This window comes from Nicotiana sylvestris, chromosome 2, assembly GCF_000393655.2.
Source record: "Nicotiana sylvestris chromosome 2, ASM39365v2, whole genome shotgun sequence".
Taxonomy (NCBI): Eukaryota; Viridiplantae; Streptophyta; class Magnoliopsida; order Solanales; family Solanaceae; genus Nicotiana; species Nicotiana sylvestris.
This window is the reverse complement of record NC_091058.1, coordinates 92556759-92700937: the sequence shown is the minus strand read 5'-3', so window position 1 is coordinate 92700937 and position 144179 is coordinate 92556759. Positions and strand designations below refer to the sequence as shown.

Sequence of the window (144179 nt, the reverse complement as noted above, 5' to 3'; positions counted from 1 at the left end):
ACTGTTTTGACTTTATACTTGAACTCAGTAATGCTATATTCTACTGTTTTCATAATTCAACCATGTTTACTCTGCTTTAACACTTAAATGATATTTTAAATGATATTTTGGGCTGAGAACTATGTTTTACTGTTGCCCGAGTGGCTATGAGATTCTAACTGAGTAAGGCAGATGACCTATGTTGTGAGAAAACACTAATTATGATTATGAGGTCAAGGGCCTGAGATTTATACGCCACGAGATGGCTTGTTGATATGAGGCTGAGTGCCTATTGATGATGCCATGAAATGGCATGATATTGCTCTTGGGCCGTAAGGGGCCCCTCCAGGAGTCTGCACACCTTCAGTGAGCGCGGGTACCCATTGTGATGTGAGAGATAGCCCGAGGGACTAGTATTGTTGACATTGTGCCCAAGGGGCAATCCTTTATGTGCTTATTTGCCTTATTTGTCTGTCATTTACCTGCTTAATTGTTAAAAAGGCATTTCATGAAGTTTTAACTAAATTAAAAATGACTTTACACATTATCACTGCTTCACTATTTCTACTGGTTTTACTGCTTCAATATAGCATGTAATGTGCCTTTCGTATTTTCATATCTCTCAGTTGTTTATTTATGATTATTACTCACTGGGTTGGAGTATTCACTTTACTCCCTGCACCCCGTGTGTATATTCAGGCGTTATTGATCCCGCTAGCGAGTGTTGATCTTTCCAGCTCGGGCAGATTCGAAGATTCTCTAGGTAGCTACCGGTGTTCGCAGCCTAGAGCTTCTTCCCTTATCTTATCTTTCTCTATTTTAGACCTGTATTGGACTATGTAGACCCTTCTTGTATTTATCTGGATTTCTAGTTGCTCATGACTAGTGACACCCCGGTATCGGGCTGTGTTGGGTTTATCATCCACAACTGTACTGTTAACTATTCACTTTTGGATTAATTATCATGTTTTAGACTTAATTTTTAATTTTTAATTGCTTAAAACTGAAATGGGTAAGTGTTGGATGCCATTATCTTCATGAGAGGCGCCATTACGACCGGGTCCAGGTTTGGGTCGTGACAAATACTAACGGTACTTTCTCCTTTAATAGGTCGTCGCCCTTTACAGTTGTGACGTAGTGAATGATGTGATCTTCCGAGTTTGTGTGCCATCATATATCTTCAAATATGGTGACATTGTGAAGGTCTTGGGTATGGCATGTAGGGCTGCCTACTCGCTATATGGTTGTTCGATGAATCGGCCGGCATCCCGCTTTGGTAGCAGTTTCGGGGCGCCCGGTATCTTATCTACCCTTTCTTGATGTTCTCTCATCTGGTCGCGGAGTGCTTTATTTTCGTTCTCCATTTCTTCCATTTTTTTTAGAATGGTTGTCAGTGCATCATTACCAGCATCAAAAGCGGTGTAAGTGTTACCTATCGGGGGAGCAAGTTGTTCACCGGTAGTCGTCGTGGTATCAGTTGGCGCGACATTTCTATTCGCCCTTTGAACGGGTTTGTCGAGTATGTCATCTAGGGTACTTGTCAGCCATTCCTCTAATAATGTCTTCATTGTTGGTAGTGCTTCCTCAGTTGTGGACGTGGAAGATCCCTTTTTCGCGTGAAGCGGTTACACTTTCATGAGGGGGAGGTGAATTACTCCGTCTGGGTGTAACGCTCGACATTACATTCTCATTATCTTCTCTGTCATCCTTGTTAATGGTGTTCAAAATGTTGGTAGTGACATCTGCTATTGTTTTTTGTCTTGCATCTCCTTTTCCTGCCATTGTTAGTTCGTGTCCACGAGGAACAGATGACTGTCCTTTTTTATGATCTAGAAGAAACTAAAATTTTAACTAAAAAACTTTTCACAGAAGGCGCCAAATTATTTGACCAAAATGTGTTAAATCTTTTAGTTAAACTAATTAATGATGAGATATAGGATGGATCTTAGTTAAGGATAATAAATTCTAGATCAAAAGTGTTAAGGAATCGATGTAGTGAACGACGTTTGGCAACGTTAAAGAGCATCTTTATATTCAATGAATGCTAATAATGTGATAACGTAAATATGCAATAAATATAGATAATGACAGTAAAGAAAACGAGAAAGAATCTACCACCCAATTATTGTGAGACTTGGATGGTTCTTGGTCTTGACAGTGACGTGGAAAGAAGAGAAGTAAAGATGATTTATAGAATCTTGGGATCTCGTGGACAAAGAATAAATACTGCTTGCTGGTATAAGATAATCGATGAATAAGACAACAATTGTATATTCTCTCAAAGTCAACCTTTTACAATGTGTTTTTCTGAGAAGATGAATCCCTCTTTTTGTTCTCTATCTCTTACTATTTATACGGAATATTTCCAAGAAATCCTAAAAAAGTACAAAATAAGGAATATCCAAAGGAATATTCCTCGTGTCCATATCTGAACCTGTCCTAATGTTATTTCTTCACTTCAGCTGCTCGTCCTTGACAACATTCCTCTTGATGAAGGCTTCCCGTTATCATGCAGTGGTCGACCCCATCCTTGATCCCGTTTATCTACTATTACCAAATCGCCAAATTTAGACCAATACAATGTGTATATATAATCTAGTTTTGTTAATGACTTATTAGCATATATACATGCACCCATGTTAGACGGTTTAGGCCAAATACATAGCCAGCCCCTTAAACTTGGTACCAATTTCCACTTAAATACTTTAATTTAGAGTTGTACCTATTGCACAGTTAACTGCAATTAGTGTGTGCCTATTAAACCCTTCATAACTTGCCAGCAAAACATATAAACTGCGTGACTTTCACGCGCAATGACAAAGCAAAAATCACAAATGAGAGAAAGTCATGTGGCTTTGACTACAATTACTCCAAAAAAACACTTTGAGCCAAACAAAAAAAATGGAAAAAAGAATATCAGACCCACCACTTGCACCCCCCCCCCACCCAGCCCTTCATCTTCAGACCCTTCGCCGCCAGCCCCCTCTCTCGTTGTCTAACTCCATCATCATCTAATTACACCTTATCTCAAAAGTATTTCACCAATGGAGGTTTAGATTCCAACATTAGCAATCGGTGCCATCAGTTCTTCCGGTAACCTGAACTCCGATTCAGCCCATAGTAGGATATTTATTCAACTTAGTTAGTTTCTGTTTATGGCGCTTTAAGAATTTTCAGGCAACTTACTTTATATGACTTACAAACATAGGAAATGGGTTTACATGATACAACTCTCTTTCTATCCCTTGTCTCCTAAGATAATATTTTTTATGCAAAAGTCTACATTTTGGCTTCTGGGTTTTACTTTTCTTACTGCTGTTTTTCTCATTTGCTTAGGTAACTTTTGTCTTGATACATTTTGTTTGACACATTTGATATTATCAGAGAAAGGAAAATTAATGATAGTTGCGGTGGTGGAGGATTGACATTGATGGAAGTAAGAGCTTAGTGGTGATGGTGATATTGAAAAATAAGATTTGTTTGAATAAAAAAAGAAGAAAAATATGATTTGGTATAAGCTCACGCGCTTTAGAGACGTGAGAAACAACTTTTTTGCAAATCGTTCCTAATAGGTACAACTTGATGGAAGTTCAAGTGTTCAAAATTAAGGTGTCCAAAGTGAAAATTGCAGCCAAGTTTAAGAGGCCTTCTATGTATTTGGCCGATGGTTTATTTATGATTCAATGTTTTGGCTCTCGATGGGGCTGTACTCATTTTGGACAAATTACAACAATTCGTGAAGACTTGTCACTTATCAAAGAGATGCTGGTCGAGTTGTTACGAAATCATGCAAAACACTTAAAAAGAGAAACTTTTCTGCCATTCCACTTGCTCCACTCTTTCAAATCACTTTCTTTCTCTCTTTTACTTAGAATCATTTCAAAATTGATAATATGCCAGTGGACTGCACAAATTTCAGTGCTGGTGGTACGTTGCACACTACATTATCTTTGAAATAGTCTTGCAAGACGAGGCAATCAATCTGGTCGTTTCCTGATTTCCATATGGATTACATAAGTTCTTTCTTTTTTCTTGTTGAGGGAGGGGACAAAGGCGAATATATATATATATATATATATATATATATATATATATATATATATATATATATATATATATATTCTTAACGGGTGAGTTCAAAATAAATTTAATTTTATTATATGTATAAATTTTAAAAGTTTTATAAAGTTCAAACTAAAAGTAATAAATTCAATTGAATATGCAGAAGAGAAGAAGAGTGGTTGACTTTACAAGCAAGCGGTGCCATGTTAGATTTATACAAGTGGTTGATATAGTACGCAACAAAAGTATTCGGATTCTCGGTGTATGGCACTATAACTATATATTGTGCATTTTCAGCTATTGGAAAGAGGAAATGAGAGATGCCTTCATTGGGAATTTGCATGCATTGGTACTTCTTCTTTTGCCTAAAGCTTCAATCATCTTTGCATAGGTCAAAATCTGACCAGACAGGGATCGGCTCGAGAAAGGACGGGTCATAGTTCGACCCTATCGAACTCATAACGGATCATAGTTCAACCTTACAGGAGTTCGCCCCTGCCATCGCTAAATTCTCCACGCGAAATTGACTTCGCCCAAGTTGGCAACTCTAAATTCGACCTCACTCGAATATACAAGTCAAAATTGACTTTGCCCAATTTGGAAAATCTAAAATTTGACCTCGCTCGAATATACAAGTCAAAACTGATTCCGCCCAAGTCGACAAATTAAATTCAACATCGCTCGAATATACAAGTCAAAACTGATTTCGCCCAAATTGGCAAATCAGAAGTCGACCTGCTTGAATTTGCAAATCAAAGGTGACTTCACTCGAACTCACGAAACGAGATCTGATCTCGCTCGGATCGAGCAAACTAAACTTGACCTCGTTCGACTTACCAATTAAAAATTACCGGGAAATTCGAAGGTCTTTTTCAAAAAAAAAAAAAAAGAAAGGAGAGAGAAATAAAAAAGTTATGTAACCGAAGACGAAACAACTATTTTATTCAGATATAATTACAATAGTTCCGCCCTTACAAAAGGCTAAAAGCGCACCCCCCCCCCAAAATAAAGATAAAAACAAATAACAAAGGAAAAAAAAGTAAGTACTAAACCTGCACGAATTTTTTTCACTAGGCATCATCTCTACCGTTGTTCTCCCCAGCGTCATTATCATCACAAGGAAGTCCATCTTCAATATCAGCACCCTCACTGGCATCCGATGTCGTAGGGTCGTAGCCGCTAGTAAGACGAGCTTCGCGTGCCTTCGCCCGAGCATCTTCAAAAGTGGCCTCAGAAACACTCCTGGCCTCCCACAAACCATTTTATATATCTCGTTGGGCCTCAGCATGGACCCATAGCTCATACAAATGGCGGGGGATAGCAGCAGCAGAGACAAATTCTTGAGGGATAGCCTGAGCCAACAGTTGCGCCTTCTCGGCCTTAAGAGCCGCGACCCAGTCTCCTAGGCTCGAAGCTTTCCGATGAATTTCACCAATCCGCTCCTCGAGCCGCATCTCACTCAGCGTGGTCGTTGCCCTATCAGACTCCTGCTCAGACCTGAGGACGCAGATAATGTCTTCTAGCGTCGCCGCCCTCGCTAAAGCTGACAACCTAGCCCCTTCGGCTCTCTCCAACTCGGTCACCTTCTTTTCTAGCTCGACCACCTTCTCCATCCATTCTGCACTCAAATCAGTGACCCTGGTGGTGTTTTGTTCAAGCTCGGCTCGCAAAGATAACACCTTCGCCTGAAGGTCTTCACACTCCGCCGCAACCCCTTTGCCCGCTTCGAGCTCCTCGTCTTTGGCATGGAGTAACTCCTCGAGCTCGCTGCATCTATGGATAGACCGCATCAGTTACTCATCCTTTTTCTCCAACTCTTTTCTAACAGACTGAGTATTTCCCCCGCCCTACATCTCACGGCACTTGTCGCGGTACTGGGGATACTTCATGGCCATTTTCATAAAGACTTTGGCCCTAGTCTCAGCCCTACGAGCACTCTCAATCTCCAGCATGTAAGTCTACAAAAAAAGGGGAAGAAAAAGAGAGGAACTAGCGAAGGCAAAATAGCGTAAAATAAAGAAAATGGCAAAAGAAACTCACCCTCAAGGCCATCCTGGCCACACCTCGTGACAAAGCGAAATCGTTGATCTCTCGAAGAGATTCGCTTTCAGCTGCAGAACACAGAAGGCCGAATTGAGGCACCAACTCTACCGTGTCCTCCAATAGGTTGAAATTCTATGGAATCTCGAGCATACGAGAAGGACCTTCTGCCCTTACCTCGACCCTGGTAAAGCCCTCCTCGAACATCATCATATCTTCAGGGTTGATGCCATAATATGATTCATAATCATCCACAACCACGCCTTTCCCCTTCTCATTGGTCGAAGAAGGGCGCGGTTCTGCCGAGATGATGATGGGCCGCTCGAAACAATCGCGGCATCCCCCGAACTCTGTTCCCCCCTCCCCCGCTATGGTGGTCTTATCCGCAACCAGAATAGGCGTTGCCTCCGCGGCCCGATCGGCGTCGCCACCAGCTTCAGATACCGCCAAAGTAGGGTCGCCTCTCGAGGACGCCTCAACTAAAGACGCTCCCTCTGATAACCTCCGCCTCATTGACGGTGCCTCTTCGCTACTATTGTGAGAAGGCTCGCCCGTTGAATTGACGACGAGAACCGGAATATCAGACTAGGGAGCAACCTCCAAACGAACAGGCCCGGTCACTGACGTGGTCTGCCGTGCAACCACACCTTGGGTTCTCTCACCCGCAGGCGCCCTTTGTATGCATCGGGCAGAGGAAGTCGGCTGGAAAAAGTGAGTGCAGGAGCCCTCGTCCTTCTCACTCCTCTTCGACCTACCAATGAGAAGAGATTTAATCAAGCAAAGATAAGGTAAAAGAAAATATGGAGCAAACAACAAAGTAACAGGCCACAACAAGCCAACTCACCAACAAGAGGCTTGCACACGAACTTCTCATGGAAAGGCGCCCATTTGCGAATCCCCACCGTATGGGGAAGCATCGCGCTCACCCACTCGCGAATATTGGCAACTGGCGGAGGAGGTACTCTCTCGGCTTCAAAAACAAAAATAAACCCTCAACGAGGTCATTAAAGGGAGATGGCCGACAACCATCTTGAGAGAAAATGTATAAAGTAAAAAAGAAAAGAAGTCCTACAGGAAAAATTCCACGTCTCAAGAAGCCCCGCCGGGTTCGATACAACGTTCTCTGTGTGGATGTAGAAGAAGCTCTCCCAAAAGCGGCGATTTACCTTGTCATCCATTTTCACCACCAAACTCTTGGTTCCTCGGTAAAGTATGTGAATCGTCGTATCCTGGAGAAAATGGGGGGCGAAGAGATGAAGCATGTGTTGTAGAGAAATTCCTCGGCCAGCCAGCTCTACGTACTTGATAAGCATAAGAAAAAGCTTGTACGCATACGGAGAGAGTTGAATCGGACACACCTCATAGAAGTAGCAGAAATCCACCACCAAGGAAGGAAGAGGAGGCGTGTACCCGATGACAAAGGGATACACATAAAACGCGCAGTAGCTCGGACGGTGTAAATGCATTATGTCCTAATCTGCCGATACCAGTTCAATATGATCAGGGATCCCCCATTTAGACCAAAGTGTCGTGAGCGCTGCAACAATCATCGTAGAAGGAACATGCTCCGACTCATCTCTAGCAGGGCTATTGAAATCGGTCCTCGCCTTCCCTAGGCGAGGAACCACCTCATCTACCGTCAAAAATCCGTCATCCTCCACCATCTCTTGTCCCCTTCTATTAGGGGTACATCATTTTCCGGCACTAGAGCACCAACAGCTCTATCGGAGTTGGAAGAAGCACTAGCTATTTTTTCTTTGATTAAAAGAAAAAAAACAAAAGTGATGAGGGAAAAAGGTAGCAGTCACAGCAAATCCTCACAGAAGCAAAAATATGAGAAACTGGAGAAGAAGAAGAAGAAGAAGAGTTACAAGAATCTCTTGAGCGATTGAGAAACGTAACATTCAAATGAAGGGGTCTCCCCTATTTATAGGGATATGAATGCCCTGAGCGGGAAACCCAAACGCTGCTATTTAGAAAATGGAAGTGGGCACGGGAAACAACGCAACGCATAGAAAACGTGCGCCATAATAATGCATGAGAGGTATTAATGACACTCTAAACTGACGTAACGGTTTTATACAACGCTCGAGATGTCATGCCGCTACCTCGCCATGAGGTATTCGCCTCTCGCATAAAGCGTTGAGATTTCTCCCAATATTTGAATCAACTGAGTCTGCTCATCGAGCTGGCCAACAGGCGACCCTAACGGATGGAGGAAATAACTGTATGGGTCAAAATCTGACCAGACAGGGATCGGCTTGATAAAGGACGGTGAAAAGTTACCTGGAACTGTCGTATCCATACCATGCTGTAACAACATGCACCTTGGCCACGACCAAGGTAATGTATTTAAGATAGCTGGGAGGAGAATTAGATAACACGACATTCCAAGGGGTTAGCCCGTAATACAGTCAAGTGACTTAAGTACTATGGTTAATGACTGTTGAGTAAGAGAGAAGATCTAGTATATAAATTAAGCGAGAAGAAGAAGCAAGGGGGTGGGACAGATAAAAACACATAGATATTCCCTAAAAAAGGGAGAGATCTTCATCCCTTTCTCTCTCTGGAGAAAGGGGTAAGAAGCAATGAAGCTCAGACCTTCAACATAGATCATCAGTCTTGCCACACCATATTGAGAAGCAATGAAGCTGAGATCTTCAACATAGATCATCTGTCTCGCCACACATGTACGGAGTTCTATCTTATTAGAGATCGGTGACCTTTTTCATCTATATATTCCTCATTATTGTTCAACATTATGGAAATCGACATCCTCTTCTTATATAATGAGATTTAATCAATATTACAGTTAAATCTTATGTGTGCTATGTTTGCTTACTCCCTTCTTCTATCTTGGATCTAGAGTAAATTATCGTTGGTTGAGATTTACCTAAAATCTTCTTATTTAATTAGTTTAGCAAAAAACTTGGCGCTTTTTGGTCAAACAATCTTGCCAAAAGAAAAAAGCTTACTATAAGTAGGCCATATATTCACATGCTTGTCAAATGTATGTGTGTATATACAAATATAGGTGCATTAATCCAGTGATTTAACTTCAACACTTACTAGATGATAAATGGAGAGCTAGACAAAATATGCCATATCATTGGTGCGCCCGTGAGTTGTCTGGAAAGAATTATACATGTCAAAAGAATTATAAAAATGGTATTTTTTAACTTATATAATGTAGATCTTATTTTAAAGATTGAAAATTTAGTATTTGAATCATAATAAATTTTTTTAATACATAATTTGACTCTCATACTCTAAATCCTTTCATTATTTTAAAGCCCATGTTTAACATGAACAAAAGGCAAACCAAGAAAAAGTTACAGCTAGATAGCAAGGAGCTATCTTTAATTTCATGACTCCATCAGGGTTGTGAAAGTTGAACTTTATACTCTCTAAAAAATATATAATCCGAGTATGCTAAAAGTTAAAGGTATGGATGACAACTAATTTTAATTTGATGCTTAAATACAATTGGTTATATCAACCCAACCTCGTTCATTTTATAAACAACAAATGCACCTAAACTTGAACTTAATGAATACAATTTACATTAACATTATATTTAAGTTGAATCAACCAACAAAATGATAAAATCAAACAAGTTGCACTAACTAACGTAACAGCTATAGAAGAAAAGCCAAAAATCGACAATAAGATAATAGACAAATTGATGATTCTGTGCACTATTTCAAAAATCAAATGACAGGTGTCCAATCTCATTCATAGGTTTTTAAGTTATAAATAAAACCATAGGGCCCACTGACCTCGTCAAAAAGCGCAAGTATAGGAGCAAACCTAAAATACGAGCTAAAATGAGACAGAACTTTAAATTATATCATCAAAATCTACTTTTTATCTCTTTCCTATTGGACTTTGTCGTCATGATCTATGACACTTTCATACCTACTTGCCCCACCATACCCTTTTCCATTACCAAACCAAGCCTAAGTTTCAATCTCAGAATATCATTAAGTTCTGCTACTTTACTAAAATACAGATTAAAATAGTGATTTCTTGCCTTGTAGGTTAAAAAACCTATCTTTAATAACATGGTTTGTGCAGTTCCTATCATTATTTAACCGTTAAACCAATTACCAATGCATGCGTATGAAGATTCTTCCTCACTGTTACGTACTATCTTGGATAAGTTTTATTTTGTGTCTCATACAACTTACACTAGTTGTACGAGGCTCCTTTTTATCTCACAAATTTGTGGACCCCAATCTTACACTTTTGAGTCCACAGAAATTTGGGTCCATAAAACCGTGAGACAAAAAGGTTGTCTCATACAACTAGTGTCAGTTGTATGAGACACAGAACAAAATTTTCCCTCAAAACGAGTGTACATACAACAATAGCAACAATAAGAAAGAACAAAACTATTTTGGCATTCTCACTTTTTTAAAATCTTTTTCCATATGAATGTCTAAAAAAATGTAGTCTGAAAAAGGGCATATTTTGTGCACTGACAATGTAATTTTTATTTTATAGACCAAGTAAATTGATCAACAACAATAAAAATACAGAAAAGGGTCAAATATGTTCCTATATAATCGAAAATAATTTAAATATATCTTTCATTATATATTATCTGATTATATCAGACCCTACCATTATACTATAAAACAAATATACTCTTATATTTAATGGAGTGGCACGTGGTTGCATCAGATTAAATTGACCAATTCCTTTTGTTTTTAATATGGTTCACTTACAAAAAAGTGAACTTTGGGTCGGTTATCGGCTTTTAGATGTATTAATTCGCTAGCCACCCGATAAGATATCAGACGGATTGGTATCAGTTTAGCTCTTATCGGACTGTTATCGGGAGGTTTATCAGCCTAATTCAATCTATATTGCACATGACGCAATTTACCAAATTTAGTAAGGGTCCAAAAATTGCTTCGCTGTGCTTCAAATGTACGTTGATGTTGGTCAAAGAATGGGATTTCTTGCTCTTGTTTTATAACTGCTCCAATTTTCTTTAGATGTCGCTCTAATTTCTAAACAATGCAAGAACACCTGCCGAAGCGTGTGCGGACTGGCATTTTTTTTACATGCAAGCATACCTGTAGATGTATGTGTTAAACCCAATTTAACAGCAGATTCTACTCGTTAAACTATCTCTTGTTTGTTAAGTTTTGGTACTTCCCCTGCACCTACTGGAGGTGGTAAGAATACGTGAAGCAATCAAGTAAATTATTTTTGGTTTGATAGGATTGAAAAGAATGCGTGAAGCAAGCAATTAAAATTTGTCTAATAGTAAATTAGTAATAGAGAATAGAGATAGAGCACTGGAAGTGGAAGGAGGGTTTTTGATTATTTAATATATATATATGGATAAAATAAATTTTATATGTATATATATATTCTTAACGGGTTAATGGATTATCCGTTAAGAAAATTGAATAATCCGTCCCAAACTGATAAGCTGTTAATAAACAAATTTCAATTTGTTCCCCGTCCGTTAAACCGTTAACCAGATACCAATAAGCCATTAAGCTTCGATTTCGGTTCGATTTTCGATTTCGGTTCGGTTTTGAACACCCCTAGGTGCAGCCACAGGGTACTCCGCTAAAAATAAGGGTATATTTATTTTATAGTATAACAATAGAGTCTGATATAACCAGATAGTATAACGAAGAATATATTTAAACTATTTTCGATAGTATAGGGACATATATATTTGACCATTTTCCGTTAAAAATAACTCTTTCTATCAAGCATGATATGGTAACCTAATAAATAAAAAGAAAATTCGCTCTCGTAAATTTAATTTAATTATACTTATAATGTAAATAATTTTTATACTTCAATATATATAACTTAAATACAAGTTCAATTAAACTCAGCCACTCACTACTTCTTTGTAACAAAATGAATTCAAACTTAGGAGTATATTTTTTTAAGAATTCTTTATCTACATAGGTATACTTTGAATTAGAGACAATGAATGCATTTGTCACCTATTGATTTCATCATGTAATCGCCCTCCCCGACATTCATATGGGTATTTAAGCATAAGAAATCAAACTATTGTTAGCTCATTAATCATTTTATCATAGGCGCCATTAAAAATTTAAAAATCTTCCTCAACAACTCGAAATTATAAAGGTTAAAGAAGCAAAAACTTTGGTTTTCGTATGCTGGAAGTTGAATGATTACTATATTCAAATTGCTAAATCTCATGCTACACAACCATTATGTCCTCCATAATGTTTGTGATTCCCAACTCCTTTACAAGTTCAAATTACAAAGTAGACAAATCTTCTCATCGAAATGACAAAGTTTGATCTTTAAAGAAAACCCTCCATATTGATGAATTTTAGCTTTTCCTATGACATTTCCTCTATTATTACTACCACTAGAGTGTTGGAAAAAGGTCAAAAAAGCAAGTGACAAATTTCCTCCAAGAGTCCAGAATTCAATGTTTAAATGACCAAGCAAACTAAAGTAAAACTTTAATAAATCCTTTTGCTCTAGGCACAAAAGGTGACTAATTTAATTTTCCAATCTTTTATATTTGCTCCCTTCATTTTTACTTGTCTAAAAATAAATTTTTATTTTTATTTGTCCACTAATTAAATCAAGAAAAAGAAAAAATTCTTTTTCTTATTTTACCCTTATCATTAACTGCTTATTCCTCAAATCATTTTTCAAAAATTTTGAAAATGCTATCATTATTATGAATAAAATTATAAAATAAGTATTTCATTTTTTCCTTAAATGGCGTGCCACGTAAAAGTGGACAATATCAATAGGAAACAAAATATAAAATCCAATTGAATAGACAATGATTAAAAAAGAAAAAATGATATTATATAGCCACTGTAAAATAATAGCCGAAAAAATATATGAAATTTATATACTTTTGTGTATATATATATATATATATATATATATATATTATGTATGTTATATACAGAAAATATACAAATTTTATATACTTTTTCGATTACAAGGTGTAAATAATTTCTGGCGCGTGCCAAAAGTGATAGCAATAAAACCTAGGTCCGGCAATAAATCACAATGGAACACCTATCAATTTTGGTATCCAAAGAAAACTTTTTACGATCAAAGGTTAGGGCAATGTTACTCGTAAAATTTCAAATAATTAATGATACTGTGATATCTTGATAATTAAGCTACTCAAGGAATTTCGACTAAAAATTTATAAATGCAGAATAAGTTACGAAAATGATTTTTTTCGGAACAAAAACAGAGAGGATTAAGTTAGATATATGATTGTATTTAGTTTGCTCTAATTAACCGGGGTACAATATACCAACTGAATTACTTTACTCAGGTATGCTCACAAGTACAGGTCGCCAAGCCCTCCTAAGTAACCGTTGCCGGAAAGTCGCCGATAATGGTCGGAGCGAACGTAGCCCAATTCTCCGAACAGCTGACCCCGCACTAATACCGCCACCGGCACCGGAGGTTGCCGGCGAGAGTCCTTGTCTCGTATTCCCCGAAAGTGTGCTTTCAAAGGAGGGAGGCGATGAAACAAACAAGTCCTTCAGCTTGTGACTGACAACCAGTTCCTTCCCCTTCTCCGGCGAATCTCGGTGCCGATCCGGCGAGCAGACTTCCCGGCGAGGCAGCCTACGGTTACGGCTGAGAAGCATACGTAGAGTCTTCCGTCGGCGGAGGTGAATAACTGGGCTTGTTGTTGGGCTCCTCGTTGGGCTTCCTGCTACTGCACATTGAGTTGCAAGAAGCTTGAATTTCTGCAAAGTAGCCATTAATTTGCTTCGATCTGAGAAACTGATTCACGTTGTAACTTGTTTGGTAAATAAATTTGGAGTAAAAAATTATTAAATGGGAATGAAGAGACGGGGAATACGGACGGCTTTCGTTAAGGCCGGGGAATATGGACCGTCTGTTTGGGTCTTTTAAGGCATTCTTTATCCCACTTTCATTTCAAGCCTGTTGCGGCATCATTCTGAAACGTGGCCTCTTTTCCCAAGTTCGTAACCAGTCTTCACTTATGGGCCCTACTCTACCGTACGGCATAAATTTGCTTTTTCACTTTAGTCTTGGATTTAATTACTTCAATAGTACATTCTAAATTTCTAACTACTCAAAAAAAAAAATATATAGTTTAATTAGTTAAAGTAAATCATTTTTACATCTTTAATTTATCAATATATACGATTACTTGTTGTTGTACACTATCAATATTCAGAAATTAAACTCTTACACCCTCGGTCCATCTTTACTTGTCGACTACACTAAAAATATATCATTTTTTACTTGTGCAGTTTGAACAATCAAAAAATAATATATCATTTTATGCCTATTTTATCCTTATTATTTTCAATATTTTAAATTTATAATAGCCAATGTTAGTTTTCCATCACTAATAATTAGGGGTAATATAGTAAAATTGATATTTTATTAATTACTTCATAGGGGGAGGGGGGATTAAACATGGACAAATAAACATGGACGGTGGAAGTAATTTTTAACTTTGACGGTGAAAAGATTTTCTTGTAAACTTATTTAAGAGCTAATTTAATCTACATTACCACGGTATTTTAATATGATACTGCATGCTATTTTTACAAGCTCACATTTCCAAGTTCTATATGTGATATATACATTGCTTGAACTTGTTCGTGCTTATTTAATTTGTCAAAGGATTGGACCACATTCAGAATCCCATGTACCATATGTGTATACATTGCTTGGACTCGATTCTCATGTTTCCTTATCCAAGGATAAGATTAAAGGACCACACTCCATTCTTTAATTCTAAGATACGTTAGTTATTAAATGTTACTCACTAACTCTATTCCTATACTCTATATACGCTCAATAGAAGTGCGAATAGGAATTGCTTTTTGCGTACATAAATTGTTAAAAGTGACTCAAAAAGTTTTTAGATTACATCTTTTGTTTACCCTAAAATTCGTGTAATAATTAAACTTATATTGTGATTTTAAGTATATGTGATTCAATCCAATGCCAATTGATAAACAAGGAATTAAATAGATAAATCAGAGAATAAAATAATTCAAACCAGTATGCTAGCCAAATTTCGATCTCGACTTGTGGTAGTCTCAAGGTGTGACAATAAGAATAGCAGATGATAAACTAACTCAGATGAACAGTAAAGCAAAATATCAAGAAAGTAATGATGGTATATTTTCTTCTTAGTGAACATTGATGATTACAAATGAATGAGATCCCCCTTTATATAATAGGGGAATCCTAAATAATGTACACTTCTAATTATAGTAGGAAATCATATTTGACAATTGATTAACCGTCGAGGACCAATCCATTCTGAAATTCATGCCATGATCTTCGGTCTGTTGCGGGTATCTCGCTCTTTCCGTTACTGAACTATACCAGCATCATCTCGAAGTATGCCCTTTTCTGACCTCGTTTAGTGATGTCGACCTCGATCTTGGAAAGAAACTTTGACCCCGAACTCGACATCCTGGCCTTTAGACGTGGTATCTCCTTTTCTATCAAAGGACGAAATCGGGTAGCTCCGATTTCCACCGTATATAGATAGTCCCCTTGTTTCTTAGAGTAAAATGATAAGAAACAACTTGAGCCTCGATTTTCTAGAGACCCCGAGAATGATGTCATCCCCGTGACGTAAGCGGTCGAGGAGACCGAAACATCTCATCGATACAGTCCCAAATTATTAATGTCTGTCAGTGTGTGGTCGGCCATTAGCGCTACCGAACCGTCGCCATGAGTCTATAAATACCAGTTTCCTGGTTGAATCAAAACTTTATTCCACCTTCACCAAGCTTTCTAAGTCTCTTCCTCTCTCCATCTCTTCTCTTTTACCATCCGTTGATTTAACTATTTTAGTATCAATAATACCAAACTCCACATCCTTCCGCTTCCTTCTACCTGAACCAATGGCGAAAACCTCCAAAACCATCCCACAAAAGAAGAAGGCTTCTTTCTCTTCTTCCCTATTGGCCGGTGATAAAACGCCGGTGGAACCGCTCCCTCACGAGTATGTTCCCGGTCCTTGTGTCTTAAAATCCAACTTCAAAGCCAAGAATCCTCCATCGATCCCTGGCCGATGTGAGCACGTGTCGAGATACATTTGCTCGATAACGGCGAAACACATCGAGGTTGTAAAGAGAGATTGTGGATAGGGTGCGAGGTCGTGGTACAAATCCCTGCTCCTGAAGAGAGTATTACCACTCACGTGGAGGGGTTCCTAAGTGTCTACACTTATCCCTTCACACTGAGTCATATCGAACCAGTCATTATTAATTTTTGCAAGAGGTACCAGGTCACCCTAGGCCAGGTTCACCCCTCATTTTGGCGCATAATTATCATGCTCCGCTTCTTTTCCACCAAGGCCAGGGGCTGGAGTTCATCCTCAACCACCTAATACGATTATATCGACCTCGGCTTTTTCGAGGGTTGATCAAGCTCCAACGCCGAGCGACAAAGGCCTTTTTTGCGAGCAACAATGAGGACAAGGATCGGGCTTGGATGAGCCTATTCGTGCGGGTAAGGACTTGTGACCTCATCCCCAAGGAAAAATTGTCGTTCCCCGAAAAGTGGAACCCCGATCGTAAGTAATGTATTACCCATTAATCTTTGTACTCTATTTTTTTGTTGCTTTATGTAATACTTTCATCTGTTATGCAGCGGTTTTTTGGACGCCCCGCACGGTCCCCGACCTCGAAGACTGGGTTCGAAAGTTGGCCTCAACTTCCTCCCATGCCGAGCGTTGCTGGCGTGACTTGGCAAGGGGCAGATGGGAAGCTAAAAATCATGGTAAGTTTACCTTGTAAGCTTTCGATGCCTTTTTTATGTAACGTTTCTCTTTATTTATACTTGACTCTCTTTTATGCAGGCCTTGGAGATGTCTCTGAAATAAGGCCGGCCCCGCCAGGGGAAGAGACCGAGTCCCCTATTCCGAAATTGGGGAAAGATAACAAGAGGAAGAGGGTCTCGGAGTCTGAGGACCACCAACCTAAAAGGGCTCCAATTCAAAGATGCAAGAGAAATCTCATCCTTGTAGCTATATAGTCGGTCCACCAGCTGGGGGAAGAACAAGATGAAGATGAGGGCGATAATTCGGCGTTGGTGGTTCGAGCAAGGAAGCCGGTCGAGGCCGCTGAGTCTTCCAAGCCGGGGGCGATTGTCGGGACCCTGCCTCGTGATGCGAAGGCTTCAAAGAAAGATTCGGGAAAAACCCCCGAATCACCCGAGGTTGAGATTATCCCTCAACCATCAACAATCATATACTGGAGGGGGCCGGTTCTGAAACCCCTAAGGCTGACCAGAGCGCTCCGAGCGACTCGCTCGGGGCTGTGACACTAGGTCACTCTCCTTCTCTTTCGACCTTGTTTTAGGAGGCTATAAGGGATGCTCGGGCTCTACAAATACCCAACATAGGTGGAGTCCCCTGTGAAGAGGATCCCTTCTGAGATTGCTTTACCGGGGTTGATAACATCGTTGATCTCAATGATGCGTCTACAAAAAAGAAGATTGGACCAGTCCCAGGCATAGTTAGGATTTTATTTTTCCTTTTCTTTTTTTTGTAGGACCCCCGTCGGTCCCTTGTACATATTTTTGCCTATATATATAAAGAAATTTTCCCTTTTGAATGTCTTCTCAATTTTTATCTACAAACACGTTTTTTGCATTGTAAAACTCTAGCACAATCTAGAGCATTCGAGATTTTGGTTTTGGGTGGCTTCCTTGAAGTCACCACAGTCGAGTTTGAATAAGGTTCGAACTTGAAAGCATGGGCCCTTTAGGGTTTGTGTTGAATAATGATGAGTCCCCGAGCCATAGCCAAGTCATTTTTTATTTGGGTCAGAATAGTTGAACCCAATCGAGTGAGAACAAGATCTCGAACTCTAAGTATATTGTCCCTCAAGCTCTTTAGATTGGGCCGATACGGCCTCTAAAAGATGTATATTATTCCCCTATTTCGGCTTAAAATACTTAGTAAAAATTTCTTTATGCCTTAGAATGTATTATTTACTCATTAGGTTTTTTGAGAGTTCGATATCGATTGATACCCATCTGTCTTTTGTGCCTTAGCACGTTTGTGTTAAGATAATTTGATAACTTTAAGGTTTTTCGAGGGCTGATTTTATCGAAGCCCTTTTGATTATTTGCCGAGGGTAGCCTTTTTAACCGATTTTTCAAAGAATTCGAGGGCCTATTTTTATTGCGGGATTCGGACGTCTCCGAGCCGAATTAATTTGGTTGTAGCCTTTGGGTATGCCACTTGGGCTTATTCCCCAATAACACTTTGAACTTGTTTGAAGTGTTAGTCTGCGAGAATGATGGCCTTGGCCTATAGATCGAGGGGTGCCTCTTTGAGGTCTTATGAATTCGAGTTCAAATAACTTGAATATGTCGATCGTTGACGACAGTCCCCGAGTGTTCGAGGCATATTTGTGCTTGGCGCTTGAGTCATTTCTCACAAGTTCAAATAACTCAAATATGTCGATAGTAGAAAATTTTCTTTGAGACACAAGATGTTTGATATATAAAGAATGCTTCTTGGAATAATTTATACATGCGTACATGTTTTGCCATCGGGACTTGACTAATCTATATGGACACAGTTCATTCGATTGTTTGGCCCATTACAAAGTTTCCCTATTGAGACCTTTTAATATGAAGTTCTTTCCTCGAAAATATAACATCCGAGGGTGATAACCCACAGTATTTGAGGTTGATTGGAAAGAAGCCTTGGATATTATTGGATTTTCCTCAGGTAGCACATAATTGTTGCCTCGTTAAAAACCTCGCCGGAAAAACCCATTTGGGATAAAAACTGATCTAAGGGAAAATGAGTGCAATGTGTGCTTTACAACCTAAGGTCCTTGTGTTGAAGAGTTTCTCGACGTCTTCGATCGAACACCTGCAATAAGTTAGTATCAAATACAAATGAAAAGGGGAAAAGTCATACCTTAGCAATAATACCGTTTGAAGAGTGATATATTCCAATTGTTCGCCCTCCATTGTGCCAAGTTTGTAAGATCCCTTTCCGATGACACCGAGGACTCGATATGGTCCTTCCCAATTTGGGCCTAGTTTCCCTTCATTCAGGTCCGAGTATTAAGGGTGACTTTCCTCAGAACTAAGTCCCCGATTCCGAAGTGGCGAAGTTTGGTTCTTCTATTATATATCTCGATTATTTGCTTTTGCGCAGCCATCCGAACGAGTGCAGATTCTCGTTTTTCATCCAATAGTTCGAGGCTAGTATTCATAACCTCGTGATTTGATTTTTCCGTTGTATGTCAAAATCTGGCGCTAGGTTCCCCGACTTCGACCGGAATCAAGGCCTCGGAGCCATATACTAAGGAGAACAAGGTTGCCCCATACTGGACTTTGATGTTATTCGATATGCCCAAAGGACTTTGGGTAAAATTTCTCTCCACTTCCCCTTAGCATCGTTCAACCTTTTCTTTAAGTTTTGAATGATAGCCTTGTTCGTTGATTCGGCCTGTTCGTTCCCACTAGGATGATAGAGTGTTGTTAATATCCTTTTTATTTTGTGTTCCTCAAGGGATTTCATTACCGTGCTGCCAATAAATTATTTTCCATTATCACATACTATTTCGGCGGGTATCCCAAATCGACATACGATGTGATCCCAGATGAAGTCTATAACCTCTTTCTCTCTCACTTTCTCGAATGCATGTGCTTCAACCACTTAGAGAAATAGTCAATCCTAAATAAAATGAACTTAGATTTACCTGGGGCAGTTGGCAGAGGGCCGACGATATCCATCTCTCATTTCATGAATGGCCATGAGAATAAGACTGAATGAAGTTGTTCTCCGGGCTAATGGATCATCGGTGTAAACCTTTGACATTTATCACATTTTTGAACAAACTCCTTAGTGTCTTTTTCCATGCTATCCCAGTAGTATCCTGCTCTAATGATTTTGTGAATCAATGATTCGGTGTCGGAGTGGTTCCCACACATGCCTTCATGGACCTCTCGTAAAATATAATCGGTGTCTCTTAGCCCTAAACATACTGCCAATGGTCCATCGAATGTCCTTCTGTATAATGTTCCATCTTCAGTCAATGTGAATCGAGCAGCTTTGGTTTGTAGGACCCTCGACTCTTTAGGGTCCGATGGGAGCTTTCCGTTCTTCAAGTATTTAATATATGTATTTCTCCAATCCCAGGTTAAGCATGTAGAGTTTATCTCGGCATGACCTTCCGCGATCACGGATCTTGAGAGTTGAACAACAGTCCCCGAACTGATCTAGTTTTCCTCGACCGATGAACCCAAATTTGCAAGTGCATCAGCCTCACTGTTTTGTTCTCGAGGTACATGCTATAAAGTCCATTCCTTAAAAGGGTGCAAAGTTACATGTAACTTGTCCAAATACCTTTGCATTCTATCCTCTCGAACTTCGAAGGTTTTGTTTACTTGGTTCACTAATAGTAAAGAGTCACACTTGGCTTCAATGACTTCTGCTCCCAAGCTTTTAGCTAGCTCGAGACCTGCAATCATGGCCTCATACTTGGCCTCATTGTTAGTCAACCTAGAAGTTTTGATAGACTGCCTAATAGTGCTACCCGTGGGCGGCTTCAAAATGATTCCTAGCTCGGACCCCTTCACATTAGAAGCATCGTCTGTAAAAATGATCCATACCCTCTATGATGTGTCCGATTTTAACAAGAGTTCCTTTTTAACTTCGGGTACGAGAGTTGGCGTGAAATCGGCCATGAAGTCCGCTAGAATTTGAGACTTGATAGCCATTCGGGGTAGATACTCAATATCGTACCCACTAAGTTCGACGGCCCATTTGGCCAATGTCACGCCCCAACCTCGGGAGGCGTGACCGGCGCTCAATCAAGTGAACCCAACTGAGCAAGCCTTTTTGACACCTTCTACCCAACTCACTATGATCAAGAAACCATGCTTTCATTTAAGTTAGACAGTAAGAAAGATCATTCATACGACACCGCTAGTTCATTTTCTATTATAGCCCTTAAACAATAGTTATATTCCCAAAAATTATGCAGTTACAGTTTAGAGGAGGCAAAAGTTTAGAATTACAATATAGTCTAGAGACCCATCCAATACCCGAACATAACCAACACAACGTCTACAGAGCCTCTAAGGATACAAAAGACATTTATGATAACGCCAACAACAAGGCCCCGACCATACCTCAAAAGTGAAAATTTGCAACAAAAGATGTACAACATAACCCCTTGAAGGAAAAAGGGGCTCACCAAGACTTTGAGAGGAGGATACTCCGCTACACGCAATCAACATTGTCCGTTATAGAACCACCTACATTCATTCAAAAATATAGCGCACCCGGCAAAAGGGACGTTAGTACCATGGAATAGTATTAGTATGTATCACTAAACATCATCTTGTTAGAAAGAACAACCATACAGGAGTAAAGAAATAATAAGGACTAAACAAGTTCAAACAATCACTAAGATATCCAATAAAAGGGTTCACATAGCTTTCACACAATTTTTTGTAACTTTAGGTTGGGGCATTCCATATTGTTGCATCATCATTCACAGTACCACCGCTTTCTTGTGCGGAGTCCAATCATGGCCCAATCGGCTAAGCTGCCTTATTTGAGACATATACCTCAATCACTATTTCATTCTCACTTTCCAGTTTCAATACCAACACAGTACCACCACGTATATAGCATGGCGTCCGATCATGGCCCGATCGGTTAGGCCGTCTTACCAAGACATTACCCTTTTTCATTAATCATTTCAATTCCATTTTTGGTTTCACATACATTAGATCATCAGCACTTGGGGCCACAACTACCACATTATACTTGACACTAGGCCACATTCCATAACTCATGTTTCACATTATTCCCATTTTTCAACATTTACCTTGCCCTTTAAGGTCATAGGCACACACAAGAGCAATTCAAGTTGTAAGCATAAAGAGAAATTCACCTAGTTCGGCATAATAATCACAATGTAGCTTCGACTTGAAATTTAGGCATTTTTGCACATAGTTCATGTTCTCCACACAATCTCAATTTTACAAAGAATAGCACATTAAACAAATGGAAACGCACCTTCCACATATGTTCTCACAATACCAATTCATTTGATATAACAAGTACTACATCAAGCAAAGTTCAGATTTACAACATTTGCACAGACACCATGGAAGCTTAATTTCTAAGAAGAGGGGGTTTTAGCCATACATACCTCAATGGAGTTTTCCTTAAATCCTTACAATAATTTCGGAATTTTCTAGCAACTTCGATCTATTTTATGAAAATTACAAATTGAACCAAGAATTAGAGACATGATTAAGATTCTAGCTCATTTGAGTATATTATCAAGCACTAAGTGTGCATTGTGATTTTAGGACCCTCTTGTGAGAGATTTTCATCACCTTATACCCCAATTGCTATCCTTTTAACTCACAATATTCTCATACCCCATTATCACTCGTGCATGTAAGATAATTAATCCCTATACCCATGAGCCCACTTGTTAATCACTTATTTTAATAGAAATTTTGAAATTATAGATTAGGGCACAAGTTCTTACCTCTTAGGGTGAAGGCCTAGCAAATTTTAATTGACAATCTTCAAGGGTTTAGGCAAAGATTAAGTGGGGAATTGATGAAGATCACCCTCTCTCTCTAGAACTTCCTCTCTCACTCTATTTGCAGGAAATTCGCATCAAAGGGGTCTAAGGGGGTGTTTTTAATGGAATGGGGTCAAGTTTTAAAAGTTGAAAAATACGATCCCCGACACGATCTGCGATCGCATAATGAAAATGTGGCCTGCAAAAGGGACCGCAAAAATGACCCACAAAACTTGAACAAACTGCCCGGGTATGCGATAAAAATGTGGTCTGCATACCTGTTATGTGTTCGCATAATGCACCGAAGAACTTCCCCTCGCAAAAATTTCAAGGGGATTATGCGGTGACTATGCGGCCCGAATATTGATTATGCGATCGCATAATTGGCCGCATAGTTGGCCTCAAAATTAACCATCAAACTGTCTAACTCTGCGGCGACTATGTGGTCCGCATAGCTATTATGCGATAGCATAATGGACCTTAGAAACACACTTTTTTAGAAAAACATTATTCCTTTACTGTTTAATGCACATATTAATCCAAAGGGTCCGAACCGCGACGAGCTTAATTTTACGAATTTCTAACACATATTCCTAACTTGGCACTACGAGATCTCGGGTTTTTCAGAAAAAATTTCACGGGGCTTTACAGCCAATCGGCCGACAGTTCGGGCTTGTGCAAAATATTACAAAGTGGGTAAGTGGTTAACACGCATATGGGGTGACATTGAAAGTATGGTTTTAACTTTCTAGAAGCACTAATCAGTGCAAGTGACAATTTCTCTAAGTGTGGATATCTAGTTTCTGCTTCTCCTAGGGTTCGACTTACATAATAAACGGGAAATTACGTATCGTGCTCTTATCAAACCAGGACACCACTTACCGTGATTTTCGATACTGCCAAGTAAGATAAAGTTTCTCATCTGCCTTTGGAGGTTGAAGCAGTGGCGGGCTCGACAGGTATCGTTTTAATTCCTCTAATGCCTATTGGCATTCCAAGGTCCAGGCAAAATCGTTCTTCTTTTTGAGTAGAGAGAAAAATCTGTGGCTTCGATCCGACAACCTCGAGATGAATCAGCCTAAAGAAGTTATCCGTCCAGTTAACCTCTGCATCGCCTTTACACTGTCCACAACAGTGATGTCTTCGATGGACTTGATTTTATCAGGGTTGATCTCAATCCCCCGATTTGATACCATGAAGCCCAGGAATTTGCCCGAACCGACGCTAAAATCACATTTCTCGGGGTTGAGCTTCATGTTATATATCCTCAAAATCTCGAACGTTTCCTGTAACTGAGCCAAATAGTCCTCTGCGGCACAAGGATTTAACTAGCATGTCATCGATATAAACTTCCATTGACTTACCTATTTGTTCTTCGAACATTTTATTTACTCGATCAATATAACTTGTTTCAGCTCTTCGACTATTGATTTGGTGGCATCGGAATCTTCGAGAACAGTAAAGGTTTGAGGGGGTTAGAAAATCCTCCTCGTCTTATTCTATCTCCTGCTTCCTCGATTTAGTCGAGGCTGGTGGCTGTGATTGCTATTTGGTTTCCTGTTTACCTTTGATGCTCGACTTTTCCAAAGTTGATAATGTTGATATATGTGTTACCTCATTGACCGCAAACATTTCTTTTGCAGTATGCTGCTCTCCGTATACTATTTTTACACTATCTGACATCGGGAATTTCATCATTTGGTGGAGAGTCGAAGGGACTACCCTCATATTGTGGATCCAAGGCCTTCCGAGTAGGGCATTGTACCTCATGTCGCCCTCGATCACGTGGAATTTGGTATCTTGAATGGTTCCAGCCACGTTCACCTAGGGGTGGGCATTCTATTTATCGATTCGATTTTGACCCTTATCGATTATAGATTTGTACATACGCTTATCGTTATCATTTCAATAAGGTTTCGATTTTTTCGATTTCGATTTATCGATTTTTGGGGCTTATCGATTCGGTTATCGATTACACCAATAAGAAAATTTGCGAGATTCTACGGAAAGTATATCGCTATAAATATGCCTAACTAATATGGACAAAAAGAATCTAAAATAAGACAAACGCCGTTTATAACATTAAAATTGTGTCAACAAGTACATGCAACGAAACTAAAGTAAGGGATCAAATGTATGCCACCAAGAATATTGTTTGACTAACGATTAAGGCCTTGCTACTGTACAATAGAGCACTAACTTATGACCACAAGAATACCCTATAGTGATAACATGACCACAAGAATATTGTACATGAAGAAGTCAACATGAATGATTTTCCTAGTGACATCTTTTGTCAAAATAGTTACCCCTATGCAACTGATCGTTCTCTATATATTAATATAAGAAAGATAGAAGGAATTGGCAAGTTGAATCTGATGCTTTTGACTAAGTTGGACCACTGAGATATGCACATACGCCAACACCAAATGAATAAATTCTTTGATAGCAAAATAGTGAGAAAGAGGCATAGCAATGTAATCCAGATGCTCTACTAGGCCCTCAATCAAGAAGGCATCATCTAATATGTCGAAGAATAGAGTTGTCTAAAGCTACCATAACTACATTGTTGCATCGAACATCACATCAAACATCCTCAAAAATAGTGATAATATGACCACAAGAATATTGTACATGAAGAAGTCAACATGAATGATCTTCCCAGTGACATCTTTTGTCAAAATAGGTACCCCTATGCAACTGATCGCATAGTTTCTACCAAGCTTTAAACCTGGAAGAAATTAAGAAAAATATTAAGAACTTTGTAATACATCACATTCATTTACAAGTATATTATTTGAAATGGAGAATTTACATAGCAGCTAACAAACTCTAGCAAACATCGTCGGTGGAAGCTTCTTTGCCAAGATTAGTAAAATCTAATAAGAATATATAGTAACAAGTCAAGCAATTAATACATTATTTAACTATCTTAAGCAATACAATAAAATTATTTAAAATATACATACCTTCCTTGAGTGTCTCGAGAAAATCTAAATCTTCCTCAACATTTACAGGAAGCGATTCACTCCAAAGTCAATATTGAAGGCACACTAGAGTTTCAACCAATTTAAGAGTTAATGAACTCCTAAATTGATCAAGAATACGCCCTCCTGTACTAAATGCACTTTCAGATGCCACACTTGAAATAGGAATAGCAAGCACATCTCGATCCATCTTAGCAAGAATAGGAAATCTAGGTGAGTTCGCCTTCCACCAAGCCAAGTTATCAAAGTCCGATCTTTCACTTTCATGATCTTCTACAAGATACTTTTCCAATTCTGTTTTAGAATCTACACCTCCACTTACAGCTTTATGTTTCCTTATTTCATCTAAAAGTTTACCTAAACCAGGAGTTGAAGTTTCCATTGTGCTGAATGAAGAGTTTGGCAAAGAGGTAGAAACTTTACCACCAGTATCTTTTGAAACCGACTTAGAGACATACTCATTAAACAATGAACTCATATAAGTATGAACCTCTTTTTCAATAATTGTCCCTTCATCTCCAAACATCTTTTAAGTACAAAACTAACAGTAGTAAACTTGTAGCGAGGATCCAAAACACAAGCAATGAAAATTATTTTGTTCATTTTTTTTTGGTTCACCCCAATACTTCTCAAATTTTTTCCACATACTTGATGTCATCTCACTCAAAAGTTCATCTTCAGTTGTTATTAATCGATTTAAGTAAATAGAAACTTGACCAATTTCAAGAAAATGGGCATTTGATGTTACATAAAGTGATCCGGACACCTTCAAAGTGAGATTATAAAATATTTCAAGAAATTGTGCAATTCTCTTTACATCATCCCAATCAGTTCTTGTAAGCATACCTACAGGCTTTCCATCTAAAATAGCATCAAACATAAGATAACGTGACAAGCCGGCATGATCAGAATATTCTTTAATTGCACGCTCATATTCAATAGCCCTGCTCAACATCAAGTAGGTGGAATTCCACCTTGTAGGAACATCTAAGCATAAAAACTTCTTGACAAAATTTTCACTTTCACAACATTCCTGAAACTTCCTCAACCTAGTAGGAGACTGTATAATGTATCTGAATGCACATCTAACACGAGCAATAGAAATACCTGACTCTTTTAATCCATCTTTCTATAATATGAGTCATGCATCTCACGTGCTGGTATTGACCATTCATGGAATTGGTTCCCCAATCATCTAATTTGTCAGACAACTTCTCGACGGTCACATCATTTGAACTATTGTCAACTATGACAGTGAAAATCTTTTGCAAACCCCACTCACGAAAATAATCAATAATACACATTGTCATATCTTCACCTTTATGACTAATAATTGGAGAAAAGTTAATAATTATTTTATGCATAATCTATTCAGTATCAATCCAATGGGTTGTGATGCACATATAGTTAATTTTTTGAATAGAAGTCCATGTATCAGTAGTAAGACTTACTGTTTGACTTGTTCCTTTAAGAAACTTTATTAATTTATTTTTTTCCACATTAAAAAGAGCAAAACAATCCTGTGTAATAGTAGTACGGGAAGGAATATGAAAACAAGGTTGTGCCACTTTCATAAAGTTTCTAAAGCCTTCCTTCTCAACAAAACTAAATGGAAGTTCATCAACAATCACCATATGACACAAAGCCATCCTACACTCTTCTTGATCAAATTTCCATGGAATAAGATCACCTTTATTAACCCCCGATAATGGTTGATATTGTAATAGTTTTTGACCTTTTCAACTTTATAAGGATTCCTTGGACATTTACTGATATGATTATTCATTTGTGTTGTACTTTTGCCTTTTGTCTCAAAATATTCTTGTCCACAATATCTACATACATATTTATTATTTCCTTTAGCATCAACCTTTTCTTTAAAAAATCCCATGCCCGAGATCGTTTTTTCCTTTATTTTGTAACTATCGAGTGAGTAGTTGCAGTAGTAGACTCAGAACCTCTACTTTCATCAACCACTTGATCAATTTTATCATTTTCAGCGATGTGAAGTGAATGAAGAATGTAACTTACAATCTTAAATGAGTTGAATGAAGCAAAGCAAGACGAAGTCAGCACTCCTCGCTCTTGACCTAAAAATTATGGATGGAAAGAAATCAATTTAAATAAGATACTTATCCAACAATACTTTTATAATAAAAATCAAAAAAAATGAACAAAAAAAAGTCACAATAAATCAATATTTAAATTGATCTGAAGCTCCTCAAAACTGTCAAATGCTTGACTAGTATAAATTCTTTGTTAACTAATTGAAGATAAAGGCAACAAGATTATGCTTACAAGAATAAGGAGTCCATTATAAATAAATCACAATTAGCCAATGAAGTAAATTGCCTAGATTCCTTGCTAAACGTAGTAAAGTCTTTAAGTTTTATTCTAAAAGCTTCATTTGTACATGTCATTAACAATCTCAACTGAGACTGCCTTGTAGCAAAAAACAAAATGCAGTAAAATCTTCCTTTTCATATTCTGTGGCAGTACAAAGGATGAGCCAAAGAATTCACCATCATAAAGGATTCAGTTAACATTCAAAGCTGCAATTACTTATGTTTTTAACTAGACATAACCTAGAAAAAGCACTCAGCCTTCATATTCTGTGGCAGTACAAAGGATGAGCCAAAGAATTCACCATCATAAAGGATTCAGTTAACATTCAAAGTTGCAAGTACTTATGTTTTTAACTGGACATAACCTAGAAAAAGCACCCAGCCTTAATGATTGGCAATATTATTGCAATCTTGCAGGTAAGAACTCATTATAAAGCCTCATTGTTCACCTCAAGCAATCATTTAGCAAATGAAGCCATCTACGAGTTCCCAAAAACAAACAGAGTGAGAAAAAGCTCAAAAGTATCTAAGACACCCCAGTCTTCTCAAAATCTAACAGAGAAATCAAATATCAAGAAAAGATATTGAAAAGGTAAAAGTGGAATACATGTGAAAGAAGAACCTTTGAAGCGGCGCTGAAGAATAAGGGAAGAGGAAATAATAGGGTTAGGGACTTAAGGTAAAGGAAAGGGTATTATAGAATAAGGGTATATTTGTCTTTATAGTATATCTTATCGGTTTATCGATAAACTGGTAACTGAAGAGGACAAAATAGAAATCGAAATCGATAACTCGATATGAAAAATTTCGAAATCGAAATCGATAAATCGATAAACCGATAACAAATAATCGATTCGATTTATCGATAAATCGATTCGAATGCACACCCCTATGTTCACCGGTGAAATAATCTCCCCTTTACTTATTTCACTGGCCATATTGAAGCCGTTTAAGACCCGAACTGCGGGCACAATTTGGTCTTGTAGGCCGAGCTGCTCCACGACCCTCGATCGGATGATATTCGCTGAGCTACCTGGATCCACTAAAACACACTTAACTTGAACTTTATTTAATAAAATAGAAATTACCAGAGCGTCGTTGTGTGGCTGAGAAATGCCTTTTGCTTCTTTCTCGTTCAATGATAAGGAGCCTTTGGACACATAATCTCGGGTTTAGTTTTCTCTAGTGATTGATACCTTAGTGCATTTGAATATGGGTCTCTGTGGAATGTCGACCCCTCCGATGATCATATGAATGACATGTTGGGGTTCCTCTTGTTCATTTTTCCTATTGGTGTCCCTTTCTCTGAAATGATTCTTGGTCCGATCGCTGAGGAACTCTCGAAGATGGCCCTCACTAAATAGACGGGCCACCTCCTCCCTTAATTTCCTGCAATCCTCGATCATGTGACCATGAGTGCCATGATACTTGCACATCAAATTTGAGTTTCTTTGGGAAGGATCGGTTTGTATGGGTCTGGGCCACCTAGTATCTTTGATCTTTTCGATTGTCGATACAATACCCGATGCATCGATACTAAAGTTACATTGCGATAACCGAGGTGACTCTATGGGATTAACGTGCTTATCAAAACCACATTTGCTCATAAATCCCCGAGAATTCTATTCTCGATCACTTCTTCAATCATTCTGGGCGGGATTGCATCCTGAACCATTGTTCCTTCGATCTGCGGTATATGGTTGATATCATTCTCTGTTCGACCTTGGCTCCCTGTCGACGTCCCTCTGGGTCTTAACTGCCGACCTATTTAGATATACTGAATCGGAAGGGGCTCCTAATTGGTCATCCTCGACCCTAATCTTTGACTGATATCGATTGTGCACATCCACCCAAGTTACAGCTGGATACTCGATCAAATTTTATTTCAAGTAACGTGATTCTATCAAATTCCGCTCGTTCAACCCTTGGGTGAAAGCTTGAACGGCCCAATCATCTGTGACCGGTGGCAACTCCATGCGTTCCATTTGAAATCGGGATACGAACTCCCTCAGCATTTCGTTATCACTTTGTCTTACCTTGAAAAGCTCCGATTTTCTTGTTGTGACTTTTATGTCCCCGACGTGTGCCTTTACGAAAGAATCTGCTAACATGGCAAATGAGTCGATAGAATTTGGCGGCAGGTGTCGCTCCCCATTTTTCCCTCTCGGGGTCCAAGTTTCGACATTCATAGGGGAACAACTCATTTCCTTTTAGGAATTGGGTATTTGAAGATTCGCCACCTAACGGATTATGGGGCGTTAGGGCACCTAGAGTAATTAACTCGTGTAACTAGTTTGCATTACCAGGGATTAGGGTAAGGGTTCGAAATAACCTTGAGGGGAAGGTGTTAGGCACCCCTCGCGGTCCACAATGATGGGCCCCTACCGAACTTAAACTATGTGAATCAGTCAATTAACAAGTAAGCACGTATTTGCAAGTAAAGGTAGTTTTTCACAGTCTAAACACATAAATGATCAAGGAAATTTTGAAGGTAAAAGAGGTTTGGACAACTTAAACACACGTATATGCAAAGAAAAAGGAAGTTTAGATAACCTAAACACATATAGGAATCGGGAAAGGAAAGTCCTAAGTTGATTAGCCTATGGGATCAATCTGTGCAATGACCGGTAATCCTTCTTAACTAGAGAAGCTACACGTGACATTAGCACGCAGGTCATCATATCCTTTTACTACCCATTACCCCCCTCCTTAATGGTTATATAAGCGAGTTTAATTACCGACCTCTAAGCGTACTGCTACCCGTCCCTTCCTTGTGGTCCTGGAGGAGTTTAGGACCTCTAAATCTGGGCAGTTCTACACAGCCTAAGGTGTTTAAAAGGGAAAATCTAGGCGACAAACAAAGAACATATAGGACAATCAAATAGGGAAAGCAGTTAAGGCTCATGTTTACCTCTACATGTACAGAAGCAAATAAGCAACACATCTCAAACAACGGATTTTGAATAAGTTCAAAAAAAGCCTAGGAACATGATATCTAGATGAACATCATAAAACAGAACATGCAGCGCTTGTTTTAAAGGAAGTGGAAGAATCCTAACCAGTTTGCCTACTGGTTTTGTAGCATGTTAAGCCTGTATAATTTCACACATAAACAGAATTAGTTTCATAATTATTTAGCATCATAAGGCTTGCCTAAGTGTGTATATTCAGTCACGATTCTGGGAAACAACTTGAAGTTCTTTTATCCTATAGGCATGTTTTCTAGTGACTTTTAATAAGACATTTTATGAAGTTCCAGTTTTAGTACTTAATGCATATGATAATTACTCTATGGACATGAGTTCTATCTCTAATGAGTGGAACTGCTATTAGTTCTTATTAGACACGTATACTGACTGAGCAAGTGTGACAACCAATTAAACCTACATGCATGATTGCTAAAGAGACAGACTTGAATATATGCCGTAATAAAAGTTGAACCTTAGTTATTTTATTCCCTATAGGCATGACATCTAATCATGTAAAGCGAAGTAGGTAGAACTTATTTCAACCAAAGCAAACCCTATAGGCATGTTATCTAACAAAGCATATTTGAGCCAAAGTAAACACTATAGGCATGTTATCTAGTACGCAATAGTGATTAGAGTAAACACCTAGGCAAGTTTTCAAACATGCAATAATAGAGTGCTTTTGAATGAAGTAAAGCCATATGCAGGTTATCTAACATACAATAGTATAAAATAAACACCTATAGGCATATTATCTACCCAACTTTACCCACAGTACCATATAACTACCCTTCGTTTTCACTAGTCACCCCAATATTTGCTTACAATTAATTATTACAGACCAATGATTGCATAAAAATTACATAAATAAAATATAAATTAAGCTATAGGGAGCCTGAAGTAGGCCCAAAGCAAACCCTAGTGTGCCAGGCCTCCAGTAGTCTCAAATGCCCAAGATTTCATTGCCACATTTGTGTTTAGGTGTGTCAAAGTTCCTTAAGGACCTTAAGGATCTCGGGCAGTGCTCACACCCAGACTTTCTCAAATAAAGACTGATCATATGTAGTGTGGAAGAGCCAACCTGATATGCCAGAGTTTAGAGAGATCTCAAGGGATCTCTAAGCAGTACACATACCAGAGGGGCAGGACTTAATAACCTAAGAGTAAGTGAGAGTGCTTGACATAATTTGAAAAGGTTTTAGCAAACAGTATAGATATGAATAGATTTTTCTAAAAACCAGTATTAGTTTGGTGGTAAAACAACTTGAGAAAAGTATGAAAATACTTTGAAATCAGAAAAGAAATCACAGAGCAACCAAATTCAGAAACACTTTGGCAAACAGATTCCAAACAGGGAGAGAGGGGTTGGGGATACATAAAATACACCTTAGTGTATACATAAGCAAACAGATGCACAAAATTCTCAAGAATTGTAGAATTGATAAGTTAGTTACAAAGATTACAACAGATACATGTTGAGAACACATAGACCTTGGACATGACAGTACACACAACTAGAGTTGCCTTGAGAGACTAGATGACTTAGCATGATCTCATTAGCAAAGTAGGCAAAGACTTAAATGAACAGACTAGGCAAGCACCACACAAGCACTCATAGCTTAGAAATGATAATCACATATAGAACAAAACAAAATTTAGACATGTTGGATAAACAGTAGACATGCAAGTATAGTTGAGACATACTAATCACCTATTGAAACAAGACAGTATTAGGCATGCTAAGCAAGACGGTGAATAGGAACAAGAATGGAACTCATGACTGATGAACTAAGGCAGTAATGAAACACATAGGGTTTAGATTTCAAAAATTAATCAGGGGCAAACCAGCTAGAAAGTAGAACACAGAATGTGGAGCAAAGGTTGTGCAATGGTTAGTCTTGGCTGTCAGCCAGGCCAATGAATATCACAAGTAACACAGAAGAATAGAGAGAGAGTTTTTTAGAGTGTAAGAGTAATGGTGAACTAATGTTCGTGTCCTTGAAGGAACAGAATGAGAGTGCTTATATAGCACTTAAGGGGTGAATCAAAATAAGGTAAAAGAATCACAGTTCAATCAATTAGGAGCAATTAATCAGTCACGGAATCAATTCCCATAGAGGAGCCTGGAATAGACCCCTTAGTTGGGGGCAATCAATTAACGGTCAGAACTGGGACCCAAGTAAGGTAATAAATCAACACCACACCATATAAGGAGTCCATCAAATTCCCAAATTACTGATAACTAATTAAGGCAAGTGTAATTAGTCACAATAAGAAAATAAGTAAAAATTCTGGAAAATACTGATTTTAACTAGGAAAGAATCATTCAAATTCCCAAAATAGAAATCAATTAAGCAACAAAATCCCAAAGAATACTGGATTTAATAGAAAAATCACTCAAAACCCTAAATAGAGTCAGTTAATACGACTAGTTCACAAAAATAAACATAATAGAAGAAATCAGTGTTACCATCAGAACATCTAGAGTTCATACATACGAAAATTAACCAAACACCTCAAGAGATGACTGGATTAAACATTTGAAAGTAGAAGAACTCTTGAAGAGAAGTTTGGGAAGAACCCTAATTTGAAAATACTTAAAGTTGATTGCCAGTATAGAGGTCAAAGAACCCTTAAAGAAAGCAGCCATGGAAACTTGAAAGCACTTCAAACATACAAGGTTTCGAACAACAGAAGTCCGAGAAGTCAAAAATCTAAAGTAGACTAGTGCTAAAAATCGGTAAGTAGTAGAGAAGTAAAAGAACCTTGAAGAACAACGATGGGAATTTGAAAACACTTCAGATGCACAGAGATTCGACCAACAAACAACAAGAAAACCAAACCCTAATATGACAAAGTGCTCGAAAATCGATTAATCAGTAAAGAAATAAGGGAACCTTAAGGAAAATTAGCGATGAACTCAGAATCGCTCCAGATCTACAAAGATCTAAACCGATTCAAGTCCAACCATTAGGTTTCTTGAAGAAAAGCGAAAGGGTAAAGAGAATCTGGCCTTTGAATAAAAGATTTGAGCCGTAAAACTTTAATAGAAAGCACTCACAGACCATAGAAAGACTCTTGAAGAGTTTTGAACGAGATCTGGACCAGATCTCTTCAAGGTCCTTCCACGAAATCACAAAATCGAGCAACCAGGTGAAATAGGAGACAAGTAGAGGCCTCGTACAACCATATGAATCCATAGATCGAATAGGAATCAAAGGGATTAGGGCTGGTTTTGGGTGGCGGCGGATAGGGTTAAAGTTGGATCTCAGAGAGACGGAGAGGATTAGGGATTCTAGGGCGGCTGTTTGGTGAGAATGGTTAGGGTTTGGGGGGGCGTTTGATTAAAAAGTTAAGTTTTAATGTGGACCGTTGATCTAAAGGATCAACGACCACGATTTGATGAGGGTTTTGGGTCGGGTAAGTGGGTATTGGGCCTGGGATCTTTTGGGATGGTCTATAAGGGGTATTGAGCTGGTTAATTTTAGGACAAAATTGAAATAAAAGAAGCTAGTTATTAAATACCCCAAACAATTGATTAAAAATAATTACTAATTATAGAAAATGAATTTCATGCATATAAATATTTTAAAAATGGTTGTTTAGTATTAAAAAATACGAAGTACTAATTTCTGGTAAAATAATACAAGAAATGTACATATGGGCTATATTTGCAATGTTATTGCAATTATAGCCAAAAGATGCCAATTTGGATATTTATAAAATAATTTGGACTCAATAGGACCATAATAGTAATATTAAATCAAGACATGTTCTAAATTCATTTGTGATGCAATTTTACAATAATTTATATGAAGAAAAATATTGAAATAAATTATTTTAAGGGTTTAAAAATTATGGAAAAATACTCATTGATGCTAATGCATAGTTTTAAAGATATATATGCATTTCAAAAAATATTATAGGAAAAAATTGGGTATCAACATCAAGTTGTGATACCAAATCATTACTCCCTTTGAAAGAGTCTCTCTGAACTTTTTCAACAGTACAGATTCGATCTCATTATCTTCTAAATTGTTACCCTTGAGGCGCATGTATATGAAGTAACATGCTCGTTGGGATCGTTGGTCCCATTATATTTGGGTATGTCCGGCATACGAAACTTCTTTGGAATAGGCTTCGGAGTCGCACTTTGAGGAAACGACTTTTGTACAAACTTCTTCGAATCCATCCCTTTCAAGATTGGCGATGCCCCTGGTATCTGATAAACTCGAGAGTTGTATGTCTCCACTTTTTTATCATTAGCTTCGATTTTCTTCTCTCCTGACTCGATTCTCTTGGTGAGCTCCTCGAGCATTTTCGTTACTGCAGGATCGATCCCTGATCCATTACTATTCGATCTCTCTGGCACTGGCTCGGTACGGCGAGTGATTTCCGGCTCAACCCCACTCGGAGTTCTATGTTGATTTTGAAGCTGAGCAATAGCGGCCTGCTAAGCCTATAGCATCTCGAATATCACCTGGAGACTAACTCCTACATCTCCTATGCCTTATGTACCTTAGCCACCACATCGGCCTTCCCTGCGTACACTCCCTTTGGGGTCTACGCCCAGGTCCGCATTTAAAGCAACATGCGAACTGACATCGATCGGATCGGCAACTGGTGCTTCCCCGAGATTAACCGGTGGTACTCGACTCCTGGAGCAATTATATTGTCGTTCCCCCCGTGAAATCTGAGGCCATTATCACCATGTGCGGGTGTGTTTTAGGAGTTCGACATGTTTTAACGTCAAAGAAAAAATACTTGACAAGAACAAGCGTGAAATAATGTGTGCTATCAGAATCAGCATTAAACAATCACTATTATCCTTAGCCCCACAGTGGACGCCAAACTGTTTACCCTAAAATTCGAGTAACAATTAAACTTATATTGTGGTTTTAAGGATATGTGATTCAATCCAATGTCAATTGATAAACAAGGAAATAAATAGATAAATTAGAAAATAAAATAATTCAAATCAGTATGCTAGTCAAATTTTGACCTCGACTTGTGGTAGTCTCGAGGTGTGACAATAAGAATAGCAGATGATAAAGCAACTCTGATGAACAGTAAAGCGAAATAGCAAAAAAGTAATGAGTGGTATATATTCTTCTCAGTGAACAATGATGATTACAAATAAATGGCATCCCCCTTTATATAATAGGGGAATCCTAAATAAGGTATGCTTCTAATTATAGTAGGAAATCATATTTGACAACTGATTAACCGCCAAGGACCAATCCATTCCGAAATTCACGCCATGATCTTCGGTCTGTTGCAGGTATCTCGCTCTTTCCGTTACTGAACTATACCGGCATCATCTCGAAGTATGCCCTCTTCTGACCTCGGTTAGTGATGTCGACCTCGATCTTAGAAAGAAACTTCGACCCCGAACTCGACATCCTGGCCTTTCGACATGGTATCTCTTTTCCATCAAAGGACGAAATCGGGTAGCCCCGATTTCCACCGTATACACCTTTAAATTTCAAGTGTGATACTTTTACATTTTTTAAAATTTGTTCATTAGAATTTTTGACTTCTTGGCTATTAATAGGGTGGTTGTTACCAAAATTCTAGGGCAAGAAATATTTAAAATATTCAAAGTTATCTACAAATGCATGCCTATGAGGAGTGTGTGACCAACGGATCAGACAACAGGATGATGACCATCTCATGATTCGGCGTTAAGCCTATAGTCACCATAATCGTAAGTTGCATTATCACTTTTTGTCGTTTAACCAGAAATTCTTATGGTTTAATATTTGTTGTTCAATGTGAATGCTAGTCTTTCCTTTGAGATACATCCACGTGTAGCATTCTTGCCTATTAGTAATATCACTTCATCTTTAAGCCACTTCTTTGAAAAAATAATTGCGGGCTTTACTGTTATTTTTACTCATTTGAACAACAACATACGCTTAGATCTCTTTTTACTATTCGTATATTTTATGGATTACAAGTACCTCAACCACATTGGCGTTAACACTTTGATGAAAAGACAGAGCGACAAAAATAAGAAGGGAGGATAGAAACAGTGTGAGCGGATGTTATGTTTCGTTCTTCTCTCTTCTCTCCTGTTTGGTTAAAGAAAGGCGGCTTTATCGTCTCGAGATGTTAAAATTGCTTTCTTTTTCTTTATCAGTTTTCCTTATAAAACAAAACTAGACTTGGAAACCTTGAAACATTCAATTCTATGTTCAGCAAGTCAAATTACAAGTAACGAAAACTGTCTTCTGGACCTGTTTGTGGAAGTAGTTCCAATTATTACTGACGAACGAGTGAGTAAATGCAGAATTAATCTCTGAAGGGTGTGCAAATGAGATCTAATCTGATTAGTATAATTAACCTCACCTAATTTACATGATCAGCAGGAAAATTTCACAATTTATACTGATGAATGGCATTCTAGGATACACTGGCACGAAATGGACAATTGAATGTCCATCAACTCTGTCAAAATACTCTTCTGACATGACACAAGATAACTAAGCAATCTAGTAAGGCTTGGAGGTGGAGGTTTCAGGTCGTAAAAAATGTCTCTTGGAGCCTTACAAAATAAGACTCTATACAATAGACCCAAAGTGATCCAGCTCTTCCCAGGACTCCGCTTAAAGCAAAAGCTTGATGCACTAGGTTGGCCAAACTAGGGTGTGCTCACGAATTAATGTTCTATTCCTTTTCTTCTTTACCATTTACTATCAAAACATGTTCCTCTATAAGATTAATGTAGCACTCCAGGCTACATATAGGCTTAGAATTTGTTCTGCTGCAGTACCTTTTTTCTGCATTATATTATTGTTTTTCGACCTTATAAATATGCTCACCAATACACTAAATAGGGTGGGGTGGGGGATGAGGGGCTTTATAGCTCCATTTTCCTATTTGTGGCTTTCATGTCCTCAACCCAAATGAACAAAGAACAGAGGTACATAAAAGTTATAGCACATATATACTAGAATGTTGGCAGCTCTATTCAATATTTACATTCTTTATGCGAACAGCAGTAGATAATCTCCCAGAGACCATATCGTAGTATACCAAGATAACTACATCTAAGCAAAACTAAGGAATTAAGTGTCCATAAAAGACGGGAGATTCTAACGGAACCATGACACTAATCACTAGTGTCAAAATAGTAATTGCTTCTTCATCTAGGCAATGAAATCGACCAACCTGAAAGTGATAGTTCATCCACTGGAATGTGGTGAGGAAGGGGAGCCCGAGCCCTTGAGGAGTCCAACATCATCTACCACAATGTCGAGTACCTCCGCCTTGTGTGCATTCGACTCCCCACTCTGGATGCCTCTCAAAGTCTCCAGCACTTCTTGCATTGAAGGTCTCATATCTCTCTCCTGTTGCAGACAACGAAAAGCTAACTCAGCGACTAAGGTAGTCATCCTCCTCACAGAGCTGTTTGTCGTGAATCCAAGACTTGGATCAACTAATTCATGTACTGAATGAGTTTGGATCTTGTTGACAGCCATATTAGCCAAATTAATATCTTGGCGGTGCCTGTTGGTGTCCACAGCTTCTAATGATGAGATCAGCTCTATCAAGACCACCCCAAAACTATAAACATCACTCTTTTCAGTGAGCTGGTAACATTGGTAGTACTCAGGATCAACGTAGCCGGGTGTACCCTGTGGAGCAGTAGAGACATGTGTGACATTATTTGGGAACAATCTTGATAGCCCAAAATCAGCAACTTTCACATGGAAATCATTGTCTAATAGAATGTTGTTGGTTTTGACATCACGGTGTATTATAACTGAGGAATGGAGATAAGCCAGTGCATCAGCAGTCTCAATGGCTATGTTCATTCGGACAGGCCAAGAGAGTAAACCAGATTTGGCCCGATTTCCATGCAGATGATCTGCCACTGTCCCGTTTGATATGTACTCATAAACAAGAAGTAAATCTCGGCTTCGTTTTGATGTGCAACCGTATAATGTCACTAGGTGCTGGTGGCGGAGCTTAGTTAAAATCTCAACTTCATTCATGAACTGCTCTACACGCTTGAAATTGTTCTCATACAAGCGCTTGACTGCTACAACACGACCATCACGAAGCTTGCCTGATTAACAATTATTTAGAATTATTAGGACACTCTCTTACCAAATAATAATATGTAATTAGGAGTTTGCAGTACATACCATAGTACACGACGCCAAAACCACCATCCCCGAGTTCTTTAGATTGATCAAAATTATCCGTGGCTTCTTCAAGTTCAGCAAAACTGAAGACATGAGCCCCAAAATAGGAGCTTCCCCTCCCATAATCAGCTTCAGATGTGGACGAGGGATAAGAGGGAATGCTTCTGGTGAAAGTGGTTGAAGAATTAGGAGAAGAAGTAGTCAGGCCATTGCTTGAGCTTAAAATTGGAAGGTCTTTCTTTTCAGTTTGGACAGGTGAAGTCTGTGCTGCAGTCCGCTTTCTCTTTTGTTTGCAGAAGAAGATTAGCCATCCAATGCCAATACCGGCAAATACAGCACCTCCTACGCTAAGGCCTGCAATCGAAAGAAGAAAGTTTAAAATCTTCTCAAGGCATTTGACCATGTCAGTCGTACTATAAAATTAGAACTAAAGACAGTACCTATTGCAAGTGGCGTCTGATTTTTCTTTCCACTATCTGCAAAACAATCATAATACTGTCAATTAAGTGATAAACGCGATATATAGATGCTGAAGTACATAAACTAAACCTGGCTGGAATAAGGAGAAACTAAGAAAACTGTGGTGATATGAAATTGAGGTATATGGTCAAGTAATAGATCTGAAAAGCACAAACTATAAGGAATAAGCACGCTGTCAGAAGAATACCCAGGGATACCCGAAACAAACATACCATGGAAATCTAAAAACCAATCAAGAGAATTTAGTTAAATAACTTTGCCTTACACTTTGTTCCAAGTTCAGTTTTGTGTTAGGTGTATCCCTTGAATCAAACGCCTCTAGCATCTACTCATGCCAAATACATATTTGCAGTAGGATGAGATTAGAAAGACCCCTGTACACATGGATAGACTACCTCTAAACCTGGCAATGCAATTATGTAGAACTAGAAGAAACAATGTTTCAGACCGAACTTAGGATTCATCAACTAGAACAATCGACAATAAGACTGAAAGTCATTGCTTTCCAGAGAAAAAGAAAAAACATAGGAAGAAAGCTCAACAATCTTGTTGACAAATAAGGTGAGAAAGTAAATATTGAAATGTTTGACCATCTCATCTAGAAACTTAAACTATTATAGAGAGCACACTTTTATTTGCTTAATTATGTGTTCAACAATAAATACGTGTAGCAGTTCTCAGTCCGTCCAAATTTCCAAATTATCGACTTCTACGATTAATATTCGTAATTAGAAAGTAGTAAAACCAGAGAATAAAGTTCCCAGCAAACCTTTTGAGGAACTTTCATGTTCTAAAGGCAAGACAAGGGATTGCTCCACAAATACAAGTTGGCTGGCCAGCCCCACATTAAATCCACAGTTTCCATCTAGCCTCGTGCACCCATAACACAGTCCATCGTAGGGGACATCGTATTTCACACTAAACCCCTGCATTAATGCTTCCCCGAGAGTAGTCTGATTGCTATATGGCCTTTTGCCCCCGTCTCTGAATACCGGTATACTCCCCTTTTCAATTTAGACGAGGTAGTTTGACTCGGCATTTAAGAAAAAAAACAAACTTTTAAAACTTGTGGTTTTAAAAACTTAAGGGGTAAAAGCTTTGTAGGACCATGACAATTGTGTGGTTATAAAAGCTTCTCATTAAGGGTAAAATAGGTAAAATGAAAGTTTAAAGTTGAATTATTTTCAAATTTAGAAATGCGTTATTTATGTTACAATTTTGGAACAGACTAAAAAGGAAAGTATTCGTCTAATTTGAAATGGAGGGAGTAGTAACAACAGTTTCACGCGTTATGACTTTAGAGAAGGGTCACTTGGAATTGGACCCAGTAAATAGAAGGCGCCGGTGAAATTCAAACCAGTTACACTACAGCTGAACAAATTCTGGGGCGTAAAAACCAATGCCGCAACGTAGCAGCCGAAGCTCAAAGGAGAGTTCTTCTCTTCGTTATGGTCTTAGCTGAAGAAAGTAGAGTTGAGAGTAGTATTGGTGAATTGAGGAGGACAAGTATTGTTCCACAGGTCTAGCCTACCTATATATTGTCATGGTTCTTGAAGACCGATTAATAGAAAGAACTCTGTAGGTAAGTGATTGGTGAGTGAACTCGGTTTGATATTCAACGCAGCGTAGTTTGAATTCAGGAGGCCGCAGTAGTCAGGACGGTCACCGCCGGAAAATGGATAAAGGTGATATCAATGATGTAGCCGCAGGAGAAAGTGCGGTCATGCACAGTTAAAAGGAGGATGTTGTGAAAATAAAGGCGGTGGCGAAGAAGAGAGCAGTTGTGGCGCCATGGGTGTATGAGAGAGCCATTTGGACAATGAGCGAGTATTGGCATTATTGTTGAAAAGGTGTTTGGAGTATAATCCAAGATCTGAATAGTACGTAATAGTAGTTGCTTAATAATCAATTAAGTGAGTAATAAGCATAGAAAATTAGCATGCAAATTCCAATAGAAATAAAAGATACATTAAATAATTTTGTTCCATGTATGCAAACATTAGTGAATAGAGTTACCACTATCTATATTTAAAAGGATGAAGTAATAGTATTATCACACTTGAAAAGTCGTTTGGTTCACCCTCATGATTTGGCTACTTATGTGCCCTATTACTGGTGTCTTATTAAATTATAAATTAGGTGATAATAGTCTAATGGTGAAATGTGAATGTCATCGATCTCTTTTTTAACAAAATTTTCTTTCTGTCATTTCATTCAAACGCCAACCATGTTTGAATTAAAAATAGAACTAACAAAAAGAATAGTAAGCGCTACAAATAAAGAACGGGATTTCTGTATCATAGTTCAACGAAACATACACTTATATTCTTTTAGGGTAGTTAGAGAATTGTTGTACTCTTTGTCATAATTTAAAATTATTTTCTCATTTTTTTTAATATTTTGGACGTAGACTAGACATGATTCTATTTCATGGACCGACACTGGTCAATGCTCAACATCTAAATAAATTAAATACTTACTTCAATACTCATCGTTTTCTCGAAAACAAACATGGCAACAGGAAAGCTTTAAAATATAAAAATTAAGTTACCTAAATTAAATTATCACCTATAAATTTAATTAGAACGATTCCGAACAATATGTAAAAAAAAAAAAACATGCATGACCATACAGCAAATATTTGATCTGCAGTTTGTCATTTTCTTTGGTTCTTCCAAAATTAATCTTCTCCGACATTACAATAGGCCTTTTTGGGATCTCCTTTTTCTAATTACTGTTTTCTCTAAAACCTTTTACTAAGTACTAGTGTTGCTTTTGACGGTGATAAGGTCAAGTCCGACACTATAAGGGGTCGTTGGTTGGAATACGATTTATTCCGATATAAATTATGCCGGTATAAATTATATTGGGATAAGTTATGCTGGGATTAGTTATGTTGGGATGTTGTTTATTCATTGTTTGGTATGTTGTATTAAGAATGACAATTGCATAATTTCTAAGAAGAAGGTATAAGTTATACTGGTGCTAATTACCCCATCTTCTATAAGGTATAAGTTATCCCTGTGTTAAAATTAACACCGGGATAACTTATACCTAGTTTGCTAACCAAACAGGATATTAAGGTGATATTAAATTTTTATACCACCCTTATACCTTCTTATACCTCATACCAAACGACCCCTAAACAGTCATATTATTTGGGTGCAAGATGAAATGAGCGACAGAGGGATAATTGACATCTCTAACATATACTCTAAAATGTTTACCATGTTGGCTATTCTATTCGGTTTAAGAATAGGTAGATTTTTGAGTTTTTGACAACGCCAATATTGAATTTTCTTTTGGTGTTAAAAGAGAGGAAAAAACAGAAAAAGGGATTTTGTAAAATCGACAAAAATAAATTAGTACTAAATGTTAGGCATGGGACAGAGTTATGTTAGTAGCCTTTTCCCCTCTTTTTCACTTCTTTTATTGAAGATGCAGTGAGAGTATCAATGATAAACATATTATTACATTCATTTTAACTTAAATCTCTATTTTTCTATTGTAAACCTTGCCAAATCATTTTTTCTACAAAGAAAACCACCTTTCAAACATCTAACACTCACAGAAAATATATTACTACTATATGGGTCACACTTTGATTCTTCTCTGTACAAGCTTTCCATTCTTTAATCTATAATAGAATAAGAAAGTTTATATATAACTCCGCACATGTTATTTTAACAAATCCTAAATAATTTTACTCTTTCAAGAAGGAGGAGAAAGTGACGATCAACGAACAATGGGACAAATAAAATAATGTAAACACGCACAAAGTATTTGATAAAGCTTTAAATTTTAACCTTGTACCTTAGTCTAATTTTGGTCCGTGTAGGGCGCCGGGTACAAAGTTGATGCAACTAGTTGGATTTAAGTAGGAGGAGACTTATCATGAGATAAATTTAAGCATGCTACAACCTATTAAAGGAAAAAAGGGGAAATGAGCAATGCTTAACATGGGGAAGAAACTATTTGAGCCGGAACTAGTTAGATAGAGGCTAGAGCTTAGTATTCAGAGTTTAATCTGGAATTCGGACCTCAATTAAACGCGTACTTATGGCTGGAGTTATGTTTGAGGAGAATTGGAAGAGAGTTTAATTTTATGTACTGACATATAAGTCACTGATAAAATAATTACAAGTAAATCTTCGTGATAAGTATTGATCTTAAAAAAAAAAAAAATTATACTGTCACTCAGTATATAACTGAAATCTTTTGGTGAAAGGACTGGAATGGTGATTCAGACCTGTATTGATTTGGAAATGAACGGACGAACTTACCAATGTATCAACGCCATATGACCTTAACGCTCAATAATTAGATTCTAGTAAAATCATGAGGGAATAGTAGAGAAAAGAGATTACCGCCATCTTGATTTTGTGCGTCGGTGCAGTTGAAAGCATGAGTACCCGTGGCACAATGGCAAGCAAAGGCTGCGGAATCTGGGTTGGATCCACATCTTCCACCTGACTTGTCGCACTGTCCGCATAGCGTTTCAATATTTGCCGTCCAATTAACTGAAAACCCGCTAGAAATGGCTGTTCTCAGAACTTCAACAGTTGCTGTAGCGCTGGCTAATGCCACAGCACTCGTTTGATTGATCCTAGCTATTATTTCGCTCTCGCATCTTACCCGAGAGAAGTCGAACAAAACCCCGATCATTGTGTAAATACCAAATATGTTGCTATTGCAATTAAAGACTTTTGGGTCATTTAGTAATTGCTGACCAGAGACGAGGGTGCAGCCATAGTGCAGAGTAATATTCTGGTCAGTGGAAATATAGCTGAAAATGTTAAAATCCAAGGAGGCGTTCTCAGGGTTGTCCAAACAAATATTACTCAGTAAATCATCTCTAGCCAAGGTTAGTATTCGAGTAGGAGTATCGATCGCTATCACTTTGTATGCTGTTGATTCAATAGCAATATTCGGGATGTTACTCTCGCACTTGATCTCGAAACTTGGATGACCACAGTACTCTGGTCTACCACCTCCCCAGAAAGGGTACTTTATTTCGATGTCGCCACAGAGAATTGGCTCACTACACATTCTGAATCGCTCGTCATCTTGACAGAACAACCCCGGTATTTTGATCAAGACAAAGATTAAGGTACTAAAGAGCAAAAAGTATGGATGGAGTTGTTGATGCATTTCTGTCTGATTAAAGGAATTAGCATCTAGAAAGAGAGTTACCAACTAGAAATAGTGTAGAAAAGCTTTACCCAGTTCTACGATCTTCTCGTCTAGAAAAGAGATAGAGGAGGTGGGGAGGAGATGAGGAACTAAGGGGCAGAGAAGAGGAAGATACAAAGGTTAGGAAGAACACCAAATTCAATTAGGAAGATGAGATGTAAAATTCAAAGGAAAAGATGGGGTGCTTTATTTTGTCATTCTTTGGTCAACATATAGCAATAATATTTGACAAACGATACCAATTTCGCGTATATTGTCAAACGAGATACAGAAGCTCCTATTGGAATTTAGGGGTAGCAGACTTGGTCTAATTTCAAAAAAATTGTGTACTAATAAAATTATTTTTCCCAGATGGAAAAATAATTTTATATCCAACTACTACCGTGACTCACAAAATTTAATTATGATAAGAGTCAAATATTTAGATTTGGTCAGTATGAATTAATTAGTCCTATGAAAGAAACCATCTAGCTAAGACTAGAGTGGTCATAATATGACATACTACACGCGAAAGACACAAACTACCAGAAAGTTGGCTATACAGTTTGTTCTATGGAAACTTCCAACGCGTCAAGACTTGAACAACCTGAGGGACTATAAGATCATTCCACGATTGCTCCTCACAGGTCTGCTATATTCTTCATATCAGTCATATTCAACTGTCCCTGTTTTTTTGTAGGATCAAGTTTTTATCCTATTGTTCTATTTTTGGAGGTAAGGTCTACTCCCTCTCTTGTACACTTCTTCTAATTAATACAACCAGACATCTGGAAAAATTTATAAAAAAAAAATACAAGAAATTCAACGTGAACATTTCCTCCACACTTTTGTGGAGGTAGGTGTATCAGCAGAAAACGGTCAGTGGTATACTGTCAAGTTATTCATCCATGAATTGCCCGAATTCGGGTACATGCTATAAATCTTTACCCGTTGATGTTCGGCCAAAAATGCATATATTTAATCATTGTTGCCTCATATTATAGCACTATTAATCATCTGAGTATTAATTATATCATTTTATACTTAATATTATATTTTAACTGTGCAGGAATAAAGTGGTGCACAAATAGAAAGATTCGAAGCAAAATTATGTAAAAATAAAATAGCAAGAAATTATAATCGGAAGGAGGATAGAAAAAAATCTACATGGATGAGACAATTTTGGAGCAGCACATGAAATGAAGAAAAATGGAGGCCTTAGGATGTTTGTCTACGTGGCATGAAGTGAAGTAAAGTAAATGTGAATTGTAGCAATTAAAACAAGGGGGGAACATAATGATTGGTTGATGATTGGAGATTAAAATGGATTTAAAGAAGAAAGCATAAAATGTTTATTAGCAAAGTTGGAAGTTCGCCGCAGAAAAGAGTGGAATTCGCAAAACGCTACTGCATTCTGCGCCAGGGCCAGCGCGTTACGCCGGAGGATTTTTCCTACTTTGTTCGGAACAAGGTTATTTCGATTCTATACAGTCCTAACTTGTTAAAAGAAATTTTAAACCTATTTTAAAGGGGGAACATTTTTGTGAAGAACTTTTGACCAAAGGAGAGCACAAATCTGCTGTGGAGGCCAGGTTTTATCTTTTCTTCAACAAAACTTAGTAATTTTTATGTTTCTTTGTATGATTTGTTGTTTGGCTATCATGTCTATGTGGAGCTAAGCTTCACTTTCTAGGGTTGTGGTTCTTTCATGAATATTGTTATTCGGATATTGATTTTGATTTCTTGATTTATCGTATTAGTTTATTTATTCAATCTTGCGCTTAATTATTGAATTGTTTGATCACCAATTGAATACTATACACGAATCTAGAATTGAACTCGAAAGTGGGAATTCTAGATTGCTTATAGGATTGAGTAGAGCAAGTTCTTGAACTTGAGCATCGGGGAATGGATTCGCGGTTAGGATAGACATATACTTAATTGTCTTGCTTGGTTGATTTACAAGAATTATAAATGCGTTCTTGTTGATTCTAGTTCCATAAACATATAGGCCTTAGGTTAGCTTGAATAGGCGAATAAGAACTCGCCAGATTCTTATGAGCAATATTATCTCTGTTAACCAATAAACTAGATAATTAGTTACTCAATTCAATTGAAGAATACAATAGGAATGTTAGATAGCCCATAACCCTAGTTCGTTTTCATAACATTGATAACATAAAAATCTGCTCTTCCTCTATTCAATGTTCATTATTTATTTTTCTTTATTTTAATTAGTTTAAAATCAAATACTTCTAGTTTTAATTCTCGTTTAGATAGTTAGGATAGTCTAATTTAGTTAATAGTTAATCATAAGTCCTCGTGGGTTCGACATCCGACTTTTAATCACTTTATTACTTGACGACCGCGTATAATTGCATGTGCGTTTTGGAGCAATACCCGTGTTACGATTTCTGAGAGAACCTAGGTGAATGGCTCAAAATAATGTCTCAAAAACCAGAGATCCGTATACTCTTGTCAATTTTTGTGACAATTTTTCGAACTGATAAAGAGAGGACGACCTTAATGGCTTAATCTAAGGATTAAGTTCAAGCATAATTTTAGAGGAAATATGAAAAGGGGTTATTTGACGGAGTTAGCATACGGATTCCAGAGATCCGTTCTACATGTTTTAATCGAGGGCATAAAAGATGAGAATTGGTGGCAGAATATTGATCATAGTAAAGTTGGACAAATGCCTCAACCCCAAATGCCTCTATACACCGATAAATAGAACTTTCCACTAACTCAACCCCAGAAGTTAGCTAATGAGATAAGGATTACCCAAAAATGGACTATCTCAGCCGTCCTTCTCCCCTCTCCCAACCTAATGTACTAATTCAGCCATGATGTTAATAACGAATATCATGTGTCTTGCAAAATTTGTTAATGAAGACGAATGCTAATAGTGGTTAGATTTCTTGCTTTGTTTTACTGAGTCTTGATACTGAGATATCAACTACATCATTCATGTGTAATTAGCTAACCAACAACTATCACGATATTTTAAACTTTGAAGAAAAGCTCATTGTGGAAAAGAGAAATAAGAAGATGTCAACAATAGACTTTATGATCAAAGGTTGGTTGGTGGAGGCATACCTAACACCACCTAAAATGACAGCTATTGAACGGTAAGACTAGACTTACACAGTAGTGGAAGTGATACACGATATCAGGGATGAACAAATTAACTAGTAAAAGATTTTGGGCAACTAAAATCTATAACAGTGCAATATCTAAGTTGGGATGTTTAATTTTCATGAATTTAAGTACTTTCAAACTGTCATTATTTATACCCAATTAGGATTACTTTATATATGAAGCGGCGATGATAATTATAAAGGGAATAAGTTATCTACAAGTGGTTAAACTTGTAATATAATTTAAATATATGTATCTACATCGGAGTAATAGTTTTCCTTGTCGTCGTCTTCCTAGAGTTAGCTCAAATTAATAGCTAATTAGACAGAAGAAAAATAAAACCCCATTGACTAAATGAACCAAATCCATCGACTAAGTCAAGATTAAGAAGGCAAATCGAGGCGGAAATAGTTCTTAGGAAAACAAGAATATGTACCTGCAGGGGATGGTCTAGATATTGGTAATGGTGGTGAGACTCCAAAAGCAGCAACTGAACAAGAAGCAGATTCATAAGGAGGATCAGGACAAAAGCAAATCGTTTGCTTCATAAAAGCATCATACCCACATCTCCCCTTTGTGTCAGTACACTCACTGCAGGCTTTACTATCCATTTTCCATCTTATATCAAACCCTTCTTGTAGTACTTCTCCCAAACTTGTTGAATTCATGGACCCTACAGTAGCACCACTCATCTGGAGGATTGGAACTGTGACACTAGCATTACACTTCCCCGGGCCTTGAGCTCCGGGCAATACAAAAACATTGTCATATTTGCTATTTCTACAAGCCATATGATCCATTTCCGCAAAGTTGGGCGAAACAGGGCAATTGTATAGGAAGGTCAAGTTTGTGTAGCTAGTGGCATAGTCGAAGAGGGAGTAATCCAGAGTGGTGTTAACCAAATCAACAGGACACGTTGATTCCATGATATCCTCCCTCACAATTCTTATTGTTTGGAATGTTTGATGTACGTCCAAAATTCGATACTTGATTTTGTTGATGATCATAGTAGTACTACTATCCTGATTGCAGTTGAGCTCAAAACCAGGGTAGCCACAGTAGGGAGGATCATTGACACCGCGGAAAGGATAACTTAATCCCGTAATCTTACCACAGCTATATGTATTCCCACAAGTCTGGTAAAATTCATCGGGATTACTTGAACCTCGAGGTACATGAATTAGTATAAGGGAGGAAAACAGAGAGAGCAAAGAGAACAAGTAAAAGCTTTGCGAATTCATGTGGAGGAAATGAGAAAATGGATGTGGCTAAAGGAAGAAGGGTAATGGTTTATTAACGAAGTCTATGGTGAGTAGAAAAGTAGGTGAGCATGAAGAAGATGATATACAGAGGAAATTGGGAGATAAAAATGACTTCACTTGATGACTACTACACTTTTATTAATAATGGAAGTCATGGAAATTTTTTAAAGGAGTCATGGTATCACATTGACTGAAGCTAAAGAGTGAAACTAACCTGTGGAGGAAACTAAAATTGCTCTCTTAAAAGAAAAGAAAAACCTACCTATTTCGTTGATTTTTGAGTAGGGGAAAGGAAAAAAAGATATCATGTTACCTGTTTCCTTTGTCATTCAGTGTTTATTAGTTGTATTTTTTGTTTATATGATTATTTTATTTGGGATTAGGAAGTCTACTCCAGAGAGAGTCAATCGGAAATTACTTGGACATAAGAAAACGATTTGAGGTTTGTTAAGCGTTACTATCTAATTAGGACAAGTATGTCATGGACTATCCAACAACCACATTTACTATAATTTGCTTATGATCAACCCGGTTGGTGGCACTTATCAGACTTAGACCACTTCCTAGTTCATAGATAACTGGTGTTGAGGATTATTTGGTGAGGTTTATTTGTCCAAAACATATTAGAACCTTTGTGAATTGAAAAAGAAAAAAGAAACAGACAAAAAAGTGGACTTATTCGTTGAGATACATTTTTTAGAATGAAGATGCACCTGCCAATGTAGCCTGAAATGAAGGAGGAAGAACGGAGAGAAAAGAACAGAGATGGATAGGAGGAGTGATAGACCAAATCAACTCAAAAATATAATGCATCAAATGAAGTGCTTTTGACAAGTGCAAGGAGGACCCTAGTTATAGATATGGAACCTTGCACAATGCAGACAATCAGAAATTTATCTCTAGGAAATAAAATATAAAATCAGGGATAAGATAAAGATCTATACAAGGGATAATATGTAATCTAATTTAGATCACGAGGAATATAAAAAATCTACTCTAAAAAGATAATAATCTTATTAAATAAGATAAATTAAAATCTTTTAATTTTTTTAGAATGTATATCATCCCCACAGTCTTTCTCACATCTACATAACAAATATTAGACATTAGGACGCGAAGTAATTTTTTTGTGTGGTAATAATGTAAATATTACCATTAACAACAAATTCCAATACACCTACAATGCACCTAAATTCCATAGCCACCTTCCTTGAAGAGTACTACGAGAGATAGGCCTCCAACGGAGCTAACTATACAAGAAGTTTCTGAAGTAATCCATAACAGCACCCAGTGGCGGATTTAGAGGGGCGGAAGGGTTCACCCTAACTCCCTTTGCCGAAAAATTACATTGTATATATAAGGCAAAATCTTTTTTTTACCTCTATATATTAAGCTTTGAATCCCCTTGACATAACCCAAAAGCATAGCTTAGTGGTCAAGGCGGTTCAAAACTTTTGTAAGGTCTTAGGTTCAATTCCCACTAGTTATAATCTTTTTCAACTTTCTTTTTTGAATTCTCTTGGCAGAAATCCCGCCTCCGCCACTGACACCATGAAGCAACAAAATTACCCAACTAATGATGGTTCCTCTTCTTCCAAATTAGTAAAAGAAGGAAGACCCGGACCATAGTCGGATTTTCTTCCTGTTTGACTCGGATTATCAAGTTGATGCGGTTTGTCGATTTCCTTTGTACAGTCTTAGCTCCAACTAGTAAAAGGAATACAACAGATAAGTAACTGGGCTTTCCTGAAACCCAAAAAAAAGAGAGAAGGAATTGGGCTTCTAATCTTCACTCTGAATAGGGTAAAAATAGCACGGGCTAGCCAGTTTTCGGACTGGTCATTTAAAAATAGTCAGCATTTGCAAAGTCATTGAAAAATAGTCACTATTTTGCTGCAACATGGAAAGTTCCAGCATAATGTACTGGAGATCGGTGCACCTATGTATGAACTTCCAGCATATTATGCTGGAACTCCAATAAGTATATTGGTCCAGTATATTATGCTGGACCGGTATACTGATGCTGGAACTCCAGTACAATATACTAGAGTTCTAGTATATTATACTGGAGTATTTTTCGAATTTTGAATATTGTTTTCGTTCAAATTTATATTTACATGAAAAGTGGCTTAAATTTCGATTACTTTTGAAACTGTAGCTATTTTTGAATGACCACTTGTAAATATGGCTATTTTTAAATTTCTCCCCTTAATAGGTGCTAGTTTAACAACCCAGGTCCATTGAAGCCCAGGTGCTAACATTAGTATGGAATTGGAAGAAATTGATTGGGGGCCACAGTTACATTTTCAAGTCCATTTTGGCACTGCGAATGATAGTAGCAAACAGGACGTGTTCAACTTTTAAGTAGACAAAATATTGTGTAAATTGGGTTGGAAATCCTTATCTACGCACCGCTCTTCGTTCAGTGACATGCCAAATACTGACGTGACGATTACCAGCAGCCACCTCGCTCCCAAGTCCCAACGCTCAACTCCCCCAACCATAATTATAAATCTATAAATGGAACTATACGACTTCAGCTAGAAACTTGGGAATTAATTAATAGGAAAAAATCCATACTCTTCATTTGTATCTCGAATCGAGAGACTGGAAACGTCGAGAACCACAAATTAGTAGAATGAATTCCTTTTGGCTTCTACTATGAAAATCGAAGAAAATACTCTCTCGACTTCATTTAATTACACCATTGCTCTTTAAGAGAATTAATCAGATTTTTTTAACTCCAATTTATATATATATATTTGACTCTCATATTTGAAATATGTTATTCTTGCTTTCTACTGAGCCCGATGCACAAAATTTTATATAATAAACTTTTGGTGCAGTGCACTGGTTCAAATATCTTCGAGGTGTTTTTCCTCTATTTCCTTTTCTAGCTGGTTCCTATTCACCCTAAAAAGAATTTCAAACAAATGCCAAATTCAAATGGAATTCGGTCCAAGCATTGGATACACAACTATCATCATTTCTGCAATAAAACTATCTGTTGCACTTAACCATAGTATAGAACTTAAGAATTTAACTTAAATTATCTGATAATGTAAAACATTTACCGTCACAGTAGTATAACCTATCATACGTGTACCTAGTTTCAGTTATTATAATGTTAGATGGAATTATTGTTGCGGAAGCCAAATGTATATAGTGTGAATGAGTCACAACTACTATACCAAAAATTATGACAGCCACCAAACAATAAATAAGACAATAAAACAACAATAAAAGGAACACTAGAATTTACGAGGTTCGGTCAATTTTGCCTACTTCCTCGGACACAACCAATATTTTATTCCACTCCAAAAATACAAGTGAAATAATACTAAAGAGAAGATACAAATGTCTTAAGAAGATAAGAAGGCAAATGAGAGGTGTGTTTAAATCCTAAACATTATGCCTTCTTTTATAGGGAGAAATTCTCCCCAAATTAAGTCTCCCACCGATGTGGGAGTTTGTCATTTTCAACAAATCTCCACCTTGGCAAAATTCCACATCTTCAATTTTCTCTCAGTAACAAATTTTGGTTGTGTCTCCATCTTCAATCTTCAGTGTTCAACAATGTTGATAAAATCCAAACAATGTTGAAACTTGACCGCAGTCATCACTTTTGTCAGCATATCAGCAGGATTTTCTGTAGTATGAATTTTCTTCATCGTGACTCCACCTTCTTCTATGATTTCTCGTACGAAATGATACCGAACATTAATGTGCTTCGTCCTTATATGATAAACTTGATTCTTCGCTAACTGAATAGCACTTTGACTATCACAAAAAATTGTGATACTTTTTTGTTCAACACCAAGCTCTTTTAGCAATCCCTGAAGCCAAATTGTCTCTTTCACAGCCTCTGTAATAGCCATGTACTCCGCCTCTATTGTAGACAAAGCAACTGTTGACTGCAAAGTAGACTTCCAACTAATTGGTGTCTTTGCAAAAGTAAACACATAACCTGTAGTTGATCTTCGTTTGTCCAGATCACCCGCAAAATCTAAGTCACAATATCCAACTACAGACTGATTGTCTTCCTGCTAAAAAACTAACCCAACATCTACAGTATTGTGAATATACCATAGAATCCACTTCACAGCTTGTCAATGCTCCTTTCCTGGATTATGCATATATCTGCTAATAACTCCAACAGCTTGTGAAATGTCATGTCTCGTACAGACTATTGCATACATCAAGCTACTAACAACATTTGCATATGGTACCCTTGACATATACTCCTGTTCAGCTTCATCTTTTGGCGACATAGTAGTACTTAGCTTAAAATGGGGAGCAAGTGGAGTACTAACCGACTTAGTCTTCTCATCTATGCCAAAACGCTGCAGTACTCTCAAATATTCTTTCTGAGATAAACAGAGTTTCTTTGAACGTTTATCTCTTATTATCTCTATGCCAAGAATTTTCTTTGTCTCACCTAGATCCTTCATCTCGAACTCCTTCTTCAGTTGAATCTTCAACTTATCAATTTCTTCCGAATTTTCGGAAGCTATCAACATATCATCAACATATAGGAGAAGATATACAAAGGAACCATCTTTAATCTTGCGCAAATACACACAATGATCGTATTTGCTTCTCTTGTACCCTTGCCGCAACATAAACTTATCAAATTGCTTGTACCATTGTCTAGAAGATTGTTTCAATCCGTACAATGATTTTTCAAGTTTGCATATCATATTTTCCTTTCCAGCAACTTTGAATCCTTCTGGCTGAGTCATGTAGATTTCCTCCTCCAAGTTTTCATGTAAAAATGCAGTTTTTACATCCATTTGAACTAGTTCCAAATCCAATTGTGCTACCAAAGTCAACATAATTCTAATGGAGGAATATTTTACAACTGGAGAAAACACTTCATTGTAATCAATTCCCTCCTTTTGAGCATATCTTTTGGCCACCAATCTTGCTTTGTAGCGAACATCTTCTTGGATAGGAAATTCTTCTTTCTTTGCAAATACTCATTTGCTTCTAATTGCTTTTTTTCCCTTCGGGAGATTGGTAAATCTCCATGTATGATTCTGATGAAGAGATTGTATTTCATCGTTCATGGAAATCCTCCACTTATCTTCTTCTGAACTTTGGACTGCGTCTTTATAAGTGGTAGGAACATCATCAGCTATAATTGAGGCGGCACAAGCAACCATCTCTATGAGACGAACAGGTTTTGTTATTGTCCTTTTTGGCCTACTAGTTGCTATTGATTCAAGTTGTTGTTGAGGTTCCTGAGTTGGAATCTCCCTTTCTACTGGCTATTCTTCCAGAGGATAATCTCCATTTGTTTCCTCCTCTACTTCTTGTGTAGGAAAAAAAAATTTTCCCTCAAACTCCACCTGCTTAGAAACACCCTCATTTTGTTTGGTATCTATTGTTACCTTATTTACCATAGCAGATTCATCAAAGGTAACATCTCTGTTGAATATTACTTTCTTTGTCATAGGACACCATAAGCGATATCCTTTGACTCCAGAAGTAATCCCCATAAAAATAGTTTTCTTTGCCCTTGGATCCAATTTTGACTCTGTCACATAATAATATGCAGTTGAGCCAAATACGTGCAAAGAGTCATAATCTACAGCAGGCTTTCCATAACATTTTTCAAATGGTGTCTTTCCATCAATAACAGTAGATGGTAAGCGATTAATGAGGTGACATGCATATGTAACTGCCTCAACCCAAAATTCTTTGTCCAAGCCAGCATTGGACAACATACATCGTACCTTCTCCAGCAAGGTCTGATTCATACGTTCTGCCACTCCATTCTGTTGTGGTGTATGTCTGACAGTGAAGTGTCGGACGATGTCATCATTTTCACAGACCTTATTGAAATGATCATTTTTATATTCACCTACATTGTCTGTGCGAATATACTTGATCCTCCAGCCTGTTTGATTCTCCACCATCGTCTTCCATTTGAGAAAAATTTCCAACCGTTCATCTTTGCTCTTCATTGTATACACTCACACTCTTCGGAAAAAATCATCAACAAAGGTTACAAAATAGTGCTTCCATCCAATGAAGGTGTATTGGAAGGACCTCAAACATCAGAGTGTACATAATCCAAAATGCCTTTAGTATTATGTATCGTTGTACCAAATTTAACCCTTGTATGTTTCCCTTTGACACAATGCTCGCAAAACTCCAAGTTACAAGCCTTTACTCCTTTTAACAATCCTTGATCTGATAAAGTTTTCAAGGATTTACCTCCAGCATGTCCCAAGCGCATGTGCCATAGTCTGGTTGCTTCTGCCTCTTTTTCGTCACTGGATGTTACTGTCGCTGTCCCAATAACTGTACTACCGCGATAACGGTACATGTTATTGTTCTTCCGATTGGCCTTCATTACCACTAGTGTACCGGAACATACTCTCATTACTCTATTTTCTGCAATGATTTTGATCCCTTTTGATTCTAGGGCTCCCACGGAGATGAGATTTTTCTTCAAACCCGATACATATCGAACATCTGTTAATGTTTTGATCATTCCATCATGGTTCCTTAATCGTATTGAACCAATGCCATATGAGGTAAAAGGGTTGTTATCCGCTGTGTGGACGACTCCATATTCTCCTTCTTGAAAATCCTCGAACCAGTCCTTGTTGGGACACATATGATAGCTACAAGCCGAGTTCATCAACCATATATCTGATAATGTTGATGGCTCTGTTGTAACTAATGAAAAGTCTGAATCATCACCATCAGCTACATTTGAATCCATAATGGCCTTTCCATTGTTATGTTTGGCTTTATTCTTCAACTTCGGACAGTCTTTCTTCCAGTGCCCATTTTCTCGACAAAAGGCACATTCATCTTTGCTGGGTCTAGATCTTGACTTGGATCTTCTCTTCTTTGTCCTTGTTTGATTTTGAGGACGACACCTCACAACCAGTGCTTCTCCTTCTCCGCCCTTCTATTTTTCTCCCTTTCTTTCTTCATAGCTGTACAAAGCCGAACAAACTTCTCTGAGAGAAATTTCGCCATTTCCATGGAGTAGAGTTGTTTCAAGGTGCTCGTACTCATCACGAAGTGACCCCAACAACATCAAAGCCAAGTCACCATCATCAAAAGTTGCATCCATATTTTGCAAATCTGTGACCAACTTATTGAAACTGGTGATATGTTCATTCATCGTGGTACCATGAACATAGGTGAAGCGAAACAGTCTCTTCTTCATGTACAATTTATTTTGACTATTTTTCTTCAAAAATTTATCCTCCAGTGCTTTCCATAATTTACTTGCAGAAGTTTCCTTTGTGCATGGATATTTCTGCTCTCTAGCAAGGTAGGATCGAATGGTACCGCAAGCAACACGGTTGATAATTCTCCAATCTTCTTCTCCAATAACATCTGGTCTTTTTTCTTCAATGGCAAGATCTAGCCCTTGTTGAAAAAAGACATCTAGAACCTCGCCTTGCCACATCCCAAAATGTCCTAAACCGACAAAAATTTCTACCGCAAATTTCGCATTTGACATAATTCTTGTCATAAGCGAATATGCCAATGATAACATATTGTTGACACTTGATGTAGATTCTGCTTGTTTATTGTCTCCCATCTTTGACACAAATATTATTTAATAGCTGACGATACAAATCAAGATTATTTCCTTTCTGGTGTGGAAGATCAGACTAAGTTGCAACCATAGAGCATACTCAGACAGAATCTTGACTCAGTTACCTAGATAAATCTTTTCTGATATGGAAGATCAGACTATGTTGCAACCACAGAGCATACTTAGACAGTACTTTGGCTCTGATACCAATTGTTGCGGAAGCCAAATGTATATAGTGTGAATGAGTCACAACTACTATACCAAAAATTATGACAGCCACCAAATAATAAATAAGACAATAAAACAACAATAAAAGGAACACCAGAATTTACGAGGTTCGGCAAATTTTGCATATTTCCTCGGACACAACTAATATTTTATTTCACTCCAAAAATACAAGTGAAATAATACTAAAGAGAGAAGATACAAATGACTTAAGAAGATAAGAAGGCAAATGAGAGGTGTGTTTAAATCCTAAACATTAGGATTTCTTTTATACTGATGTTTAAATCCTAAACATTATGTCTCCCACTGATGTGGGAGTTTGCCATTTTCAACAATTATCTTTGAGACGATTAAAATTCAAAGTTAATGGTAGGGAAATGGAGTGGTTAAGAAGGCTAAGGCAAAACGTACCCGACGGTGTAGCAAGGGATGAAAGCGGACTACTTTTTCCAGCTCCAGGGGAACCTGAACCAGCTGCAGGAATTCCGGTGGTGCACGCGTTTAACGAAGAAGAAGATTGATGATCAGGGCATAAACAAGTGAACTGTTTCGCACCAGCATCAAATCCACAACTTCCCCCAAACTTTTCACACTCCTTACAAGGACTGCTATCCACTTTCCATTTCAAATCAAACCCCTGTTCCAGCAACTTCTTCAAATCCCCCAAATTTCCAATTATTCCTCCAGACGAATAGTACTCCTTACGAGCTGGTACAACTATATTAGCATGACATGTACCAACTCCGTTCAAATCATTCTTATAACTCAATCCGTTTATCGCACAATTAAACGACCCAGCCGAAGGTGCAATTCCAGTATTTCCGGTCCAAGGGGGACACACGTAATTAACCGTGACATTCACTAAGCTCAAAGCATACTCAAATATATTGGAATCCATTGTCGTGTTAAATTGACAAATCCCTTCTGCTACATCTTTTCTAGTAACTGTTATAATTTGGGCGTCCATTTTAATATCGAGAACCAAGTAATTTACGTTTGAAATTTGTATTATGGTGCTACCTTGATCTTCACATTGAAGCTCGAATCCAGGATAACCACATTCCTTTGGTCGGTCATTTCCCCAGAAAGGGTAACTAATCCCAGCTAAGTTTCCACAGTGGAAGGATTTGCCGCAGCTGGCAAACCACTGGTTTTCTAGGGAAGAAAGAGGAGGAAGATGAATTAAGAATAAGAGTAGCGTGTAAGCTAGAAATTGAAAGGAGAGAAGGCCTTCCATGTCGAATGCCCAGACACAAATTGTTGCACCGACTAGTTAACTAGTACTCCAGTAGGCGTATAGAAAGAACAAATAAACGGCGGCCGAATTTATATTAGAGCACTCCGTTGACCGCTATCTGTAGTTATTTTTATTTATACTGTATTAAAAGGAAGTATGTCGTTCGTCTTTTTTACCCTTCGCGTATATTTTATATCGGGCATAATTGTAGTTATAATCATTAATAATTTTTTTTACCAAAAACAAGAATTGTCGTTTATTTCAATTTTTATGGGCTACACAATTTCTTTTGTTTAAGTTTGAGATTCTTTAGACTTTTCTTTGTTTAGGATTAGGTTTCTTCATTGCCGTTGGCTTTCCTTTAGTTTTTTCTTTCTTTATTTATTACTAACGTGGGGCTTTTCTCATAGTTATAATTCTTTTATTGCAATTGTAAATTACTACCGCAGATTGAATTGCTTTTGAAGGTATAAAATTCTTTTATGTTGTGTCTTTTCTTTATTTATGTTTAGGATTCGCTTTAGATTGCTAGAATTTTAAAATCAAAATATTTTTCATACTCTATATTGTTTAACAGAAACTCTTGATAGTATCAACAACTTGCTTGTAATTTGAGGTAAACTTTCTAACCTTGTAGTATGTTCTTGAAGTTATGCAATAACAAATGTTCATGCATTCTTGAAAGATTGTCAAATGTGATTTTTGTTTACAATATCTTATGTACGATCATCAGTTTAAAACTGACTTATTTACAAATTTTGCATAGTTCAAGAATTCTAGGACCAAAATTATTTTCATACTTTATATGCTTTATCAAAAACCATTGATATTATTGACAACTTGCTTGTAATTTGAGGTAAACTTTCTAACTAATAGTTTTGTTCTTGAAGTTATATAATAATAAACGTTCGTGTATTCTTGAACATAATTACAAATTGAAAGGTTGTCAATTGTAATTTTTGTTTACAATATTTTATTTATAATCATCACTTTAAAACTGACTTCTTTACTAATTTTGCAAAAGTTGTTTGGGTTATTGGATTCATAACATAAAAGTAATTTTCAATATTATCTTTTTAGTTTTTACTTTCTCTTTCTTTGAGCACAAAGAATTTATATTAGCAGTAGTTTTACCCTTATCTTCTATAATTCACGTATGCAAGTATCAAAAGTATCGCCAAGGATTCAACAGGGATTTTCATGTCTTTGTTTTACTCACTGCCTATCAAACTTTTTAATGATAAACTTTAATAAAAATAAGTAGGCATTTCCAATGAATTTTCGTGAACGAAAGGTAATATAAGAGTTATTTACAGGAGAAATTAAATCTGCTTTGCATCATTTGAATACCATTGGAAAAAGCTAACTCAATTTTGTGAATTCAAATGGTTAGCGGTATTAAAAAATAATTTGTATTTGAGAAGTGTTAAAATCAAATAGTCATCGGTCTGTCAAAACACATATACAAATAGTAACTTTCTGAGGAAAATTGGTAGAAACTAAACTTCATATTATTTAGTTATTTTTATACTACTGTATTTTGATGACATCTTAAGTAAAGTTAGATTAACAATAGGTATCATATTTTGCATAAAAAAATATCGAAGAATGCTCTTAGTTAAGATACGTAACAAATTAAATGGGATTCATAGAGAAAGAAAGCTCTTCAAGACAACAATAAAAGTAGAAATTATTCATATAATGCTAATTATTGACTAGAGAAATAGAACGATATGACATTTTACTCGTGGGAAAAAACTAAGTTTAAGTTGAATATATTGAAAGATGATTGAGGACTTTTATGTTACAAAGTATCTTTATTATTGAGTTAGCCATGTAGAATCAATGTTAATAAATATTATAAGCTTAAAATTTTATTCTACACCGCAAACACAAATACATTTTTAATATATATATATAAATATTATGTGATTTCGTTTTAAAAAAGAATTATTAATCGAGATGGGGTACACGCGCAGTTCGTCGGTTAGTTATTACTATGCAGGACTTGTTGCACGTGGTATTTATATACTTGACAGTCATTACATGTATGACTGTGTGCATGGATAGAGAAAGAAAGTTCTTCAAGATAAAAATAAAGTAGAAATAATTCATATAATGCAAATTATTGACCAGAGAAATAGAACGATGTGACATTTTGCTCGTGGAAAAAAATTAAGTTTAAGTTGAACATATTGAAAAATGATTGAGGACTTTTATGTTACAAAGTTTCTTCTTTTATTGAGTTAGCCATGTAGAATCAATATTAGTAAAAATTATAAGCTTTTTAATATTACCCCTCAAACACAAACACATTTTTATTATATATATTATAATATTATGTGATTTCATTTTAAAAAAGAATTATTCATCGAGATGGGGTACACGCGCAACGCGCGTACACTAAGGCTAGTCTTATTTAATGTTGTACAACTTTTTTATGCTTTGGAGTATCTAGAAGCTTTAAGGATTTACGTAATATACACATGACAGTATTTTAACCTATTGTAATATATTTTAAAGGATTTTTTACATTCCTATGTTATATAGAAAATTATATTACTCTCAATGTTTAAGGTTTGATATAATTACATTTAGTATACCTAATTATCAATTATATATCATTAGTGATTTTTAAAGGTATTAATTACACTCCTAATTTAATGGTACGGTACATTCCTTCTAATACCACTCCCCCCACGTTTCTCTCTCCAATTCTCACACCTTCACCCACATTTTCCTCCCACACCCATGATTTCTGTATAAAAAATTCCATTATTTCTTCCATAGCCAAGGCACTGTCGGCATCTCTGCAATCTTGTCACAATGTTTTTGTGCCCGGGGAAGATGAGCACAAGCCTGGTCGATTTGATGGTTATGATTTCGGGTTCCTTCAGTAATATAAGAGAAAAGGAAAAAAGAGCAGTAATTTCACCATTGGCAGTCATTAAAAAGTTTTGAAGCTTTGAATTCAAATTTGGGTTTTCAAAAATCATTATTTGTTTGAATTGGGTGTTGTTGTTAATAATTGGGAATATGGTTTGGAGTTTATATCTCAATATGGTTTGGGTTTTGGCTGAATTTCATATTGAAACTCGAAGAAGAAGAAGAAGTAGACATGACATACATTATATTGCAGCAATTGTAGATAAATTATAGATTGTTGTTTATTTATTTTTGAGCTTTTGTGTTTTTGTGTTAAAAGTTTTGATGGGAGCTTGTTATTCCACTTCGTATGTTTTGGAGCTAACTTGTGCAGAGGACTATACCTTTAAATTCAAGAAAGTATGGTTGTATTGTATTTAAAGAGGCGTGAATTTGTAGAATAGGTTGAATGTGAGGAATGAGTCAAATAAGACTCACAATGGCTTGTTTTCTACCTTTAATTTACAACAAAACTACATAATTTGAAAAATTAATATGAAAATACATAATTTCAATATTTCTACAAATTATCTACAAAATTTCTACAAACTATTCATAACAGAATTTATCTTTATTTTCATGCATGTTCGTCTAGAACACTAAAGTTACTTGATATGCCAATATCTCCCGATATAGAGGAATACAATTTATCTACAATTTTCTACAACTTTCACACATTATTTCCACCTAGTTAAATATAACTACAATAACATAAAATTTGGGGAACAATACTTATTATGGAGAATACAATGTTCTCCTCCAAGTCCAAGAGGAACTTGTTGAGTTTTAAAGATATTCGTCGAAGTGGATATCATATTGTGACAATAGATGAGAATAATCTATTATCAAGAATGTCTCTGGGCAAATATCTCATCATTATCAAGAATGTCTCTGGGCAAAAGAGGGTTATTGAGAAGTTCCCATCTTTGTCTTGTGACCTGTATTGGACAAGAATTAGTGCAATTGAGGCACATTCTATTGTAAACCAAAAGGTTACTGATTCCAATACTTTTGTACTTTGGCATGATTGATTGGGACACCCTGGATTAATTATGATGAGACGAATTATAGAAAACTCAAATTGGCATCCATTAAAAAATTTAAAGATTCTTTTAAATATGAATTTTCTTGCACTTCTTGTTATCAAAACAAGTTAATTATTAGACCACCACCAACAAAGTTTAGAATTGAGTCCTCTGCGTTTTTGGAACGTATACAAGGGGACATTCGTGGACCTATTCACTCACCTAGTGGGTCGTTTAGATATTTCATGGTCTTAATAGATGCATCTTCTAGATGGTTTCATGTGTGCCTATTGTCATCACGCAACCTCGCGTTTGCAAAATTAATAGCACAAATAATTCGATTACGGGCGCAATTCCCCGATAATCCAATTAAGCCTATTAGACTTGATAATACTGCTGGGTTTTATCCCAATCATTTAATGATTATTGATTATAAATTGTGATAAAAACGGAACATCATGTAGCTCATGTTCACACTCAAAATGGCGTTGCAGAGTCTTTAATTAATCGTCTGCAATTGATAGCAGGACCGTTACTCATGAAAACGAGGTTACCCATTTCTGTTTGGGGTCACGCCATTTTGCATGCATCAATGCTAGTTCGTCTCAAACCGACAAATTATCATAAATATTCCCCGTTGCAATTAGTTTTAGGTCATGAACCTAATATATCTCATTTAAGAATTTTTGGATGCGCAGTATATGTGCATGTACCACCGCCATATCGCACCAAAATGGGTCCGCAAAGAAGGTTAGGAATATATGTTGGGTTTGAATCGCCCTCCATTATTCACTACCTCTAAACATTGACGGGAGATTTGTTTACTACACGATTTCCAGACTGTCGATTCGATGAGACACTTTTCCCAAAATTAGGGGGAGAAGTTGGTGAAATCAAACAGAAAATTTTGTGAAAAAATCCATCATTATCTCATCTTGATCCACGTGCCTCTATTTGTGAAAAAGAGGTACAAAAGATTATCCATTTGCAGAGAATAGCAAATCAAATGTCAAACGCATTTACGGATTTAAAAAGGATAACAAAATCGCATATCCTTGCAGAGAATGTTCTAATCCGTATTGATGTCCCTATTGGACAATTTTCTAGTGTCATAGCCAATGAGTCAAAAACACGCCTAAAACGTGGCAGACCATTGGGTTCCAAAGATCGAAATCCTAGAAAAAGGAAAACAAATGATCAAAATGACACTACGAAAGAATCTCATGAAGAAATCCACGATTTAATAAATTATGAGATTCATGAGGAATCCACTGAGCCCGAGACTCAATAAAATAAGGAACTATCAATAAAACCAACCGATATTGAGACAAATTTGAATCGAATGGATATAGTGGTGGATTATGTCTTCGCATATAATGTTGCATCTAGCATTGTGCAAGAAAGTGAGGATCTTGAACCTCAATCTGTTGGAGAATGTCAAAAAAGACTTGATTGGCCAAAATGGCAAGAAGCAATCCAATCAAAGTTGAATTCACTTGCAAAACGTGAAGTTTTTTGGCCTCTAGTCCAAACACCTAATGATGTTAAGCCTGTCACACCTCCTTTTTCCGCACCCGAGAGGGCGCAAGGGAGTTTTTTCCAATTAAAGGACAATCGAAACGGGATTTGTTTATTTATTTCAGAGTCGCCACTTGGGAGATTTAGGGTGTCCCAAGTCACCAATTTTAATCCCGAATCGAGGAAAAGAATGACTCCATGTTACAGTCTGCGTACCAGAAATCCGGATAAGGAATTCTGTTAACCCGGGAGAAGGTGTTAGGCATTCCCGAGTTCCGTGGTTCTAGCACGGTCGCTCAACTGTTATATTCGGCTTGATTATCTAATTTTATACAATTATGAACCAATGTGCAATTTTTATCTTTTAACCGCTTTGATCATTTACTATTATTTTTATCAAGAATTGCAACGTTGTGAAAATGTATCTCAGACCGCGTTACAATCAATGTACCCGTGGTCGTCGACACACTTTGACTCCGTTGAGATTTAGATTTGGGTCACATAAATGTGCACCCGTGTTTAGGAAGATACAATTATTAAATACGTGCCTAAAGCGACTAAACGTATTGTTATTTTGGGGAAGGCCGTAAAATTTACTAAGCGGCCTGTCCCGGATTCTATGTATTTTAATATATATGCTTTGCGAGGGCTCCGCAATTTGTACATTTTTTATGTGGCGAAGCTCGTCTCGTTTTTATTATTTGAGGGCAAACTTAAGGCAACTACGATTTTCTACCAATGAAATCATCCGAGGTTAAACAAAAAAACAACGATTCTAACAGGTAATAATATCCATGGTAAAAATGAAAAATAGAATAACCTCGTTCATATGCTCACATTTACTTTAAGCAAGCATTAACTAAACATAGAATAAACATTTTTTAACACAACAACAAAAATTGCATTGTTGACATTCATAAATATCGAATATTCTCATTTTTTGCCTTGAACCATAATATGCAAAACGAATGAAATGAAACAAAGGACGAAGAACACCAACCTTCGAACCTCGACAATCCTAGAACGACAAACAGTGCTTCCTACGGAACTCGAACCGGACCTCACTCGACGAGGAATAATGATGAAACCTCGGACAAACACCTCGACGTACCGGACCTCGACGACCCAAAGTCGACCTCGACGGAAAACAGAAAACTCGGCAAGGCAGGATCGCAGCAACCCACAACTGCTCGCGAAAGACGGAACAACGTCGACAGTAGTAAGGTCGACGCGGGGGGGGGGAGCTATTGACGGGCCTGTTTGGTGGTGGGATTACTGGTTGACGGGGTGGTGTTTAGTGGTGTTGTTTGGACGAGAGGGAGTAGGAGCTCGTAGGGTTTTGGGTGGTTTGTTGCCGGTGGTGATGGAGGAGGCAGAAGCAGCCGCGACGTGGTCATTCACTGGACTGCTTGGACAGCTGCGCTCCAAGGGCAGCGACTACACGAGGGAGTCCGGACTGGAGGCTTCGCGGTGGGAAAGTGACGGGTTCGACGATGACAGTGGAAGGGTCTGCTTGGTGCTGTTGGGGTGCGAGGGTGCAGCTATGGCGGGTCGTTTGGGCAAGATGGTGCAGCAGCCATGGCTGTCTTGGTGGAGCTGGGTTGTGCTGGTTCAGCTGGTAGCGGGTAGGGTTTTCTTAGGGTTTTCTCGAGGAAGAAGGCGATGGGGAAGGTGACGGACTGGTTATGGCATTTTGGACGTAGGGTCGACGGGCAGTGACGACGATGGCGAGTGAGCTGGGTCGTTTGGTCGTCGACTGGTTATGGCTGTAGGTGGTGTTAGGACGGTACTGGTTTTCGACTGATGTTCGGACCTCCCCTTTTGGTAGGGTTTTCTGTTGGTTTTCTATTGAGGAGGAAGACGAGTGAGCAGTGCGTTTTTTTTTTTTTTAAATCTGTTCCTTCCAAAAATTCAAAAGTCCTCGTTTTTCCTTTTTCAAAATCCCCCTTCAACCATTTGCCTTGTCCGTGTATTTTATAACCTTTGCCAAGAAAAATGAGCCCCACGCGTGGTGGGGTTCAAGGTTTGTGTCCCCCACGCGTGGTGGGGTTCCCCATGTGTCATGGATTCGGTTTATTATGGGCTAGGTCCGAAAATTAGGCCTAAAACCGGGTAGCTCGAACCCGAATATTATTATTTTGCCCGGACCCGATTAAGAACACAACGTTGTTCGACTAATCCTATGTAAGCAAAAATAACTACAAAAATAAGACTAATATTTAAACAAAACTATATATTTTTTAATATATTTTTCAAGATTTAAAATAGCTACAAAATATTAATAAAACTATTTTTTTTGTAATTTTCGTTTTTATGTAAGGATAAAATATAAAGTAATATTTTTTGTATTTTTCAAAAATTAAAATGACTACAAAACATTAATAGAACTATATTTTTGGTTATTTTCGAAATTATATAAAGTACAAAAATAAAGTGCAATTTTTGTATTTTTCAAGTTTATAAGAGATACATAAACTAAAATTTATATATATATTTTTTTTGTAATTTTCTTTTTGCAACAAAATAAAGTAAAAATAGTTAAAATAGCTATACTAGACCCTATTTCACATATTCACGCTAAAAATGTGAAAATTCTCGAGGAGGGTCAAAAATCCGGTGTCTACAGCTGCCCCTCTTTGACTGGAAACACGAAGAGTTTTCCAACAAAGAACGACTAGACATGTTTTTGACCCGACCATTACTTGGACGGACTACACTAAGGAAAGGAAGGGAATGTGACTGAGCCCTGGTATCTGAGCTGCCTACATATCCTTGGTTTTACAGGAATCAGGCCACGTGTAGTTCGGATATGAGAGAGATGGTAGAGGGTACCGAGGTGGAGAGCCGATCGAGGTGCCGTTCCGTTGAGGTTCCGGTCCGCGGTCCTGTCATTACAACAAAAATGAAAACTGAAAAAGACTAACTAAGCCTATCAGCTACTAGTTACAAGGATTCCTATCTTTAAGTCTTCTGAAACTTGATCTTGAGTCTTGAATGGTGCTTCATACAGACTTTGGATTTGAACCTTGACACTTGCTAGTTGTAGGTGCTAGTTCTTGAGCAGACCACATTTGTTCTCCACTTCCGTATTTTGGGTTCTTTTCTTTCTTTTTTTCTCTTTTTTTTTCTTCTTGTTTTTTTTTTGTTTTTGTGACCAGCTTTTGTTGATCATCCCAGACTATTGATTCGCGTTCTTGAGGTGAGCTTTTACTATTTCTAACTGGGATTGAATGCTGGGGATTTTTGTTGTAGCCTTCTGCTTCCCGGAGCTGGGGATTCCTGTTGTAACCTTCTACCTTCTGGTGGGGTTACTGATTTCCAAAATCTGCAGTATAAGGCTAAAAGGTATTCCTCTTGTTATACAGGTGGGCGCCTGAAAAGAAATTTAAAGACTGAAAAGTATTCCACTCGTTATGTAGGTGGGCGCCTGACAAGAAATTTAAAGACTGGAATGTATGCCTCTGTTCTATGGGCGGGCTCCCAATTTCAACACTTGAAAGTAAAGACTGAATGTATTCCTCTGTTATTATGGGCGGGCTCCCAATTTCAACACTTGAAAAGTAAAGACTGAAATGTATGCCTCTGTTATTATGGGCGGGCTCCCAACTTCAACACTTGAAAGTAAAAACTGAATGTATGCCTCTGTTATTATGGGCGGGCTCCCAATTTCAACACTTGAAAGTAAAGACTGAAATGTATTCCTCTCGTTATACAGGTGGGTGCCTGGATTTAGGAAAATGACTCTTTTTTAAAATGTTTTTTTTAGCATCTTAGGAGAAAGATTCATCGGACTAAGATTTTGATCCTAGGAGAAAGTTCGTCAGACTAGGTCTCTATCTTAGGAGAAAAATTCGTCAGACTAAGATTTTGATCCTAGGAGAAGGTTCATCAGACTAGGTCTTGTTTTTTTGTTTTTTGGTTATCTTAGGAGAAAGATTCATCAGACTAAGATTTTGATCCTAGGAGAAGGTTCGTCAGACTAGGTCTCTATCTTAGGAGAAAAATTCGTCAGACTAAGATTTTGATCCTAGGAGAAGGTTCATCAGACTAGGTCTTTTCTTTTTGTTATCTTAGGAGAAAGATTCATCAGACTAAGATTTTGATCCTAGGAGAAGGTTCATCAGACTAGGTCTTTTCTTTTTGTTATCTTAGGAGAAAGATTCGTCAGACTAAGATTTTGATCCTAGGAGAAGGTTCATCAGACTAGGTCTTATTTTTTTGTTTTTTGGATTCATCGGACTAAGATTTTGATCCTAGGAGAAGGTTCGTCAGACTAGGTCTCTATCTTAGGAGAAAAATTCGTCAGACTAAGATTTTGATCCTAGGAGAAGGTTCATCAGACTAGGTCTTTTCTTTTTGTTATCTTAGGAGAAAGATTCATCAGACTAAGATTTTGATCCTAGGAGAAGGTTCATCAGACTAGGTCTTTTCTTTTTGTTATCTTAGGAGAAAGATTCGTCAGACTAAGATTTTGATCCTAGGAGAAGGTTCGTCAGACTAGGTCTCTATCTTAGGAGAAAAATTCATCAGACTAAGATTTTGATCCTAGGAGAAGGTTCATCAGACTAGGTCTTGCTTTTTTGGTATCTTAGGAGAAAGATTCATCAGACTAAGATTTTTTTTTTTTTTATCTTTAACAACCACTTAGGAGGAAATGCATCTCCTACGGGTGAAACTAAAACTTAAACTTAGGAGGAAATGCGTCTCCTATGGGTAAAATAAACTTAGGAGAAAAGACATCTCCTATGGGTGAAAGTAAACTTAGGAGGAAATGCATCTCCTATGGGTAAAAACTAAACTTAGGAGGAAATGCATCTCCTATGGGTGAAACTAAACTTAGGAGGAAATGCATCTCCTATGGGTAAAAAAACTAAACCTAGGAGGAAATGCATCTCCTATGGGTAAAATAAACTTAGGAGGAAATGCATCTCCTATGGGTGAAAGTAAACTTAGGAGGAAATGCATCTCCTATGAGGCGAAACTAAAACAATCTTAGGAGGAAATGCATCTCCTATGGGTAAAACTAAAACTTAGGAGGAAATGCATCTCCTATGGGTGCAACTAAAACGAACTTAGGAGGAAATGCATCTCATATGGGTAGAACTCTAACGATTTCAAACTAGGAAGTGTGTCTCCTATTAATGAAACCTTCGCTTTCTCTTTTTTTTTTGAATTATTTACTTACCTGTGTTGTCTTCCCTCGAAACTGTTGGGGATTATTTAGACGGGGATGACTTTCCTTTTCTTTTTTTTCTTTTTTCTTTTTATTCTTTTTGTTTTTCTTTTTATTATTCTTTTTTTTATTCCTTTTTTGTTTTGTTTTTGCATAACTTCTTCCTTCAAAGACTACCTCCCTTGATTTACTTACATGTTGGGGGGTAAAATGTTATCAGCTGGGGGTACCTGACTTCCAGAAAATTTTCTAAATGGAAGGAAAATTTTCTGCCCCAGTTTGATAATATCCCTTGTGGCATGCGTTTCTGCATCAATGCCATTTCCTTTACCTGTTTCAAATCAAACAAAATTTGTTAGTTTAAAACATGGTGGTTGGCTGTGATACTCCTATTGGGATTGCTTTCCCTTTCTCCTTCATTGCGTTGTGCTCCACGACTTGTTGGGGATGATATTATGTGCTGGGGATAATCCCTTCCTGCTGGGGATATCCCTCTTCTTTTGTGGCATAGCTTGGAAACTGGCATTTCCCCGACCTTTTAGTCTAGTATGGATTTCGCCGAATCATGCTCACTGCTCTCCTTGCTTTGTTCACGGGCCTTGTCTTTGAGGTTTATAACCTTGGTTTTGGCAAGGATATCCCTCTTGACGCTCGTCAATCCTTTTGTCAATTCCCTTTTGCTGGGGATATCTTTATTGACACTGGCCTCGCGCTTGTTCCTTGCTGACTATACCATTTGGATGTACTAGTCAGATCTCATCTTGAAAAGCTGATGGCATATTTGAAGTCATTTCATACTTGTTCTGGCCCGACAGACTCTATTGGGGAATTTTTCTATGAAAGGAGAAAGATAAAAGAAACAAAATAAAAGACAAAGGAAACGAATGACTCTTTTACAAAAGAAACTATAAATAAAAATCTATCAAACGCAGATACCGACTCTAATGGCCATGACATGCGTATGTGGCCTATCCTCTGCCGTCAATCATCTTTTAAGATCTTCAATTGGCGATTCCCCCTCTGATTCTCAATCTTATTCGACTTGTAGTGCCCGAAGGGTTTTCACTATCAAGTCTCTCTCATTTTTGGGTTCTTCTCTCAGCTTTCATCGCCTTATGGTGCCTGTGAAGGTTTTCACCAATAAGACTCTCTCGTTTTATATCTCTCTCCAGCTGGGGATTTGGAGTGTTGCTGGTATGACTCTTTCTGTTGGAGATTAGAGTCCTTTCTGCTGTGGAACAGAATGTTATGTTTGCTGGTAAGACTCTTCATTTGTCTGACTTGGCACTTTTTGAAAACTGATCAGAAGGTCTTTCTTTGGACCGTAATGTAGGTTTTTGGATAGGGCTAGAAAAAAAGGGTATTAAACGCTCAAAAAAATGCATTAGTTTTGGGTTATTAGTTACAACCTTCGGAATTAGATTTATTTACAACGACCGCAACCTCTGCCCCAGTTTCTTGCTTGGGGATATCTTAATTGTTTTTTTTTTCATTTTTCAAAACTATGACCGAGCCGTGAAGCGCCTACGTATCCTCTTTGAGGAATCAGGTCAAACGTAGTTCCCAATTCCTCTTTTTCATTTGATTTTCTTTCTTTTTTTCTTTTCTTTTCTTTTCTTTTCTTTTCTCTTTTTTTTCGTTGTTGTTTTCTTTCTTTCTTTCTCTTTTTTTTCGTTGTTACTGATTCCGAACGAGGGGTATGAAAGAAAAATAAATAAGGCTCAAAAGGGGTAACGAAGGATAAAGTGTTTAGGTAGCAGAACAAAATGCCTTCGTCATTTCAGTCTTCAAAACATGCCAAGTGCAAACAACACACTTTAAATTTGTAGTCTCTTCTGATGGTGCTGGACTTGACAATTATGTTAAACATTTTATTTTTCCTTTGTCATTTCTAAGCACCGTTGGGCGACACTCTCATTATCATGACCGACCCTCATGCCAATTTGGCGAATCTTGCTTTTAACGGTTTTCTTTGTGCTTAACTTGCCCCAGTTCCACATGACTCGAGCTCTGAATAATCTCAAACCGTCCTTATTTTCTTTAAATGGTCTGATCGCCTTTCTAGGGTTTTATGATTAACTTTAAAGACTAGGCCCAAAGTGGGTGCGCACATCATGTCCCTAGAATCGGCATTGAATGAAATGATAAAAGGACTAAACAAAAGACGACTGGAACTAACAAAAGACCGACTTTGTATTAGACTACCGGCGAAATGGTTTGAATAATAAAACAAACAAAACAACCAGAATAAAATCCTAACACAAACTGGACAAAATTTAAACAAACTGCTATGACAAAATGGAAAGATAAGAAGGTTTGACACATGACAAAATCCCAATTACAACCTTAATAATCCGAACAACAGAAATGACCACAAAATAAGCCACCACAAGCTTCTCTCTTGCTGACCAAGGAACGAAGCGTCCTCCCCAAAAAAAATTGGCATCTTAGCCACTGAGCTTTGCATCAATACTGCCAAGACCATTACCCGCTTCAACATCGTCACCCTCTGTCAACAAGTTCTCGATAGGGTTCGAGTGCTCCATGTCACTGTTATTGATCACAATCCGCCCTTCTTGGATCATTCTTTCTATTTCTCTTTTCAAATCCCGACAGCTTTCAACATTGTGCCCCTGGACATTGGAATGGTATTCACACCTTTTAGAAGGGTCAAAGCTTCTTGCACGTGGGTCCACACGATTTGGAGGAATAGGTGCAATCATGTCATGATTCTTTAATTTCTCAAATAAGCTTTCATAGGACTCTCCTATTGGTGTAAAATTATCTTTCAACCTTTGTTCCCCTTTATACCACTGGCTTGGCTGTGGGTTATAGGGCACCTGAAAATTTTGTGGAGACTTCTGGAGATTTTGTGATGCTCGTGCTCGCCTCCTGGGGTGTTTTGGTGGCTGGACAACATACTGAGGTGGAGCGACAGAGTATTGAGCGTCCTGAGGTGGATAGTACTGCTCAGGGGAGCCATAGAAAACCTGAGGAGGCTGCTCATACCTTCGAGATGTTCTCCTGGGACCTCTTCTAGACCCTGATGTCATCATGATTTCTTCAATCTCCTCATTTGTGTCGCTAAGATTATCTGACTCAACCCGGACAGCCTGAGTTGCGGCTTTAAGAACAGCTTGACTTATAATTTTGCCTGTCTTAAGACCATTCTCTACCATTTCTCCAATTTTGATTGCTTCCGAGAAGGTTTTGCCAACTGCGGACACCATGTTTTGAAAGTAATCTGGCTCTTGCGCTTGAAGGAAGACAGTAATTAGCTCGTGGTCATCCATGGGTGGCTTAACTCGAGCTGCTTGCTCTCTCCATTTTATGGCATATTCCCTGAAACTTTCACTTGGTTTCTTCTTCAAGTTTGAAAGGGAAATGCGATCTGGGGGAATGTCGATGTTGTATTGGAACTGTCTAACAAAGGCCTGTGCCATGTCATCCCAGACATACCAGCGAGACGTGTCTTGATCCATAAACCATTCGGAGGCTACTCCCGTAAGGCTTTCCACAAAATAAGCCATCAACAATTCTTCATTTCTTCCCGCACCTCTCAGTTGATTGCAATACCTTTTCAGGTGGGCTATGGGATCTCCATGTCCATCGTACTTTTCAAATTTTGGAGTCTTGAAACCAGGCGGCAAGTGGACATCGGGGAACATACATAGATCTTTGAAGGCAACACTCTTTTGGCCTGCCAACCCTTGCATGTTTTCCAACCATTGTTCTAAGCTTTTCACTCTTTGGGTCATTTCTTCCTGTACCATCTTTCGGGCAGGCTTCTCAGTTTTTGCAGCAAGATCAAACGAGTACGAGTGGTACTCAGGAGAGTGGTACTGCTCTTGTTGTGTCGCAAATTGTGACTCATGACGAGGAACCCTCCGACTCTGAGTCTCTGGAGCACTTGTAACAGCTTCGACGTTAGTTGTCATTTTTCTTTGAGGCACAAACCGACCACCTCAACTTTCTTCACAATTCAACACCAAATATGTTAGAATGGACTCAGTCGGTCCTTATTATTATCAACATATATATATATATATATATATATATATTTATTTATTTATTTATTATTTTTTTTACCTTTGTTTTTCCTTTTTTCTTTTTTTTTTCTCTTTTTCATTTTTTTCGTTTCGTTTTTTCCTTCTTTTTTTTCATTCTCTTTTTTTCGTTTTTGTTTGGTCGAATCTTATGGAGATTGCCTACGTATCATGACCCCGCATGAATCAGACCTTGCGTAGTTCGGACCGCTGAAAGATAAACAATACTAAACATTTTTCATATTAGAACAAACTGGGTTTCAAAGGTTTGAATATGACCTACAAACTCAAAAATCAAACAACCCACATATTTTAATCAAAAGCTTTACAAACTCAAAAACAAAAGGCTAGCTCCCTTTCTCTGTTCGACAAATGCAACCAAACGGTTATTTTTGCAAATGTGGCCCCTTCCAAATTTCACATGAATTTTGAGGCCGGGGAGGATTATTTATGACACTTTACAAACTTGTCCGTTCTTTTACGAAAATAGCCTTTCGACAACTGAAAGATACTCTAAGGCTATTTCGGCAAGAACGGTTTAAGACGCGGCCGAAGCTGGCTCGGCTTATTTTATTTTTTCATTTTTTTTTGACTAAACATCCAAACGGCATTCACCTAACCGTTTACTCTTTGTTTTTTTTTCAAATTACGATAAAAACCTTGTGTTGCAAACACGGCCTTTCGACGTCTCGGGGACGAAGCTTTTTAAGGCTATGTGGGTCAACTGGACCAAACTCCTAGACATGACCCAAAAGGTGGCTGTTTACGCAAAGTCAGCCTTCCGGCGTCCCTTTCGGGAACATTCGGCTATTTATGACAAACATCATCTCCTGACTTAGTTATGACTCTTTTATTGTTTTTTCAAAAATAGGAAACTCAATATTGCAAACACGGCCTGTCAACGTCTCGGGGACGAAGATTTTTAAGGCTGTGTGGGTCAACTGGACCAAATCTTAAAATGACCCAAAGGTGGCTGTTTATGCAAAGTCAGCCTTCCGGCGTCCCTTTCGGGAACATTCGGCTATGTCTTGATAAAACAGCGTCACCCGACTTCTTTATGACAAAAACTAAAATTTGACATGTATTTTTTTTTATTATTATTATTTGTTTTTTTGGCTTTTTTAGCAAAAGGTGGGGTTGGACCCGATGAGGGTTGCCTACGTATCTCACATCCGGTGAGAATCAAACCCGCGTAGTTCGGGCAAATAAACTATTTTTGAGAAGACCCTTTTCCATTTTCTATTCTTTTTTTTTATATAGCAAACAGACAAACTATTATTTTTCATTCATAACAAACAAACTAACTAACGTAAAACATAAAACATTCCCTTTTTTTTTCATTTGTTTTCTTATTCTAAAGAAAAAGAATTTTTTTTTTTGGAATTTTTACCTTTAATAAAAGAAATGCTTAAAAAAAATATTTTTTGAATTTTGAAATTTTAAAGAAGAATCAAAATATTTTTGGAAAAAAAGAAGACAAAACAATGATGATTTTTTTCTATTTTTCCTTTGCTACTAATAAGACATTTTTTCTCATTTTCTCAAAATTTCGGCAGAGTTTCGATACTACTCGGGCATTGGTTTCTTTTTTCTAACACTAAGTAGCCACATCTCTACACTGTTATTTTCTCCTCTTTTCCACTATTTTCTAATTTGTGGATGATGAAAACATACACAATCTTTTTTTTGAATTTCCAATGTTTCTTTCTATATATATACATATATATTTTATTTTTTTATATTTATTATATTTTCAAAAATGTGGCATGGGGGACATAGGGAATTTCAAGACTTCTTGGATTCCGCAAATGTTCCTCATGTGCTTTTCAAAAATGAAGCGTGGGGGACATAGGGGAATTCCAAGGCTTCTTGGATTCCACAAATGTTCCCCATGTGCTTTCCCAAAAATCAAGCGTGGAGGACATAGGGAATTCCAAGGCTTCTTGGATTCCACAAATGTTCCCCATGCTTTGATTAAAATAATACCATGCTGGAAATGACCAAATGACCCATTCGCCCTTGACTAAATACAACATGTAGCACATAGGATGCCGAAAGATGGTCTATTATTTTCAGGTTGCTTGTCCTAGACGGACCCAACCCCTATGTTGAGTCCCCTAAGTCAAATGCACATGATGCAAATAAACGTTCCTACTAGGGATCCGGCATGTGGCTTTGTTATTCTATGTTCAAAACCTGGGTCGGTGTTCTAGACAGTGTACCCGAGCGGACAACTCGAGCTGAGGAAGGAGCTCCTTTCCGGGAACCAAAAGGCCAGCCGGCTTAGAAACTTTCCGAGCCTCTTTTATTTAGGGTACGACACTAACAGAATAGGGAGTCTCAACCAGTAAGCACATCCCCAGAGGTAAGAAGAGAAGGGTTTCGGCACAGTTTATATACAGTTCAAATAATATCAAAGCGGTAAAAGCAGCATTTAGCACATTAGGCTCAAAACATGTAATAATCAGATAATAAATAAAGCCAAATAATAACAATTATTCTAAGCTCGAATTCTTAACCCTGAACTAGTGGTTCTGGGTCAAATCCCCAGCAGAGTCGTCAGAGCTGTCACACCTCCTTTTTTCGCACCCGAGAGGGCGCAAGGGAGTTTTTTCCAATTAAAAGACAATCGAAAAGGGATTTATTTATTTATTTCAGAGTCGCCACTTGGGAGATTTAGGGTGTCCCAAGTCACCAATTTTAATCCCGAATCGAGGAAAAGAATGACTCCATGTTACAGTCTGCGTACCAGAAATCCGGATAAGGAATTCTGTTAACCCGGGAGAAGGTGTTAGGCATTCCCGAGTTCCGTGGTTCTAGCACGGTCGCTCAACTGTTATATTCGGCTTGATTATCTAATTTTATACAATTATGAACCAATGTGCAATTTTTATCTTTTAACCGCTTTGATCATTTACTATTATTTTTATCAAGAATTGCAACGTTGTGAAAATGTATCTCAGACCGCGTTACAATCAATGTACCCGTGGTCGTCGACACACTTTGACTCCGTTGAGATTTAGATTTGGGTCACATAAATGTGCACCCGTGTTTAGGAAGATACAATTATTAAATACGTGCCTAAAGCGACTAAACGTATTGTTATTTTGGGGAAGGCCGTAAAATTTACTAAGCGGTCTGTCCCGGATTCTATGTATTTTAATATATATGCTTTGCGAGGGCTCCGCAATTTGTACATTTTTTATGTGGCGAAGCTCGTCTCGTTTTTATTATTTGAGGGCAAACTTAAGGCAACTACGATTTTCTACCAATGAAATCATCTGAGGTTAAACAAAAAACAACAACGATTCTAACAGGTAATAATATCCATGGTAAAAATGAAAAATAGAATAACCTCGTTCATATGCTCACATTTACTTTAAGCAAGCAGTAACTAAACATAGAATAAACATTTTTTAACACAACAACAAAAATTGCATTGTTGACATTCATAAATATCGAATATTCTCATTTTTTGCCTTGAACCATAATATGCAAAACGAATGAAATGAAACAAAGGACGAAGAACACCAACCTTCGAACCTCGACAATCCTAGAACGACAAACAGTGCTTCCTACGGAACTCGAACCGGACCTCACTCGATGAGGAATAATGATGAAACCTCGGACAAACACCTCGACGTACCGGACCTCGACGACCCAAAGTCGACCTCGACGGAAAACAGAAAACTCGGCAAGGCAGGATCGTAGCAACCCACAACTGCTCGCGAAAGACGGAACAACGTCGACAACAGTAAGGTCGACGGGGGGGGGGGGGGGGGCTACTGACGGGCCTGTTTGGTGGTGGGATTACTGGTTGACGGGGTGGTGTTTAGTGGTGTTGTTTGGACGAGAGGGAGTAGGAGCTCGTAGGGTTTTGGGTGGTTTGTTGCCGGTGGTGATGGAGGAGGCAGAAGCAGCCGCGACGTGGTCATTCACTGGACTGCTTGGACAGCTGCGCTCCAAGGGTAGCGACTACACGAGGGAGTCCGGACTGGAGGCTTCGCGGTGGGAAAGTGACGGGTCCGACGATGACAGTGGAAGGGTCTGCTTGGTGCTGCTGGGGTGCGAGGGTGCAGCTATGGCGGGTCGTTTGGGCAAGATGGTGCAGCAGCCATGGCTGTCTTGGTGGAGCTGGGTTGTGCTGGTTCAGCTGGTAGCGGGTAGGGTTTTCTTAGGGTTTTCTCGAGGAAGAAGGCGATGGGGAAGGTGACGGACTGGTTATGGCATTTTGGACGTAGGGTCGACGGGCAGTGATGACGATGGCGAGTGAGCTGGGTCGTTTGGTCGTCGACTGGTTATGGCTGTAGGTGGTGTTAGGACGGTACTGGTTTTCGACTGATGTTCGGACCTCCCTTTTTGGTAGGGTTTTCTGTTGGTTTTCTATTGAGGAGGAAGACGAGTGAGCAGTGCGTTTTTTTTTTTTAAAATCTGTTCCTTCCAAAAATTCAAAAGTCCTCATTTTTCCTTTTTCAAAATCCTCCTTCAACCATTTTCCTTGTCCGTGTATTTTATAACCTTTGCCAAGAAAAATGAGCCCCACGCGTGGTGGGGTTCAAGGTTTGTGTCCCCCACGCGTGGTGGGGTTCCCCATGTGTCATGGACTCGGTTTATTATGGGCTAGGTCCGAAAATTAGGCCTAAAACCGGGTAGCTCAAACCCGAATATTATTCTTTTGCCCGGACCCGATTAAGAACACAACGTTGTTCGACTAATCCTATGTAAGCAAAAATAACTACAAAAATAAGACTAATATTTAAACAAAACTATATATTTTTTAATATATTTTTCAAGATTTAAAATAGCTACAAAATATTAATAAAACTATTTTTTTTGTAATTTTTGTTTTTATGTAAGGATAAAATATAAAGTAATATTTTTTGTATTTTTCAAAAATTAAAATGACTACAAAACATTAATAGAACTATATTTTTGGTTATTTTCGAAATTATATAAAGTACAAAAATAAAGTGCAATTTTTGTATTTTTCAAGTTTATGAGAGATACATAAACTAAAATTTATATATATATTTTTTTGTAATTTTCTTTTTGCAACAAAATAAAGTAAAAATAGTTAAAATAGCTATACTAGACCCTATTTCACATATTCACGCTAAAAATGTGAAAATTCTCGGGGAGGGTCAAAAATCCGGTGTCTACAAAGCCTATTGGCTATAAATGGGTCTTTGAATGCAAGAGGAATGAGAAAATGAGGTACAAAGATATAAGGCACGCCTTGTTGCACAAGAATTTTCACAAGGCCTGGTGTCGATTATGAAGAGTCATATTCACCTCTTATGGACGCTATAACGTTCCGTTATCTCATTAGTTTTGATGTCCATGAAAAGCTTGACATGCATTTAATGGATGTGGTTACCGCCTACCTTTATGGCTCACTTGATAATAAGATATACATAAAAATTTCCGAGGGATTTAAAATGCCTAACACACATAATTCAAAGTCCCGGAAAATGTTCAATCAAATTGCAAAGATCTTTGTATGGTCTAAAGCAATCAGGACGAATGTGGTATAATTGTCTTAGTGAGTATTTATTAAAGGAATGCTATATAAATGATGTCATTTTTCCATGTATTTTTATAAAGAAAACAACATCGAAATTTGTTGTACTTGCCGTATATGTTGATGACATAAACCTTATTGGAACTCCTATAGAACTCCAAAAGACAATTGATTATTTAAAGAAGGAATTCGAGATGAAAGATCTCGGAAAGACAAAATTATATCTTGGTTTGCAAATTGAACATTTGGCAAACAGAAATTTTGTTTCATCAATCTACATACATAGAAAAGGTATTGAAACGGTTTTACATAGATGGAGCACATCCATTAAGTACTCCGATGGTTGTTCGATCACTTGATGTGAATAAGGATCCATTCCGACCTCAAGGAACTACCGATGTGGGCTTATTTTATGGCAATAATTGCAGTCCTGATCTTTTTGGTTATGCCTATGCTGGGTATTTATCCGATTCACACAAGACTCAATCTCAAACAGGCTATGTGTTTACATGTGGAGGCACTGCCATATCTTGGCGATCGACTAAGCAATCAATTGTGTCTACTTCATCTAATTATGCTGAGATAATTGTTATTCATGAAGCAAGTCGAGAATGTGTGTTATTGAGGTCTATAATACATCTTATTTGAGACAAATGTGGTTTGAAGTGTGACAAACTATCCACAATTTTGTATGAAGACAATGCAGCATACATAGCCCAATTGAAGGGAGGATTCATAAAAGGAGATAAGACAAAGCACATTTCACCAAAGTTATTTTTCACACATGATCTCCAAAATAATGGTGATATTAATGTGCAACAAATTCGTTCAAGTGATAGTATGGTTGATTTGTTCACCAAGTCTCTACCGACGTCAACCTTCAAGAAGCTAGTGTACAAGATTGGGATGCGAAGGCTCAAGGATGTGAATTAATGCTCTCATCAAGGGAAGTTAATGCGCGTTGCACTCTTTTTCCATTACAAGGTTTTGTCTCACTGGGTTTTCCTTGCAAGGTTTTTAACGAGGCAACCAAAAGGCGTATTATTAGATATGGTATTTTTTTTCCTTTTCTAGAGAGATTATAGGGTTTGTTACTTGGTGACTAAGTCACTTTCCCCCTATAAATAGAGGAGTTCTATTTTAATTGATCCCAAATCAATAAGAATTCGCTCTACCTACTTTTCTATGCAATAGGTTTTTATTTTTATTTTTATTGTTTTATAATAATTCTCAAAATAAACTGATTTTTCCTACTTGTGCACATATGCTATAGCCGCTATTTGAATAAAAATACCCTCTTCCTTTTGGTATGGGCGGGAAGAACTTGTTGCCGTAGTGTGTGTCTGTGCTAGCACACTGCCGATAACTCTCCACAACTAAAAAAGGGGCACTACCATCTCTGACTGCACTCCACAATTTCCTTAATGTCGAGATTTGATTATCCAACGCTCTCCCGGCAAGACATCATCGCCGTATTAGCCGAATCTCAACTAGCCACCGTCTCCGACCAAGATCTCCTCAAACCCACTCCCGACTTCGTCACCAACCTCTACTCCACCGTTCTTCTCCATGTCGACTCTCTCCAGTTCAGTACATTTCTTCCCCCCCCCCCCCCCCCCCGTGGGCAAAAGCCCTAATCCTTTTCATTATTTTTCTGATTTTTTTTGGTTGCTAGGGAAGATGATGACCAGGTGGATTTTTCTGCTCTGGAGCACCTAGAGAACCCGGATGTTCATGTGGAATCGTTTCGGATCATGAATTTGTTTCATAAGATACGGGAGATGTTGACTACTTTAGATTGTCCCGAACCATTTACTCTCAGGGATTTAATCAAGCCTGACCCTGAGCGCACTAGGTTCTTTGTCGGCGCTATGCTCAATTTTTCTCTTCACAGGTCCATTTCTCTCTCCCATTTTTTTTTTCTTTTCTGGAAGCCCAATTGCCTGCACATAAATTGGTTCTATTCTGTTAGTGCTGAGGCAAACATATGGATTTGTCTTTTTATATGCCTTGATAAATATAGGGACACTAAATTAAGTGCTATAAGTCCGATTGTAGAAGAGCTGACTCTTATTGATGAGCAACGACGAGCTTTGGAGGCTAGAATATCTCAGGTTGTAAAAACTTTTTGACATGAAGCTTGTTTCTCAAAGTTACTCTCGAGTTACTTACACTGTGCCTCGCAGATAAATGAAGAGATTGCGGAATATACTGAATCAAGAGAAAGGGAGATGCCAATGGTTCAACAAATAGACTCTAATGTTAAGGAACTGAGGCAAACCATTTCTGGTCTTAACAATCACCAAATGTCCTTGAAAACCTCATTAAAAAAACTTAAGGAGAGGACTAAAGAGATGGATGAGAAGGTTAGTTGTTTGGCTTGTTAGCTCCTTCTAATATCATATTTGCTTCATGAATTGCTGATTGTCATGGTGTTGCTCTACTTTAGGTCTTTAGGTCTTAAGGTTTCGCGGATCTTTTTGTCCTGTCAAATATTTATATGCTACTAGAAATTGTAGAGAACTTCTAGTACCTTTTATTTTTATTTTGTATAATATTGGTATGAGATGTGTTTAAATGAAGCGACATGGTCAATGAGGATTGGTATTATTGACCCCAACTTACTTTGCATAGAAATGTAGTTTTGATTGTATAATAGTGGTGTCTGCTCATCTTGTACGCACCTCGACTATTTCAACAGTTATTTGCTACTTCCCATCAAAAGTACCGAGTAACTCTACCTACCTATTTTTTGTTAGATGGGAAAAAAATATCTAATACTTTTGTGTCTCTGTTGGTATTTGAACCCTGGTCTTCCATGATTTTCGCCGACTTCATTGACCGCTAGGCTATAACCTTGGTCTGGTTGTTATTATTCAATACAAGCTAGAGCGTAGCTCTTGCCGGTATATTTGAGACTTTAGTAATATTTCCTCTTATCTACACTTTCCTCCATGCAATTTAAATGTGACTACATTGATATTTTAATATTCATTTAGGATTCACGCTGGTTCCAAAAAGATATTCTCTCCGTCCCATTTTATCCAATGCAGTTTGATTGAGCACGGAGTTTAAGAGAGAAAGACTTTGAAACTTGTAGTGTAATACAAGTCAGAGAAATTTGTATGGTTATAAATCATATGATTAAGGGTAAAATAAGAAGTTCAAAAGTAAACTGTTCCTAAAATAGAAAAGTTTCATTCTTTTTGGGACAGACTGAGAATGAAAGTGCATCACATAAATTGGGACAGAGGGAGTATGTGTTTCTAAGCTAATATAACATTTGCATTTGCGCCTCCTTCCAGATTTCTAATGCAGACTTTGCATTGGTACAAGCTGTTCATGAAAATGCCAATTTACGTTCTAAGATTGTCCAATCACCGGTTAAGCTTCAGGTATGAGTTTTATTATGGACCCTTGAGCTTGTTTATATTGAGTATCTGCATCAGCTATGTCTTCTAGATATCTTGTGCAAAGGATGTGATTTTGTTACTTGTCAAGGCAAGGGTTTGATGACATTACGCATGCAGGTCTATTTATCTCGAATACAATTACAAATAAAACTGATTTACACACTGAAGAAAAGTTTCTAAGCTGGATTTGTTTGCTTTTTTTCTTTTTCTTTGGTGAACCTATCACATATCTGCCTGCACCAGTTGTCTAGTGGTAGAATAGAACCCTGCCTATGACATATCATCCTTTGTTCTTTTCTGCTGTCTTGATTGAACTGGACTGCGCGGCACAAGCTAAGGTTCATGGTTGAATTGTTCTAAAAGTTCATGGTCAAAACTGTTAAGCAGTAGACTTTGTTTCTGTGTTGGTAATTCAAGTTTTCGTGAAAATTTGAATCTCTACTTTAGTAGCTAAGCTTTTTGAAGAAATGCTAAGATTTTTGATCTTTATTTGCTAAAACAATATCACTTGGTTCTTTGCTGCATGTGGCTTGGTTTCAATAACTCTACCTGTCTTTTAGTTAGATCAGTACAGATTCTATTGGTGAGATTAATCACAAATTTTCTGCACTTGCTCCTCTGATATCAAGTTACTACAGCTTTCCCACATTTGAAGTGTTATCCTTTGACTATTTGAAATTTTTAGAGAGCACTGGAGGAAAAGAAATCATTTCAAGCTGAGGCAAGGAATGCTGAAAGAGCAGCAATGCAGTCTTTTCAAAATAAAACTTCCATTCTTGAGGTTTACACAAAGGTACTTCACATGCAAAATGCTATATTACTTTCCTATCGTGTAGTAACGAATAAGTACTATATACTAGTATCTTAGCTTCACTAGAAGAAATCAAGCGTCCATTTGCGTTCATACTCATAATTTATAATCTTTTATTTTCGACCTGTTTGAGTTTGTTTGAACTTTGATTTCTGATCAATTAATAGCTATATAGATAGAATCTTAACTCCTTGATTCTATGTTACTGGTTTTAAGTAGAACAGGAAAATCTTTGACAAGAAAACTTGCAGAACTTTTTGGAGATTTATAAAAGGTGGAATTGTGTACTAACCTCTTATTCGAGTGGTTTACTCCGTGCATGAGTGCCTCACGGGTCATGACATCCCCTTTTCCACGAATGTGCTACTTGGCCAGGAAGAAACAGCCTATTTGGCCAAATCACCCTTTTCTACATTGCACAAAGTGTTTAGTTATGCGTTCAATTGATTGGATAATTGTTTACTAGATCTTAGCAGCTTATTCTACAAGGTAAGAATATTTGATTGGCATGTGTGGCCAGTTTGCTGCTGGACATATCGTAAGCTTTTTCTTGAGAAGGGAAAATAGAAAATTGCGAAAGAAAGAATTTGAGTGAATGTACCGTCTGCATTCAATTTTTCTCATTCTGAAGAAGAGTTGGCTGGGATGATTATAACTAATTTATGACATGTACGCTTGCATGTAAAAACTGTTACCTTCATACCAGTTGCAATGAAATTGTTAAGATGTACAACTTTGAGTGGAAATGCTTGTGCCGTTCGCTCTCATTTTGCTTTTACTTGTTTCTAATTATTTTTAAATTGTCTTTTCAATATCAGGCTCACCAAAAAATGTCCAAGCACTTCAATCAGATGCAGGCTATACAGGAGCAGGTTACCATTTTCTGCAGTATTTGCATGTCTTGTTTTGAGATAAAGTTTTTCTTAGCTCTTTTGTTTGATTAGTAATTTGTCATAGCTCTTCTGCGTTTTTCAGAGGATACCTCTTAATTTTCCGTTATAAATTATTTTACTTGAATCATTTACTATTGTATGGAAACAAGTGAAAAATTTGTTCAGTAGAATAAGGAAATGGAATAATTTATGAATAGCTAACTTGTGTATAATGGGGCTGAGAAATATATGTGAATTATTTCTATGTGTAAGTCCATGTATGATGACTTGAAGTAAATCCTTGTGCATTCTCATATAAGATGTCAAATATTCTGAATCTCCGTTGATGACATGGAACTGTCCGAATTTCACATCATCACATGCCACTTAATTTCTCCTTTTGGTTGTATATTGCTTTCCTTTTATCAAAAAAAGAAGAAGAAGAGGAAAATACAACGGAGTCTAAGAATGACTACGGTGAAATTTAATGTTGTGTGAGTCACTCGCTATAGACCATGGTTGTCTAGAGTTTTACTCTATTTTTGTACTTGATAGTCATCATTCTAGGCAAAGCAGTCATGAATCCCTTTACATTTTGCCCAAATAATATGAATGATATTAACAGGTTAATTCAACTAAATCTATTGAGAAAGATATTAAGGCTCTCAAACAAAAGCTGAGTGACGAGGAGGTACTGGACAAATCCCTTGAAGCTAAACTAGTTGAAAGGCAAGGAAAAGGTAGCCGTGCTTTTAGCTGTTTTATTACTTTCATCTGTAATTTCCTCTTACCTCCAACACTAAATTTATATCTTATCCAGCGGACCAATTGGAAGAATTAAGAAAGCAATTAAAGAAAGAAAGAGATCTTAGTTGTGAGGAGGCTGCCAAAGAAATGAATTTTTTTAATTTGGAAATGGAATCAAAGAGGCATGGTCTTGAAGCAAGGCAAAAAGAGGTGGAAGGTGTGCTTGCAGAGGTACTGTTATCATGTCTTTATTTGCTAAAACAGTATATCTTGTTCGGGTTTGCTCCGTACTTAAATACCACCTTTTTCATTAGGCTGATGCAATAACTGCAAAAATTAACTCAGTAAGGGAGTCTGGAGCATCCAAATGCCAAGAGTTGGGCCGTCATTGCGAAGAAGTTGTAGCAGAGGTACAATTCCCTCGACATCTATCTTCTACATATCTATTTTGTTAATTCAAATGGGGATTCAAACAAATGGGAGCTAATATAATTGAGGATGGCTGTGTTAATATCTGGATCCTTTTCTCTGTCTGTAAGCCCCCCCCCCCCCCCTTATTATCTTTTTGGCGTTCTTCCCTCTGGGTCAATGATAGATACACTATAAGCAGATCACTCAAACCCTACTTGTCTATGCTTTTTTTGATAAAGTAAGGTATTTTATTAATAAATAGTACCAAGGAGGTACTATAGAAGTACAAAAGAGAGCATCAAGTTCGTCTACATAATTGCATCCAGAAATTCCAAAAGAAAGGCTGGGTTGTCTAACATATTAAACCTACACCATGAATACAAAGATTCTAGACATCTATACTTTACAAAAGAAGAGTGTTGTATCCTTCCTTTGAAACATCTACTAAGTTCTTTCCAACCATATAGTAGTCCCCGTGATGCATAATGGCATAGTCTTCCATATTTGCCTTCTATTTTTCTCAATCTTTTGACCCTGCCAGCAAGATAATAGACTTCTCACATCCTGGGGCATCACTCAAAGAATACCAAAAATATTTAAGAATAGGGACCAATTCTGCCAAGTGAATTTGCAATGAAAAAGGAGATGATTGCTGGTTTCAATTGTATCTTCACATGAAATACACCTGCTGCAGAGAGAACAGCCTCTTCTCTGTAATGCAACTTGAGTTACGCAAGCATCTTTTGCTGCTACCCCAACCAAAGCAAGCTGCTTTAGGTGCTTCCTTTGTTCTCCATAACATCTTTCAAGGTCAATTATTCTCCCAGTTCTCCCTGTTCGTTCGTCCTGAAATCTTACTGCATTGAATCTCCTCCAATTGCCCATGGAAGTTCTGCCAGATCACTGATTTTTGCCAACTCTTGCCACGATTCTTTCTTCCTTTCCTGTTACATGGCCCATAAACTCCGGAAAGATACAGCTAAAACCTATGTTTGATTCCTTCAGAAATACTGTTACAGAGTGGAGCCCAAATAATTCTTCTTTGCAATTCCATCTTTTATCCCAAAACACAATGATTCCCCCACTACTTCCTTGTGCATCCATTTCTGTCCATTCCACCCACCTGCTGCCCCAAGTTGTCGAAAGAAGGAGATATTTGAAGAGCAAACTTTTGTTTCCAGTGGACAATATATATATCTGCATTCCAATTTATTATGATCATTTTCATCAAATTTCTTTTTTCTTTGTCGCTTAGTCCCCTCACATTCCAACTAACTATTTTTAGTTTTGTTTGGCAGCCACTATTACCTTCTTTCAATTCCCTCTGACCTTTCTTTTTAGGAGAAACACTTTTTGAAGATGGGCTTAGTATATTGATTCTGCTCTTTTCGATTCTCAACAGTATATCCAAGAGTTTTCTTTGTCTATGCTGTATATGTGTTCTTTTTTTTTTTTTAAAAAAAAAGAATTTTCCTTTAGTTATTTGGTTTGCATTGCTTCACTGCTGTGTTCTCATTGCTAACTTCGAACGCAAATATTGGTTTATGTGTTTTTTGCCACGGTAATAGATATCTGAAAAGCGATAGCACTGCTTTTTAGTGTCTTGTTGATCATGTTTGATTGATAATCTTGCTCTCATGTCAGTTTTATCGGCACTCAAGCTCAATTGTAGACTTGCTACCGCCCACTGAAGTGGACCAGGTAGTTGTTGAGAAAAGGAGCTGATCTTTTATTCTGTCAATTTTATGAAGTAGAGTAGAGCCGTTCTACAGTAACAAGTTGGAGTGTCCAAATCCCTCTTCTTTTTCTCCCTTAGGAAAGAGCGGGAATGGTGAAAACCTTCATGACTCAGATGACGATATTATGATCTGCAACATGTAAGAATTGAAAGGCATGGTTTGTTGCTCAGTTCGGAAATTCTGATACAGTTGTGTACAGTTGTCTATATTTTACCTTAGCTTATACTCTTTGTCTCAAATTATTTTTCGTGATTTCTTGAACATAGTTGTCTCAAATTTTTTGTCAATTTAGAAGTTCAAAACTAATTCTTTTTTTTTCCCCCTTCATTTTACAGTCAAAAACATCTCCTATTTAATATATATTCTTAAGAGACGTGTAAAAGAGAAACACGACATAATTTGAGGGGGTGTTTGCATCTATACTTGCTTTTTGGGTCACGTTTTAACTTGTGCCCGCTTTGCAAAAAAAAATTACAACGTACCCACTTTTTCGTGTAACTTCAGCATACGAGGTTGAAGTAGCAAAGACAATTACGCAAAATTTCAGCATTCTAGTAGACGAACTTGAAGTAGCAAAGGCAATATGTTGAAGTTTTTTGTCCTGGATAAGCTTTTTAAAAAATTTCAGCATAAGATGCTGAAGTTATTTAGTTCATTTGTAAAAATTTCAGCATTAAATAAGCTGAATCTTTTTTGTCCTGGATTCATTAGTTTTGTCATAAAGCTTTTTCAAAATTTTCAGCAAAAGATGCTGAAGTTATTTAGTTCATTTGTAAAAACTTCAACACTAAATAAAGCTGTTATTTTTTTGTCCTGGATAAGCTTTTTCAAAAACTTCAGCAGAAGAAGTTGAAGTTATTTAGTTCATTTGTAAAAACTTCCGCACTAAATAAGCTGAAGTTTTTCAAAAAGCTTATATAGTTTTTTGACCCATACAATCACTATATTGGATCTTCGTTTTTTTTCTTCTTTCTGATCGTTTTTATGGAGCAGATCAATAATTACATTAGAAAAAGGTGCCTTCAGTGGAAATAAATCAAATAATTATAAAGTTTAACCCCACATATCAATTCATTTGATTCAAAGAAAAAAAGATTACATAAAAAATGCGAAAAAAATAAAAAGAAATCTTGCAGCTTATGTTAGTTGATTCATTATTATTGATAAGTCGTAATCAATTTATTGAGACTTAAATTTAGTTGTCCCAACTCCCAATGAAGATCAGATGCTAACCTATGTTATCGTACTGAAAATATCTTAAGAAAACGAAGGAGGAGAAAGAGAGCTGAAGTTATTTAAAAAGTGAGTACAAATTAAAACTTAAAAAAAATAGGTATAGGTTAAATGGGGGCGACCAAATAGAGCGCCCCGTGCAATTTTTACTAATTTGAGGATGAGGGAGTGCATTTTAAGGCTCGGTTCTTCTCTCAACTTTACACCTTTGTCCAATTCTTCTTATCCCGAGAGTGTCCATGGACACTCAATTGAGAAATAATTGCGAAGCCTAAATTTCTTTAGTCACTTCAGATATCCTGTTTAAAACTTTTACCTCGAATGAGTCTGGAGTAGTTAAATACTGAAATGAGAAGCGACAGTCCTTTTGGTTAGGCACCATGATATTACATAGTACATCATATCGCATATAACCTTGTTCCAAGAATGTACTGCATCAAATGTTAGCTATCCCTCTTTGGACCATTGGGACAACTTATTTCTATGTTTATTTTGTCGCGTTGTTCTTTATAGGACAGACTTGAAACTTTCCTCAATATAGTACCCGTGAACAGAGTATTTTGTTCATTCACTGATTTTTTGGTTTATCAAAAATTTTACAAAGATTTTTTCCTTTTTGGTTTTATTTACTCTAATAAACATCATTTTTACCTGATTCTCCCAACTTTGATTTGAACGTCAAAGTATGCTTTACGTTAAAATGCGATAAAATAAAATCTCTATCAAATGAGATGTTCATGTTTTTATAGTCATTGGTAGATGTTATATTTATAAAATGAAATTAAAACCCCGTAATTTGTCTGTATGAGTGGATTGCTCCAGCAAATTCAAGTGCTTTTATATCAATCTACCAAAATGAATAACGGAAAAAGAATCTAACTACAAACTAGATCTATCTTGATTTATTCGTACTGTGTAGACCTTTTAATACGAGGGTAAAATGGTTAAAGAAGAAAAAGGAAATTGTTTCAATTTTGTATCTCTAATTGATGCATTTAACATTAATTTGCTTAAGTTACGACTCGGATATCTTAATAAAATTAGGCAATTGGCTATGTAGTGGCAGACGGACTAGTTTGAGCAAAACTACAAGTGATTTGATCCAAAAAAGGATTTTCATTCACATTACTTTACAAGTACATAAACTTGACAACAAATAAAGTTTAAAAAGGAGAACTCGTGCATATAGATCTCAAAAGGCAACTTCATTAACAATTCCTTGGAGTTTTTTCTCCAAAACTTCTGAACAAATCTGTCCCATCATATGGTAAAATGACTTGAGATCAGATAGTTGCTCCATTGACATTTTCCCCATTACTTTCCTCGCCAATGCCTCTTTCTCTTCATTCATCTTCAGTTTTTCCAAATAGGATGATGCATTCCTTACTGTTGCTCCCATTTGCATTAACCTTGCCTCTTGTGCCAAACTCAATGCTGTATTAGACTGCAAAATTGACATAATCAAGTTTTGATATACATGTGAATTTATGTGATAAGAGTCCGTAAGTTTAGTTGAACCCACAAAACCCGTCCTAAATCTGCCTTTAGTAGTGCATAACTTTGGCTGCTGAGAATTATGTCCTACCTCAAGGAATTCTGCTCCTGCATCTAGGTCAGCAGTTTTAGATGGCTGCATGGTTCGACCTCTTTCATATATATCTCTCGCAAGGGAAAAACTTCTGACTATAATTTTCCTCCTCTTCTCCATTTCTTGATTAAGCTTCAACGGTTTTTGGATTCTGGTTGAGTTGCTAATTAGCTTCTTTTGATAAGCAACTACAGCCTTTACAAACTCCTGTCAAAATTACATTCAACAAAGTGTAAGAATAAGATTTTAAATAGTAGTATAATATAGTGCTATATTATAAATACATGTGACAATTTCTTGTTACCTGATAAGCAAATGTACATCCAGGATAATCAAATTCATCAGTATCTGATTGCCTCATTCGTTCAGGATGAAATTGAAGTCCCATGATAAACTTACCTTCTGTAGCATTATAAGCATCTGGATCATAAAATCCTTCAATTAAACCATCAGGTGCAAATGCCATAGGAACAAACCTCTGAGCCAATTTTTTAACTCCTTGATGGTGATAACTATTGACTGAAATTTCCATTTTTTCATCTTCTAAAGAATCCTTAAACCAATGGTGCAACGGCGTTTGCGCGACAACGTTGATCACATGCCTATGACCATCATAATTATCATAATCCATGTGACTTACCCTCTGATTTTCAGGGAGGTTTATTGATATTTCTTTGCCAATATCTTGTAAAAGGGTGCCCCCACATGCAACATTTAGTACCTGTGAACCTCTGCATATACCCAAATAAGGTATGTTCCTTTCTAGACAAAGCTTAGCTAATCTGAGTTCAATTGTGTCTTTTTCTTTGTCAATTGCAGTATCACTAGCGTGTAATCTCCTGATTTCTTCTAATTCATCAGGTGAAAGATCAGAGAGTTCATCATTGTATAGAGAAGGGTCTATGTCTTCTCCTTCACAGAGAAGAACACCGTGAATTGGTTCAAAACTGTCTAATAACATATGAACCCCTGAAACTCGAGGTACAATGACAGGTACAGCTCCATAACTTACTATAAGATCAAGATGATATTCTCCTGAAAATAATAATAAAATGATATCAACAATTTTTTTTTTTTTTTTAACTTCATTCCATTTAAATGCGAGAAAATGAAGAGAGGAGAGACGAAGAAGTAACGTACCAACAAAATCGACGAACTTGTTTTTGCGAACGGTACGTCTAGAGACGATGAGGACACGAGGTAGGACTACTGAGAGATCGGCAGCCATGGCAGTAATATAATTTTTTTAATTGTTTTTTTGTATCTAAATTGTAAAAACAAAAGAAGATTAAGGGGTATAATATAGTGAGTTTGAAATTCCAATTTAGATAAAGCTTAGCTATTTAGGGGGCGAGAAATGGGAAACATAGAGTTGAATTAGTGAACGGTTAAGAGAGAAAAGTGTGCGGTTTTATAAGATGATCGCCGCGTAATTGCGAATGTAACTATTAGTAATAGTTGTGTATAAGGTGACTAGGAGAGAGTACAAGATTTGATCCAATAATAAACAACTTTTGAGGTTTTGTTAAATAATTAATGTTGGATAACACGTGGATAAATGCACATTAATGGAGGCTTTTCTAAGACGGATCAACGCTGAGGAATTGCTGATGTGGATCTGCCTATATTCGGATAACCTTTCTCCCCAATATAGGCAAAATAAATCAAGTATAGAGATTGCAATAATTTCTCATCACGACATTTTTGTGAACAAGTGAAAAATACCTCGTGCAGTTTGCATATTTCGAAAGTATTCATATGTTTACACTAATTAGATAATTAAATTTTAAGGAGTCATTTGGTTACTAGGATAGGAAAACTAATCTCAGGATAAAATTTAAAATTACATTTATCTCATATTTGATTATGATTATTAGTTAATATCGTAAAAATTACACGGGGTGCTTTATTTGGTCGCCCCCATTTAACCTATACCTATTTTTTTTAAAAAGTTTTAGCTTGTACCCACTTTTTAAACAACTTCAACCATCTTTCTCCTCCTCCTCCTCCTCCTTCTTCTTCTTCTTTCTTCTGCTGCCGTTGGTGCTACTATGAAACTTCAGTTCATAGGTTACACTCTTCACCTGGGCTTAATAATTTAGTTTCAGTCCAAATTTGGAAGTTTATATATAACTATAAATTACAATTTAAATGTGGTTTTAACTATATATTAGATTATATTACTTGAAATCAATTGAAGTCCATTCATATATGATGGTTTTATAGGGAAATCCTCACAAACATGTGCTGAGTTTTCAGAGTACTTCACGATTTTGTCCTCATATTCAACTTATGGTAAGATTGTTGACATATCTTGAGAGCATGGGTTGTGAAGCTAAAACGTGCTGAAGTTCATCAAATATAGAATAAAACTTCAACTAAAACATGCTGATGTTCAGCAAATAGAGAACAAAACTTCAGCTACTAGAATGCTTAAGTTCAGCAAATACGAACAAAAACTTCAGCAAATAGAGAACAAAACTTCAGCTACTAGAATGCTTCAGTTCAACAATTACAAACAAAAACTCTAGCAAATAGAGAACAAAACTTCAGCTACTAGAATGTTTAATTAGTTCAGCAATTATAAACAAAAACTTCAAACAACACTTGGTTCAGTAATTTGCTACTTCAGGCCCGTCTACTAGAATGCTGAAGTTTGCGTGATTGCCTTTGCTACTTCAGGCCTGTATGCCTGAAGTTACGCGAAAAGTTTTTTTTTTTTGCAAAGCAGGTATAAACGTGATCCAAAAAGCGGGTATAGATACAAATGCCCCGTTAATATCAGTATAAGTTTAAGGACCTCTACGCTAGAAATTGTACGGGGCGCCCTATTTGGTCGCCCTCATTTAACCTATACCCATTTTTTTAAAAAGTTTTAATTTGTACCCACTTTTTAAACAACTTCAGCCCCCTTTCTCCCCCTCATTCGTTTTCTTCTTCTTCTTCTTCTTCTTCTTCTTCTTCTTCTTCTTCTTCTTCTTCTTCTTCTGCTACTGCTGCTGCTGCTATGAAACTTCAGTTCATGGGATGATTGCCATAAGTATGTTTATTAGATTATTTAAAAATAAATTATAAATAATTACGTAGGTTAGTAGACAATAATCTGTGAATATTTCCACGTATGGGAAGTTTAAGGTCATACTTAGTGATTCTTTTCATGATAATTCTGTTCTTTCCACGTTTATTTGTTTCCAAAATTTTATGATTTAGATACTGTTGGCAATCTTTCTTTATTTTATAGTAGTCTGATTATAACAAAACTAATGAATCCAGGACAAAAAAACTTCAGCTTATTTGGTGCTAAAGTTTTTACAAATGAATTAAATAACTTCAGCATCTTCTGCTGAAGTTTTTGAACAAGCTTTATGACAAAACTAATGAATCTAGGACAAAAGAACTTCACCTTGTTTAGTGCAATTACAAACAAAAACTTCAGTAAATAGAGAACAAAACTTCAGCTACTATGCTTAAGTTCAGCAATTACAAACAAAAATTTCAGCAAATAGAGAACAAAACTTCAGCTACTATGCTTAAGTTCAGCAATTACAAACAAAAACTTCAGCAAATAAAGAACAAAATTTCAGCTACTATGCTTAAGTTCAGCAATTACAAACAAAAACTTAAGCACACTTGGTTCAGCAAACTTGCTACTTCAGGCCCGTATACTAGAATGCTGAAGTTTTGCGTGATTGTCTTTGCTACTTCAGCCCCGTATGCTGAAGTTACGCGAAAAAGTAGGTACGCTTGTAATTTTTTTTAAAGCGGATACAAGTTAAAACGTGACCCAAAAAGCGGGTATAGATGTAAATGCCCCTCTACGCGATATAATCTAAAGTAAAGATAAGTATCTTTTAGCTATGATTAAGTGATAATACTGTATATATGCAACACATCTTTTTCCTTCATGGATTTTGCGCTGAAGTGTATATTTTTGCTAAATTTTCCTTGGATTTAAGACTTCTCAATATTAATTGCTCTTATGATTGATTCCACGATTAGGCCGACAAGGAGTCTTCTTCAGGTCTTTTTATTAAGTTGCAAAAATTAAGTGGCTCTTCCATTCCCCTGGAGTCATCTAGAGTCTGTTATCATAGACTAGGGTCACCACTTTAATTTTCATTGACTTTTAACTACTCAGAAATTCAGTATTATTACTGCGAATTTTCTAGCTTAGTATTGCGTGAGCCTCCACGAGTTTCTTGTTTTGGGTACTCATAGACGAATCTATTGTATTCTCAACTTTTTTTAATCTCTTGTCCGAAATTTGTTGACACGACTAATTTATATTCCGGCTATAAATGTTCACTAGAGGGTTCTCGCCCTTCTACTAAAGAGGACTATGTTCCCGCTAAGCTCGAACGTGAGACTTTTAGTTAATGGTGAATTTTTTTTCTTATCCCACTATAATCTTTGGCGGTGCATAAGTGCATTAACAACTCTTACTCGAAAAAAAAAAGACAAACTTTTTGGTGGACAATTCATCATTAACATAACACCGATAGAGAAGGAAGTGCGTAATAATCAATAAGCGGAAAATTAGAAAAGAAAAGGCACGTTATTTCCAGCCCCGTCAAGAAAAAGAATTGGGGGAGGGGTTTACCAAAAAAGTGAAAACATTATGATCCACAAAATTTCGATTTTGGGTCTAAAATAATCCCCTTGAAAGTGAGGCTGTCATATTTGTTCTTTCCATATATAATTCTTTTCACGTCATATAACACTTTTTGCATTACATGCATTTTGATATTTTGACACTAACACTATCTCATTTCGCTATAACTTTTACAATTTTTACCAACTTTAAATTCATTAAATTATTCACATGTTACCCTTTGATTTGAAGAACTAACTTTTTAGTCATTATCTTAACATTTATTTCCACTATTATTACAATAATTTATAATATATAAGTCAAAAGTAAAAATCTTATACTCAGTGTTTTACTGTGAGAGATTTGATTTGGTAGTCACAAATATTATTCTAATTATATAACCCTTTTCATAGAAGATCAGTATAAAATAACATAGAAGATCTATAAAAAACATAAGAAATATTTGCGGATCATTTTATTTTATTTGAGTTGTGTATACAATCAAAATCGGGCCTACCCGATTTTGCTATTTGATTGAGACAAGGAACTTGCATCGGGGGTAACCTCGCAATGAATCAGATCCGAGCTCGAGGACGAGACATCAAGATCGAAGTGCCTGCCGAAATCGAGAGGTCACTACCAGAAAATGGGCCTATGGCAACAATTATTTTAGCAACGGTTCAACAACCGTTGCCATAGAACATATATGGTAACGGTTACAACCGTTACAGTGGCATTAAGGTGATATCAACACACTTTAACTATAGAACCGTTGCAATTGTAAAACAGCCGTTGCCATAGATGCATCTGGTGCAACGGTTATAAGAACCATCCCAATAAAACTATCTACGGGAACGCTTTCATTGTAAAAATTTCTATTGGAACGGTTACTTTTCCCTCCTGAATTTTATTACACCCGCCAAAACAACCCCTATTCATTTTATTTTTTAATAATTTTAATAATCTAAATATCAAATAAAAAACTTTTTTGGGAAGAAGGGCAAGCTTAGCCCTAGATTCATTGGCCCATTTGAGATTCTTGATCGAGTGGGAGAGGTGGCTTACAGACTTGCGTTGCCCCCGAGTTTATCAGTCGTGCATCCAGCATTTCACGTGTCCATGCTTCGGAAGTATCACGGCGATCCATCCCACGTGTTAGACTTCAGCACTGTCCAGTTGGACAAGGACTTGTCCTATGAGGAGGAGCCGGTAGCTATTCTAGACCGGCAGGTTCGTTAGTTGAGATCAAAGTGTTGAGGCAACGATCTGTGAGTCCGAGTCCGATATGGGGAGCCGATATCCCCATTTTGAAAGTTAATTATGTGTTCCGAGGACTTAAAAACCTCTTTTTGTCTCACCTTGATTGGCCTGTGCAGTCCGGACGCATTTCCAGAAAACTTTTATGTGAAATCTAAGTAAAATAAGGAATATGGCTTTTAAAATTGATTAAAGTTGATTTTGGTCAATATTCTTGGTAAACGGACTCGGACCCGTGATCTGACGGTCTCGTAGGGTCCGTAGTAAAATATGGGACTTGGGCATATAACTGGAATTGAATTCCGAGGTCCCAAGCCTGAGAAATGAATTTTTGAAAGAAATTGTTTAACAGAATTATAAGAGATTTTGGAAAGGTAAAGATGTTTGAAATTAATGGTATTGGGCCCGTATTTTGGTTTTACAACCCGATACAGGTCTTATATAATAATTAAATTGAACGGACCTATAGTTCAGAAAATAGTAATTTTGATGTTCTTGAGTGATTTCATGAATTTGAGGTTTAATTCATAGTTGTTGATGATATTTTGATGATTTGATCGCACGAGCAAGTCCGTATGATATTTTTGGACTTGCGTGCATGTTTGGTTTGGAGCCCCAAGGGCTCGGGTGAGTTTTGGATAGGCCACGGAGTGAAATTGGACTTAGGAAGTTTCAGATTTTCATCTGGTATGTGTTGCATGCTCTGATCTCGCAATTGCAAGGTCAAATGTCACAATTGCGAGTCTATCAGACCTGGGAATTGCGAGGAATTCATCGCAAATGCGAGGAAGTCTGGCCAGCCTATGATCGCATATGTGATCTTCCCTTCGCAATTGCGAAGCTATCAGGGGAGAGTCAGTCATTGCAATTGCGAAAACTTGTTCACAATTGCAAGGGAAGCAGAAAATGCACAGGTACACAAATGAGAAGCCTGGTTTGCATTTGCGAGCTTCACAATTGCTAAGCTCCCGTTGCAATTGTGACATCTACGACCAGTTAATTGGGATTTTGACGGGAATTCATTCATTTTTACAACTCTTCAAACCCTAAAAACATCTTGGGCGATTTTTCAAAGGCATCAACTTCTCCAAATCATTATTAAGTCATTTCCAACTCCCTTTCTATAATCTATAACATCTTTTCACATGATTTCAATTCAACTTCAAGGTTTTTCATGGGGAATTGGGTGATTTTGGGTAGAACTTAGGATTTTCAAATTTTGGGGATTTAGACCTCGATTTAAGGTCCGATTTCAAAACAAATTATATATTTGAGTTCGTGGGGGAATGGGTGATCGGGTTTTGGTTCGAACCTTGGATTTTTACCATGTGGGCCCAGGGTCGATTTTTGACTTTTTGGAGAAATCATTAGAAAAACCTATTTTTATGCATTAGAATTAATTCATTTAGCATTTATTGATATCATTAAGTAAATTGTGGCTTGATACAAGCAAATTGGTGGTGGAATCGAGAGGTAAAGCGGTAGTTGAGGCTTGATTGTGTTCGTGGCATTGAGGTAAGTGTTTGGTCTAACCTTAGCTTGAGGGAATAAGAGTCTTGGTCTTATGTGCTATGTGTTAATTGTTGAGTACGACGTATAGGTGTGGTGATGACTATCTATACGTTGGTGTCGAGCATGCCCGTGAGTCTTATACTATTATTGATGTGAATCCGTTTTGTATTTTCTATGCTTGATATGATGATTTTAATGTTGAACAATGCTTATGAAAGTATTCTTGGTAATTGAACATTGTCGAGCATTGGCTCATGTTGAGAATTGAGGTGTGAAGTAATTGTGGAAAAGAGAAGAGGTTTATGAAATTGTTTCCCTTGCCGAGATGTTATTATTCATGATATTGTCTCTCTGGCCGTGACGTTATTGCTTATGATATTGTTTCCCTTGCCGGGATATTATTGTTATACTATTGTTCCCTTGCCATGATTCTATTATGATTTTATTGATTCCCATGACCGAATTGCTTGTGATTGTTGCTTGGGTAAGGATGAGTGGAAAACACGAAGGATGATGTCGTGCATGATATTTGTGAGTAGGTGTTAATGCACAAAGGGTGATGTCGTGCCGATATTACGATTATTAATGCACGAAGGGTGATGTCGTGCCGCACAATGTACAATGTCGTGCCATGATATGAGTGATAATGCATGAAGGATAATTCCGTGCCATGATTATGTGAGGTAAAAGCACGAAGGGTGATGCCGTGCTGAATATATTGATTCTTATGGTGAGAACGAGAGTAAAAGCACGAAGGGTGATGCCGTGCACTTGTTATTGTGCTCATTATTATTGCTTATAGTTGAATTTTGGTGTTTCTTATGCTTCTTACTAAATTTCGGTTAGTACATGATATTTTCCCCAAGCAAGTTTCCCCTTCCCATCTTTAACTACTAGATTATGTCGTGATTACTTGCTGTATATAATATAACTACACAGGTTTATTTGGTAGTCTTGTCCTAGCCTCGTCACTACTTCGCCGAGGTTATGCTTGACACTTACCAGCACATAGGGTCGGTTGTGCTGATACCACACTCTGCACTGTGTGCAGATCCCAGTGCTGGAGCTTTTGGACCACATTGAGGTTGCTGCCTTCAGTCCATCAGGAGACCCGAGGTAGTCCTACAGGCGTCCGCAAGCCTTGGCGTCCCCTTTCTATCTAGTCTTTCTTCTCTTCTTTACTATTTCAGAGACAGACATGTATCTATTTTGTTCGGACCCTATTTGTAGTATTCTTAGATAGTCTGTGAGATTGTGACACCAGTTCTGAGTGGTTTATATTATGGATTTGTATCAGTATTAGCTTGAATTGTTAAATTTCATTCTTTCTCTTTAATATTTCCGTTGTTTATAAAATGTTAACTCGCAATTGTTAAGGGATTGAAAAACATTAAGGGTAAAATAATTAGAATGATTGGCTTGCCTAGCTTTCACCAGTAGGCGCCATCACGACTCCCGCTCGTGGAAAATCCGGGTCGTGACAGAAACTTATCGTGGTACTAGGCAAGCTTACATTTACCAAACATTCTAACACTTTTGACAAAAAAGGTTTTAAAGCACTTTAAATACACAATTTCCCATAAGCAGAATAGAAAGATCCAATATGCAGCGCGGAATATCAACTCCCAAATCGGGGTGTCACAGAGTACATGAGCATCTAAGTGTCACAAGTTTGGAGTACACTATCTAACATAGTCCAAAACTAGAAACAATGAAAAGAAAAGATAGAGAAGGAGAAAATAAGGGCTGCGAATGCCGGACAGCTACCTCGAAGTTTCCAAAGATCAGATTTACAAGGTATCAACACCCACTATGTCTGGAAACACCTGGATCTGCACACGAAGTGTAGGGTATAGCATGAGTACAACCAACTCAACAAGTAGCAATACTAGATAAAGAAATGAAAGATAGTGATGAGCTACACAATTATAGTCAAAATTTAAGTAATTTTCAACATAGGAAAAATTAGGCATGCTTCAATTTTGACAATTTAGACCATATCGGCTATCTCATATCAAATTCGAGTAAAATAGAAAATAACATCTTTCAGAAAACTTCCAAACAGTGATATATGACAGCTAAGTGCAATAATAATGACATCAAGAGCATCCTCTCATAGCAACAGTCACTCAATTTTCTCAATATCTCAGCACTCGGCACTCAACACCCATACTCAATAGGTACTTACACTCACTGGGGCTGTACAGACTTAGGAGGGGCTCCTTCAGCCCAGGCGCTGTATCGCTGCAGCGTGCAGCCCGATCCCATCAATATTTAAACATCCATAAGGCTTCTTGCGGTGCGCAACCTGATCCACACATATAGAGCCCTAAGGCTCGTTGCGCGTGTAACGCGATCCACATATACATAGTCCTAAGGCTCGTTGCGGTGTGAAACTCGATCCATATATATACATATCGCTCATAGATCCGCGCTCAAGACCTAGCTCAGTCACCAACCTCTCCAGTCTCTTGAGCTCTCAAAAGTCATAAATTATAGGAAGAAATTGTTATGCCTTTCCTCTACAGAGAAACCTTTCTTCCAAGTCACACCATAAGAGCCATTTATTATCTTTCTTTGATTCCGAAAATTATCCCAAACAACAATAACATGAAGTATCAACAAAGAATAATAGAGACTGAGATATGATATACCAGAAGTATCTAAGACTGAGTGCAAACAACAAATAACAGGTAATTCAACATGTACATGGCCTTTGTGGGCTCCAACAGTATCAACACATAGTCTAAACATGATTTATGACATGATTTGCAGTTAAATTTCTATAACACATGGAGAATATATAGCTAGCAACATGTTATTCAACTTTAAAACTTCCATGGAATGGATAAAGTTCCTATTCCTACGTGCACGCCCACAAACCCATCACCTAGAATGTGCGTCACCTCCAAGTCAATCACATAACATACAAATTCGAGGTTTCATACCCTCAGAACTAGATTTAGAACAATTACTTACCTCAATCCAAGCAAAATCCCTACTCCAATACACCTTTGCCTACAAATCGGTCTCAGAACGTCCCGAATCTGGCCACAAACAATACAATACGATCAATGTTGATACCCAATTTTTTTCTATATATTTTTAATACATATATATACTTTCAAATTAGCATATATGCATATATAATCATGCATAAGCATTTTTATAATTTTTTTGATAATTTTAAAGGCTTCAAATTGATTTATTTCTTCCCTTTTTTACTTATAAAATTCCCAACAATTATATCTCAAATTATTTTTGTGGTGATTTAGCCATCTAAACTCTATATTTATGCCAAATATTGTTTAAATATCTTAGTGCATTTTTTATAATTGTACTTATATTTTTAAGCTAATTTGCATATATTTGCAATACTAGCCCTATTAATGTATAATTACGTTGTTGATGCATAAAATGATCTTTTATATTTTTAAAATGCATTTTCATACACGAAATTATTTTTCAGAAATCATTTATTATTTCTTGTAAATTATATAGTGTTAAAATGGCTATTTAAAATATAGCCTAATTTCTTTTCAATTTCAGCCCCAATCCCAGCCCAATTCCTAAACCTAAACCTACCCAGGCCCAATACCCATCCGCCCCAACCCAATACCCGGCCAAATCCTGGCCATTGCTCTTTTTGATCAACGGTCCAGGTTCCCCCTTCCATAATTAAACTAACCTTTACCCCCTCTAACCTAATTCATTTTACACCCTACCCCGCCGCCCTGAAAACCCCTCCGCTCTCAAACTCTCTCAACCTAACCCTTATCTCCAAACGTTGACCCTCATCTATGGATATCTCCAGTGGTTTATCACCACCTCTCAGGCCTCCAATGGCCTCGCTCATATCATTCTTTCCATCTCTAAGGCCCTCAAGGGACCAGGGCTATGTCAACTTGCATCTAGGGTTCATCCGTTGCCTATTCCAGGCCATTCCGGTGTGGTTTCGGGTGAGATCATCCTATATTAGCTACGATCTATGGTTTTCTAAATAGGTTTCTTCATCTCTGTATGGTCCTCTTCGAAACCCTAATTTCTTTTCTAAACCTCCTAGATTTGTACAGATCTAAGATGATTTGAGTTTGTTTCCTGTGATTTTTACAATAGCCTTGAGATTCTTTACAAGAATCGTATGATTTCAAGTGATTTTTCATCTTTTCCTAAAACTAGGGTTTCCGAAATTTTTTTTAAAAAAATTGTTTAATGATTTTTCGTGCTTAATCTTCTGCTTCTCATACATTTTAACTGATTTTATGATCCCGCTACAACCTTAGCCCGTTTGTACTGAAAACCCTAATTTTTTGGGTTTTTTTGTTTGGTTTCTGGATATCGGTACATCTAATTGTGTTCTTGTCTTGGTTCTTGTGACTTCTTGTGATTTTCTTGTACTAATATGCTTCTACTGAATTTTCCAAGTTTGACCTTTCACTGATATTATGTACTTGTGTTCATATTGACTATTCATGCAAGACTTGAATACTTCTCCTTGAATCAATGTCGTTTAACTATGGGTTTTGTTAAAGCCATGTGAAATCCTGACTATTCATGCTCTACCTTATGTTATATGCTAAGCATGCTGCCTCTTTCATGATTTCTGAACCCTTGATTACTCTGAATCCCTTATTTCCTGGTTTAGTTTGAACCCTTTCCATTTAATTCTTGATTCTTACCTCTCTATTCCATTTGATTGAATTGCTTGCCTTAATTGCTTTTCCCTGCCTTGTTTGTATTCCGCTGATTATTACTGATTTGTTTCCTTAATTAAACTACCGTGCATTTACCCCTAATTACCTATTCTATACCTAAACTTTACTTGATTCTTTTCCTTAAATACTTAGTATATTTTACCGTTGATTTCGATGTCCCTTAATTAAGGGAAGATCTTGCTGATTTGCATGTGACTTCCTTGATTTTGCTATTTAATTGATCTCTTACCCTATTTGTAAGTTTTTGGTTACTATATAACCCCCCCCCCCCAATTTTAAGTTCACAACAACAACGAGACTAGTTCATAAACTCTCTCTTATACTTAGCTTTCTGCTCTTTTATGTTACTTGCTACTTCCATTGAACTAGCCGGCTGTAAACCAAGGCTAGTCATTTCACTACACTGCTCTATACTTTGTGTCTGCTCTCCTTAACTGGCATGTCCTTATTTAATTACAAGTTCAATACTCTATGTGTTCTCTTACTGCAATAGTTTACTAATTCCTATCTACTACTTGGCTTTTCGATATGTAACTAGCATGCTTAAATCCTGGTTTCACTTAGCATATATGAGTTCTACCTGTACAACTTATGATCAACATTTCTAATGACTTGTATATTTCTTTCTCTAGTATGTCTCAATCTGACTCTACTCCATGTATGTATGTTTGATTGCCTATCTGTTTGTTTACCCAATCCCTGATAGTAATCTACTTTGCTAGAATATTTGCTACCCCTAAGTACTTCTGACCCTATGTTCAACTCTGCCTAGTATAACTATGTTCTCAATTGTTTGTTCTATTTTTGTACTATAGCTGTGTGATTGAATGCTAAACCATATAAAGAACTCTGAAAAAGAAACTTATGTGCTCTTGTTGTTACATTAATATGTTCTATGTGTTCCCAATTCCCATACTCCTTGAGTGAAACCTGTGCCTGAATGGTTTGTTGATTTCTTACAAGTTCACTATTTTCAAAACTGTTTTATTACTAACCAATTCCTATTTTTCAAAAAACTTCTTTACTTAATTGAGCCCTTTCCAACACTATTTTTCATATCAAAATCGTTTCAAAATCGTGTCATACAATCTCACATTACTCCTAGAATATTAGGTTCTGCCCTTCTAGCATGTGTACTGCCTTGAGATCCTTGATATCTCTCTAAACTCTGGCATTTCAGATCTGGCCTTTCCACACTACATTTAAATCAGTTCTTGTATGAGAAAAAGTCTAGGTGTGAGCACTGCCCGGGATCCTTGAGGTCCTTAGGGAACTCTGACACACCTAGACATGATACTGTCTATGGAACTTTGGCATTTAAGGCTATTGGAGGCTTGGGGAAGTCATTTGGGCTTGCTTCAGGCTCCCTATAGTTAGCTTCTTCTTTTTCTCTATTGTTTATGTAATTTATTTAGCTGGTCTGTAATAATTATTTGTAAACAACATTGGAGTGATTAGTGAAAAGGGGTGGGTAGCTATATACATGTTGGGTAACTCGGGTAGATACCATGCATATAGGATTGTGTTAATGCATTTGCTATATTTTGCTTTGCTTTCACAACATTAGAAATTATGCCTATAGGATCTAAATGACTTCAATAATAGAAATCATGTCTATAGAGTTGAAATCAACTTTATAATTAGATATCATGCTTATAGAGTGTAAAGTGATTGAGTTCAGTTTCTTCTACAACATGTATTTACATTCGTCTCACTAGAAATCATGCCTATAAGTTCAAAAATCAGCTCTTAACAATTAGATACCATGCCTATAGGAATTAAAATAAGAAATCCTGCCTAGAGAACTTAAAATCTGTTTAGTTAAACAAATCAGTTTAATCCATGTTAGTTCATTCTGAATTGGTTTAATCAACTATCCGCTTCTTTAAATGACTTTTCAAACACTACCTTAATTTACTAACGCTAGAAAGCATGTCTATAGGATCTCAATTGTCCGTTTAAAATTGTTCATTGTTTTACTGCATCAATGTAGATGTCATGCTCTTAGGACATCACTGTGTTGCGTTTAGGCAAGCCTATAGAGCGATTTAAATTCTGCAACTCTGAAACTGTGCTTTTGTTATTTAAAACTATCTAGATTTAACAGATCTAAATCAGTAGGCAAGCTAAATAGGATTTTGACACTTTGCCCTAGTTTAATACTGTATAATTTTTGCTCACCTAGATATCATGTTCAAGGATTTTCTCTTAAAATACTTGACTATTATTTGAAGGCGTGCATTTACTTGTTATATTTGTGGAGGTAACTATGGGCCTATAAGGTGTTCCCTTTAAATGCAGTCCCAACTATTCTTGATTGACGCCTAGACTGTTATCCCTTCTAGAACTGTCCAAAAAATAGAGGTCCTAAAATACCTCCAGGGCCACGAGGAAGGATGGGTAGTGCACGCATAGGAAATTTTCAAGGTTGCTAGAACGCTTTAGGCTATGACCCAGGAGAGGGGATTGGGTAGAAAGGGATATGATGACTATGCACTAATGTCATGTGTAGCCTCATTGAGGAGTGTTTACCGGGCATTGTGTGGGGTGATCCTGTAGGCTAACCAACCTAGGACCCCTCCTTCCCAAATTCTCAATGTTTAAAATTTACTTTTCTATATGTATGCAATAGGTTCAAGTCTTTTCCTTTTGTCTCATTATTTGAGTCATATAATATCCAAAACTTGCCCTTATTTGCAAATATGTGTTTAAACTGTTTATTTGTTAAAAGGACTAATTTCTAAGTATAAGTTCGGCCGGAACCCACCGTTGTGGACCAAGAGGGGTTCCTAACACCTTCCCCTCAAGGTTATTTCGATCCCTTACCCTAAATCTCTGGTAATGTAAACTAGTCTAAGAGTTAATCGCTCTAGGTTCGCTAATACACCATAATCCGTTAGGTGGCTACTCTTCAAAATACCCAAATTCCCGAAAGGAAATGAGTTATTACTCCCATGAATGTCGAAACCCAAACTTCCCCGTCAAAAGGGAAAAAAGGGGGCGCGACAACATATAGACTCTGCTGGGGATATCTTAGGCTCTTACCATAACGAACTTATTTTAGTCCAAGCATGCTTTATCCCGTGTACCCTTTCCCCCCTTTATTTGGATTTTAATTACTTTCAAGCATTCATGGTTTCTTTATTTTCCTGAAACTGACTTGTCTCTTTGTTTTCTTTTCCGTAACTGTTTTTTAATTATTTAAATACCACATTTATTTTTCTATGTGCAAATACTTGACTACATGATATTTATTGTTGCATAAATCATGCTCCATATCATATTCCACTCGTGCGTATCAAATCCTATAGCAGTGCTTGATGAGTGGTTGCGCTCTTCCTATTTATTACCCTTAAATTCGGAAAGGCTTATTTGCGGTAAAACTAGTCGATAAGCGGTGCATTCGACGGTTCCGTGCCTTTCCCCCTCAAGTTGTTCGCTTGAGGGTACCAGTCGAAACCCCTATAGTAAACTCACTCTAGTCAAAATTGTGCATGCATCATGGTCGAACCTAGTCGGATCAATATGTTGTCCACATAATGATCCTTTAAGATGAGCCTTATCCAAAAGTCCATCGGGGTTTCCATAATCCCAACGGACACAACCACGTTCTATGCATTAATTTGGAGAACTAAATGTCAATATGCTAATCATAATTGCATAAATAGTCGAGTCTGGTGGGGGAAGGCCTAACCCTTTTGTTCTGCAGAAAATGAGGCACGAGGTCCCCAGATTCGGTATGGTTAGCAACATCCCACCATTGCTGCTAGATTGGTGGGAGGACCTTTCCTCGAGTGACAAGAAACATCTAAGAAAGTACCTGGGTAACTTGCCTTCCCTGCTAGACATTGAGCCAAACAACAAGTTGATCGAGGCTGCTACTTCGTTCTGGGATAGTGAGAGGTCTGTGTTCCGTTTCGGCGACATAGAAATGACACCACTTCTAGAAGAAATTGGAGGGCTTGCAGGATTGATTTAGGATAGTCCCTGGCTATTGGTGCCAGAGAACCGTACTGGTAAAGGGTTTTTAAAGATGATGGGGCTGAAGAAGAATGCCGACCTAGTGTACCTGAAGGAATCTTACATAACCTTCGAATATCTGTATGAGAGGTATGGCCATAGTAAGTCCTGTCGTACCTACCATGATGAGCTCTCTCTCACTTCTTTGGGCCACATCCACCGTAGAGTGTTAGTGTTCATCGTATGCTTCTTAGGATTGATAGTGTTCCCAATGAAAAAGGAAAGAATCCACACTAGGTTGGTCATGGTCGCCAAGACTTTGATGGAAGGGATTAATGGACAGACATACACCATAGTCCCCATGATCATAGCCGAAATCTACAGTGCTCTGGAGTGATGCCAAAGAGGGGTCAAGCATTTCAAGGGTTGTAACTTGTTGCTGCAGTTGTGGTTGTTAGAACATTTCCAAAAGGGTCACTATCACCAAGAATTTTCGCGAAGAGCTTGGAACGACCATATTGCCTTCCATCACCCCAAGCGGATGACTTACATTCCAGACAGGTTTGCTCAGCCGGAAAGTGCAAGAATGGGTAGAGTTCTTCAACAATCTGATCGACGAACAAGTGCAATGGATGTTTGAATGGTTCCCAACAGACAAATTAATTATCAGATCCAGGGATGCTCCACACTTGGTGCTGGTCGGGTTGAGAGGGATATACCCCTATGTCCATATCCAAGTTATGAGGCAAGCAGCCAGGAAATAGGTTGTACCAAAAGTTGCCAATATGAGTCATTTCAGGGCAAACTTTCAAGACGACGATGTCCCTTACAAATGCCAAGCTCAGCATATGTGGCACTGCAAGATTATTGTAGAAAAGAACACCATTGAGCCAGACAGGTATCATGTAGGGTGCGAACCTCTCTACCCGGCATGGTTAGAAGACAATCTGAAAGGAATGGTTATGCCAGGGGCCAGTCGAGGAAATAGAATCATAGACGAAGAAGCTGAAGCTCAACTCAAATACAACCGGCTGCGTAAGAGGGTCCGCGACTTTTAGAATGAGTACCGGGAAATACAAGAGAGGAATGTGAGGTCGATCGAAGAATGGAAAGAAATGGCAGTCACTTCCAACAAGAAATTAGAGTATCTAGGGCGAGGAATAGTGGAGCTGGAGGTAAAGTCATAAAGAGGATCGAGGATTGCCGGAATGCTAAAGGAGCTGAAGGAGGACATCTGGCCAATGCCTACTTGCTATTGGGTCTGTGAGAGTTGGGGGACCTATATGATGGAGTCAGGAAGATCGAATATGGGGAAGGTCCTTCTGGGACCAAATAAGCTAGATTTATTTCTTTTCTAAAAATGTAATAACGCCAAGTGCCAGTAGTGACTTATTTTTTCTATTATCTTAGTGTCATTTGGGATTTGTCTATTTTTCATGTTATGAAATGAAGCATTTATTGGCATTTAAAGTTCTCCAAATCTATTTGTCGCTAGGCCTACCTCGGGCACAATGAGGCTCCTAAATTAAGACGCGAATTTACATTTCCGCAATATGTGTTTAAATACTACAAACATTTTAGAATCCTCACTGACTTGTTACCTTTTTGTTTTTCCTTATTTTTGATTATTCCTATCCCCTTAGGTTGGTTCACTCATACTGGCATCATCAGCGTACCATACCAGATCTAGAGGCCCTCCACCTTTTCCTCTTCCAAGCAATACAAAAAGCAAAGGAAAAGCAAAAATGGACGACTTAAGTGGTATCCGAAAGGAGAATGCTGAGAATGCAGAAACTTCAGATGGACGGAGTACTCCAGCACCAAATGACCTAGTCTTGAGATTGGAACAAAAGATATTGGAATTACAAGAAGAACTTGAGTAGGTTCGCAACTTGGCAAACTTGTCACTCACCCTGAATGTCCCTGATATCAACCAACAGAACATAAAGAACCCAGCACCTCCCCAAAGCACACAAAACCAATATCCACAAAATCCTCCCGCACCAAATCAATACGCAACTCCACCCAAAAATCCCAACCCATTACCAATACCAACTCTGCCACAACACCACCATCAACCAATTCAGTACCACCAACCACCATACCCCCTAAAACACACCACAACCCATTCTCGATCCCCAAAATTCCACCAATGACCATCATTACATTCAAGTCCCTGGCACCCATCAGAGCAACCCTATATGTGTGGAAACTGTACCTCACTCTATCCAACCAAACTCCAATACATCGGAATCCTCCGAAAAGGTCATGCTCGTTAAAAACATGGCTGAAGAGCTTAAGAAGTTGACAAGCTGTGTTCAGGGTGTCGAAGGCGACAAAGGAATACAAGTTTGAACTATGAAAACTTATGCATATAGCTAGATGTAGAACTGCTAGAGGGGTACAAACTCCCCAAGTTCGAGATGTTTGACGGCGCACGTGATCCCAGGGTTCATTTGAAGATTTATTGTGACAAGCTTGTTGGGGTCGGAAAGGATGAAAAGATCCGGATGAAACTCTTTATGAGGAGTCTTACTGGAGATACTTTGTCTTGGTACATCAGCCAAGATCCCAAGAAATGGACCAGTTGGGTAATTATGGTATCTGATTTCATGGACCGGTTCAGATTCAACACAGAAAACATGCCAGATATTTTCTACATCCAGAATCTCAAGAAGAAGCCCACCGAGACCTTCCGCGAATACGCTACCCGTTGGAGATCGGAAGTGGCCAAAGTTAGGCCATCTTTGGACGAGGGACAAATAAACAAGTTCTTCGTCAGAGCGCAGGATCCACAGTACTATGAAAGATTGATGATTATTGAAAACCATAAGTTCTCCGATATCATCAAACTCGGGGAAAGAATCGAAGAAGGAATCAAAAGTAGGATGATAACAAACTTTGAGGCACTACAAGCCACAAATAAGGTATTGCAATCAGGCGGCATATCAAAGAAGAAAGATGTTGGGACAGTGATGGTGGCTCAAGGCCCGAAATCTCCATACACATACCAAACACCTCCACTTACATATCAAACACCTCCACCTACATAACAAACACCTCCATCCACATATCAAACACCTCCGCCCACATACCAGGCACCACCACCCACATATCAACCCTCATCTCCCAGATACTCCCAAACAACCACTATCCATCATACCTATAACTCCAACCGGCTCATTTCCAATCACCACTAACTCGCCAAAATTATCCAAGACCAAGACCCAACTTCGACCGCAAGCCGCCCAGACAATACACCGCCATTGCTGAGCCCATTGACCAGTTGTATGAAAGGTTGAAAGTTGCAGGTTAAGTCACTCCTATTCCTACTGTGGCATTAGAAAACCCATCCCAATGGGTCAATCTAAACAGAACTTATGCGTACTATTCCGGAATGAAGGGGCACACCACTGCTGAGTTCCGAACATTGAAGAATAAGATCCAGGCGCTAATTGACAACAAGGTCATATAGGCAAAGGAAGCCGCACCTAATGTCCGCAATAACCCCCTCCCTGATCATAGCGGTGGTGGAGTACATGTGATAGAGATGAACAAAGAATGGGAACCTGAGGGGTCGATTGGGCTTATTCGAGAAGGCGATGACTTTAAAGTTGCAGTCTCACTTACTCCTATTGTGGTACAGACTTAGTCAGCAATCGAGGTTGAGGTATCTGCATCAGTTCCATTCGAGGTAGAGGTGGCTCTGCCTGCTGCCACCTCCGTTCCGTTTGAAGTCGAAGTGGTCACACACAGTGACAGTATCAACCACACCTCCCTTCGAATCAAAAACAATACCTTGGGATTATGTTGCCGAGGCTCGGTGAAAAGGGACGGCCAAGGTAGAGGAATCTGACGCTGCACAAGGAATGACTAGAACTGGAAGAGTCTATACACATGAACATTTGGGAGGTTCAAGTAAGGATGCCACAACTAGACAACCTATTATTGAGACATGGTCAGATGACCTATGGAGGAAAATGCAAGCAAAGGAGTATTCCGTTGTTGACTATTTGAACGAAACCCCTGCTCAGATATCTATCCTATCACTGTTGCAAAATTTAGAGGCACATAAGAACGCTTTAATGAAAGTGCTGAGCGAGGCTTATGTACCTAATAACAACACCGGCGAAGAAATGGCCAATATGGTAGGGAAAGTATTGGAAAGTCATAAGATCATCTTCCACGAAGATGAGCTACCTCCTGAGGGGTTGAATCACAATCGAGCATTGCATATTACAATTTGAAGACAAATTCATTGTCAGGGTCTTGGTTGAAGGAGGTTCAAGCCTAAATATTTGTCTGTTGGACACTCTAAAAAGGTTGGCCAAAGGGTTACATGAAATACGGGTAGGAAGCATGAACGTGAAAGCTTTTGATGGGTACCAAATGGCCACAATCGTGTAAATCAACCTTTGCTTGTAGATGGGGCCAACTTGGTTTGACGTCGAGTTTCAGGTGCTCGACATACCAGCCTCATATAATCTTCTATTGGGCCGACCATGGATCCATGCTGCTGAAGCCGTGCCTTCCACACTACATCATGCCGTGAAGTTCGAATGGAATCATCAGGAGGTGATCATTCACGGAGATAGAAGTAACCCCATCTATACCTGTCAAACCATCTCGGTCATTAGACATAGAAGAAAGCTAGAAGGGGAAACCTATCATCACATTGAACGGGTCAATGCCGTCGAGAAGGATAAATGGTGGAGTAGTAAAATAGAAAGCATATTGGCTTGGTCTGGATATGAACCTGGCAAAGGGTTGGGAAAGATCCTCCAAAGTATCACTAAATCGATATGGCTGAAAAATCATGGTACCACCTTTGGGCTTGGATACTGGTACACATGGCAAGAGTATAGAAATTGGTTGCCTCCATGGTGTGGACCGTATTACCCTATCGAGCAACCAGTGCCACGTTTGGAACAAATTTTTCCCCAAGCTGATATGATATGGGGGACTGTAGAAGAGGAAGCACTAGCTGGGTTGAAGTATTTGTTCTTGGGGGATGAAGACATGGACTGCAATGCCATAATTTAGGAGGGTGAGGAAGAAGGCCTCACTATTCAAACCATAATGAAGGGAGCTATTCTCAGGAACTGGACCGCCACACTGTCCCGAGCCCGCAGAGTCCCTGGGTAGCTTGGAAGATTTTACTTCTATAGCCATTATAGGCATTTAAGATTTCCATTAATTTTGTTTTAAGATTTACTTATTTCAAAATAAATGCTCGATTCATCGAGCCGCACTTGTCTAGATGATTTTTCAGTTTTAATCAAATGCATTTGCTTCTTTATTATTCATTACTATTTTTTACACTTTTCTTTCTACATTGTTATTATTACTTTTCCTGATAAACCAGTGTCTGTGACATGTAATGAGGCAACGCAACATGAGAATAGCAATTCAGATGAAGAGGATGGAATACCCAACGAAATTGTGAAGAAGGTCGAAAACTTTGAGAATAATCCTAAGTCCAATCTGGACAAAATAGAAGCAGTAAATTTGGGAGACGTCGAGACCGTCAAGGAGACTCGCATTAGCATTCACTTGTCACCAATAGAGAAGGAAGAGTATATTTGTTTCCTAAAAGAGAATGAGGACATTTTCGCATGGTCTTATGATGACATCACCGGTTTGAGAACGTCCATAGTGGCTCACAAGTTGCCTACTAATCCCATGTGTCCGCCAGTAAAGCAGAAACTCAGAAAGTTCAAACCGGAAATGAGCTTGAAAATCAAGGAGGAAGTTACCAAGCAGAGTAAAGCCAATGTTCTCAGGGTGGTTGAGTACCCAACCTGGTTAGCCAACATTGTTCCAGTTCCGAAGAAAGATGGGAAAGTCAGAGTATGTGTTGACTATCGGGATTTAAACAAAGCAAGTCCCAAGGACGACTTCTCATTGCCAAATATACATATCCTGATCGATAATTGCGCCAAGCATGAACTCCAATCCTTTGTAGATTGCTTCAAGGGTTATCACCAGATCTGGATGGATGAAGAAGATGCGGAGAAGATAGCTTTTATCACACCTTAAGGTGTATATTGTTACAAGATGATGTCATTCGGCCTGAAGAATGTTGGGGCCACTTACATGAGAGCCATGACAACCATCTTCCATGATATGATACACAAAGAAATAGAGGTGTATGTGGACAACATCATTATAAAATCCAAGAAGGCCGCAGATCACATAGCGGACTTGAGAAAGTTCTTTGACAGGCTAAGGAGGTACAACTTGAAACTAAATTCCGCAAAGTGTATGTTCGGGGTTCCCGCGGGAAAATTATTGGGATTCATCATTAGTCGTCAAGGGATCGAGCTGAATCCATCTAAAGTCAAGGCTATTCAGGAGTTACCACCACCTAAAAGCAAAAAGGACGTGATGAGCTTCCTAGGGCGTCTCAACTATATTAGTCGCTTCATAGCACAATCCACGATCATATGTGAACCCATTTTCAAGATGCTGAGGAAAGATGCCGAAACAAGCTGGACAGAAGATTGTCAGAAGTGTCACGACCCCGATTCGCCCTCCGTGAACTGTCGTGATGGCACCTAGTCTCTATGACTAGGTAAGCCTAATTTGTGGAAGAAAACCCAAAATTTGCGGAAGTAAACAATTTAAAATAGAAATAAAGTAGTAACAGTGTTTAAATGTGCCGCTCGGCATACACCATATATAAATCTCAAAACCAATATCCAAATCCAAGACCCGGAAACCAACAAATCACAAGCTAAGAAAAAATAAATACTACATAGCTCTACCTCCGGAATTTGTCTAATAAGAACAGAAAGTACAGAAGGGCTAAATACTAAAAGGCAGGAATAGAAAGGGACTCCTCGGTCTGCGGACGCGGTAGATGTACCTCGAAGTCTCTAAGTAGTCGCCTCCCTCAAGGATGGTAGGCCTTAGTAGAAGTACCTGGATCTGCACATGAAAAACATGTGCAGAAGAGGCATGAGTACACCATAGTGGTACTCAGTAAGTGCCAAGCCTAACCTCGGTTGGGTAGTGACGAGAAAGGTCAGGGCCCTACTAAGGTTAAATACAATATAAGTGTTAACAGTGTGGAATAAAATAGTATAAATAAGTGCAACAGTAAGAAATAACATAGAATTGACAAAACAACAACAACTAGAACAAAGACAAAACAAGCCACGGAAAGAAATACAGCTCAACACAGAGATAACATCTGGGCAACCTTCTAGGATACCGTCTTGTAGTCCCAATTACAACTATCCAGTGGATCTCCCGGGATATCGTCCCATAGTCTATCATATATATGTCTGAAGGATCTCCCGGGATCCCATCCCATAGTCCAACTATTAATGCGTGGGGATCTATCGGAATACCAATCCGTAGTCCTAAATGTAAATACCTAGTACTGGGGGAATCTACCAGGTGCATTCCCGTAGTTTCATATAACTGTGCAGGGGGATCTACCGGGAATCTAACACGTAGTCCCAAAGTAAATGTACAGGGGGATCTACCTGGAATCTAACTCGTAGTCCCAAAGTAAACAGACAAGGGGGAGCTACCGGAATCCAACATCCGTAGTCCTAAATAAATACACAGCAGCAGCAGGAAGATAAACAGAAATAGCAAAATTCATATTAAGGCAATAAGTGATTCTAGCCTAGAATGTTGCACATAATTCAAGTAAGGCAGGTTAAATCAAATGAAGCAATTAAGTCACTTAAACATGCTTTCCTAAGCTAACAACAGGCTTAATAGTGTAAGTAATAGAAACAGGAAATGAAACATACTAGTAAGTACTTAAAGAAATCCGAATTTCCAACAATTAGCACAAGTACGCACTCACCACCTCACGTACAAGGCATTTCAATTACCAAATATACCAATCCTAAGGGGAAAGTCCCCACACACAAGGTTAGACAAGCCACTTACCTCGAACCGACTCAAAATCAACCCAACACCATGTCTTTGCCACGAGTAATCAACTCCAAATGGCCCAAATCTATTCAATTCAATTACATAATGTAAATAACACTTAAAGTAACTGATTCTACAATTAAATTCTAAGCTAATACGCAAAATTATATAAAATAGCCAAAACGCCCCTCGGGGCCACGTCTCAGAATCGGGTAAAATTTACATTTTCAAAATCCTCATACCCTCACGAGTCTAACCATACCAAAATTATCAATTCCGATACCATTTGGTCCTCAAATCATCATTTTATATTTTTGAAATATTTCACAAGTTTTCTTCCCAAATCATGAATTAAATGATGAATTCAATGATGGATTCATGTACTCTAGCCAAATCTGAGTTAGAATCACTTACCCCGATGAATTTCTTGAAAAACCTTCGAAAAATCGGCAAAATTCGAGCTTTCTAGGTCAAAATATGAAATAAAATCCAAAACCTCGTATTTATAGAGCACCCCCGAGATTTCCACCACTGCGGACCGCACACAAACGAGTACTGTCCGCACAAAACTAGTGTGGTCCGTACAAAAACGATTGATGTCCGCACAGGTTTTGACTGCAGTGACAGGCTTTAGTATTTTGGCCATAGCTTTATCTACAGATGTCCAAATGGTGATTTCTCTACTTTTCTTGAAACTAGATACGAAGGGCTACAATTTTCATTTTTTAATCATCCCAAAATTCCTTGTAGATCAAAATATATGAGCTTCCGAAGTAGGATCAGTGAATTTTCCTCACCGCGGACCGCACTGCATTGTGCAGCCGCACAGCCCCCACCGAGGACACACTCATTTTTGTGCGGACCGCACTGGTGGGTTCCAAGGCCTGCAACTCTTCTGGACCTGCAACAACTATGATTTTCGGCCTAAAACATCCCGGAACCTACCCGGAACTCACCCGAGTCCCCGGGACTTCAAACCAATTGTACCAACGCATCCCATGACATCGTTCAAACTTGTCCAAAACTTTGGAACTCTCACAACAACATCAAATCACCAATTAACATAGGATTCAAGCCTAAGAATTTCAAGAACTCTTAGCTTATGCTTTCGATCAAAAAGTCTATCAAATCTCGTCAGAATGACCTGAAATATTGCAAGCACGTCACATTCAACACTACGGAGCTACTCCAATTTTTGGAATTCTATTCCGACCCTTAGATCAAAATCTCACTATCGGACCGAAAACTTCAAAAATACGACTCTCGCCATTTCAAGCCTAAATTAGCTACGGACCTCCAAAACACAATTTGATCATGCCCCTAAGCCCAAAATTACCCAACGGAGCTAATGGAACTGTCGGATTTCCATTCTGAGGCTGTCTTCACACTGTTCCGACTACGGTCAACTTTCCAACACTTAAGCTCTCATTCTGGGACTAAGTGTCCAAAACTCCCCGAAACTCAAAACCGAACATCCCGGTAAATCAAAATAGCAGAAATAAATTAAGAAAAGTAATTAATAGGGGATCAGGGCATTAATTCTTAAGACGACCAGCCGGGTCGTCACAAGAACGCTTTTGACAAGATAAAGGAGTACATGTCCACACCACCAGTTTTGATCCCGCCAGAACCAGGACGACCTTTGTTACTCTATCTATCTATATTGGATGGAGCCTTCGGATGTGTTTTGGGACAACATAATGAGACAGGAAGGAAGGAGCAGGCCACACACTACCTGAGTAAGAAGTTCACACCTTACGAAGCACTGTACTCTCTGCTAGAACGCACTTGCTGTGCTTCGACCAGGACGGCTCAGAAATTGAGGCATTACTTCTGTGCTTACACTACATACCTCATATCCAGAATGAACCTTCTGAAGTACATATTCCAGAAACCCATGCCGACTGGAAAATTGGCCAAATGGCAGAAACTATTAAGTGAGTTCGATATCGTCTACGTAACTCAAAAGACGGTCAAAGGACAAGCATTGGTAGATCACCTTGCTGAAAATACGGTGGGAGGAGCATACGAACCTTTGAAAACATATTTTCCTGATGAAGAAGTGTCTTTCGTAGGGGAAGACATTACCGAAGCATACGACGGTTGGAGGATGTTCTTTAATGGAGCTGTAAATTTCAAAAAAGTGGGAATTAGAGCAATTTTGGTATCAGAAATGGGTCAACATTATCCGGTATCTGCTAAACTTAGATTTTCCTACACCAACAATATGGTAAAGTATGAAGCTTGCATACTAGGGCTCAATATGGAAACCAACATGAACATTCAGGAGTTGTTGGTAATCGGTGATTCAAATTTTCTTGTGCACCATGTACAAGGAGAGTGAGCCATCAAGAATTTCAAGATATTACCATATTTGCACCATGTGCAAGAATTGAGAAAGAGGTTCACGAAGATATAATTCCGACATGTGCCCAGAATTCAGAATGAGTTTGCTGACGCATTGGCCACCTTGTCATCTATGATACAACATCCAAATAATAATTATATTGATCACATTCCGGTGAAGATCCATAATCAGCTGGCATATTGTGCTCACGTTGAAGAAGAAATAGATGGAAAGCCTTGGTTCCATGACATCAAGGAGTATTTATCAAAGGGAGAATATCTGGAGCATGCAAATCACACTAAAAAACGCACACTCCGAATATTGTCCAATCACGTCTTCCACAGTAGAGGAAACTTGTACAAAAAAACTCCTGATTTGGGTTTACTAAGATGTGTCGATGCAAAGGAAGGTTCTAAGCTACTTGAGGATGTACACGTTGGGAGTTACGGCCCGCACATGAATGGTTTTGTCTTGGCTAAGAAGATACTCAGGGCTGGTTACTTTTGGATGAAAATAGAGACAGATTGTATCCAGTATGTCCGCAAATGCTTTCAATGCCAAGTGCATGCCGATATGATAAAAGTGCCGCCAAACGAGCTCAATGCAACAAGCTTACCTTGGCCATTCGCCGCCTGGTGAATGGATGTTATTGGTCTGATTGAGCCTAGTACTTCAAACGAACACATGTTTATTCTGATAGCCATTGATTACTTTACAAAATAGGTAGAGGTTGCATCCTACAAAGCTGTAACCAAGAAAGTCGTCGCAGATTTTGTCAAAGATCGTATTGTCTGTCGATTTGGAGTTCTCGAGTCCATTGTTATTGATAACGCCGCCAAAATCAACAGTGATCTGATGAAAGTAATGTGTGAAACTTTCAAATTAAGCACAAGAATTTCATAGCTTACAGACCTCAGATGAATGGAGCCATAGAAGCCGCAACAAAAATATCAAGAAGATACTAAGGAAGATGGTAGAGAACACAAACAATGGCACGGGAAGCTATCTTTTGCTCTATTGGGATACCGCACTACGGTTCGCACATCAACCGGGGCAACTCCCTACATGTTGGTTTATGGTACCGAGGTTGTCATCCCAGCTAAGGTAGAGATTCCTTCTTTAAGAATCATACAGGAAGCTGAACTCAGCGATGCAGAGTAGATAAGGAGTCGCTATGAACAATTGGCCCTTATTGATGGAAATAGGATGAACGCAGTGTGTCACGGTCAACTTTATCAGAATAGAATGTCCAGAGCTTTCAACAAAAGGGTAAAACCGAGACAATCTGCACCGGGACAGCTGGTGCTGAAGAAGATTTTCCCACATCAAAATGAAGACAAAGGGAAATTCTCTCCCAACTGGCAAGGTCCGTACATGGTTCACATGATACTGACAAGAGGAGCACTCATACTTGCAGAGATGAATGGAGAAATCTGGCCAAAACCAATCAATTCAGACGCAGTCAAGAGATACTATGCTTAGATTATTTACATCTCCTCATCTGATGTAATTGAACTACGCTTGAACTGATTCCCTTTTAAGAGAGGATACATAGGCAGCCTTATGGGTTCGGTCATATCATAATAAAATTTCCATTTCCCCCAAGATTATAAACTAGGGCAGAATTTTGAGGAGGACCCTCAAAATTTCAGAGCAAGTCCAACCAATGCTAACATGTGTCAGATGGTCAATAATTAGTTAAGAAACTGGGGTAGAATTTTGAGAAGGATTCTCAAAATTCCAAAGAAGGTTCAGCAAGGCCTATTATCCGCAAACGATCAAAAGATCATCTATCAAATTGGGGCAGAATTTTGAGGAGGACCCTCAAAATTTCAATATAAGAGAGCTGCAATGCCTTTAAGATGTGTTACAGTCACTAGTTCATCTAAAATTACTTAATGTATCAATATATTTCTAAAATAACTCTATTTTTATCAATAATTGCATATTTTTCGAAAACTCTATTTCCATAACAGTCAGGTGTTACTCAGGGGAACTAGAAAAGGTTTTCTGAATGCAGCAAAGCAAAGCCGGTAGATGAAGCACGAACCAGCCTCCCCCCACAAAACTTACAATTTTTCTTTGAACGCAGGCACATTTGAAGTAACGATAGCATTCGCAAACATATATGCACATAGAGAATTCACTATCGATCCGGCCAATATCTTCAGCTAAGAAATATACTACTTTTATTTGCTACTCGCTCTTTGCATAGTACTAAGTTTTGTCCCCCATATCTTGCATGAGGATAATCCCTGCCTCCACATTTGCATGAGGCTAATCCTTACCTCCCTACTTGCATGAGGCTAATCCCTGCCTCCACATTTGCATGAGGCTAATCCATGCCTCCCTATCTTACATGAGGATAATCTCTGCCTCCCTATCTTGCATAAGGCTAATCCATGCCTCCATCTGCATGAGACTAATCCTTGCCTCCATGTTTGCACGAGGCTAATCGCTGCCTCCCTACCTGCATGAGGCTAATCCCTGCCTCCATCTGCATGAGGCTAATCCTTGCCTCCATATCTGCATGAGGTTAATCCCTGCCTCCCTACCTACATGAGGCTAATCCCTGCCTCCATCTGCATGAGGCTAATCCTTGCCTCCATATTTGCATAAGGCTAATCCCTGCCTCCATCTGCATGAGGCTAATCCTTGCCTCCATATCTGCATGAGGCTAATCCCTACCTCCCTATCTGCATGAGGCTAATCCTTGCCTCCATACCTACATGAGACTAATCTTTGCCTCCATCTGCATGAGGACAATTCTTGCCTCCCTATCTGCATGAGGCTAATCCTTGCCTCCATCTGCATGAGACTAATCCTTACCTCCATATTTGCATGAGGCTAATACCTACCTCCATCTGCATGAGGCTAATCCTTGCCTCCATATTTGCATGAGGCTAATCCCTGCCTCTATATTTTCATGAGGCTAATCCCTGCCTCCCTACCTGCATGAGGCCAATCCTTGCCTCCCTACTTGCATAAGGCTAATCCTTGCCTCCATATTTGCATGAGGTGAATCCCTACCTACCTACCTACCTGCATGAAGCTAATCCTTGTCTCCCTACTTTATGATGGCTAATCCTTGCCTCCCATATCCGCACGGGACTAAGCATTGTCCCTCCTTGCACAAATATTGCTCTACTTTAGTACTATCTATTTGCTTTTCAATTGGGTTAAGCTCCGCTCTCCATTTCACAAGACAAAGACTTGTCTTGTTAACATCATGTTATTGTATATCATAGGCTGAATTATTGCCAATCTATGCAAAGGCATCATAGTCTAAAAGGCATCATCCTCATAGCCGGAAGACACCATGCCATGGCCTAAGGATCCCTTAAATTTGCATATCATTATTCAAAGGTGTCATGGTTCAGAGGCACCATTTTTCATGGCCCGAGAACATCATTTCATGGCCAGTAAATCCCTCACTAAACAATTCATGGCCCAGGACATCATGGTCCAAGGACGTCATCTTTAACCGTCCAAATACAACCTTCATGGTCCAAAAGGGAATATGGAATTTCCGCATAAATATATGTCGGCAGCATCTTTTCATCTGCAGGTGACCATCAAGAAACCGCTATCCTAGAAGGAGCGACCTCACTCCAGTTCCTTCAATTGTCTCAAACCTTAACAGCTCACCATAGCCGTTTTTGCGTCCTGTGCCCGCTCTTGCAATGACTTCATCGGTATATTTAGCTAATGAATCCAGAACTACACATGGCCTGATTCCTATAAAACCAGGGATATGTAGGCAACTCGAAGATCGGAGTCCGTCCTCAGTTTTTCAAAGCATCCCGTCCGGTCAAAATTGGCCATCATTTCTTTACCCGAAAACTCTTACATTATTCTCGGGTAAAGAAGGCCAGCTGTTGATCCCTAATTTTTTTCTATATATTTTTAATACATATGTATACTTTCAAATTAGCATATATGCATATATAAGCATACATAAATATTTTTATAATATTTTTATAATTTTAAAGGCTTAAAGTTGATCTATTTCTTCCCTTTTTTACTTATAAAATTCCCAACAATTATCCTTAAAATTGTTTTTGTGGTGATTTAGTCATCTAAACTCTATATTTATGCCAAATATTGTTTAAATATTTTAGTGTATTGTTTTGTAATAGTACTTACATTTTTTAAGCTAATTTGCATATATTTGCAATACTATCCCTATTAATGCATAATTACGTTGTTGATGCATAAAATGATCTTTTCTATTTTTAAAATGTTAAATAACTATTATAAACCATTTTAGTACACAAAATTATTTTTTAGAAATCATTTATTATTTCTTATAAATTATATAGTGTTAAAATGGCTATTTAAAATATAGCCTAATTTCATTTCAATTTCAGCCCCAATACCCAGCCCAATTCCTAAACCTAAACATACCTAGGCCCAATACCCATCTGCCCCAACCCAATACCCGACCAAATCCTGGCCATTGCTCTTTTTGATCAACGGTCCAAGTTCCCCCTTCCATAATTAAACTAACTTATACCCCCTCTAACCTAATTCATTTTACACCCTACCCTGCTGCCCTGAAAACCCCTCCGCTCTCAAACTCTCTCAACCTAACCCTAATCTCCAAACATTGACCCTCATCTATGAAAATCTCCAGTGGTTTGTCACCACCTCTCAGGCCTCCAATGGCCTCGCTCGTGTCATTCTTTCCATCTCTAAGGCCCTCAAGGGACCAGGGCTATGTCGACTTGCATCTAGGGTTCATCCCTCGCCTGTTCCAGGCCATTCCGGTGTGATTTCAGGTGAGATCATCCTATATTAGCTACGATCTATGGTTTTCTAAATAGGTTTCTTCATCTCTGTATGGTCCTCTTCGAAACCCTAATTTCTTTTCTAAACCTCCTAGATTTGTATAGATCTAAGATGATTTGAGTTTGTTTCCTGTGATTTTTACAATAGCCTTGAGATTCTTTACAAGAATCGTATGATTTCAAGTGATTTTTCATCTTTTCCTAAAACTAGGGTTTCCGGAATTTCTTTTTAAAAAAATGTTTAATGATTTTTCGTGCTTAATCTTCTGCTTCTCATATATTTTAACTGATTTTATGAACCTGCTACAACCTTAGCCCGTTTGTACTAAAAACCCTAAATTTTTTGGGGTTCTTCGTTTGGTTTCTGGATATCGGTACATCTGATTCTGTTCTTGTCTTGGGTTCTTGTGACTTCTCGTAATTTTCTTGTCCTAATATGCTTCGACTAATTTTTCCTAGTTTGACCTTTTACTAATATTATGTACTTGTGTTCATACTGTCCATTCATGCAAGATTTATATACTTCTCCTTGAATCAGTGTTGTTTAACTATGGGTTTTGTTAAAGCCATGTGAAATCCTGACTATTCATGATCTACCTTATTTTATATGCTAAGCATGCTGCCTCTTTCATGATTTTCTGAACCCTTGATTACTCTGAATCCCTTATTTCCCGGTTTAATTTGAACCCTTTCCATTTTATTCTTGATTCTTACCTCTCTATTCGATTTGACTGAATTGCTTGCTTTAATTGCTTTTCCCTGCCTTGTTTGTATTCCGCTGATTATTACTGATATGTTTCCTTAATTAAAATGTCGTGCATTTACCCCTAATTACAAATTCTATACCTAAATTTTACTTGATTCTTTTTCTTAAATACTTAGTATGTTTTACCGCTGATTTAACTGTCCCTTAATTAAGGGAAGATCTTGCTGATTTGCATGTGACTTCCTTGATTTTGCTATTTAATTGATCTCTTACCCTATTTGTAAGTTTTTGATTACTATATAAACCCCCCCTCCCTATTTTAAGTTCACAACAACAACGAGACTAGCTCATAAACTCTCTCTTATACTTAGCTTTCTGCTCTTTTCTGTTACTTGCTACTTCCATTGAACTAGCCGACTGTAAGCCAAGGCTAATCATTGCACTACACTCCTCTATACTTTGTGTCTGCTCTCCTTAACTGGTATGTCCTAATTTAATTACAAATTCAATACTCTGTGTTCTCTTACTGCAATAGTTTACTGATTCCTGTCTACTACTTGGCTTTTTGATATGTAACTAGCATGCTTAAATCCTGGTTTCACTTACAATATATGAGTTCTACCTGTCCAACTTATGATCAACATGTCTAATGACTTGTATATTTCTTTCTCTAGCATGTCTCAATCTGACTCTACTCCATGTATGTATGTTTGATTATCTGTCTGTTTTTTTACCCAATCCCTGATAGTAATCTACTTTGCTAGGATATTTGCTATCCCTAAGTACTTATGACCTTATGTTCAACTCTGCCTAGTATAACTATGTTCTCAATTGTTATATATGTACTATAGCTGTGTGATTGACTCCTAAACCCTATAAAGAACTCTGAAAAAGAAACTTCCATGCTCTTGTTATTACATTAATATGTTCTATGTGTTCCCAATTCCCATACTCCTTGAGTGAAATCTGTGTCTGAATGGCTTGCTGATTTCTCACAAGTTCACTATTTTCAAAACTGTTTTCTTACTAATCAATTCCTATTTTTCATAAAACTTCTTTACTTAATTGAGCACTTTCCAACACTGTTTTTCATATCAAAACCGTTTCAAAACTGTGTAATACACTCTCACATTACTCCTAGAATATTAGGTTCTGCTCTTCTGGCATGTGTACTGCCTTGAGATCCTTGAGATCTCTCCGAACTCTGGCATGTCAGAGCTGGCCTTTCCACACTACACTTAAATCAGTTCTTATTTGAGAAAATGTCTAGGTGTGAGCACTGCCCAAGTTCCTTGAGGTCCTTAGGGAACTTTGACACACCTAGACATGATATTGTCTATGGAACTTTGGCATTTGAGGCTATTGGAGGCTTAGGGAAGTCATTTTGGCCTGCTGCAGGCTCCCTATAGTTAACTTCTTCTTTTTCTTTATTGTTTATGTAATTTATTCAGCTGGTTTGTAATAATTATTTGTAAACAACATTGGGGTGATTAGTGAAAATGGGTGGATAGCTATATACATGTTGGGTGATTCGGGCAGATACCATGCCTATAGGATTATGTTAATGCATTTTCTATGTTTGCTTTGCTTTCACAACATTAGAAATCATGCCTATAGGATCTAAATGACTTCAATAATAGAAATCATGTCTATAAGGTTGAAATCAACTTTATAATTAGATATCATGCCTATAGAGTGTAAAATGATTGAGTTCAGTTTCTGCTACAACATGTATTTACATTCGTCTCACTAGAAATCATGCCTATAAGTTCGAAAATCAGCTCTTAACAATTAGATACTATGCCTATAGGAATTAAAATCAGAAATCCTGCCTAGAGAACTTAAAATTGGTTTAGTTAAACAAATCAGTTTAATCCATGTTAGTTCATTCTGAATTGGTTTAATCAACTTTTCGCTTCTTTAAATGAGTTTTCAAACACTGCCTTAATTTACTACCGCTAGAAAGCATGTCCATAGGATCTCAAGTATCCGTTTAAAACTGCTCACTATTTTACTACATCAATGTAGATGTCATGCTCTTAGGACATCACTATTCTACGTTTAGGCAAGCCTATAGGGAGATTTAAATTCTGCAACTCTGAAACTGTGCTTTTGTTATTTAAAACTGTCCAGATTTAATAGGTCTAAATCAGTAGGCAAGCTAAATAGGATTTTTACACTTTGCCCTAGTTCAATAATGTATAACTTCTGCTCACCTAGATATCATGTTCTAGGATTTTCTCTTAAAATACTTGACTATTGTTTGAAGGCGTGCATTTACTTGTTATATTTGTGGAGGTAACTGTAGGCCTATAATGTGTTCCCTTTAAATGCAGTCCTAACTATTCTTGATTAACGCCTAGACTATTATCCCTTTTAAAAACCTTAGGATAGTCTAGAACTATCCAAAAAATAGAGGTCCTAAAATACCTCCAGGGCCACAAGGAAGGGACGGGTAGTGCACACATAGGACATTTTCAAGGTTGCTAGAACGCTTTAGGCTATGACCCAGGGGAGGGGATTGGGTAGAAAGGGATATGATGACTACGCGCTAATGTCATGTGTAGCCCCTCATTAAGGAGTGTTTACCGGGCATTGTGTGGGGTGATCCTGTAGGCTAACCAACCTAGGACCCCTCCTTCCCAAATTCTAAATGTTTAAACTTTACTTTTCTACATGTATGCAATTTGTTCAAGTCTTTTCCTTTTGTCTCACTATTTGAGTCATATAATATCCAAAACCTGCCCTTATTTGCAAATATGTGTTTAAACTGTTTATTTGTTAAAAGGACTAATTCATAAGTATAAGTTCGGACGGGACCCACCATTGTGGACCAAGAGAGGTGCCTAACACCTTCCCCTCAAGGTTATTTCGAGCCCTTACCCTAAATCTCTAGTAATGTAAACAAGTCTAAGAGTTAATCGCTCTAGGTGCCCTAACGCACCATAATCCGTTAGGTGATGACTCTTCAAAATACCCAAATTCCCCAAAAAAATGAGTTATTACCCCCATGAATGTCGAAACCCGAACTTCCCCGTCAAAAGGGAAAAAAGGGGGCATGACAATCAACACGGGCAAAGGAATCAGTTCCATAAGAAAAATACAAAGTTTTAATCAAAAATTCAAAATCAACTCAAAACCAGCCCCTGGACCCACATCTTGGAATCCAATGAAAATTACAAAACCCAAAAGCCCATTCAACAACGAGTCTAACCATATCAAATTTAATCAAATCCGACATCAAAATCCCATTCAAAACCTCAAAAATCTAGTCCAAGCACTTTTCTTTATTTCCCCCAATTTTCCAGCCCAAATCACAAATTTAATGGTGGAAATTAACAAAAACTAGATAAAAATCACTTACCCCAAACACCCACATGAAAATCCCTCCAAAAATTGTCTTCTACCGAGCTCCCAATTCAATTTTGTGAGATGAACTCAAAACCCTCGTTTTGAATCTTTTTATTCTGCCCAGTGATGCCTTCATCGCGATTGTGGAACATACCTCGCTATCACAAATCACAACTATGCTGCCCTACAAATTAACCCTTCACAAACATGGAATCCTTCACGCGAACGCGATGAACTGACCCTCTGACTTACGCTATCGCGAATGACCTCACGCGCTCGCGGCAAACAAAATATGTGGTCCTAGCTCCTACTTCACTCCCTCTTTGCGAACGAGGCCTAGCCCATGCGTTCGCGATACACTACTTCCCAAAGCTAAGCGATCACAGGTCTCTACTCATGAACGCGTGGAGAAAATTCCATCAATGACCCATTTAGCCTACACAATCACAAACTCGCCCACGCAATTGCGTAGAAGGAAACCAGATCAGCCAAAAACGAACAAACTCCACTGCAGTAGTCTCCCAACTTTAATTCTTGATCTGTTAACCACCTGAAACTCATCCAATGCCCCCCAGGACCTCAACCAAACATGCCATAAAGTCCAATAATATCATACGAACTTAGTTGAACCTTTAAATCACCTCAAACAACATCAAAAATACGAATTGTAACCCAATTCAAGCCTGGTGAACTTTGAAACTTCCAAATTCTATAAACGATGTCGAAACCTATCAAATCATGTTCAATTGACCTCAAATTTCGCACAAGTCACAAATGACACAACGGACCTGCTCCAACTTCCATAATCCGAATGCAACCCCGATATCAAAAAGTCCACTTCCGTTCAAACTTTTTCTAAAAATTCAACTTTCGTCATTTCAAGCCTAATTCCACTAGGACCTCCAAATCACAATTCGAATAGCTTCTAAGTCCGAAATCACCCAACAGAGCTAACAGGACCATCAAAACTCAATTCTGGGGTCATTTACACATAAGTCAACATCTCCCCAATTTTTCCAACTTAAGCTTTCCATTATGAGACTAAGTGTCGCAATTCACTCTAAAATCCCTCCAGACTCGAACTGACTAACCTCGTAAGTTATTAAACAACAGTAAAGTATAAAATGAGTAATAAATGGAGAAATGGGGCTACATCTCTTAAAACAATCGGTCGGGTCGTTACACGTGGTCGCAAACTTAAGTCAAAGTTAGGCTCCCAATTAATATCCTCCAAGTGGAGAGAAAAGTGGTAAAATTGACTCGCGTCATTCCACAACATTAAATAAGGTGCTTCTTGGGACGCACCCCAAGTTTCTAACCTTTCTAATAATTGTTAATTTTTCTTTAGTATTGAATATTTGAAAAAAAACAAGAACCATAGTTTTAGTTTAGCTTAAATATATGGAAAAAAAGTTAAGAAAACGTACTAATTTTATGCTTTGTAATATTAGTAGTGAAAGTTACAGGAGCCGCAGAGTTAGAGCGCTTGTTGATCTTGCGGCGCAGGGTTTCACCCCTTGCTGCAATTTCTCACTCTCAATCCCATATCTCTTGTTATTCTATGCTGAGATATGATCGATGCTACTACTTTTGTTGCTACTACTTCTCTTGGCGATATTGCTACTGGCTCAAGGCTAGATGATGGAACCACTACTGATGTGACAGTTTAGGGAAGTTCTTCTGCACCCTACTTGTTTTATTTGTGTGCATTAGGAATAATGCACGATCATAAGTGTGGGGTGGGAGTAGTCTTGCTTGTAAATACTTTTATTTTTTTATATGTTATTCTTATTGGGTTTTCTCTGCCATGGTTCTTTCCCAAGAAGCTATTTTTTTGAACCTGGTGTTTTTATATACTTAAAAAAATATTTTTTTATTATAAGAAAAGTTCGGAACCTTGATATGCAGCCTTCTCTAAGAGTCACCAAGTATGCTTGAATTTTCTTTTTCATCTCATGCTTGCATATTGAGGGTGGAAATTGAGTGAACTCTGAACTCCATGTACATAGAGTGGTGAATTCTAATTGAACATTTTCATGGTCACATGTCAGTCTAGAACTTGCCCGGGTTGTTGTTTGAGGTAAAATCCTAAGAAGTTCTCAAGTAGGAAATGATTGTATGCCATCTTTTTCTAGCCACACAATTCTAAACTGACAGACCTATAACTGCGAATTATCCCTAGATAACCCATTTGTGCCTAATGACATGTTTACCTTCTTCTTTTTTGATAGCCTAATGATGCCATTTAGCCTGTGAAGTTAATTGCACAAATTCTTACTCTATTCGCTAATTGCACACGTCACTTTAATATTGTGAAAGTACTTAGTGCGTGAAGAAAGTAGTGTGAGCAACAAAAGAAAACAGATGTCAATCGTACTTTTTAGTGCAAGATAGAAGTAGTGTTAGTGACAGAACTTGTGTTGTTGATGTGTAACTAAAGTGTAAATTTTATGGACATGCCTAAAAAGTTATTAAATATATGCACAACCTTAAGAGATATGTATGCAAGGTTGGGGTGCATCAAGAAGGCATTATTGATTTTGAAGTTACCATACAAAGTTGGTTATGTTTGGACTTCTATGACCAATGGCTTGACAACACATGGTGATGTTGGGAAATTTTTGGCTTTGGTGTGTAATTTAAAAAGAGAGAATGTTACTGGAAAAAAAAAAGAGAAAGAAAGGAAATGCACTTAAGTATCGTGTGATGATAGTGCCATAGGGAGTTGACTCATAGTTGTCCATATTATCCTACCTATCCCTGAGCCTACATCTCAACCATAGAAAAGTCCTACTTGATCTTTAATTGAGATGCCTACATTAGTGGATAGCGGCAAAATATGCAAGCTTATGGTACTGTTCATGTGCAAGTGAAATTCATTGCTGAGTGTGAGAGCTGTTGATTGGTAATTACCCCATTGTTATGTGATTAATTACATGGTGTGACGACCGGAGTCGTCTCATGAGTTACCGCTCTGTTTCCCCCATTTCTGTTTCTTATTGCTTTGTTTATCAATTCTATGTGTGATCAGGTTGGTTGGCTCGGGTTCGGAAAGGTTTTGGTGAGGTTTGAGACACTTATAGCTCGTTTGGCCAAGCTGCAAAAATCAGCTTATTTTGAGAAGTGCTTTTCCCAAAAGTACTTTTGGTGATAAGTAGTTTGTGTTTGGATAATTAGTTTGAAAAGTACTTCTGAGCAGCAATTAGTGTTTGCCCAAGCTTTAAAAAAACTGCTTATAAGTGTATTTTTCTCAAAAGTGCTTCTCAAAAAAGTGTTGTTGAAGAGAAGCTACTTTTTTCTGCTTCTCCAAAACCGCTTCTGCTTCTTTGCAAAAGCACTTTTTTCCTTCCAAAATCTTGTCCAAACACCTCAATTTTTGGCCAAAAATGCATTTGGCAAAAAAAGCACTTTTGGCCAAAACGAAACTTGTCCAAACAGGCTATTAGTCTCCTTTAAGGAAGCTTAAGTTGGAAAAGTCAACTGAATGTTGACTTATGTGTTAGAGGGCTTGTATGTGAGTTCATGGTTCGAATAGCTTCGGGAGGTGATTTGGGACTTAGGAGTGTGATCGGAATGTGTTTTGGAGGTTCGGAGTAGATTTAGGCTTGAATTGGCAAAATTGGAATTTTGGCGTTTTCTGGTTGATAGGTGAGATTTTGATATAGGGGTCGGAATGGAATTTCGGGAGTTGCAGTAGTTCTGTTGTGTCATTTGGGATGTGTATGTAAAATTTCGGGCCATTCGGACGTGTTTTGGTAGACTATTTGATCAAAAGCGTAATTCCGAAGATTTTGAGAATTTTAGGCTTGAATTCAATGTTATTTGGTTGATTCGATGTTGTTTGAAGTGTTTTGAGGATTGGTACAAGTTTGAGTAGTGGTATATGATGTGTTTGTGCTTTTGGTTGAGGTCTCGGGGTGTTTTCGGATGGTTGACGGAAGGATTGAGTTTGGTTTTGGCAGCTGAAGATGTTCTATTGCTGTCATAACTGCACCTGTGGTTAGGGGACCGCAGGTGCCATCTCGCAGAAGTGAGTTTGGAGTCGCAGAAGAGGAAGAAGCCAAGGAAGGCAGTAACCGCAGAAGCGATTAAGGAACCACACTTGTGATGGCGCAGGTGCAGATTATGTATCGCAGATACGGAAGTTGAGGCCTTAAGTGAGGACCGCAAATGCGGCGTCTTAAACCACAGAAGTGGTAGCTCGACCGCAGGTGTGAAATGCCTGGGCTAGAAGGTATAAAAGGATTCCTTCACGATTTTTGAGTTATTTTTCACCATTTCAAGTCGGTTTTGGAGCTTTTTGGGAGATTTTAAAGAGGGATTCAAGGGATATCGTCTGGAGGTAAGATTGTTGAACCTAAAACTCGTTTCTATGGTATTATTTCACAGATTAGGGCTGTAATTATGGAAATTAAGGGTTAAAATTGGGAAGGGCTTGATATTGGAGACCTTGACTTGAAGATTTGAGGGGCCATTTGTGGTACGATTTTGGGACTTTTGATATGTATGAACTCGTAGGGAGATAAGAAATCTATTGATGTAAATTTTATCGAATTCCGAGACGTGGGCCCGGGGTCGAGTTTTGGTTAATTTCGGGATTTATGTTGTAAATTGATTATTTTCGCATGGACTTCGTTCCCTTAGCATATTTTGACGTCGTGATTCTGATTTTGGATAGATTCGATGCGAGTTGAGGCCGATTCAAGAGGAAAAGGCATCGCGGGCTAGAGTTTGGACTGGATTGAGGTGAGTAATGATTTTAAATGTTGTCCTGAGGGTATGAAACCCCGGATTACACATCGTTGTGCTATATTGAGGTGACGCACATGCTAGATGATGAGCGTGGGGTCGTGCACCATTGGGGATTGTGACTTAGTCCGTCCCGAATGACTGTTTTACCGCGTATTTGATTGAAAACTGTTTGCTATCATCATGTTTTGGGCGGAATGCCATATTTGGGCGGAATGCCAACTATTTGGACCCTTAGGGGATTTTTACTGATATTTTCTCATTGTTTTGACTTTATACTTGTACTCAGTCATGCTATATTTTACTGTTTTCATAAATCATCCATGTTTACTCTATTTTAATACATTAAATGATATTTTAAATGATAATTTGGGTTGAGCATCATGTTTTACTGTTGCCCGGGTGGCTTATGAGATTCTGACTGAGTAAGGCCGAGGGTCTGTGTTGTGAGGATACACTGATTTATGATTATGAGGCCGATGACCTGAGTTGTACGCCACGAGGTGGCTTGATATGAGGTCGAGAGCCTATTGATTATGCCACGACATGGCTTGATATTGATCTTGGGCCGTAAGGGGCCCCTCCCTGAGTCTGCACACCCCCAGTGAGCATGGGTACCCATTGTGATATGAGATATAGCCCGAGGGGCTGGTGTTGTTCCATGTGTTGCCTGAGGGGTTGATTCTGTTGGTTTTGTGCCCGAGGGGCGGTTCTTTATGTGTTTATCTTTTTCAGCTGCCTGTCATTTACTTGCTTAACTATTAAAAAGGTATTTTAAAGAAGTTTAAACTGAACTAAGGTGACTTTATATGTTTTCACTGTTTCATTGCTTTTACTGGCTTTATACTGCTTCTTATTAGCATGTTGATGTGCCTTTACATGATTTCTTATCGCTCAATCTTCATTTATTATTATTACTCATTGAGTCGGAGTACTCACTTTACTCCCTACACCCCGTGTGCAAATTCAGGCACGTCAGGTCTTGCTTGCGAGGGCTGAGAGCTTCCAGTAGATTTCAGAGTTCACTAGGTAGCAGCTCGGCATTCGCAGCCCAGTGCTTCTCCCCTATCTCATTTTTCTCTTATTTTAGTTTTGTAATAGACTATGTAGACTCTTCCTGTTTTAAATCGGTTAGTAGATGCTCATGACTGGTGATACCCCAATGTCGGGCTATGTTTATTCCGCAAATTGTATTATTCACCTTTATTTTGGGATTATTATTATGTTGAAGACTTAATTTTTATAATTTAATGACTTAAAATAAATTGGGTGTGTATCGGCTGGCCTTGTCTTCAAGAGATGCGCCATCACGACCGGGTCTAGATTTAGGGTCGTGACAAGTTGGTATCAGAGCCTAGGTTACATAGGTCTCACGAGTCATAAGCAGGTTTAGTAGAGTCTTGCGGATCGGTATAGAAATGTTTGTATTTATCCTCGAGAGGTTGCAGAACCTTTAGGAAAAACTTCATATTCTTGAAATTCTTTGTTGTGCGAATCTGTTGATCCGAGTACTAAACTTCTGTTATTCTATTCTCTCACAGATGGTGAGGACACGTGCTACCGGTCAGGATGGACGACCACCAGTACCACCAGTTGTGGCCACTAGAGACCGTAGGCGCGATTGTGGTCGCGGTAGGGGTAGGGGTGTGGCCCGCACAACAGCTAGGGCAGCACCTGCAGATCCACCAGCCGCCCTAGTTCAGGATCAGATCCCAGTTGTGGATGCTCCAACAGCACCAGCTCAGCCACCAGCTGTGCCCATTGTGATTTCGGGTCTTTAAGAGGCCTTGGCTCAGATTCTATCAGTATGCACTGGCCTAGCCCAAGCGGTCTCAGTTACTACAGCCGCAGCTACTTCTCAAGCCTGGGGAGGCACTCAGACTCTCGCCGCTCGCACACCTGAGCAGGTCGTGTAGGGACTTCAGACACCGGGGGCACATCCAGCCCAGCCGGTTGTAGCTGCTCAAGACTATGTAGCTCTTGCCATGCCAAAGGACGAGCAACGCAGGTTGGAGAGATTTGGTAGACTTCAACCTCTGACTTTCAGTGGTGCAGAGGGCGAGGATGCCCAGGGTTTCTTTGATAAGTGTCAAAGGATGCTTCGTACAGCGGGTATTATGGAGACCAGCGGGGTCACTTTCACTACCTTTCAATTTTTTGGAGCTGCCTTCACTTGGTGGGAGGATTTTGAGAGGCGTAGGCCTGTTAGTGCAGCACCCCTTACCTGCCAGCAGTTCTCCGTTCTCTTCTTGGAGAAGTATGTGCCGCAGTCTCGCAGAGAGGAGCTGCGTAGGCAGTTTGAGTGGTTGATTCATGGAGAGATGATTATGATGCAGTATGAGATGAGGTTCTTTGAGTTAGCTCGTCATTCTATTTGGTTGGTTCCGATAGATAGATAGAGGATTACGAGGTTTGTTGATGGCCTCATATATCAGCTTCGTGTTCTCATGACCAGAGAAAGGGCGACTGGTGCTACTTTTGAGGAGGTTGTAGACATTGCTCGAGAGATTGATTCAGTTCGTCGCCAGGAGTGAGATGAGAGGGAGGCCAAAAGGCCTCGAGGATCTGGTAGTTATGTGGTGCTCCTTCGAGAGGTTAGTTTCAGCACTGCAGAGGCTGTCCATTCAGGCATGCTCAGCCAGCTCGCCTAGGTTGTTGTGGGGCGTCATCGGGTCATGGTTCTCATAGTTCTCATCAGGGTCAGTCATCACTTAGTACCCTTCCAACTCAGAGTTCGTCCTGTGCTCCATCAGTTCAGGGCTCTTCTATGCCAGGTGAATCTGCTAGTCATTTCGGTGCTAGGGGTTCCCTTCAGTCCCCGTCTCCAGCACCCAAGATTTTCTATGAGTGTGGAGAGATGGACATATGTAGAGGTAGTGTCCTTGTTGTCTCGCGGGTTCTTCTCAGCAGAGGAGTCAGCCATCGGCTTCGGCACCAGTTACTTCACCACCACCCACCCACCCAACTAGGGGTGGAGGTCAGTCAACTAGGGATTGCTCTAGAGGGGGAGGTCGATCAGGTGGCGGTTAGGCTCGTTTCTATGCACTTCCAGCTAGACCCGATAATATTGCTTCAAATGCTATTATTACAAGTATTGTCTCAGTCTGCCATAGAGATGCCTCTGTATTATTTGATCCTGGTTCCACTTATTCTTATGTGTCATCATACTTTGCTCGTTATTTGGATACGCCCCGTGAGTCTCTTCTTTCACCTGTTCATATATCTATTTCGGTGGGCGATACTGTTGTAGATCATGTATACCGGTCGTCTGTGGTGACTATTGGGGGTCTGGAGACCCAAGTGGATTTGTTGTTATTATGTATGATAGATTTTGATGTTATTTTGGGCATGAATTGTCTATCTCTGTGTCGTCCTATTCTGCACTATCATGCTAAGATAGTGACATTGGCTATACCGGGTGTGCCACGGATTGAGTGGCGATGCTAGACTGATTATGTTCCCAGTAGGGTAATTTTATTCTTGAAGGCATAGCTTATGGTTGGGAAAGGTTGTCTTTCGCATCTATCCTTTGTGAGAGATGTCGGTGCAGAGACTCCCAGTATTGATTCTGTTCCAGTTGTGAGGGATTTTCCTGATGTGTTTCCTACAGACCTGTTGGGCATGCCACCAGATAGGGATATTGATTTTGATTGACCTGGTGTTGGGCACTCAGCATATTTCTATTCCATCGTATCGTATGGCACCAGCGGAGTTAAAGGAGTTAAAGGAGCAGCTTCAGGAACTCCTTGATAAGGGGTTAATTTGGCCTAGTGTGTCGCCTTGGGGTGTGCCGGTTCTATTTGTGAAGAAAAAGGATGGCACAATGAGGATGTGCATTGATTATAAGTAGTTGAACAAAGTAACAGTTAAGAACAAGTATCCTTTGCCTCACATTGAAGATTTATTAGACCAGCTTCAGGGAGCGAGAGTGTTCTCCAAGATTGATCTCCGTTCAGGTTATCACCAGATGAAGATCAGGGACTCGGAAGGCTCGGTATATGGTCAAGAAGGGGTGTCTAGCTTATTTGGATTATGTCTGCGATTCTAGTGTGGACGTTCCTTCCATGGATTCTGTACTAGTTGTCCGTGAGTTTCTAAAGGTATTTCCTGCAGACCTATCGGGGATGCCATCCAACAGGGATATCGACTTCTGTATTGACTTGGTTCAAGGCACTTAGCCAATTTCTATTCTTCCATACCACATGGCCCCGCCAGAGATGAAAGAATTAAAGGAGCAGTTGCAAGATTTGCTTGATAAGGGCTTCATTAGACCTAGTATCTCGTCCTGGGGTGCACCTTTGTTGTTTGTGAAGAAGAAAATGGATCGATGAGGATGTACATAGACTATCGGCAGTTGAACAAAGTCACCATCAAGAACAAGTATACATTGCCAAGGACTGATGACTTATTTGATCAGCTTTAGGGTGCCAAGGTGTTTTCAAAGATCGATTTGAGATCTAGCTACCTGATAAGTTGGTATTTTACCAACTTATCTTGTCTATAAATCTATATTGTTGCTATGTTTGAGTGATAAAATCACGTGTTTAATGCCACTTACGTCTATATTACAGGTTCTGTGATTTAGAAGTGATGTTGAAGAAACCAAGTGAAACGAGTCAAAAGAAGCTAAAAAGAAGAAAATCTAGGAAGGGGCCTCAGTTGTCGCAATTGCGACATATCTATGGGAAATGCGAAGCCAATAGTCATGGTAATTGCAAGAAAGTCAAGGGAATTGAGAAGGAAGGCAAAATAGGCAGTCTTCGCAAATGCGAAGAAAACTTCACAAATGCGAAGTCAACCAGGACAGTCAACCTTCGCAAATGTGAAGGCCTCTTCGCAAGTGCGAAAGTAAGTAGTATGGGCATAGTTTGCAATTGCGAACTTATGTTTGCAAATGCGAAAATCGAGCATCAGACCTGGGCAATTTTGTAACTTCACATTTTTTGGCCCCAAACCATTTAATACCCGACTAGGCACATTTGTAAAAGATCTTTTGGCTTATTTTCAGTTCCATAAACTAGAGAAGAACAAGTCTTGAAGCTAGGGTTTGCACACACACTTGGGTTTTGAAGATTTCAAGCTTGTGGTTAAGGATTTCTTACCCATTTATGTTTATTTCTTCATTTCCTTGCTTTGTATTGAATATTTAAGTGTATAGTATTTTATCCAACACTTGAATCTTGTTTATGGAAATATTCATGTTTAAAGTGTGGATTAAATACTTTGTTGTGCTTATGTATTGAATGATTTTTATCTTTTTATGAAGTGAGTTGTTGTTTCTTTAATTATTCTTGTTCTTTAATGTTTCCAAAGGGATTAGCTAACCCTAGGACTCGCCCATTAACTCCGAATTAATTTTGGAAAAGATAATTTGGGGTTGGGAAAGATTAATTAACAAGAACTTGAGGTTTTAACCCTCATTTTATAGATTCTACCTAGGGATAGGATTGAACTACTTGTAGCCATTCCGGGTGTACTTAATCTCTTAATTGTTTTAGGGATAATTCAATTAGGAAGTCTTGTTAGTCTTCGGGAGAAGCTAATTAAGAATTATTATCCGTGGCTAATTAACATTGACTCGCTCATATTTGTAAAATCATGAAATACATTAGATCGTTACTTGAGTGTAATTCCCGATGCATCCATACTTGTAGCCATTGATCATTTTACTTGCTTTTTAGGTTAGTTTACATTTCCGCATTTAGGTATAAAACATTTTCTTAAATCAATTCTTAGTGTTTGGCATTGCGCGATAAGTGATAATTCTCTTACATTCCTAATCGGCTACATATTGTTCTCTATGGGATTCGACCCTGACTCATAGTTGGGTAAATTATATTGCATGTGACCGTGTCCATTTACTTTCTAGTAGTGGATTTGGACGTCATCACTACCATCAATTGAGGATTAGGGCATCTGATGTCCCTAAGACAGCTTTTTAGACTCGATATGGGCATTATGACTTTCTAGTAATGTCATTTGGGCTGACAAATGCCCCAGCGACATTTATGGATTTGATGAATCGGGTGTTCAAGCCCTATCTGGATTCCTTTGTGATTATGTTTATTTATGATATCTTGATCTACTCCTACAGTCGAGAGGAGCACGAGCAGCATCGTTGGAGCGTACTTCAGACTCTAAGAAATAGCTAGTTACATGCTAAGTTTTCAAAATGCGAGTTTGGTTGGATTCAGTCACTTTCTTGGGGCATATTTTATTAGTAGAGGTCATTCAGGTGGATCCTAAGAAGATTGAAGTAGTTCAAAACTGGCCCAAACCCACTTCAGCTAAGGAGATCTGGAGTTTCTTCGGTTTGCCAATTTATTACCGTCGGTTTGTGGAGGGTTTCCCCGTTCAGATGGTTAGACGAGTGTAAGACAAGCTTTCAGAAGCTCAAGACTACTTTGACTACGGCATCGGTGTTGGTGTTGCCCATAGGTTCAGGATCTTATACGGTATATTATGATGCATCTCGTATTGGACTTGTTAGTTTGTATGAGTCCACCAAACAGTATAGTACCTGGTCCTCTATGAGGCAATGCTGAGAATGCTAATAAAACTATAAGTAAAGAAGACAAGGGATTTTTACGTGGAAAAATCCCACACAAGGGGATCAAAAAACAACGACCTACACTTGTAGGCTTTTAACTTCACTAACTTGGAATCTCACTATTACAAGGCACTTTATAATAACTCTATTAGAAAGACTTTAACTAACTTGTGATGCTCTCACCACAAGCCACTTTGTGACTCTTCTAGTTACAAAGACTTTAAACTTATGACTAAACCTAGTCATAACATACATTCAGAAGTTTACGGATTTTTGGTTTTCCTAAGACAAAACTTCTAAGAAAGCAAGATAGGAATTACAATAAAGAACAAATAACAAGATTACAACTCAACTACGGATACACAGAGACTCTTTGTGAAACTGATACTTTAGTGGAGTTGTCTTCTTATTCTTGATACACCAGCGACTTCAATACCGGATAGACACTTTGATGCTTGAGAGAATATCACTAAATGCACAAGTGAATGTTTTGTGCCTTGCACCAGGTTGTTATACTACAACAGACATCACAACAGTGATGTCAATTCTTGGTACACGCTTCTTCCCAATGAGAAGTGACTACTGCACTGTCGCATGTACAGTTGCGGACAGTCACTTTCTGCAGTTGCATTCCAGCTGTATAGTTGACTTGTACTTCTGTCAGAGAACCCTAAGGGACCAGGTCCCTGTTATGTTACTCTTTGCAATAATTGCGGTCAGACACCTTTTGTAGTTGCGTTCTAGCTGTATAGTTGGCTTGTACTTCTGTCAGAGAACCCTAAGGGACTAGGTCCCTGTTGTGTTCCTCTTTGTAGTTGTTCGCTCATTTGCTGGTGATCAGACTAGAAATTGTTTACTTGAAGTCAGGTTCTTTATCTAGTTCTTGCCAATAAGTTTGTTAGATCATCAAAACATAAGAAGCATAAGGCAAAGACATTGACAACCCATCAATTTCCCCATTTTTGATGATGACAAACTTAGGCAGTGGTAGTATTTGTTTAGAACAAAAATAACTAGATAGGGTACCAGAAACTACACACGTTCCCCTTGACCTTTTGCTTTTGATTCTCCCTTAATCAGATCCCTCATATTTGCAGCAAGTTTCTTCACAAGTTCCCTGACCCTTTCTACACACTTCCCCTTGACTCCCTGACCTTAAACACAAGTTCCCCTGACCTTTTGCTTTTGATTTCCCTTTACTCATATCCCTTATATTTTGTAGCAAGTTTCTTCACAATCCCCTTTCTACACAATTCCCTTTTCTACACAACTCCCTGAAGTTTTTCCCCCTTTTGGCATCATTAAAAAGAAACACAAGCAGACAATCAGCATAAAGAAGTCTAACACAGCCAACTCATGCCGCATGTGTGCACACAGCATGACAGAAAAGAGAAGCCAGAGGAAAACAACATTGTACATGCAAAAAGAAAAGTTGTGCCATTAATATTAACAATGGACTGAGAAAAACAGGAGCAGTAGTGGTGAAATCCAGCATGCCTATCACAAAAAGACAAACAAAAGGAAAACAACAACCACAAAACATTAGAGCCAAATAATGGCTGGTCACTGAGAGGATCCTAGGGGACACTAAGAGAGGGAGTCTTGGAAGAGGAGGAAGCAATGGTTTTGAGAACCAGGTCCAGTCGGTCATTTTAGATACTTGTTCTTCAAGCAGTTTTGTGCAAAGTTTATCATTTTCCTTTGTCAGTCGGGAAACTTCTTCATTAACGGAATCGGGTCCTTTAGCTGCTTGACTGAGCTGAGTTTCCAGTATGGCATTTTGAGCCCTCAATCTTCTAATCTATTCAGATATTGCATTTTGAGCATTGATCAGTTGAAAAATGGTCGAGATGCTTCCACCAACTCTTTCTACGCACTCACATTCTTCCAAAGTGGTTTTAGAGAGGGTTTGCTTACATGTGCCCACTTTGGGATTACCCAAGGGAACCTTGTAGAATCTGAACACTTGAGTGAGGAGAAAACCATATGGTAGTCCATGATTTCCACCTTTAAAGTTTGCCACCTTTTGCATAAGATCTATCATGATTGCTGGCAGATTGATTGGGACAAACTCATCAAGAGCCTCCATCAGGACCATAGCTGATTTTGTAGCAATAGACCGCCTCTCAGAACAAGGTAAGAGTACCTTAATGACCAGTTCAAAAAGAAGCTGATACTCAGGAAGTAACACCTTCTTATGTACTTGTTCCCCCTACTAAATAGATTGCTCTTTCATGATAGCTCTCCTAAAGTTGACACCACAAATACATTTGACTGAAGACATTCCTTCACATGGAAGCTTGAGAACCTTTCCCAATGCTGAAGCATCGAGTAAAATGTCTACACCATTTACTAGTGCACAGATGTGATCACCCTCAATGTTGAAGAGAGATGCATAGAAATTTTGTACCGCATCTCCGTAAACCAGAGGCATGCTCCCCTCAAACAGGTGCTCCTATTGCTGAAATTCCACTATCTCTAGAATTTGTCTCATACCAGCCATCTCTGAAATTGTTGGGTCAAATGTACGACCCCACAAGACTTTTTAAGTTCTTAGTCTCTCCTGCCAAAGACCACTGTCACTGGGAGTGGTCCTTGAAGAACCAGGTTCTCTTATAGTTTCCCATTTTCATTTGCTAGCTCCTTCAACAGACTTTCCTTTCCAACTTCCTACCCCCACAGTATCATCTTCAGACATGGCTTGCTCAACTGGACTCTTCTTAGTCTTGTTGTTGCCCTTCACGAATGCACCATTTTGTTTCTCAATCGCTTCTTCAGAAGCTTTATCCACTGACTTTTGAGCTTCTATAGATTGTTTCACTAAACATCCAGGTTCCTTTAAAGCATTTTTGTCAACCACACCTACTGGAACACTCTTGTTAGTAACACATTTCCTTTGATTCATTAATTTCTTTTTCCTTGTCTTGACACTCCTCCTACTTTTCTGCAATGTAGGCCTAAAGCCCTTTTTCTACTACGGGGTAACTTGAAGGAGGATTCTAAGAGCTTAGGATGATCAGGAGGTGCAGGAGTGGGCATGCATAGAAGAGAATCAGGTTCTTCAGAAGGTTTTTCTGGGAACATCTCATGAGCCAAAGACTAGAAGAGTACTGTGGTTCTTACATCTCCTAGGAATGGAGTTTTTTCCCCCTGATACTCAGATGAGAGATACGCTCTTTCATTCATCAGACTCTCAGCAGCGATAGCCATGAGATTATGCGCTGCTTCCTTTTCTAGTGACTCTAAGAGAGTCACTAAGTCCAGAATAGAGAAGTTCAGATATTGATCAAGATCATCCTCAGAGACATCTGACACTTGAGAGGTAAAACCTCCTGAGTGTTCTTTGATGAGATCAGAGGAATAACGAGACATAGGGTTTTCAATATATGGAAGGAAAATAGGGTTTGTCAGAAAAGGAAAAACTGTAGGAAAAGAGGAGGAACCAGGTTAGGATACAGTAGTATTGGAGGGAGTGGAATAATGAATCTCTAGGGATGATTTTAAGGATGATAGGGAAGTGGGAGTGGTGTTAATGGTGGGAGAAGAAAGAGATCGTTCGATTTCCATTATAGGAGTATTTGGTAGGCAAGTAGAGTGAGAGAGAGATGAAGAGAGAATTACAGATATACAGAAGAGATGAAGGTTGATGACTTGTTGTGAGGCAGAAGAAAAGTTTTATTGGAAGAAGGGTTAATGATGAGAGGAGAGAGAAATGGGTTCTGAATAGTTCTAAAAACGGCTGTAGGTTTGTGGGAAAACGTTATCTTGCAGAGGGGATGAAGGGATTTGAAAAACAAGACATGACATGCAGACTTTGAAAAGTCAGATGATGTGGCAGTTGAGTTAATTTTGTTAACATTTTTTAGAAGGCATGCAGAACAAACACATTACTACTAACATGTGGTACAGGAACCTGATGCCCGAACATTTTCTTTTAAAAAGGTTTTAGCAGCTCCTCTTTCGCAATTCATAACTGTATCTTTAGCTTCTATGATCTTCATGCGTATTTACCTGCAACGGTATCGATGTGAGTTAGGCTTTGCCAGAAAACACTTTAGCTAATTTTACCTGAAGGTGTTTTTCATAGCTAGCTAATGGAGAATCAGGTTCTCCATTAGATTTTAGATTTCAATTACTCCAGCTTCACCTTGTTTCTTCCAAAATATCCCCTCGTCAAGGCTTTGGTGACGATATCTGAATTTGGTCTTCTTGTGCCGCAGGACTTTCCACAAATCAACCTTTTCTCCACATTGATCCTTAGAAGATAATGTTTTACCTCAATGTGATTGGTCCTCTTATCTTGAACTGGATAGAGAAGATATACCATCAGAAAATACCCCAAAATCTTCCAGTTGCTGCTTAACTCATAGGATTTTAGCACATCAGGATGCTGCCGCTACACATTCTGCTTCAGTTGTTGACGAAGCAATTGAGTTTTGCTTCCTTGAACCCCAAGATATGAGACATGATTATGGAAAGTGAGCCATTCCAGAAGTGCTTTTCCTGTCCATAAGATAACCTGCATCGTTAACATCAGCAAACCTAATAAGCTAAGAACTGTCACCTGAGGGGTAATACAAGACCAGGTCCTGAGTTCCCTTAAGGTATCTCAAACCTCTTTTGGAAGCCTTCACGTAAGATTCCTTGGGAATTGACTTTGAATTTTATTCTAGAGTGGAAATATAGAAGGGACCAAAAAAAATTAATTTTTGATTCTTTTCTAAAACCAGAATGAAAGGGAGTGATTATGTTATCAAGTTAATGGGAGCTTTTGTGTTTCTAGTTTGGGACTAACGTTTGATTGATAGAGGAACTTGGTAGGTTAACTGGATTTCCTACACTTCTTGTTCTATTACTTATAGAGAGCCTTCGCACTGCATATCCATTCCTTCTTCAGCTTCAGTAGTAGTAATTGAAGTACCAGGTTCCTTATGAGAAGTGGAAGCGGATGTTGCATTGTCTTTCACCTGTCTCCTTCATCTTACTCATCATAGCAGCCTACCCATTTGAAACCTCAGATGTTTCCCAGGTGCCAGACATGGTTCATTTTATTGATCATCACTGTTTCCTCCTTTGCTAGAAGAAGGTGTCTTGTTGAATGGAGCGTGAATGCTTCCTTCCATCTGGTGTGCTCTTTTGTTGTAGACTTGTGGCCTTTGCTTTTTGGGCAGTATCCCAGAGGGATTCCTTCATCACCTTTTGCATTAAACTTCCCAAGCTGGTCCTTCCCGTTGTTGAAAACATGGCATTTTCATTCAAAAAGATTCTCAAATAAGTTGTCTTCGATTTTCTTCCATTTGACAGCTCATAGTGGGTTTTGTTTAGGAGGGACCTGATCATACACCTGTTCACCAAGTAGCAAGTAGAGTTTATTCCTTTTGCCCAGAATTTTTGGCGATTTCACTGTCGATAAGCATGGTACATGCCATGTCTTCCAGAGTTTTGTTCGGTCCTTCAGCAACACTGTCTTGCTGTGGAGTCCTTGGTGCATAGAAATTGTGTGTGATTCCATTTTTTATTACAAGCTCATCAAAATTTGGCGTCGTCAAATTCTGCCCCGTGGTCAGATCTAATGCATACCATCTTCAATTTTATCTTCACTTGGATTTTCTTGACAAAGGCCATAGATGCCTCGAAAGTTTCATCCTTTGTTCTAAGAACCAGTGTACAGGTGAATTTTAAATTTGGTAGACCACGAACCAGGTCCTTCTGAATTAATTTACTCATAAGTGAGAAGCTTTCATGCCCCAACCTTCCACGCCAAAGTTCTACGTCATCATCAACTGACTTCAAGGATCTCATATCACCAGCTTGTAAAGATTCAAAGTCAGCAACGTAGATGTTCTTATTTCTTTTGGCCACTAAGACCACTTTCCTAGTTACCAGATTGGTAACTGTGCACACTTTTGATAAGAGCTCTACTTTGTTCCCTTTATCACAGATTTGAGAGACACTCATGAGACTATACTTCAAGCCATCCACATAGTACACGTTCTCAATTAAGTGTCAAAGGGATCTTCCCAACTTTTCCAACACTGAGAATGTACCCCCTCCTTTTTCAAGGGATATATTCCCTTCCTGTGGGGCTTTCAGTGAGAAGAAATCCATGGTGCTTCCAATCACGTGCTTTGAGCATTTACTGTCCATGGTTCATTGCAATCCGCTTCCTCTCACTGTTCCCTGCACATGCAAATTATGGGTTAGATTTAATAACCCAAACTAGTTTGGGTCCCTTGTTATGATAGAAGGGATGGATAAGGGCTTTTCTAGTCCATGCAGACAATATTCGTTTCTTGCGAGTGGTACCTGGTCCCTTGTTAGTAGTCACTTTGTTAGTAAACACTTTGTTTTTCTGAACAGACTGAACCCTGGCTTGGCAATTTTCTTTAAAGTGTCCATTGTTCCCACAGTGGGTACACAACCAGTTATTAGGGACAGTGACGTACTTGCTGTGAGGGTTGTAAGGAGTTTTCTCCCTTTGGAACCCGATTCCCTGCATGTTTCCACTATTTTTCAAGTACATGGCAGTGACAGCATTTGAGGACCAGGTCCACTTTAGCGATTTCTCAAGATCAATTTTTACTTTCTCCAATTCAGCTTGAATTTGCCGATTTTTCTCAAGTTCACAACACAAACTAGTTTTCACATCATTTAATTCCTGTTCAAACTTGATGTGTGTCTCACTAGCTACTTCTTTCCCTTTCCCAAGACTCATAGTCCTATGTTCTCTATTGAGTCCCTCAATGGTTTCCTCTAGGTTAGTGATTATCACTAGAAAATCATCCTTCTCTTGCTCAGTAGCAACAATTTATTCTTCTAGAGTGTGTTTATCATTGCTAAGACGTTCTATTGTTTCCTTCAAGTCAACAACTACTACCATAAGGTCATCTCTATCATTTTCAACACTAGTTATTCTTTCATTTAGGTCCACTAAACAGACCACCAGATCATCTCTAGTTTGTTCGGCTTCTCCTAGTTCTATGGTTAGGATCTTCTTATCATTGTCAAGGCTATAATAAGTATCAATTAGAACATTTGTTAATGACCTTAACTTCTTAGAAGAGTAGGATTTCATATTTCTCTGAACATCCCTGAAATTTACCTCATCATCATCAGACTGAGCCATCAGCGCGAATAGTGAATCATACTTCATTGCTTCAGTTTCCACTGCCATCATGGAACTATTTTCTGCATCTGGTTCCCTTTCTGATTCACTAGAGGAGTCTCCCCAAGCAGCAAGAGCCTACTTCACAATATTGTCAGCTGCACTTTTTTGACTGAATCGTTTGTCTGGAACCAGGTTCCATTTTCCTGTTTTGTCAGGGTTTTGTTTGTATTGCTCTTGTTTCGCAAGTGGACATTCTTTGATGAAATGCCCTGGATTTCCACACCTGTGACAGAGATCATTACTCCTTGCTTTACTTGAACTGCCCCTCTTTGGTATACCACCATTCCTTTGAACCATCTTTTGAAATCTTTTAGTAAGATAGGCCATATCACTATCTTCTTCACTCGAGTCACTGCTTTCAGCCTTGAGTACCAGGTTCTTTTCCTTCTTTGGCTCTCTTCTTTCACTGTCTTTCTTTCTTTTCATCTCATATGTCTTCAGATTGCTAATCAGCTCATCCATGGTTAGAGTCTATAGATCTTTAGCTTCAGTAATGACATTTACCTTACTTTCCTAAGAACCAGGTAGAATACTGAGGATTTTTCTTACAAGCTTGTTTTTGGGAATAACATATCCAAGTGAATGAAGCTCATTTATAATAGATATGAATCTGGTGTGCATATCCTATATAGACTCATCATCCTTCATCCTGAAGAGCTCATACTCTATGGTGAGTATGTCAATCTTGGATTGTTTAACCTGAGTAGTGCTTTCGTGTGCGGTTTGCAACGCTTCCCATATTTCTTTGGTAGTATCACAGGTTGAGACTCTGTTGTACTCATCGGGTCCTACACCATATACCAAGATTTTCTTAGCGCGATAGTTTTTTTCTACAGCTTTTCTATCAATATCACTGTACTCCTTTCTATCTTTCGGCACCATTGGTCTAGTTTCTTCAAGCTTCTTCATAAGAACATGTGGACCATCACAAATTATATCCCATAGTTCTGAATTTTTGGCCATTATAGAATCATGCATGCGAGTCTTCCACCAGCCGTAGTATTGACCATTGAATCTAGGAGGTCTGTAGGTTGACTGTCCTTCCTCAAAGTTGGGTGGAGCAGCCATTGATATCCTTTCTAGGTGTTAACCATTTAGAAACAACATGCTCTAATACCAATTATTAGTTTGTATGAGTTCACCAAATAGTAGAGTACCTCGTCCTCTATGAGGTAATGCTGAGAATGCTAATAAAACTGTAAGTAAAGAAGACAAGGGAATTTTACGTGGGAAAATCCCACACAAGGGATCAAAAAACCACTACCTACACTTGTAGGCTTTTAACTTCACTAACTTGCAATATCACTATTACAAGCTACTTTGTAATAACTCTATTAGAGACTTTAACTAACTTGTGATGCTC

The 144179-nt window shown here is 38.2% G+C and overlaps 7 protein-coding genes across 11 annotated transcripts; 2 read left to right on the top strand and 5 right to left on the bottom strand.

The window, feature by feature from the left end:
• Nucleotides 1-13253: 13253 nt before the first annotated feature.
• On the bottom strand, nucleotides 13254-14031 carry LOC104247980 (uncharacterized). The gene has a single exon (XM_009804151.2). The coding sequence runs from the start codon at nucleotides 13839-13841 to the stop codon at nucleotides 13395-13397; it is 447 nt and encodes a 148-aa protein (XP_009802453.1). The 5' UTR covers nucleotides 13842-14031; the 3' UTR covers nucleotides 13254-13394.
• Nucleotides 14032-25222: 11191 nt separating this feature from the next.
• On the bottom strand, nucleotides 25223-26952 carry LOC104247982 (zinc finger BED domain-containing protein RICESLEEPER 1-like). Its single transcript, XM_070166165.1, has 5 exons — nucleotides 26803-26952; nucleotides 26297-26708; nucleotides 25716-26158; nucleotides 25489-25540; nucleotides 25223-25392 (listed from the first exon to the last, which is right to left on the bottom strand). The coding sequence occupies exons 1-5, from the start codon at nucleotides 26950-26952 to the stop codon at nucleotides 25223-25225; spliced, it is 1227 nt and encodes a 408-aa protein (XP_070022266.1).
• Nucleotides 26953-37888: 10936 nt separating this feature from the next.
• Nucleotides 37889-58227, bottom strand: LOC104247981 (LEAF RUST 10 DISEASE-RESISTANCE LOCUS RECEPTOR-LIKE PROTEIN KINASE-like 1.4). 3 transcript variants are annotated; one of them, XM_070168076.1, is made up of 4 exons: nucleotides 57377-58227; nucleotides 39556-39591; nucleotides 39116-39469; nucleotides 37889-39036 (listed from the first exon to the last, which is right to left on the bottom strand). In XM_070168076.1, the coding sequence occupies exons 1-4, from the start codon at nucleotides 58200-58202 to the stop codon at nucleotides 38150-38152; spliced, it is 2103 nt and encodes a 700-aa protein (XP_070024177.1). In that variant the 5' UTR covers nucleotides 58203-58227; the 3' UTR covers nucleotides 37889-38149. The 3 variants fall into 3 exon arrangements, with proteins under 3 accessions (XP_070024177.1, XP_009802454.1, XP_009802455.1); XM_009804152.2 differs by lacking the exon at nucleotides 57377-58227 and adding an exon at nucleotides 48345-49447; XM_009804153.2 differs by lacking the exon at nucleotides 57377-58227 and adding an exon at nucleotides 43963-44943.
• Nucleotides 58228-79725: 21498 nt separating this feature from the next.
• Nucleotides 79726-86626, top strand: LOC104249876 (kinetochore protein NUF2 homolog). 2 transcript variants are annotated; one of them, XM_009806386.2, is made up of 11 exons: nucleotides 79726-79995; nucleotides 80086-80304; nucleotides 80434-80524; nucleotides 80597-80776; nucleotides 81716-81805; nucleotides 82509-82616; nucleotides 83453-83506; nucleotides 84132-84246; nucleotides 84327-84484; nucleotides 84568-84663; nucleotides 86309-86626. In XM_009806386.2, the coding sequence occupies exons 1-11, from the start codon at nucleotides 79835-79837 to the stop codon at nucleotides 86387-86389; spliced, it is 1353 nt and encodes a 450-aa protein (XP_009804688.1). In that variant the 5' UTR covers nucleotides 79726-79834; the 3' UTR covers nucleotides 86390-86626. The 2 variants fall into 2 exon arrangements, with proteins under 2 accessions (XP_009804688.1, XP_009804689.1); XM_009806387.2 differs by having other exon boundaries at nucleotides 79842-79995; nucleotides 80091-80304.
• Nucleotides 86627-88732: 2106 nt separating this feature from the next.
• On the bottom strand, nucleotides 88733-90674 carry LOC104249877 (putative glutamine amidotransferase GAT1_2.1). Of its 2 annotated transcripts, XM_009806388.2 has the most exons (4): nucleotides 90365-90668; nucleotides 89529-90259; nucleotides 89222-89431; nucleotides 88733-89080 (listed from the first exon to the last, which is right to left on the bottom strand). In XM_009806388.2, the coding sequence occupies exons 1-4, from the start codon at nucleotides 90450-90452 to the stop codon at nucleotides 88829-88831; spliced, it is 1281 nt and encodes a 426-aa protein (XP_009804690.1). In that variant the 5' UTR covers nucleotides 90453-90668; the 3' UTR covers nucleotides 88733-88828. The 2 variants fall into 2 exon arrangements, with proteins under 2 accessions (XP_009804690.1, XP_070024176.1); XM_070168075.1 differs by having other exon boundaries at nucleotides 88733-89431; nucleotides 90365-90674.
• A 19401-nt stretch (nucleotides 90675-110075) lies between these two features.
• Nucleotides 110076-116405, top strand: LOC138885244 (uncharacterized). The gene is made up of 6 exons (XM_070166163.1): nucleotides 110076-110103; nucleotides 110625-111063; nucleotides 114962-115092; nucleotides 115231-115495; nucleotides 115592-116063; nucleotides 116226-116405. Exons 1-6 carry the CDS (start codon nucleotides 110076-110078, stop codon nucleotides 116403-116405), a joined length of 1515 nt encoding a protein of 504 aa, XP_070022264.1.
• A 27035-nt stretch (nucleotides 116406-143440) lies between these two features.
• On the bottom strand, nucleotides 143441-143884 carry LOC138885243 (uncharacterized). The gene has a single exon (XM_070166162.1). It carries the CDS (start codon nucleotides 143882-143884, stop codon nucleotides 143441-143443), a length of 444 nt encoding a protein of 147 aa, XP_070022263.1.
• Nucleotides 143885-144179: the final 295 nt, after the last annotated feature.

Coding starts and splice junctions, on each gene's coding strand:
- LOC104247980 (XM_009804151.2), bottom strand. CDS start 13,841: ATGGCTACTTTGCAGAAATTCAAGCTTCTTGCAACTCAATGTGCAGTA.
- LOC104247982 (XM_070166165.1), bottom strand. CDS start 26,952: ATGTGTATTATTGATTATTTTCGTGAGTGGGGTTTGCAAAAGATTTTC. Junction 26,709..26,802: donor TGAATGGTCAATACCAGCAC/GTGAGATGCATG, acceptor TACATTATACAG/TCTCCTACTAGGTTGAGGAA. Junction 25,541..25,715: donor TTAAATTGGTTGAAACTCTA/GTGTGCCTTCAA, acceptor TATTCTTATTAG/ATTTTACTAATCTTGGCAAA.
- LOC104247981 (XM_070168076.1), bottom strand. CDS start 58,202: ATGGAAGGCCTTCTCTCCTTTCAATTTCTAGCTTACACGCTACTCTTA. Junction 39,592..57,376: donor ATCCCTTGCTACACCGTCGG/GTACGTTTTGCC, acceptor ATTGTTTTGCAG/ATAGTGGAAAGAAAAATCAG. Junction 39,470..39,555: donor TCAGACGCCACTTGCAATAG/GTACTGTCTTTA, acceptor TTTCGATTGCAG/GCCTTAGCGTAGGAGGTGCT.
- LOC104249876 (XM_009806386.2), top strand. CDS start 79,835: ATGTCGAGATTTGATTATCCAACGCTCTCCCGGCAAGACATCATCGCC. Junction 80,305..80,433: donor CTCAATTTTTCTCTTCACAG/GTCCATTTCTCT, acceptor TGATAAATATAG/GGACACTAAATTAAGTGCTA. Junction 82,617..83,452: donor TTCTTGAGGTTTACACAAAG/GTACTTCACATG, acceptor TTTCAATATCAG/GCTCACCAAAAAATGTCCAA.
- LOC104249877 (XM_070168075.1), bottom strand. CDS start 90,452: ATGGCTGCCGATCTCTCAGTAGTCCTACCTCGTGTCCTCATCGTCTCT. Junction 90,260..90,364: donor CAAGTTCGTCGATTTTGTTG/GTACGTTACTTC, acceptor TATTATTTTCAG/GAGAATATCATCTTGATCTT. Junction 89,432..89,528: donor GATGTACATTTGCTTATCAG/GTAACAAGAAAT, acceptor TAATTTTGACAG/GAGTTTGTAAAGGCTGTAGT.
- LOC138885244 (XM_070166163.1), top strand. CDS start 110,076: ATGGTACCACCTTTGGGCTTGGATACTG. Junction 111,064..114,961: donor GTGGTTGAGTACCCAACCTG/GTTAGCCAACAT, acceptor TGCTTCGACCAG/GACGGCTCAGAAATTGAGGC. Junction 116,064..116,225: donor GCAAATGCTTTCAATGCCAA/GTGCATGCCGAT, acceptor TTTACAAAATAG/GTAGAGGTTGCATCCTACAA.
- LOC138885243 (XM_070166162.1), bottom strand. CDS start 143,884: ATGGCTGCTCCACCCAACTTTGAGGAAGGACAGTCAACCTACAGACCT.